Source organism: Ziziphus jujuba, chromosome 4 (genome assembly GCF_031755915.1).
Source record: "Ziziphus jujuba cultivar Dongzao chromosome 4, ASM3175591v1".
NCBI lineage: Eukaryota > Viridiplantae > Streptophyta > Magnoliopsida > Rosales > Rhamnaceae > Ziziphus > Ziziphus jujuba.
This window is the reverse complement of record NC_083382.1, coordinates 33209961-33331856: the sequence shown is the minus strand read 5'-3', so window position 1 is coordinate 33331856 and position 121896 is coordinate 33209961. Positions and strand designations below refer to the sequence as shown.

Below are 121896 nucleotides of genomic sequence, written 5' to 3'. Positions count from 1 at the left end.
TGGCTGCTTATGAGTTAGGTCCAACAAACCAATTGCGACTTTTCTCATCACGAAGTTCCTCATCCCCCACTTTCTAGATATAGAAATCCAAGCCCTTCAATATGATCTTCACCAAATTATTCTCAATTGAGCGGTGCACCAATTATTACCTGCCACGTAGCGAATTTTGGACCATTTAGTCCATATCAATTATATCGACAACTTTACCGTTTGGTCACAATATGACATGGCAATCCATAATTGGTTAGTGCAATTACGGTGGAAAAACTTGTAATAAACCAGAGAGAAGACTTCTATAAACTATAGTCAACTTAATAATTGAATTATGTAAAGCAATTAAGTCTTTGTTAGATTCTATAAATGCATTACTCAGACTCCATTTTGAGTCCCATCCCTTGGTGGTACTAATGATATCCAAGACTTGCTCACCCACCATGGCTAGAATTCTCCCAATTACCAACACCCAGCTCATAATTTTCTCCCTCCTCCTCTCTTCCTTTGCCACAATCTCAGTATCTGCTGCAAAAGTTGATGGTGATGATGATTTTGTGAGAACCATGGATCGGAAGCTAATGGGTCTGAAGAAGGAAAAGATTAGCCATTTCCGGTTATACTGGCATGACATTTACAGTGGTCACAATCCCTCTGTTATTCCAATAATACCACCTTCCAACACATCAAAGACAGGGTTTGGTTCTGTGAGCATGATTGATGATCCTCTCACTGAAGGACCTGAATTGAGCTCCAAATTGCTAGGGAGGGCTCAAGGATTTTATGCACAAGCTTCACAGCAAGAAGTTGGGTTGTTAATGGCCATGAACTTTGCATTCACTCAAGGCAAGTACAATGGTAGTACCATCACTATACTAGGCAGAAACCCTGTTTTCAACAAGGTCAGAGAGATGCCGGTGATCGGAGGAAGCGGGCTTTTCAGGTTTGCTAGAGGTTATGCACAGGCCAGTACTCACAAGTTCACTCCTGCTACTGGAGATGCCATAGTTGAGTACAATATCTATGTGCTTCATTATTGATGCTACTTTTTTTTATGCCTTTCTTTGACCTTTCTGGTTAGCCTTTTTCTGTGTTGTTTTTAGGTTGATAGCTTTTAATCTTGTTGGGGGACCTTTTTTTTTATTTTTATTTTTTAAGTATGATGGGGTCAGTTTGAGTATTTATTTTGTCATGGAAAATTAAACTATATGCGTTGCAAACATTCAAAGAGCCAGGAATAATGATCCGGAAATTTATTTGTATGGACGAATTACATGTTGTGTTTAAATTGTTGCCATTTTTGAGTAAATTGAGTAAAAGATGCTTTTATTGATTCTAAATACACATGGAAGGCATCGCGATCTTTTTTGGGGTTGACCCCATGAACTTAACACATGTCACTTTCTTAGAATTTATTTATTTATTTTGGTCTTTTTTCTATGAGATAAATAGAGACTATTAAGATCGGTTGTTTGAACTAGCAATTTTGTTTTTAGTAGTGATGGAGTTAATTATACCATCATCATGGTGTCATCATTGCATATTCAAATTGATTTCTGTCCTTTTAGATTTGAAGTTAAGCAATATGGTTAGAGGAATTTCAATTTGAATCCGACAAAGTGCTATGATCAATAAGCAGTGGAAGATTATTTATTTCAAATTTGGGAATCATGGGGCCATGTAATGAATAAATTATGCCTGTAATCATGAAACCGTGTATATAACATGGCATCTTCCATCAACCCATCTTAATTTGCAATCCAAATTTCTATTTGGTCCGTGAATACAAGAGAAAAGTCTTTAGCTAAGAAGACCGTTTAGATCTCCACAAACCAATCCGGCAACCATCGATTTTTCATTTTTAGTAATGTTAAATTGAGAGAAGGAAACTTTTTTAGCTCTGAGTGAATCCAGCAACTGCGGTTAGCACTAGTAGTTATTAACTGTCTCCCAAGAATATGAATTCACTCCATTCTATCACTGCCATTGTAGATATTTGAAGTTAAGCTTTATATTTCTAAAGAAGAATTTGAATTCAACAGAGTGTCATGATAGAGCGGTGGGGAGGGAGACCCTGGTATAAAGTAAGAGAGATGTTAAAAAAATAAAAAATAAAAAATAAAAAAATGCATTAGCAGGAATAAAATATGCATGTAATCATTAAAGCATGTAAACCGTTGCTTGTGATTGTGGACTGTCCCTCACCCTCACCTCTTCAACAAAACGTAACATCATAAAATTCATAATGTCTCATATCCTCTGTGATAGCTGCTTTGAAAAAACTCTTCACCAATAGGCATCTTCCACATCAACCCAAATTTCTAGTTGCTGTTTGACAGCAAGGACAAATATTTAGCTAGGAGACAATTTGAAGCTCCAAATCAATCTAGCAGCAATGGCTTTGCCAAATTGATACACAAGAAACATTTGAAATTGAAAGTTGTGAGAATTTGTGATGGAGTGGCTTTTAATTGTAAAATGGTTGTTTTTTCAATTATGGAAAAGAGTTAGGTCCACCAAACCTATCAAAACTTCCTCATCACTCGTCAGGCCTTCATGGATCTGTGATTCTAGAAAAACCAACCCCTTTCAATGTATGATCATATGTTTCTCTACCAAATCTTTCTGAATTCCTTTCACCAATAACAGCTTCCCACATATATAATTGATGAACCATCTGCTCTTTTTATAGACCCGTTTACCCCTTTCTTCAAAGCTACATCATGACATGGAAGCTAGTGATTTGCTATTTTCTAGCGAGATGGAAAAAAACTCTTTATCACACAAAGCATACCCGAACCCAGCTAGTACATTAAGGAATCAGATGAGATTGAGAATGTCTGTCTGTATGTTTTCGATGCTATAAATATTACACAATCTCGTAAAATTTATATCCCCAAATTAAGAGTGTCTACCATATGGCCAGAAGAACTCCTACCATTTTATCAACCCACATCATAATTCTCTCCCTCCTTTCCTTTTCTGCCATAACTTTGGTCTCTGGAACCTATGATGGTTTTGTGAGGACCATGGACAGCAAATTGCTGGGTCTCCATAAGGAAAAGCTTAGCCATTTCCGGTTATATTGGCACGACATATATTCAGGGTCTAGTCCAACTGCTCTACGGCTAGTTCGACCACCCAACAATGCCACAGGAACATCATTTGGTGCCATAACCATAATTGATGATCCACTAACCCAAGGCCCTGAACTCAGCTCCAAATTGCTAGGCAGGGCTCAAGGCTTCTATGCACAAGCGTCACAACAACAGGTGGGTTTACTAATGGTTATGAACTTTGCATTCACACAAGGTAAGTACAATGGCAGCACTATCACAGTGTTAGGGAGGAACCCGGTTTTCGACAAGGTGAGGGAGATGCCGGTGATCGGAGGAAGCGGGCTTTTCCGGTTTGCCAGGGGTTATGCTCAGCTCAGGACTTACAGGTTCAATCAAAGTACAGGGGATGCCATAGTTGAGTATAATGTGTATGTGCTGCACTATTGACAATGCTAAACTTTTTCAATGATATTGGGATTTTATTCTTAATCATTTAATTATAACATGAGCTAAGTGGCATTTACTTGCAAAGTAGGTCTAAATAAAGATTGGAGTCATTTCTTGATCAAGTAAAAGGAAAGCCTTTTGATCTCTGCTAGTCCTTTGTAATTTCTAGGCTTGTACGGAAGGATTTTTCATCCGTTATGTCTTCTCTATGCTAGTATGAAATTACCAGAAAATTGCGTCTATTCTTTTTTATTATTATTATTATTATTATTTTATTTTGTTTACAAAAAAGATAAAGATTTTCGAACAAGAAAAATAAATAAATATCTTCAAAAGTGTGAAGCCCATATCTGTTATTAAAGCCCAATACTAACGCATCTATACTAGTCTCTCCATTGACCACGCGATCCAAAAGCATGCTTAATTATTGGGCTTTTCTTGAGTAAGTAGTATTCTGAGACAAACTTGTATGAAACACGGTGAATTTCCACTTCTCCTTGAATATTTTACCTGCCAGTGCGCCAGGTTTGTTTATATATTTGTTTTGCCAGAAATAAAACGCTGCCAATAAGAAAAGTTACAGAAAGAATCATATAGAAGATGTGGGTATTGTTGACCAAAAAAAACAAAAGATGCGGGTATCATACCATTTTCACCTCATATATATGGTGTACATGTAGTAGTTAAAACATTGGCATAGTTTGTAAAGTAGAAATATTTATGGATATAAAAACCTCGTTTATGAGCAAAGTTTTAAATAAGAAAACGCTATTGATTTAAATTTTAAACCAATTAATGCCTGGAAGCTGTGTACGGCGTAACTTATATAATCTTGAACATTAATAAATAATCATGATCTTTTCACACCAAATGATAAATTATCCAACCTGATGAGGTGTACGGCTGTGATTTTTGGTTCAAGAGTCTTCTCCATCGCCCTGGAAGGTTCAAAAAAAAGATTCAGCCACCACAATTAACAAAGTTGTGTGATTAATGCGAATTAGCAATTGATTACAGAATTACTTTGTCTTATTAAACAAATAAATACAAACAATTAGCTAACTACATAATGTTGAAGATCCGTATCAACTTCTTTTGTGCGGTCGTATTTGTATATATTTACACAACTAAGATCACATAGTAGCTGGTAGTTGGAGTGGTATGCAAATGAACTTATGTGTGTATATATATATACATATAAGCATTCTCATCCATATTATAATGGATATTGGTATCCAATTACATATGATTTAGGATAATATATAATATATTCTAAAAATTACATATAATTAAAAACTAATGCATGTTATGGCATGCTTGCAATATATGTAAATGAACTTGTGTGTGTGTATTTATAAATATAGACATTCTCATCCATATTATGATGGATATTGACATTCAATTACATATGATTTAGGATAATATATAATATATTTTAAAAATTACATGTAATTAGAGACTAATGCCTGTTATAGCATTAATATAATGTATGCAAATGAACTTATTTGTGTGTATATATACATATAGGCTTGCTCATCCATATTATGGTTAGTATCCATATTATGATGAATATCGGTGTCCAATTACACATAATTTAAAATAATATATAATATATTCTAAAAATTACATGCAACGGGAGACTAATGCTGTTATAACATGATTGTAGTGTATACATACAAATATGTAAAACCCATTCCTGATTTCTTCCTTGGACAACATTCTTAAAACGGAAGGGTTTGTAAGAAATTCTAGAAGCTAGCTGAATAACTGGGAGTGAAGAAAGAAAAGCTTAGCCATTTCCGTTTCTATATATATGCATGACATATATGCAGTCCCCAACGCTACGACGACCATTCAAGTAGTGCTACCTGATTTTCGGTCTAATAATGGCTATCAACTTTGTTTTGATTGAAGTATAATGGGAGCACAATTTAACAATTACAGTACCGCTGGAAAGGACCTCGGTTCTGTGATAGGAGAGAGTGGACAATTGAGTGTTCAGATTTCAAGCGGTTATGTCCTACTCATAGCTATCATATGTCATCGTCAAGTACAATGTCTCTATATATGTTTTGCACTTTTAATTAATCCTCATCTTCATCAATATCCATCCATGCTGCTTTTTCATCACTATATGTGTGCATTTATGTGTACATGTATGTCCCACCCTATTTGCTCAGTAATGTTATGTAACTAATTTATGTTTAATCTAAATCTAAGTGGGGCCAATTTGGTTTGTCTCATTAAACTTCTAGTATTTATCTTATGCAAAAGGTTTCTTGAAATTGTGATCTAACTTGGATAACTACCATTTGCCAAGCATATATATGGAAGTTCTAGACCCAATTTGATGGCCTATATATAAATATTATGAGCATCAATTGGATGCGGAATATAACTATATACTATATATATGATGAGATAAGATAGTAAAGGTCAATAAGTTACAGTGTGGTATATATTTTATATGGTGACCTACATGCCATTTGTTTAATAGATCAAAAGTGGGCCATGAAAATCATGTTAATTGCAGGCTTCCTAATAAGACTAATACCAAATGGCATAAACATATATGTGGGAAAAGCTAGCATATTTGAAATCTTAACACAGTCGAGATATGTGCTAATCGCCTCTTGGTCAATTCTCATAAATCATAATAGCTTCATGGATCAATCATTTAATCATAACATATAGATGTTAATTTTTCACTGGACCACCTACCATTCATTTTTTCATCTGTGGATTTAAAATCTCCTCTTAATATCCCTAAGTAATTATTAATCCATCGCCCATTTTCCTTAATTGGTTCCATTGACCTATAAGTATATGTGGATGCTCGGGTGACGCATAAAGTAAATCCCCCGTGTATAAAGTACGGTCATGCATATACATAGCTTTTTGCTTTATATATAGCTAGGTACGTGGTTGATTAATATTGATCAAGTTAAATTGATGAAAACTCTAATAGTAATAAAATTTTAAATTTAGTAGCAAAAAAGGGATATACTGAGAAGGCTAGCTTAAAAATTTGTGCTTATAATCTTCATGTATCCAACTCCAATTCTCTCATTGAATACGGTTTTTGATTTTTTTTTTTTTTAATTTATATATCCAAAAAATTAAGAAAGCCAAACGAATATTGTTCAAGTTGTTTATATCCCTTTCATTAGTTCGCTTTACCAGTTTCAAATATGCAAAAAGCTCGCAAAGCTGACATGGACCACCATTTCTATGCACAACTTTCCCAATAAGATGTTCCTTTTTTTCTCAACTAGAACAAAAACTTGATAGTTTTTTCTTCATTATTCTTCTCATCTTCCCATGTCCATGTCCATGGTCGGTCGTACATGGCATTTCTCCATTGGCCAACAGCCTTGCTACAAAGAATCTCGACCATCAATTATTCCCGCCCTTACTTGGAATTATCCCCATAGATCCATCTGTCCTTGAAATAAGAGTATCCTTTTAATGCAAGTTTTCTAGCTTCATTTTATTTTTTTTTCTTTTCCTCTTAATTAAATATTGTTTAGATAGCTAGCTATTTAATCTCACATTAATTGCTAATTAGAAATTTTCTCACATATATATGAGAATTTTAAAAAGAATAATATATTTTTCTTTTCCAATATATATAATATATGCCTAGAATTTAATAGATTTAATAAACTAATATTCTCATGTTCCCTATATAAACCACATCCGCTGCACAACTTTTGTCTCGGAGAAAAACCAGTTCATTCTAGAAAACGTTTCAAAAAGTTTTTCTGATTCCTCTTCAACCTCAAAAGGCCTCCATAAAAACCCACTGAAAACATTCAAACCCCTTTAGCTGTGCAAACTAACATGGCTAAGTACTACAACTATTCCTACATGGACGACTTTTCATTGATCTCAATCCCTCTCCATCTGTGCTTCTTCATTGTCATCCTCTTCACAGTGTTGGGGTTCACATGGTATATCAACTACGAGTCCAAGTTTGAGGACTTGATCACTCAGGTGAAGTTGTTCTTGATGCTTCTTCCTGTGCTTCTTCTGCTGCTCGTCCACTGCCTATCAAGTGGGTCTATTCCGTTTTTGGCGCCTTGGCCAGAGAAGGATTCGCTACATAGAGCTGGAGGGTCTCCATGGGGAGTTGGCCTTCTGCTTGTCTTCCTTATCTTCATGATTTCTTACCAATCTTATTTCCATGAACGCTGGTTTCCCTTTGTAACCAGATGAATATCTCTATATCTATATATCCATCAAGTAGGTGATATTGTAATATTAAATTTTGTTTAATTTGTGTACTCTAGTATTATGTTACCACCTCTGCTGGATTCTATACATAAAAAAGTTGTGTTACTGTCTTTTATAAAGATTTTGTCTTTTATAAAGATTTTAGTTATTAACTCCATTCCTCAATAGAGGGCTAGCTGGTTACCTCTTTAGTTGATCCATTTGATAGGACCCATTAGAAGTTCATGACTCTTTTTTTTTTGGGGGGGGGGATGTAATACATTATAACCAAACATGGAAACCTGGTCTCTCATATGGTTTGCTTGTATATATTAAATTACTAAATATTTTCCTGAAATTAATCATGGTATTCTAGAAATAACCAAAGCAAGATGAAACCTTATATATGTTTTGGATGAACTAGGATCGTTAATTAGTTAATTTGTAGGTTGAGAAGAATCTGGAAAGCTCATAGTCATGGATGGGCAAATTGAATTAAACAGCACCAAGTTGGATAGAAACGGCCCCTGGGCAATATGTCAAAAGTTTCTTTCCTTATGAATTAATGGCATCTCCTGTACATGCATACATAAATACATACATATATACATAGAGTTTTTAACTTATGTTGGAAACGAAATGCTTATAACGGTATCACTTGCCAGTCAATCCGAAATATATAGTATATATACACACATATATATGATTTCTCTTTTGTTTTCTTATCCATTTTTTTATTATTTTGGCTTTAATATAGTTGTTCATATGTTATTCAACATGAAAAACAATAATCAATATATATATATATATATGCTAATCAACCCATGAAGCCTCACTTGGCAATTTTTCATATTACATACATCTATGTATGCAAAACAATTGGGAGGTGGGCAAGAGTAATACCTTTTTTCTTTTTAATTTTTGCTTTATTGGGCTAGATAATTTTGGACTTTCCATACAAATTACATCTGGCATATGAATTCTCAAGGCTCAATCTTAATTAGAAGAACAACAACAACAACAACAACAACAAGATGGTAATTAAAACTTGAGCTTCCTAATTAAGAATATATTGTTCTGTTCCATGGGAACTATATTACTAGTAGTAAGTAGATAGAGGGAATCAAAAACATATATACCTAATTAAAGTAAAGGTGGAAGGGGGAAAAAATGCAGTAAAGTTGAGAAAGATCAGATTGAGACGTAACATATTTTGGACTAGGAGCCTAACCCCTTTTCCTTTCATATTGAAAACAAGCTTCTTTTGCTTTTCTCTTTTTACTTTCTGTTCACATTAAGCAGTCGTGAATGATAAATAAAGTGATTAAATTCATCTATTTTTTTATTTTTAATTACATTGCTAACATTTCATTGACATGAATCATTCTGTTGAATTGGACTGAAAGCATCGAAGAACAGGGACACCCACGGATAATTATTCAAGGCCCGGACACAGTGGTCCAGTTCACTTCCTAAATTTTTATGGGTTTTTCTTATTAATCATTATTATTATTATTTTGCTGGGAAAGGAAAAATCATGAACTCCAAGGGGAATCAAGTAATCCACATATTGTTGAGAAAAATGAGATTAATATAAAAACCAGAGTCAGTGGCAGTGGCTTCAGTACACGTGTCAGAGGGAATCAATGGCACGTGAGTTTTGGCATTAAGCATACACAGTCAGCCCCACATTTGCCCGTACGGAAACTCAGGTCTGCCCGAGGAGGGTGGGAGAGAGTACGTACAAAGGAGAGGTCAAAAATATTTCAAATTTCCAATTTTAATTTCTAAACACCAACCAAAATCTCAAGACATGGACCGTTGGATACTTATAAGATTTCAGATCGTCAACGTTTTAGTGTTTATCCGACGGTGACAAATGAAAATATGAACCCATTTATTGGAGATCGGCTACATATTAGTGTAGAGTCTTAACAAACTTTCTCTAAGGGAGGCCACAAGATTAGCTGAGAGATTCCGCCTCGGGAACCCTTTATGTCCGCATTAAATAATTTAAATTTACAGGTAAAATAAAAATAGAAAATGGAAAAATTAATAAAAATTATGCATCGACTTCCCATTGTTCTCGTAAATAAAAACCAAACCCAAAATATAAAAATACATGGTGATTCAAAAACGTCCATTTATTACAGCTTGAAACATAATATTTTGATTGTCTGAAATATACAATAACAATAATACAAAGTCTACTGTCTAGTTTCATATTTCATTGTGTAAAATGTAAATCAAGGACAAGGACATTGAGAAATAAATTTAAATGTAGATGGAGTTCAGAGACATTGGTACCGCTACTATATTATATATAATGCTTAAGAAAAAAGAAAAGAAAAAAATAATTGGCTTGGTTTGGATGTTTATTGACACCAAGGGGACCAGTCCAGTAGTTACTCCTGCCTTAACTGGTATCTACCATCTGCGCTTGTTTTTGGTGAATACTATCTAGTCGAGTTAGGAATCCAAATACTTCCTAAAGTTGTAAAATCTTCAAGGAGTGGTCCTTTGTACTATTCCTCTATTTACTCGATATTTACTTCCATTAAAAAAAAAAAAAAAAAAAAAATGGGAATATTTACTCGATATTCACCACCAATAAAAAACAAAGGACTTTTTACCATCTTGGATTTATCTTTTGCTTTTCATCTTCTTTTTTCAGTACATTATAGTTTAGGAGGGACTTAACATTATGAGACTAGTAAGCATAATGATAGGCCCAAACAGAATGGAGCATAGCAAATGGCAAATTTTCAAGTGCAGATTGCAGAAGCTAAACAGAATTTGAGGATAGACTCAGCAAGCTCAACAAAAAACTAATACCAAACTTAAACTTATGGAAGAGAATTGCACAGCAAAACGAAGCATAAAACCTTTTCTAAAATAATGCTTACTGCCTTAGACAAGGAAAAAAGACTTATACCAAGATTTACAAGTAGTAAAGCATGGTAAGGAGACATGTAGCTTTCTGATCTTCATTTCCATAGAAACAAACACTCCCTAAATGAAAGCTTCAGTAATACAGTGAGAACCATAATATCATGTAAGCATATACCATAATCTTCCATTCCAACAGACAGGCTTAAACTAGAAGATAAAGCCATGCAGAGAAGGCTGGTAAGATATAAGAAAGAAAAGTAGTAAAAGAACAAAGGCCACTCCCCATGGTGAGCCTCCAGCTCGGTGTATAGCACCAGGCTCAGACCCTGGAATGGGAATGCTAAGTTGGCTGCCAGTGGAGAGCCAATGAACTGCAATAACTAAAAGTAAAGGGGAAATTACCAGCAGCCGCTGTAACAGCTCCGATGCTGTCGCCATTACCGCATCGTAGATAACATAGCCCAAGAATCCACAGATGAGCATCATTGCAGCCACCGGAAGCCAATACTCTGAGAGACCGAAACTGAAAGTTCCCGATCTGGAGGCTGAAGCCATGAGAAAATTTTTCAGTGATTCCTAATAGTGGGGAAAATCGATGAATATTCAAATACGAGGCAACAGTCCGCTAGAATTTAGTCTGGTGGTTTTATGCTGTATTTGTTTTCTGTAGGAAAAATAATAGAGCCTGTTTAGTGTTCTCAGTGATTACTATACTGCAGTGTCTTGATGTGGAAAGACATACAAATACAAGCCAATATGTCCTTTTGTATTTATTCTGGTGGACTTACGCATTATTGTTCAGAGGCCAAAGGCAAAATTATTAGTCCCTATTATTATAACTTTTCTGTAGTTTTTTGGGGCAAAAAAGTAACAAAGGGAATAACTTTTACCAAGTTAGGATTCCCATATTGAGGCATGTGTTCATGGATCCAGCTACTCGCTTTGCTTCATGGCACATGAGGGTAATATTGGAAACTTACAAGATCAAATCTGGTGAAATTCTCCTTGAACAAAACTAAAATCTGGTCAAAATCTCATTTCTGTGCAATTCAATGACCTCATGCCTCGTTTTATTTACAGAGTTGGAATTGCATACAAAATAAGTCTTGACCGCAATGTACAGTCAGGTTCAAGTTTACTCTCCTGAAAACTCACAAATTTCTCCAAACCCAAAACTTTATTTTCAAAGTTTTGCTTGACTAAGTCCCAAAAGTCGTTCAATGATCACCAAGTCCCAAAAGTCGTTCAATGATCAATACTGGAGCACCAAATCCTTACTGGTCTCTGTTAATGCCTTCCACCTTTACAAATTACATGCCGTATAGTGTGGCCTACCAAAGACCCAACACCAAAACTTTTGCAAGCTCTGTTAATTGTAATCCATTTTCTTACTTGTCCTCTGTTCTGTCTTCAACTATCTTGTGCATCCATTTTTTTCAACCGAAATCCAAAACTAGATACAAAAATGACTTTCTGTCCATCTATAATCACAATTATCGTAAAGCCTCTTTCATAGTCTTTTCAGAATAACCACCCCCCGCCGCAACCCAACTACATCCAGGAACCTTCTTCAAACCCATCTGTTTCATAGCTACTCTCAGTTCAGCAGCATCATCCCAGCAACCAGAAAGAGAAGATACATTAGAAGCAAGTACATAATTTGCACCCAGGTGTGGCTCTGATTTAAGCAGGACTTCTGCAAGCTTATCGTCCAAACTAGGAATCTGACCATGGTTCCTACAAGCACCCAAGAAGCTCCTTAATATAACTGAATTTGGCTCCATTGGCATATTCTTGATAATTTCATGGGCCTCGCTAATCAAGCCAGCTCTTCCAAGCAAATCCACCATGCATCCAAAATGCTCCATAGTTGGCTTGATATCATATAACCTCACCATCTGGTTGAAATACTTTTGGCCCTGGCCAACAAGTCCCAAGTGGCTACAGGCTGACAAGATCACAGCAAAAGACATGCTGTCTAGTTTTAGCCCAATCTGTTCCATGTGAGTAAATAAAGAGATAGCCTCCTCCCCGCGGCCATTATCTGCAAGACCAGAGATCATTACTGTCCATGACTGCAAATTCTTCTCACTCATTGAATTGAAGACTTGGAAGGCTTTCCCAATGTGCCCACATTTTGAATACATCTCGATGAGAGCTGTCCCCAAAGCAACATCCATAAAGATGCAATTAACAACTGCATAGCAATGAATGGACTTTCCGACATTGACATTGAGTAGACAGGTACAAGCAGAAAGCAAGCTCACCAATGTGACAGAATTTGGTTTTTCATTAACCGTCGCCATATCTCGAAAAACCGTTAAGGCTTTGGAAGGATTGTTGCTGTAAAGAAGAATTTAAGATTACATAAATGAGGTGAGGTAAAAGGAAAACCAGGTGGTTCGCTGGCAAACAAAGAGATTAAAGATAAAATTTCCTACTTGAAGCATGTGAAATAAACTAAATGCAGTTAATGGAAAAATAAGCATCATGATCATACATGAAAATCATATAAACCGAAGCACCATAACAAATATACCAGGCAACATATGCTGCGATCATAGAGCTCCACGAAACCACATCTCTCACACGCAATCCGTCGAACACCCTACTTGCAAGCTCAATTGAACCACAAGCACCATACATACGCAAAAGGGTATTTCCTATATACGGATCCAAATGCAAACCCACCTTCATAATCAAAGAGTGAACTGACCCACCGACTCCAAACATCAAACATTGACCACAAGCTTTCAGAATAAATGGGTAAGTAAAATTGTCAGGTTGAAGACCCATATTCTGCAAGCGAGAGAAGAGTTTTATTGATTCATCAGGGACAGAGCTCTTGGAGAAGGCTCTGATAATTACATTCCAAGCAAAAAGTGGTGGGGTATAATTATTGGATACTTGATCAAAAACTGCTTTTGCAAAATCAATTGATTTCGAGCAGGCAAACAACAGGTAGTGGGAGATGAAACGCGGGTCGCGATCCAGACCCGATTTGAGGATCAGAGAGTGAAGCTGGAGAAGATGGACGGCTTTTGAGACCTGGACGAGAGTTTGAATATGGCGGGAAATCATGTCTTAGTTTTTTACGAATCTAATCTAAGGTCACGGAAAGCGAAAAAATCGCGGTTAACAGAAAAATAGTATTATACATAAATAAATAATGGTTTGGAATTTCACCGCGTTTGCCTTTTGCAAACGACGTCGTATTAGCGACCCGTCATCACTACCGCCTTGTAGGATGAGAATCAGTACTGAATCATCCAGCAACTAAGGGGTAGAGTAATTGTGTGTATACATAAACCCTAAACGCTCGAGAGGGCAGGGCGTGGAGAAAACCAGACAATAAAACAATGAAAGCCTCCGAAACTTCCAAGAAACCAAGCAACAGCAATCCCCAAGGTAGGGAAAACCTCACAAAACCTCATTTCCGACCAGCCCAGGACGATACCAAGCCTGTCCTCCAAGACCCAGTACTCTCTCTCGCCCTCCTATACATATATATATGTGTATATTTATATAAATATATATGAATTTTCAGTGTTATTTTGATTTTAAAAGTCTATGCCTTTTTTGGTTCATAGATACTGAGGTCGGATCCGATTGAGACAGAGGAAGCTGTACTCCGATTGCCTCCCTTCCCTACTCCAACAACAACAAATCCTCCTCCCTGAAATGGGTTTCCATTGCAGCAGAAATGACTTTCCTTCTGTACTTTCATAGTTGTGCTTATGCTTTTCTGTGTTTTTAATTTGGATTTTGGAGATTTCTGCAGATTGAATAAGACGTGAAATAAAGAAGGTTTTCTGCTCATGGAAATATGTTATTTATTTTACCAGTTGAGAGTCTACACTCTTCAGAATGCAATCTTTTTTTTTTTTTTGGTTATCCATGCAAATCGTATGAAGTGAATTTGGCTGAATGTCTAGCTTCTTACCTATTACTTCATAAATGAATGATGAAGGTTAGGTTTGAAGTTCGAACCTCTTCGGTGAAGGTTGGTTGGTTGGTTGGTTGGCTTTAGGAGGGAAAAATAAGCTTGAACAAGCAAAGCATTAAACAGACAATTATGAACCCTCTCAGATGAGAAACCTTACAAATAAAAGGATTGCTTATTGCCTAAAAGCAAATTGAAGCAGAATAAAACTCAGGAAGATAGGAGAGAGAAAAAGATGCCAATGAGAATTTTAATGTGCCTTTTTGGAAAAAATATTATGTTCAAAGGTTACAGTGAGTTGATGGAAGAATAAATAAGTTATACACTTCAACAGACATCAATTGTTCTCTTCAGATGTTGCAGCAGATGTGCGTGCAAGAATATCTGGAAACTTGGGAGGCAATGTAAACAAAGGTTCATCATTACCAGAACCTTGAATAGCGAGCCCTAATGCATATCCCAACGCTCGAGATACTGGAACTGCAACAGCATTTCCAACTTGAATGTATCTGAAACATTGCAAAAATTATATCATTGTTCTAAAACAGCAAAAATTATATCGTTGTTCTAAAACTTCATCAAAGAGCACCAGAAAAAACTCAAATTGATTACTAGGATTATGTCAAAGATGAATCAAATATAACAAAAATTGTAAGGTATGTATAGATTTTTGAAATCCACCTTTCTTTAACTGGGCCACAAAGTTTGTAATGGTCTGGAAATCCTTGCAATCTTGCGTTTTCACGAATTGTTAACACCCTATCTTGTTCAGGATGTATTATAGCCTGCAAAGGTATTGTAGTGTTAAAAACTTAAATTTGTTCACATATTGAAGAAAAGCTAGAGTAAGCGAGATTATATAACCTGGTTGTGTGGTTCGGCTCTAGTAACCACGGTTGGTACGGTTTCATCCCACCATAAACGAGCAAAAGGTCTATAAAACAAAATAAGTTTGAAAACCAAACCAAACCAATTAATGACAAAAATAAAATAAAATAAAAAGATAAAATAAAGCATGAACACTTACTTTGATGAAGATCCGTTCACAAAACTCATGGCATAATCGGGAACCTGAAATGTATTAAGTTTGAAATGATGTGGCATTCTAAAAAAACCTTTGAAGTATGAAAAAGCAAAAGGAGTATGAAGTATTACCAAAGGCTTTCCTGAATCTAAATAAACCCTCTCTACATCAGGATCCCACTCTACTTTGTTGTCAGGACGTACGCGAACGCCAGGAAAATCTCTAAAGTTTGCCCCCTTAACAATAAAGTAAATTAAGAAATAAGGTGAATGTTATGAATCCAATACAATGTGGAACATTACATACTGCCAGGAACCTGCCTTTTTCTTAGGGACTCGACAAACTCTCTCATAATCATCGGCATTCAATTCCAGAGGACGGTGATCATGTAGCAGTAATTGCTTGGATGGGTTTGGAGAACCCAACGTTTCTACAAAACATAAACCAAAGGTAATAGTTGAAAAGAAAATAAATGAAATAGTCAAAAGAGAAGAATTCAGTGCTGAAGAAAGCCTGCATAACTACCATCTTTGCTCAGTCTTATCAATCTTTGGAAGTCAGTAACGGCTGGCTTTCCATATAGCATTTCATCCCTTTTTTCATAGTTGCCAACCTGTGGTTATAAAGATAAACATATATATATAATATAGTCACTATAAAACGAAAGGAAGTAAATGAAAATGCAAGAAGAAAAAAATAATATTAAAGATTTTAAAGTTTACCGCAGGAAGATCAGAAATTGCATCCTCCAACAAAAGCTTCCTTTCTAACTCTATATGATGACCCTCATCATATGCCACGGTACATGTCTGCATCAGTTCCTCATAGTTATAAAATAAAACATTAAACAAATTAAACCATATACTTTTAATTGTTTACCTCAAATTCAATAGGAATCACACCCCTTACAACTAAATCATGGGTGGGGAGTGGATACGAAGGCAATTTCTGCTCCCCAAAAAAAAAAAAAAAAAGGTCCATGAGAAAACAAGATCAAAATGATTATATATAGCTAATACCTGAACAATTACATAAAGTTACCTTAGCAGGTTGAGCTCCCCACAGGAACACTCGCATTCGAAATTGAGGAAGTCCATATGCACCTGCAGCCATCATGCCCATTCGAGCTTGATAATTCATGTCCACTAAACGACCCATTGCATAGCGTCCAAGAAAACCATCAGCAAACTTGACAAGATCAACCACATTTTCCATCAAAACAAGCTTAGGTTTTAGAAACTGCACTAAATCCATAAAGACAATCAGTTGCTTGTTTTTTTCATCTCTCAATGGATTATCTTTATCTCGAAACCGATTGAAGCCGCTAATGCCTTGGCAAGGTGGTCCGCCACATATCACATCGACATCACCCTACGCCAATAAAAAATTAGCAACGAAATTAACGACAACCACCACTAGCTAATCAAAAAACTTTGAATTGGTTATTCAGAACGTTAAATGAATTAAAAAATAAAAATAAATAAATAAACAAAGGGGCTTACAGGCAATGGCAAGCTTCTCGATTTGAAGCATTGGGTGACAAATTGCTTAATGGCTTCCTTACAATTACTGAGTAAAATACGATATGCACACTAAGAAAAGGTACTAATATATGGCGGTAACTGATAGATATTTGTGCAAATATAGTTTCATCAAGTTACATACCCCATGCCGTTGATTGGCTCCCAGGAATCTTCATCCGCCCCATAACCTTTCCAGTGAACCTACATAAAAGATATTGCACAACAAAACGCTTCCAGGTCTCAATGGTATAGCAGAAAACTTTTACGAAAAATATTTATAAATATTCATTTAAAAAACTAATGGCTTTGAAATCACTAGCTCATAGAACATAAGTTTACAGGCAAAGGAAATGGAATTTCCACAATCCATAAATAAGCAAAATGCTATTGGTTAATAGCCCAAATTTTTATCGAGAAAATTACAACTTCTAATATCAACTCTAGTAATAGATTTGAGGTGAAACATCTAAAATTGACACGCTCCACATAATACTCGATCAAGGTCTAAAGTTCATATACCTTAACATACAGTCCTCGGTCCCCTGTTTCTTTGGGATCGCCATAGCATATTGCAAGTACTTTTTCAACTTCAAAAATCTCAGAATCTTCCCCATCATCCTTGTCATTGTCACTTCCTTCATCTTCTTCATCTTCATCATCTTCATTAAAATGAAAATCTAACTCGTGTTCTGGTACGCCATTACTTTTAACCAGATTAAAGTATACGCATAACTTTTGCCATTCTTTAAGCAATGACAAAAAATCCTCAGCAAGTTCATTTCTGACCTGATAAGCAATAAAAATTACTCTGTAAGTTCAATGCGTATACACAACTTCAAGACCAACCAAAAAAAAAAAAAAAACAAAAAATGTGACAAATCTACCTCTGTCTCTGGATGGTTAAGTTTTAGACTATTAATAGCATGTTCATTTAAATCAACCGCCCATCTCTGTAACATAAATAAATAAATAAATAAATAAATATTACAATAACATAAATCAATTTTCCTTATAAATAAAATTTACTAAAATTACAATAATTTGTGGGACTTTCCAGAAGTATTAGTCTGAGAAAGAAATAGCTTACAGTCACAAGATTTAGACCAGAAAGATGTGCACCAAGACAAAGTCCTGTAGACATTGCACCACAACCGGAGTATATATCAAGCAAAGTTACTTCTGGTACAGTACGCCCATGAACTTCTTCCATGGGTTCAGAATTCACTTCATGAACCCCATTAATGTCAATTTCACTAGAAATGGTTGATGATGTCTCACTACCAGCTGACTTATTATCTGCCGCTTTTAAAGGCAAATTACAAGTTCAAAACAAGATTAAGGAGCAAAAGACAAAATGGTTGGATTTCAAAACAAGAAAAGGTGAATAAATTTTTATAATTATAAAGTGCACCTATGTTTTAGGTCATGTCTTTACTTTCTTAAATGTCACCAAGGGAAGTAAATAACCTGCTGGTAAATTGGTGAAGGTGTGGTATGGCAATAAATAAAATGTATCACAATAATAATCACAAGCTGGAATGGATTTTCTCTTTGTATCCAAATCAACCTGAAAGAAACAAGAAAATATTACAACTCAATTCATGTAAACAAACAGAAAATAAAATATTTGCGTAAAATGAGAAGTTAAGACTTTACATTTAAAGGCAATCTAACAATATTTATCTTTTCAATAAGACAATTCAAAGGATTAGGATCCTGAACTTCAGAGTAGAATACACGTTTAGGATCAAGAACAGCACAATCTTTGATGACCTATAAGAATTGGAAACAAAAAAGAAACATAATCAAGAACACATGCATTATCGCATAATATTTACATAAAATAAAAGAGACACAAAATATATATCTATATATATGGGAAAAATGAAAGGAAAGGGTAGAGATCTTTTAATTATCTTACAGTATCTCTTGCTCTGTAATACCATTGCGCTGTGAAATATAGTTCTCCATCTATGGCTTCGAACATTTCCACAATTTTACAAATAAAGTAAGGTTCTCCTTGCCCAGCCTAAATACAACATATCAACAAGCAAATATAAGAGCTCCGTAAATTTGTACAACACATGGCCTACTCTACTAGTCCCGTGAATGAAATTTGCATCGAAATTGAGTGAAAGAAATAAACTCACTTTCACATGAGCATCATCATAGAGATTGTAAAGAACTCTTCCATCAACCTCTGCACTTGTATAATGACACCGAGCTTGGATAACCTCTTCATCAGAATCAGGTTTACTTTTACGAAATAAAAAAAAAAAATACATTACCAAAAAAAAAAAAAAAAAAAAAAAACACTTCTTGTGGGTAAAAAAACAATCACTTGCATAAAACAAAATAATAATAATAATAATAATAATAATACACTTACTCTTTTGATATTTTTGACCCAACTACTTGCTTTTTCTTCTGAAATAAAACATAAACGTAATGTGTTAAAAGTAATGTAACTGCATAAGTGAACAAAACTTAGTTCTCGAACGAACAGTTGCCAATACTTTTTTTTCGAAGATGGAAGCAATGTAATTACCAATTTTCACTTAGAGTGCCATGAATACTGAAAAATACCCTTGGCACCGAACTTTTTAATGGATTGATAAAAAAAATTATGCACACCAAAGTAGACAAAACCCAGCACCAAAAAAAAAAAAAAAACAAAAAAAACAAAACAAAAAACCAAAAAATTCGATGAAGATGAAATTTATCAACTAGTTAGAGAATTAAGTAAATATAAGAACTACATAAAGTACAGCACTGCAAAATAACTGCTTTCCTACATAAATATAGGAGCTAAATATAGCATATACTGCTACTTCCGAAACAAAATTAGCGTCTTTTCTTCCATTGCTGAATTAGTTCCACTCTTCCTCAGATGCGAACTCATTTTCTCAATATTTATCCAAAGTTCCCAATGAATAACATACATCACTCAAAAATGAACACCAAGTGCAACCATTTTCATATGAAATTAGTTATCTCTGTACGTTAAAAAATAAAAAAGCTACAGAGAGTCAAATTCCAAAAAAATAAAGAAATAAATAAAATAAAATTGAATTTAAAAAATTCCAAATGGGAAGACAAAAAAACCAAAACAAAACAAAACAGTTTCACCTTCTCCTGATATCGTTCAGGCCATCGTCGCCTGGCATCGTCAGGAGGCACCTGTTCTCCAACAAACCTATTCTGAGATTCATCCTCGCTACCATACGACTCGTCTGACCTATCCGCAACTCCCAAGCAATCTTGAGCCTCTTCGTTTCTCAACTCCTCTTTCCTCTTCAGCCTCTTCGAAGAGGAAGCAGTTTTCAACGATGAAGAAGCAGAAGAAGAAGAAGAAGCCGCCGTTGACTTCGCCTTGCGACTCTTCGGCATTGTAATAGTCTTGCGCTTCTTCGGCATTGCTGTAGGTTGCGAAAGATCGAGACGAATCGCCCTACCTTTCGAAGATGTCCGTACTGGAGTTCGGTGCGGCGCGGGAGAGCGAAGAAGAAGAAAAGGAAAATGGAAAAAAGTGGGGGGTGTTTTAAAAAAGGGTTTTTAATCTGAAAATTTGAAGAGCGTGTGTGGAGTGGAGTGGGCGGGAAACCTCAAATTTTGGGGTTTCGTGCGCTGAAATTTTGAGTGGGTTCACTCTGGGACCTGGTTGGAGTATTTTTGAGGAGTGTTTGGCTACGGGTTTTTAGATTTTGAACGTTTAAAACTTTTCAAAGGAGTGTTTGGTTATAAGTCTCTGACATGAATTATTGTTCTGCACTTTTTTTATTTATTTATTTTGGCAAAACAAAACCATCCATCTTCTATCATCAAATTCAAATTTTAAATAATTTTTTAAATGTGAATTCTTAAATATCTAGTTGCAAATTTTTGGTAATGGTTTGTAAAGAAAAATTTTCTGATATTGGTCAACAATTGCATATGGGTCCATTTAAGGCAAATCGGTACCACGTGATTCATGTCAAAGGAAATAAATCAAGTCTAAAATTTGATGTGACGTGTGCTTTATAAGAATATTTGACAAACTCACGACCACACAAACTTAACGGAGTTCTTATGGTAAAATTATAAATCAAATCGGTCAAATTATAAACAATATAAACCATTAGGGAAAAGCCATTTCGAGGTCAACTCGATTTAAGCAAATGAGGTCAATTCTAGTATTCCATTAAATTGTTTTATACAATTCATGATATGCTATAGTTAATCATAAGCTTTAACAAAATTTGGCAAACCTTTGAAAATCTGGTACAAAATCATAGCGAATATGCTAATGAAGGTCTAAAAGGAAGGTTCAATAGCCAATTGAGGTGATCTACCATGGAAAATCTTTTTTTTTTTTTTTTTTGGGTAAAATCATGGAAAGTCAAAATATAATCCATCAAGAGGGAGCAAATAAGATGGAAAGGACTACAAGTTTGTAGATGGTAGACCATAAAGGAAAAAATATTAACAATGAGACTTGATTCGAAATAAAAAATAAAAAGGACAAAATGTATTTTAGTATTTTCTAGTTTTAGTTTTTTTATTTAGAGGTCTATAAATTTTTATTTTACATGTAATACTTTCTACTATCCAAACCGTTAAAAAAAAAAAGATTCAGTTAAAAATCAGTCAATTTTTTAATATTTTTTTGTTTTTTTTCTGAAAATTTAAAAATGGAAAAATATTTTTAAATTGAAAAATCTATGAGTGACAAATCTTCCAAGCGGCTAAAAATAGTTATACTTCCTCCCGCTGCTGCTGGTGGGTCTTCATCCCCATCTCCATCCCTTCTGGTGGTGGATACGATTTCTATCATCGTTTTACAATTTCTAACCTCCAAAGTTGTGAGTTGGTTCAAACCAGTTGCAGCAATGGAATCGGTAAACAAATAGCTCATCCCGTGACATAAACATATAGACAAATATGTTAGATTGTGGAATGAGATTGCTAATGATTGTAGATTCTTCAATCTACGACACATCTCCACTTCCAGAGATTTCAAGTTCGGGAGAAGTACAATTGACCGATGATCATCAGCTGCATGGTGGGAGCTGGAGTTGGAGTTGGAGTTGGAGTTGGACTTGTGGCGTCCGACAGATAGACCAGCTTGGGTAATTTAAAAAGCCTAAAGTATGTTAAAGCTGCAAAGTGCCCCCCATTATTAATCTGCCCATTAGGTGTTTGTTGTTCCATGAATAAAACTTTGTAAAAAGCTCGGTACACATCCATATATTGTAGACATGGTAACTTGTCAAGAGAAACAAATGGAAAATCAATTGATGTAAAGTGTACACAAGACAGCTGAAGCTCTTCTAGTGTGGGAAAACACTCTGCTGGAAGGAGTGGGCCATAAAAAATCTCCTTTCCGCCAAACACCATTTGACTCAAATTGGGGAATGAATCCTCATCAAATATTCAACACATTATATCATACATGCATATATGTGTCGAAGGCACAAAGTAAGAATCTTGCCAATTTAAAAAAAAAAAAATGTTTACCTTTGCAATGAAATTTTAAAAACATTTTTCTATTTTCAATTTTTCAAAAAAAAACAAGAAAGTATTAAAAAATTAAACTTAACGGTTTGGATAATAGAAGATGTTATATGTAAAAAAAGAAATTTACAAACTCCTAACTAAAAAAAAGCTAAAAATTAAAGGGTATTAAAATGCATTTTGTCCAAATAAAACACAAAACAATGAAATAGGAAATTGATGATTATTGAGGCTAGAAACAAAAACTTGATGGAAGCCTATGTTGCAACCTAAAATAGGATACAGTTTTTTTTCAAGAAATAAAAAATAAAAAACAAATAAAAAAGTTCTTTCAAAGTGAAAGAAAACTTTGGGAATAAGATAAACATTAGAATATTCGTGTTATACCTCATATCTTTTTTTTTTCCTTTTTTTTTTTTTTTGTTGTTTGTGAAAAGAGTTATATCCCTTATCTTTGGAAAGAGTTAAAATAGAAGACAAAGTTTGTCATTGTCCTATCACTTAATTAATTAATAATGATATTACAATATAAGATTTTACAACCAACATATGATATGTATCACTGAAAAAAAGCATCTAAAATTATTAGTACGTTATTTTATGTTTTAAGACATATCCATGTATCTAAATTTTAGATCTTTTTAAATTGTATTCCCGTATTCTAGATTTTAAAAAACAAAAGCACATTTTACTGACAAAATAATTATTTAAAAAATGTTTAGTTACTCTTAAAAACAAAAATTATTCAATATACAACCATGTGTATATATCTTTCCTCTTACATAGAATGTCAGAGTGTGGATCTTATGGGTGTATTTGGTACGCAGGACAGGTTTGGATCGGACAGGATAGAATAGTGCAGTCCTGTGTTTGATATAGTTCTAGACTAAACGGTGGACTGGTTATTCCATTTTTGATGCAGGATTAGACTAGATTGGACTATTTTATATTTTTTTTTTAGTGAAAAATTATAAAATTTGATTTACAATTATAATAAAAAATAATATGCTTAATTAATATTGTAAATTGATATATTTGTATTTACATATAAAATTTCAATTTTTATTACATTCACAAACTATATTAATTTATAATTTTAAAAATAAATAAAAATTAAATTATAACATAATATTTTATAAATAATAATTAATAAAAAATAAAGATAATTAATGAAATTTTGTAATTGTAATTTTTTTCTTTACATTGTAATTAAATTGTAATTTTTTTTTACACCCACAAATTACTTTTAATATATGGTTTTAAAAACCAATTAAATTGATATTATAATATGTTAAATCATATATACAAATAAAAAAACATAACATCATATTTAATTACGAATTTGTTAATAACTACGATTTCACATATTTGTCTGCATACAAATGTATATATTTGAGTTTACACCGATAACTAGTTATATGCCAAATAAATAAAAACACCCATTGATAGTAATCCAAAACAAATAGCCGGTTATACAACCATTACTCCACTCACTGTTCAAGTTGGCACGTGTATATGCGGTGATTTATTGTTGATTCCTATAACCTCTAGCATATCGCCTTATATATGCCCAGTACATATACATAAACAAAAGTAACATAAATACCATACAAAAAGACTCTAATTGTGAATCATTTGGAAGCAAAAAGAATGCAGCGACTTTTCTTTGATCCATATGTACTACCAAAAAAAAAAAACAAATAAATCAAAAGCACATTATATTTAAGACACATAATTTATTTTGGATGAAATAGAAACAATTATTTCTGGAACTAAGAAAAGATAAAAGAAACATAATCATTCCCAAACTTTTTTGTTTAATTGATTATGGCAATGAGGTAGAATTAAAGATTAACAAAAAAAATATGAACTTCATATTTAATATTTATTTATACTTATGTTCAACTAATATTTTTCTTAACATTTGTTCATTCGTAATCAAATAATATATTTCATAATTGTTATATTTAATATGTATTTTATATATTTTTATTTGTTTATAACATGTTTTAAATAAATAAGGCATCAATTTCATAACCTCATTTCAATAAAGTGGATCGACTCAATAGGGTGTGTTTGATTTGTGTTAGAGAGGGGAATTTTTAGGTGACATGGAATTAGTTTTATTAGGCCAATATATATAGATAGTATATTAATATATAAGGAATTTCATAAGAGTGTTGTACAAAGTACAAACAACTAAATCCAATTTCAAATTAATGGCTCGGGTAGCATGCCAATGGAAAATTTCAACTGTAGCCAAACATCATCAATAGCAATCCAACGGAAAATACCAAATGAGCAAACATGAGAGATTTTCCCAAACATAAACTGTAGCCAAACATCATCAATGAAAAGTATCAAATGGAATTATTTTCCACATCCAAGGAACACGAGATAGATTTTCTTCAACAAAATACAAAGAAAAAAAACTTAGCAGGAAAACCAACAAAGAGAAAATTAAAACATTTGATCGACACCACTTTAAATATGCACTTTTCGGCTAACCAAGCTTTCTAGGCTGTCAAAGACCGAAGTTTTTCAACCACTCGTAAGTTGCACTGCCTCGTTGTCCAACCGATCCCAATCACAAGATAAGTCTAAACTACAGAAAAAGGAAAGTCATATGCATTAAAGATAAGTTCAAAAATAATAACAATAATAAATGAACAAAAAAAAAATTTAAACTACAAAAGAAAAGAATATCCATCCTAGGATGTATATATAAGAATCCCAAAAAGTTGCAATGACTATAAGAATCCCAAACACAATCATCTCAACATATCCTAAGCCGCCCACCCACTACAATAACAAATGTCCAGCACTTAAATGAAAGTGTCACCAGACAGTTAACTAAAAGCCACTCAAACACCAAGGTAAACCCCAACTTCATCCTATAATCCACGTGTCAACTTAAGTATAATTTAGCATGCTAAAACTTAACAATAATGAAATGTCCTATATGTCACAGGCAGCAGTTTCATTTCAAGCATATTGCACATTTGCACTACAGCATATTATAAGTAATAGCTGGAGGCATGAAGTTTATGTGATTGCTCATGCCACGTTGATGTAATCTTAAATATATATATATATATATATATATTTCAACAGGACAGGGCAAGGAAGTAAGAGAAGAGGATGAGGAGGGAAGCTGGGAGAGAGTGTAGAAAAGAAATTAGACTAAAATAAAGATGGACAAATAATTGAAATTACGAACCTGCTCAGACAAGTTTTTCCCTACAACGTTATGACCAGAAAACTTGCCTAATGCAACAATTAAACTAGTTTTTCCAACACCTGGACTACCTTCCAATAGAACTGGAATGCATGAGCAAAATTAAGGGAGTAAAATATTGAGATTCAAGAATATATAAGCAATAAAATTTTGAGCCAATTGAAACCATAGTATATGTTTTATGAACTGAAATAATATAGTAGTTGACATGAACAAAGAAGTAAAATAAAATCAATGGTTTTCTACTTTTTTTTTTTTTTCTTTTCCTATCTTCTCTATTTAACCTGAAAATTTGCTCTAAAGAGTAAGAAAAATTGTGGGATCATATAATCTGTAAGGTCAAGATTGGACTTTTTTCTTTTGAGGAATGACCATGATTGGACTACGATGGCCAAAAAACATGTATACATGTTGAGTAATAATAAACCATAAAGATATCCAAAGTGAGCCATACTGCCATATCCATCTTCTAATCAAGATTAGATAATTCTTTTTTTTTTTTTTTTCCTTTAAACTTCGTATTATCGGATAAAGTGAATTTAATAAACAAAGATTTTCGAATGAAAGAATTTGCAACCAACTCTATATTAACAAAGATTAGGCTTGTGTGCAACGACTGCACACTTAAAACAAAATTCAACCCCAAATAAACGCAAAGACAGTAAAAGGAAGCAGAGCAAATGCATAAAAAGAGCAAGCCAATGAGAAATTTGCTTGCGAGAAAGCTCAAGCACGCAAACCCTTTTGGCCTGAGAATCATCAGAGCAACCAATAACGGCTAGTATTCCACACATTTTGGTGGTTCAAAAACGATTCCAATTAAATATGAAAATAATAGTTCCAAGTTGCAGAGCAGTGAGAAAAATAAATGGTTAAAGAAAGAAAGAAGGCATTTTTTAGGGTAATAAAAGAAAAAAAGAAAAAGAGATGGAGAGAAACATGCAGCAGAAAATTTGTTAAATTTTTTTCCATAGTAATACAAACTACAAAAATTGCCCAAATCGAAAGAACTAACATATTGTAAAAGAGTATATCAAACAAATTTTCCCATATCGTAATAAGCAAAAGACCCAAATGTTAGAGAAAAATGACAGATCTAGTAAGATCGAATTTCATTTCAACAAAAAGGACAAGAGGAAAGGTCAAGAAAGAAGAAGAATCTACAAATTCAGATATGCAGAGATGGAGGGTACTCACCGACCGTGTCTATTTCTCTAAGAGATGCAGATGTCCGGCGGGCTCCTTTGACTTTCCATCATGTTCAAGCGAGGTCCTTCGGCTAGAGAATAGAGTTATTTTCCAGATCTAGTCAGATCTGCTTTCATTTCAACAAATTAGAAGAAGAACAGACAAGGAAGAAGAAGACTCAACTAATACAGAGATGCAGAGATGGAGGGAACTCACCGACCGTGTTTCTCTTTCTGAGAGATGCAGATGTCTGGCGAGCTCCTTCGGGCGAGAGAGTATATTAGGCTTTCGTTTCAGTTTGGGACAAAAATGACCCGGGGGCCCCGGGGGGGGGGGGGGGGGGGAGGGCGGGTCAGATGAGTCTCAATCGTTTGGGATTAAATTATTGTTTAGGTTAAGTTGTCCCAAACTCAAAATTGCAAACCAAACACCATACTTAGGACACAATCCCATCCAGTCCTGGCCGATCCTATTAACCAAACACATCCTACGGGATCTACATTTTATGTGAAAAATAAGATGTATTATCTTGTATAATAGTTATTCCTATTATAAGTAGAATAATTATTCATATTATTTAATTTCATAGCAATAATAAAATATAACATTGAATATAAAAAAAATAAAATAAAAAAAGGCATGAGAAAAGAACGAAGTGTAAAAATACAAAAAAAAAAAAAACGTATAGCATATTTTTCTATCACATATTTTATTTCATTATTTAATTTATAAACCAATTATATCCTAAAAACATTTTTTAGTAAAAGAAAAAAAATAAAATACTTATTCTATTTCATCATTTAATCTATAAACTAATTGTATCCTAAATATTTTTTTTTCTTATAAAAGAAAAAAAATAAAGGACTTATTCCTAGATATTTATCTATGTCCAACACCTACACATGAATCCAAGCAACGTTAATTTTATAAGGGTAAGTGAATCTTCAAAGGACTCTACTTTTTAAAATAACAATATAAAAAGCATCTTTTGACATCAAAATAGAAAATAAAAAAGTCTCTCCAACAACATTATAAATTTTTTTTATCATGTTTATTTTTATTTTTTTATAAATATTTATTATTATACCTGTAATTATTTTATGCGAGTTATTATTTAAATATTATATTAGTGGTATGGTAATATATGATATATTAGAACCCCTGTTAAGATTATGCAATTCTTAATGGAAATGTGAGATCTCGTCCGAAAATTATTTTTTCAATGTTTGTTTAGTATATTGTGAAAATTATTTTTTCAATGCTTGGTTAATGTGTTTTGTCGAAGAAATGTGGACTTCATTGGAAAGTAACTTTCAATATTAGAGAAGGTTAATATGATTCCATAAAGTAGGTGATATTTTCAGATTCTTTGGAAAAATAAATAAATGTGTTTACTATTCCCATATTATCTTTACATCAGAAAAAAATAATAACAACAATAAAGGTGGCTTGGAAAAGTGAATAAATGTGTTTATTATTCTCATATTATCTTTACATCTGAAAAAAATAAATTTTTTATCACACCTTAATTCCCATTTTTATAATATATTCCCAACATTTACTAAACATCAGTATTGAAAACTCATCCTAATGGACTAATTTAATTTATGGGAACTAAATCTTAAGAATTAATTTTCTATGCCATTATATAATATTTTAAAATAATTTATATATAAAAAAATAAATGTGAATAGAACAATCAATGTTTACAAAGAAAAACAATAAAAAAGTATGAATAAAAAAATTGTTGGTAGATGATATTTTAAAATTTTCTTATTTATTTTAAAATATGTTTTTTTTTCTTTTAATTTTTATTATAAAGAGTTTATTGATAGTGCTCTTAAAAAGTTGAAGTAAATACTTTTTTGACTTTTTAAAATAAGTATGATATATGGTGATTATTGCAGATTTTCGGAGGGATATGGATTATTCATTTCAAGCTCACCTTGTCTATTGAATAGAATTGGACATAACTATAAAGGTTTAGGAATTTTTTTGACGTATAAACAGTAGAAATTTTAATGCTTTTTATCATTGGACCAAATATGTTTTTTTTTTTTTTTAATAGTTCATCAGGGATACTTTAAAAAAATTAGAATAAATATTAATAAAAAGTCTTTAAAGCAAAGAGTATTGATATATTTAAATAATCCACTGAAAATCCCCTAAGCCAATTGTTGTAGACATTCGTGAGACATTCTATGTGGAACCAACTTATAAGAATTATTCAAAAGGGTGAGAAAGCTGTCTAAAACCGACCTCACCTTGTCAGATGAAGAAAATTGGCTGGAACTTGTAAAGCTTTAGGAATTTCTCTTACATATATACAAATAGATTAAGAAACTTAGGGTTTGTTTGGCAATTAAATTTTAAAACAGTTTTCTATTTTATAAAACAGAAAATTATTTTTAAAATAAAAAATTATTTATTTGGCTATCAGTTTTTAAAAATAAAATAATTTTAGAAAACAAATAAAAAAATTGAAATTTAGAAAACATTAAAATGAAGTTTTTTGTTTTCTATTTGAATTTTGAAAACTGTTTTTAAACATTATTGGTTAAACAGTTTTGTTTTCAAAACATAAATAAAAACAGTTTTTTTTTTTTAATTTTAAAAATAATGTTTTGAAAACTGAAAACAAAAAACATAGCCAAAACAAAACCTTATCTTGTTAAAAATCCTCACTAATTGGTGGTGTTGAGTGAAACTAACAGTAGTTCAAAACATGCATAAGGTTTACTCCATGTGACTTCAGCTTTTAAAGCTGAGTGATTGGCTCTGCTATATGCATGCAATTGGGAAGTGAAGCTAGGAGAGGAAAGCTCTATTTGAAGTTGACTAATGAATGAAATATCTTTGCAACACTAATCTTTTCATGGATACATTAACATTTGTTTTCGAATAAAAGTAACTTTGCATTTTCCAACGGAGATGGCTGTTGATTGGGTAGCCAAAGCAACAAGAAATACAGCTTCACCATTTGCATTTGTTCACCCTAGTGCTTTTATTAATATCTTGGAAAATCATGACTTGGATTGATCTTGCATTTTATTGGGAAAATTTTTTTTTTGATTAAAAAAAGAGTCTACCAATAAGTAAAAACTAAAGGTACTCATGTAAGATAAATACAATATTATATATGTAGTGTTCGTGGGATTTTTTTTTTTTGTACTTTAAAGATATATAATATTGTGGCATGCCAAAAAACCATAAAGAAGTTAGTAATGTGGCATTAAAATACCAACAGAAATACATGACTGTAAAATGGCACATAATCAATCAGTTTAAATAAACTATGGTACTATTTTTAAAAAAATTCAACTACGGTAAGTTTTAGTTCAATTATTTCTTTATAGCTACATCATAAATCAAACAAATACTTAAGATAAAATCGATTTAGTTAAATTAATATACAGTTAAATTTATATGCTTTATACATTTGAGTTTTTAACTCATATATATATATATATATATATATATATGTGTGTTAATATGCAATAAGTTGTTTATTAGATTAATATGATAATATTATTGCTAATATATATATATATATATATATATATATATATATTTATATAGGCATGAAACTGAAATTTGTTTCGATTTATCCAAGTAGGCTTATTCATTTTTTGGAATTAAATATAAAAAACAGAAGTTGATATAATAGTTCAATATAACATTATAATATCGATCTATAAATTTAATTTTATACTATTCATAATATTCTAAAAAAAAAACTCAAATTACAATAAATTTATTTTTAAAATTCAAACCCTAACATTTTATTTGGGGATATTAAAAGAAAATAAATACTTCAGAAGGGATAGGTCGACGTGGCACTAAATCAGTCCATCAACATACAAAGCGTGGGATATGATTTTACTTTTTTATTTTTTTATTTTTGATGAATGAGCAAGCGTGCGATAAACATACAAAGTAGATTAAATCTACGGTTATGCGAAGCCAGAAAGAATGCAATTGACGGCCGAAGATGAGGAGTGTGGGTCCCATCAAAAGCCAAACCAATTTGGGTTTGGTTTGTGTCTATGCCTTCTACATCATCCAAACACTAGTCGGCGTCTCTCTCCAATTCCATCCTCTTTTCAATCGATGAGACCCTAGCCCCCAAATTGGAGTTTTGGAAACCCTAATAATTTCCTACAAATTTTATGATCCACCACGATTTTCCTGCCGACTCGCCCTCTATTGTCCGATGATCAGTTTTGTTTGGGTTCTGGGCCATGTCTAAGGGTCTAAAAGCTTCGTTGGATTGAAGAAGATAATGATCGAATCGTCGAGATTCTCCTACCAACTATTTTATGGGTTTGAGCAATGCCGGAGCTTCGCAGAGGAGTACGCCGAGGTCGCGCTAGGGTAGCACACAAGCGATCGGACCCGCCTCCCTTGCGAAATTACGTGAAGACACGTGCCGCCGTCGCCAGAGAAGCTGCCGAGGCCTTGGCGAGGCCCAGGACAAGGTTGGCAGCTAGAAAGTTGAAGGAGGGGGATCAGGACGACCAGGTGATTGTGATATCCGAGAAGGACAGCGATTCAGGGCGTAGAAAGGGTAAAGAGAAGGGTGTGGAACAAGACAAAGCTGCGATGGGTGATGATAGCGGCGGTTTGAGTGCTAATAAAGCTGCCGGGCAAGAAGAAGAGGGTAACACCGCGCCTTTTCCCGAAAGGGTATGTGTGTTTTTTTGCTTTCTCTATTTTATTTTATCTTATTTTTGCTTTGTTTTGTTGTTTCAACTGTTCTATCGTACGGACTGATGTTCTAATTAAAATTTAATACTGCGTGGTTGAGTGGTTCTACTGGTGTGGTTCTATTTGTGTTGATGTGTTTTTTTTTTTTTTTTGGGTTGTATTATACTTTTATTTGCTGGTGTAATAATTTCAGATTGTGTTATTGACTTTATTAGAATTAGTTCATGGCCATATAGTTCACTTCGTGGTTTCATATAGAATGATCTCTGCATTGCTGCTTGTTATGCATGCATGTTGGCTTTAACCTTTTTTGGCTTATGCCTATGCAAGTTTATTTATTTGCTTTTTTTTTTTTTGGTTTTTTTGTTTTTTTTTGTTTTTTGGGGGTGGGGGGTTCATTTCAATTAAGTAGGGTAATGTCATAATTGGAAAGATGATTTAAAGCATTCATGTCATTGGAGTAAATTGTTGGCATATACGTTTTGCTTTGTCCTAGGGAGAAACGAAAAAAGAAAAGATTTTTGCTTTTACTTCTATACCTTGCACACTAATGACCCTGTATGTTTTGGGAAAATTTTCCGTTTCTCAGGTTCAAGTAGGAGGCTCACCTCAATATAAGGTAGAGAGGAGGTTGGGTAAAGGTGGGTTTGGTCAGGTGTTTGTTGGTCGTCGTGTTACGGGTGGAAATGATCGCACAAGTGGTTCTGGGGCTATAGAGGTAAGTTCAAGTCCTGTTGTTGTCTCTTGAATGCTGTATTTGTCAAAAATTTAGCTTCATGTTTAATTCTTTCAGGTGGCACTAAAATTTGAGCATAGAAACAGCAAAGGCTGTAATTATGGTCCTCCATATGAGTGGCAAGTGTACAAGTGGGTACTTTTTTTTCTTTTTATTTTTTTCCTTCTCTTATTTTCTTTCTTAATGTTAGTTTTTTGTAATGGTAAGATAGAATAAGTTAATGGCATATGCATCTGATCTACGAGTTTGATGGATTTTTTTTTGTTTTAACAGCACGCTTGGTGGTAGTCATGGAGTGCCTAAAGTGCACTACAAAGGAAGGCAAGGAGATTATTATGTAATGGTATGTTCTGTCACCTTATCTACTCCATATCTATATATATATATATATATTTTTTTTTTTTATGAATTACTGGTTGAAATTTCTAATTTTTGCATATGTATTGCAGGTTATGGACATGCTCGGACCAAGTTTATGGGATGTATGGAACTCTTCAGGGCAGGCGTGAGTATTCCTTCTTATTTTCTTTTTTCCAGCAGTGTACTCCATTTTTGTCTTGAAATTAGTAATTGAAAGTTTTGTGGTTGTTGGACGATTGAAACGCAGAACTAGTACTAAAACTTGATTCTCTGTTGCTAGACCCTTCCTTTCTTCCTTCTGTATCTATACTGACAGGAAGTTATCCCCATGATAGGAAGTATAAATTCTGTGCACTCTAAATAAATGAATAACCTATTGTATATATATCCAACAAGACACATCTGAACATCTAACAGGCATTTGAAGTACTGATGGAGTTAACCGATGACAGGAATAATATCGTTACAGAAGCCTTATGGAATTTATGTTTACCTGAGATTGGGCATATTATTTGCATTCTCTTATTTTTCTTGTTATTCTTGGTACTGGAATTGGTTTTTCTACTATTATTTGGAAGACCTCGTTGCCTATATGTTGAATTAAGGCTTCTTGCATGTATACAGAATGTCTGCAGAAATGGTGGCTTGTATTGCAGTTGAGTCTTTATCAATTCTGGAGAAGATGCACTCAAGAGGGTATGTGAACATAATTTCTGAAGCTTAATTTATTTCTGGAGTTGGGATTCTAACTGCTTTTAGTCTTTTAACTTCATAATTTCAAATCATGACTTTGTTTAATATTAGTTATGTGCATGGAGATGTAAAGCCAGAAAACTTTTTACTTGGTCAGCCATCTACTCCCCAAGAGAAGAAGTTGTTTCTTGTTGATCTTGGATTAGGTGAGTAAATTTTGTTTCATCTTTGTGGTTTCCCCTTAGTTATTACATTTTTTATATCTTCTTTATGATCACATATTTTGCAGCAACAAAGTGGAAAGATAGCTCCAATGGACAGCATGTTGAATATGATCAGCGTCCTGATATGTTTAGGTAGTAGTGCTTTGTATTTTTGTGTTATGCTTTACAATGGTCTTAAAAAATTGGTCGTAATTTTTTTTCTGTTCAATCCCCAGAGGAACTGTTCGATATGCTAGTGTTCATGCTCACTTAGGAAGAACTGCTAGTAGAAGAGATGATCTTGAATCCCTTGCATATACGCTCATTTTTCTCTTAAGAGGCAGGTTACCATGGCAAGGTTATCAGGTATGCATTTCCTCTTTATGCTGTGGTTTACTTGTACTCATTGTATTTTTTTCTTCTCTTTTTTTTTTTTTTTTTTTTTTTTTTTTGAAACTTATTTGATCCCTCCTTTATCCGCCTTCAGGGTGATAACAAGTCATTCCTGGTTTGCAAAAAAAAGATGGCAACATCTCCCGAAATGTTGTGCTGCTTCTGCCCTCCACCTCTTAAGCAATTTCTTGAGATCGTGGTGAACATGAAATTTGATGAAGAGCCAAATTATTCAAAGCTAATATCTTTGTTTGAGGGTTTGATAGGATCAAATCCAGCAGGAAGGCCAATTAAAATTGATGGTGCTCAAAAGGTAACATTGCCGACAGAAAAGGTGAAATTTGCTTTTGTGATGCCTATCAGAATGTAATATTTATATATTTATTTTTTTTGTGTAACCTTGCATAGATAATTAGTCAAGTTGGACAAAAACGGGGTAGATTGAATATTGAGGAAGAAGATGATGGGCAACCTAGGAAGAAGGTTCGCCTAGGAGTTCCTGCCACTCAATGGATTTCGGTTTACAATGCTAGACTACCAATGAAACAAAGGTAGATCCATTATGTTCTAAACATTATACTTCCGTGTCCCCATGCTTTCCTTCCCCTCAATGAAGTAGTTTTACTTGATTTTTCTCTTGTGTGGTTCATATCTTACATTTAAATGATTGTCTTGATATCAGTTGATCAAGATTTTGTTGGATAGACCTAATATCTATTGTTACTATTGCTGCTGCTTTCAAATTAGGTACCATTACAATGTGGCTGATGCAAGGTTAGCACAACATGTGGAGAGAGGTATGGCAGATGGTCTGCTTATAAGTTGTGTTTCATCTTGCTCTAATCTTTGGGCACTTATTATGGATGCTGGAACTGGTTTTACAACCCAAGTTTATGAACTGTCTCCATTCTTCTTACACAAGGTGGTTTCTGTGCTGCATGATTATATTTTTCACCATCTTTTCATTTCAGATACTATCCTTCTGAACAATTAATGAATTTTCTGTTCCAAATGAACAGGAGTGGATCATGGAACAATGGGAGAAAAACTATTACATTAGTTCTATTGCTGGTGCTAACAATGGAAGCTCCCTTGTAGTGATGTCCAAAGGTTTGTTCTTCACAGTGAACTATGATATTGATTGTTGGAAATCATGTTTTAATGGGAGAAAAGTTGTGTATTTTTAGTAATATTGGAACTTATGAGAAGCTTCTATAGAAGGGTTGCATTTGCTTGTTAGCTTTAGTTTTCATTTTGCTGATTATCATTCCATTTGAGTTTCCTTAACAAGAGCTGTAGAATTGTTTTGGGATGAATGCTTATTCTTGCTTGAAGTTTCTGGGAGCTATTAAAATATCTACTTTTACGTGCATTTACTCAATTTCAACTTCTAGATCATGACTTCATGGTCCTGATTCAACAGGAACCCAATACACCCAACAATCTTACAAAGTAAGTGATTCTTTCCCATTCAAGTGGATCAATAAGAAATGGAGAGAAGGATTTCATGTGACCTCAATGGCAACTGCTGGGAGCCGCTGGGGTGTTGTCATGTCACGCAATGCTGGCTTTAGTGATCAGGTGAAGCTTTACCTTTTTATTCTCTGTGTTTGCTGTTCTCTTAACATATTGTGTTAGTTTAATGACTTCATATTAGCATTTTTATAATAAAAGCTGGCCTTTCCTGTTCTGGAAGTGTATGTTCGTTGTTTTCCTGGGGAATACACTCTTGCCTTTATAATATATTGTCAGTCTGTCATCCGTGTCATCCTAAACAAGAGTCTTCTGGTTTGTTTATATAATGTACAAATGTTTAGGCACTAATATTCCATAAACAGATGACGGCTTTTCATAAATTCAACGCACATAGTTATTGCATTGTCTATTATTATTTGTTTTTCTTTTTAATTTGATGTCCGTCTTTTGATTTTTCTCTTATGTAGGTCGTGGAACTTGATTTTCTTTATCCAAGTGAGGGCATTCACCGACGTTGGGATAATGGTTACCGTATAACATCAACAGCTGCAACTTGGGATCAAGCTGCTCTTATTTTGAGTGTCCCTAGGCGCAAACCTGGGGATGAGACTCAGGAAACTCTCCGTACATCTCAGTTTCCAAGTACACATGTTAAGGTACATGCTTGCTTAGTGCTAGTTCTATGTAATAGAGTTTCTTGTAGATGAACAAATAAATAGGCTCTTTTTTGACTCTTATATGGAACCATAGTGGATCATAGACCTCACTGCATTTTGTTTTTTCATATGCAGGAAAAGTGGGCTAAGAATCTTTATCTTGCCTGTTTGTGTTATGGCCGAACTGTGTCATGAGCCCTTTAAATTGCAAGGAACTCAGGCGTATGGAAGAAGAAATTATAATTTTTTGCTGTTCCTTTTCTGCCCTATCAGTGGGCTTTTGTTTTTTTTCGTATTATTTGTAAAAATTGGTTGTAGCCTAGTAGTTGGCTGCAGCAGCACTGAAGGTTGTTGGTGCATGTTGCAGCATAACCAAATGTTGTATGATAAATACTTCGTTGAAGGTGCACGGTTGGCATTTTAATTAGTTCTCATTTGCTGATAATTATATATATTTTTATCGCAGTGTTTTTTTTTTATCTTTTAATCTATTCTCTTGTGCAATTTTAAGATGGTGGACATTGTTGATTGTACAGGTTCTAGAAACCTTTTCTTAATTGATTAGATAAATCAGAACACTAAATAGAGGTCAGCTCAGGCTGATTCGAGGGGTTCCAATTAAGTGGAAGAGTTCAGCTGAGACCATTTTTAAACTAGGCACTAGATGCAAATTACTGGAACTGAACAAGTTCTCAACTACAAGTATGCAATCCATGCAAGGTTCCATGATGAAGATTGGATATAAAGATTACGTTTTGTAGTAAAAAAATTTATGTTCCTGATCGAACAGCACTCACTTCTCGACCGAGGAGGAATATATGTAACAGAAATACTGTGGAGTATGCGTTTTTTCTACAATTTCTGTTCAATTGGGTTAACTTGAACCAATCCATTTTCTAATATATATGAACCGGTGTAACGACGCTAATTTGGATTTAGGAGAATTAGATGTCTATTATATATTTATTCATATTTGTTTACTTCGGAGTCTGAAGAATGTATAAAAAAGTACCCCTTAAAAGCAACAAGAAGACAAAAAAATAAAAAAATAAAAAATAAAAAGAAAAATCTACACTAACCAATAGCGAAGAAGATAGCCACCTTTTTTTAACATCTAAACGGGTCTACTGCCTGTCTATCTTCATGCTAACAGAAAGAAGGATTTTCAATTTCTAAAATTATCTGCTCATCTTAAACCGTGTCCTACAGATTAACACGAATACAAGGAGAGAGAGAGAGAGAGAGAGAGAGATAGAGAGGATGGCGTCGTCTTCTCATCTTTCAGCTATCCCACACCGTCTCTCTACAGCCTCAGCATGTCAATGTAAGCTTTATTCTCTCTCTATCTCTGTCTCTGTCGCTGAAATATCTGTATACTAGTTGAGAATTGCTAATTATCCATCTGTGCTTGCAACTACTCCGTTGGAAAATGGAGTTCGCTTGTTTAGTATTTTGCTTGCCTTATCACTATCTGTTCATAAATTCTTGGTTTTCTTGTTATCCACCCACTGCTAAAATGTTTTGGGTAGTAATTCATTTTTTTCTTCAATACTCTCGGCACTTAGTTTGTATTTTTTAAATTTATGAGAAAAATAATTGAGCTCAGAATGGGATTTGTGTTTTGGCGAATCTTATCTTAAATGGGGTCTTCGGATTTTCCATGTGAAAAATAAGATTTTATTTGGTTTCACCATTTTGTATTTGTTTGGTATGTGGATTGTTCTTCTTCCGAGTTAAATCCGTGTATTTTGGAAATAAATTTTCTCACTCACTCCATTTCCGCTTTCATGGTTCCTATTTACTTTATTAAAAGACTATTTTTTGGATGTTACAAACTTGACAGTCAATTTAAAGACAGCTGGGTTCCAAGTGAGATGCAGTTCTGAAAGTGAGAGCTCCAGTCCTAGAGATACAGACCACTCATCAAAACCTCTCAAGGTAAAAGTTCCATGTATCTCAAAATCTGTAATTTCTTTTTTTTTTTTTTTTTTTTTTTTGGGTACAAAGCTCTGCTTGAAGATTGTTTGAGGTATTGTTTTTGCTGCAGCCTGAGTTTGTTAAAACTCGATGCCAAAGGCTTAATGTCAATAAAAAAGCTTCGTTTTCTTTTCTCTTTTTATTTTATTTATTTATTTTTTATTTTTTCCACAGAAATCTCAGGTATCAATTTCTCGACGATTGTGTCTCACATGTTTGTGTTCGACTGCTGCTTTGATAAGAGATTCTGGCACCTCTAATTCTGTACCCAAAGCATTTGCATTGGATGGAAAAGAGCGACCCGTTTGCCGAAATTGTGGTGGCAGTGGTGCTGTACTTTGTAAGTAGAAGTTTAGCTTTTGGTGCCTGTTGATTTTGTACTTGGTTGCATGAGATGTTTGGTTAATTAAACAAAAGATTAATTTTTAAATTGACAGAATTCTCTTTCAGTTTTTGTCCACCCAAACAAATAGTTATCTTACGTATGAAGTTATGATACTTATTTTTCTTCCATGAAATGTTCATTTGCTTTTCATTTAGGTGATATGTGTGGTGGTACAGGAAAATGGAAAGCTCTCAATAGAAAACGGGCTAAAGATGTTTACGAGTTTACAGAATGTCCAAATTGTTATGGTATGTACTCTGCGTTGGTACTCGTATATATGCTAAACGTATAGCAGCACAAAGATTGGTTTTGATTTGAATGCTTATGATTGTGTAATTTGTCTATTCTATGTTGCAAACTCTTTAAAATTCTTGCTGTATAACTCATGCTAACTTTCCTTGAAAGTGGAACATTAAATTTTAAGTTGCTCATGTTCATGGACAAGAGGATTTTCCCTGCATCATGTTCAGCTACAGATGTTTATCCCTTTGAGGGTTGGATATCAATTTCATAGGCTGGCTTTTGTCAGTCCATCTAAAGTGTAGTACACAGTGTTCACCTTCCGCGAAGAATGACTATAAATGTTTTGAGAAGCAAACTGGTTTCCTTCTCTTAATGATCTCCTTGTCTCAAGTAGCTTTGTGGCTTAGTTAGAGTTAGATTGTGCTTTTAAGCAGTCAGAATTTTTCAAAGCTGTGATTCTGTCGTTGCAGAGGCTTTTTCTAATTTGGATTGCAGATCCTCCATGGACAGCTATATAGTGAGTGAAAAACATTGACAGAGTTTTGTTTTTTGTTTTTTGGATGGAGTTAGAAAAGGTCTTGTGTTATTGTTGTCGATTACTGGTATGGTCAAGTATCAATCTCAAGAACTGTCTTTTAGCTGCAGTCTGTTGTTGGAGTTTGAATCATAAATTGAGGATAAAATATTATGGAATTATGGCTGAGATTTAGCTATGCAAGTTATTTCAATGGAAAATTTGCTGTGCATACAAAGAAATGTATGGTAATTTTAAAACTACTTGCATGGTAAAGGCTACATCATGCTTTATTGCAACTGGCATACGAGTTCTTATGTTTTCTAGCGCTATTTCTTTTGCAATTGTGGCCAGGTCGAGGAAAACTTGTATGCCCTGTTTGTTTAGGGACTGGTCTACCAAACAACAAAGGGCTTCTTAGGAGGCCCGATGCACGGCAGTTGCTTGATAAGATGTACAATGGCCGGCTGTTGCCAAACTCTTAAACCATTTTCAAGATCACCATCTCCCACAGAAGGGCTTTTCCATGTTTGCAAGAGTGGCCGCCGTTTATTTTTTGGTTTTAGCATGTCATACGTTGTTGTATATCATGCGAGAACGGTCGAATTATCAAAAACATGTACACTGTACAGATAGCGATTCTTCCTCTACAGCACATTTAGTTTTGAGGGATATGGATTTTTATTTTTATTATTTATAAAATGTTGCAATTTAGGAAAACTTTGGCTACAGCATTTCTATATAAACTGGATGAAAGGGAGACAAAGTGAGAGAAAATACTATTTGTGATCATTGATGAATGGGATTTACATGTTATATAGCAATTTAAATAATTATTATTAAAAAGTTTATTTTTAAAATTTTAATATAAAAATAATATAATTAAATATTCTAATTAAAATTGACCAAACATTATTGTTATCAATAATAACCAAAAGCAAAATTCAAAATGAAAAGATATTGCTACTTTTCCACCTAAGTTACGTATGTTTTTATGGTTTAATCCAGATAAATAGCCTTTTTTTTTTCATCAGGTTCCCCAGGCAATTTCAAATTTTATAAGTTCTAGTCAAATATATTATGGATGCGATAATGGTTTTGCAGAATAGCAACGTCGAAAAGTTACTCACTCTCTCTCTCTCTTTCTCTTTCTCTTTTTTATTTTATTTATTTATTTATTTTTCTCAGAAATAAACAGATTATTGGATATATCACCTTATAATATTTCTATAACAAAAACTAGTTCACTCTATACTGCTTTATACTGTTGTTAATCATGACTGTTTGGCAACCTTTGAAGCACAGAATGCTCAGGTTTGTGCTCACATTCGAAGTCGATATGAACAAATGCCCGCTCAACTTCTGGTAGTTTCTCAATCTTTATTTGCAGGGTCTCTCCAATAACATGTGCCTATACGCTTCACTTGAGGGTGCCTTATGCCAAGATAAGTCAGTTTTTGTAGGAATTCAGGAGGAGCAGACTGTCCCACGAGTGAAACTGCAAAAGTTTGAATGTTTTGTCAAGAAACAGTGTGTGTTTTGGTTTAATATCAATAAGATTGATGATAATGAAATCTTTAATGCATACATAAAATAGTTTTTGTTTTATTCTTTTCTTTTCCATCTTCAAAAGTGATAATCCATGTTGTTTTTTATACATTTGTCTTCTCATATAGATAAAACAGGATATATATTCATTATTTCCTTTTTTACTTTTCTATTCTCTATTCAAAGGCACATCTCATGTAACAAAAATATACATTTTCATTATCGATGGTTTAGTAGAGATTCACTTTGTTTCCCTTGTGACAACATGGGTTTTGCGTAAAAAGAAGGGTGGCTGTGAGAAAGAGGAGGAAACCTATATTTTCCGAAATCTACATTTTCATCATCCATAGTTTGTAATTGCGAGATTGAAAGGCAGCTAAAACAGAAATGGGAAAAGTACCTGCATTCTCCATGACGGTACCTGACCAATTTGTTATTGTATATAAAGCAAGGACAATAGCACCAACCGGATCAATCCACCAGTAGAATTTATCAGCAAGTACAGCAGCAAGTAATCCCACTACATTAGTTACCACATCAAAGTAGTGATCCTGATAAATGACATTTCAAACATACAAATTGAGAAATGGATGGAAAAATGCATTCAATGAGAAGTTAACCAAAAACAAAAAAAAAAAAAAAAAAAAGGGATTAAAAAGATAAATAAAAAATAAAAGACCTTTGCGTAGGCACGCACAATCGTGTTTCCTGAGCTTCTACAATAAATCCACAGTGCAAGTTTTACCACAGTAGCAGATAACATAATAGTGTACAACCAGACCAACTGATCGGAGGACATCTTTTCTGAAGGTTCATCTTTAATCAATTGTTCTACAGCTTGAATGAAAACCTGAAAACCTGTAAATTGGAGTGTACAAGAACAACTGAACATTTTATATTTATAAAATCGAGCACATAATAATAAGACAATTTATGACAGAGAAGATTGAAAAGATTTTTTGATGAAGAAATTAAGAAGTTCATGATATATGAACAAATAAAGAGTAAAAAGAGAGAACTAAGAATGAATAGAAACTATGAAGCAGTTTATGACAAAGAAGAACATATATATTGTATACCTAGTGTAGCCATGACAGCAGCAAAGATGATTATACCAACAGGCTGAACCCTCAATTTTCCAATTGGGTATTTGTAGATATTTACATTTTTCATGGACAAATGAGTAAACCATAGTATCCCACCAGCCATTAGGTCAAGCAAAGAATCTAATGTCGATGCAGCAATGGCTAGCGATCCACTCTTTATAGTAGCATATATCTGCCAAATTACTTAAGAAATTTGTAATACTTTTTTAACAGCAAGAAGAGCGAATATGAATAACAACTTACATAAGAAAGTAAGTAATTACCTTAAACGCCAAGAGAATTATGTTTGCATAGTTAGAGATCTTCATAGCTCTTTCATGTTGTTTTTGTTCTTCAAGATCTTCCTCATCCACACCCTCCGATTGCACAATCCAGTCGACTTCCTCGAAAGATTTCAGAGTTGCAAGTTGTCTCTCATAGTATTCCTTTTCTCCTACACCATACACCACAAACCCAAAAAAAAAAAAAAAAACACTTTGACGCAACTAATAGAAGATTAAAAGGAAAAATAAAAAATAAAAAAAAAATCAAAGTAGTATAGAAGATTGTGGGTGTAGTGGGATACCTTCAGTTAAGCCAGTGACTCGAGCAAGATCGATATCGTAGGGAGACTCAACATCAAGATGATGACGAACCTTATCAGGAAGCCGAGAAGCGAAATCCCTCCTGAGGGAGTTGACTGAGTACCTGCGGCTGAGCCGCCGACTTCGCCGACCGCTTCCACTCAGCTTCGGAGATCCGCTCGCCAAAAGCGGTGATTTCGGACTGCTATCCGAATGTCCCTCCATTTGGATCCCACCACCAAAACGCACGACGACTCGTCTCTCTCTCTCTCTTGTGTTTTTAAAGTCAATAAAAGTAAGAAACAGAGTATTATATCAATTGATTTACCAGAAAAACAGAGTATATATCAAATTGAAAATTGGAGGAGGACAGCTAGTCCAGTACACCAATTTCAGTAATATTAACTGTAATTTGAATTTCCTATCAAAATTCCAGACAAGGGTTTGGTAATTGTTTTCCCACCGCTTCCGGTGACTACCACTTGCATTATGGTCCTTTCCTATCGACTCCAAAATCTTACACGTGTCACTGTAATAATTATATGAATACTATTTGAACAAGAACGTTGAAGCCTTCAAATATCTTCTCAAATTGAAAATGAAAATAATATAAAATAAAAACAAAAAAAAAAGAAAAAAAAAGAAAAAAGAAAGAAAGATTTAATCTAAAGTCTAAACTCCCTTTGGAATTTACATAATCGAAATTTACGTGTAATTATAATAGGAGCGGAAATCATGACTGTCAGGACAAACTGCATGATTACATGCAGTAGTTAAATAATAATATATTTTATACTATATTGTTGTCAGAGTAAATATTCTCCAGGTACAAATGACAGATGGGATTGGTTAAGTTCAATCATTTAAAAAATGGAGTTGAACATGTAGAGGTCAACAGGTACAGGGGTACTAATGGCTCAGGATGGAGTTAATTCTATGACCAGGATGACAATTGAGGCAGTTGACCAAACACCGAGCCAACCACCTTCCAATGATTCCATATGCAACGCTACAATTCATGCTTGTTTAGTTTTTAAGTTTTTGCTTCCTGATCTTTTTATTTTTATTTTCCAAATGAAATCGTGACTTTAATAAGTCTAATAAAAACATTTTTGTTTTTTATTATTTTATTTTGCTGTTTTATACAAGTCATTTTGAAAAATAATTTTGTTGACGAATTTTGGTCGTTTTGGGTCGCGCTAGAGTCTTGTGCGTAAAAATAAATGAAAATTATTTTATAATAATAGGAATTACCTTTCCATTTTCCTTGATTTTGTATCTCTAAATATATGAATTATAGTCATCAGTATAATTACTATCTTACATAAGAGATTTTAATTGGAATTTTTAATTTTATTATTTTTATTTTAAAAGTTTAAAAAATAAACATTGTAATGGTAATCATTTAAATTATCATTTGGTATATAAATTCTACTATAATTATTTACCGTTGGTGAGAAATTAGATTTTTCAATGACTTATTATCCCAAAAAACAAATAATAATAATAATAATAATAAAAAATCACAACCCGAATTTATTAAGGGCAATCTTCTTGTATTAAATAGTTATGGAGATACTGTAATTGGATATAATATAGACTGCACATGTTTTATTTCCTCTAGCTAAAACAAAACTTATTCAACTTTCTTCTCGTGTCAAACTGTATCTGTTTACCAACAAATCATTTTACATACAGTGTTCAACTATTGCATGTCAACATTATTACCTCTATGATACTATCCAATCTCAAATGTTGAAAATTTTAAAATTAATGATCATGACTGCTCATTATGTGAATAGAACCTCAAATATTTCATGATAACTTGTTCCACATATCTACCAAGGCCACTAACGATGTATTCCAAATGTTTCCTTTGCAAAGCTGAGTAATTAAATTTCAAATTATTAAAAAGTTGCTCACCCTAAAGAGTGCATGATAACTACTTCAGCACTACTGCTATAGAAAAAAACATACCGGCTTTCTACTCATGTAATACAATATAAACAACATATTGAATACTATAGGTGTGTGTATAGAATCTCCTCTTTTACAGAAAAAGATATCAGCTTGTAAATAAGGAAAAAAATAAACCCCTCTATCCTCACTTTAGAATGGTTGAATTTTAATATTACCACACGTGGTAGTTATTGAACATTATCACACACACTCGTCCTTTTTTCCCTGTAAAAGAAGCAACCGAATGAAATGCTGTACATTTACCCAAAAGAATTTACAGAGACAAAAGAAGATACTACCTTAGCAGTCTTATAGAATTGTTGAGAGTTCTAAATAAAGTTCATAGATGAAGATTCAACCAGCACTTAATCATGGAAAATGCAACAAATTTCCAGGAGTGTCAAACAAAATGTAAATACGAAATATGAAATAAACCTCAAAAGATTAACAAATCAAGTATAAAAAAAGTACCCATTATATGACTTAATCAGTTCCTACATAGAAACTATTGAAACTGCACTTCACTGTTACTCTGCATGGCATATAAAGATTCAACACTATGGAAACTACACTTCATGGTTCCTGTTTTTGGTTTTCCAAAAAGACAGAGGAAAAGAAGAGAGTAGATTCTATTCTTTTGGTTATGTGATTATCTTTTAAAGTTTTATAACTATGTTTTTATTTTAAAAATATAGAAATTATCCTATAGGATTGGTTTATAAGATAATTATGGTATATAATAGTTTTGCTCTATATTTATAAGAGACTATTGGTGTTATGATAGACTATTTGTGTTATTCATACGTTTTCATTAAATTTAAAAGGAAAGCAAGCAAAATTTTTTTTTGAGCAACTTTGATACTGAGATTTTTGAGCTTCTACTCGGGTGGCTGCTTATGGGATCTGAAGATTGTTAAATTTTTTAAGGAAAGAGTTGTAGGATTTAATATATGGCCATTTGGAGAAGTTCCAAAATCCCATTTCCCAAACAATTTACAAGAACTTTTTGATTGCTTCCCCTTTAAATTTGGTGAGAACGTTTATGATTTTGCGGAGTAAATTTTGGTATTCTGCAGCCGTGGTGATATGCAACTTATAAATCAGCAATGAAAGAGGCTTCTACTTAAACCAGAAGTTATGTTATGGTACTCAATCATCAAGATCGAGCGCAAGAGAGCTAACCCGCCTTATAACGTGGAGGAGAATGGCATAGCCATATCAAAAGAAAGCAAATTATTTGAATCAATTTTGAATTCAGCACGTCAAGCTTACCACAAAAAGGGAAACAAACAAGAAGGAATTTTTTTTCGCAATGGCATGAGAAAAAGGATCATAATGAAATCAAGCAAGAATGTCAGCATATTTTTGAAAAGGCACGGAAGTATGCAGTGGCATGAAAAAGAGGGAGAAAAAGGATCCAAATGAAATCAAGCGAGAATTTCAGCAGATTTTTGAAAAGGTGCATAAGTATGCAATAGCATGGGAAAAAGGGAGAAAAAGGATCCAAATGAAATTAAGAGAGAATTTCAGCAGATTTTTGAAAAGGCACATGAGTATGCTTTAGATAGATGTGGCAGATATAAGATTTTGTGCAAGCCTTTTAATGTTCTTAGGTGATCTGCTAACCACCATTTATGCCAAATTCACAGGTACACATGTAACAGAGAAGGAAGTCAAACCTAGTTCCTGATTCATGGTTCCTGTTTTTAGTTTTCCAAAAAGACAGAGGAAAAGAAGAGAGTAGATTTTATTCTCTTGGTTACGTAATTATCTTTTAAAGTTTTATAACTATGTTTTTGTTTTAAAAATATGGAAATTTATCCTAATAGAATTGGTTTATAAGATAGTTATGGTATAGTTTTGGTTTATATTTATAAAAGACTATTGGTGTTATGAGAGACAATTTATGTTATTCATACGTTTTCATTAAATTTAAAAGGGAAGCAAGCAAAATTTTTTTTTGAGCCATTTGGGCATTGAGATTTTTGAGTTTCTACTTGAGTGGCTGCTTATGGGATATGGAAATTCTTAAATTTTTAGGGAAAGAGTTGTAGGATGTAATATATGGCCATTTGGAGCAGTTCCAAAACCCTATTTTCCAAACAATTTACAATAATTTTTCGATTGCTTCCCCATTAAATTTAGTGAGAATGTTTATGATTTCGCAAAGGAAGTTTTGGTATTCTATGGCCATGTTGATATGCAACTTATAAATCAGCATTGAAAGAGGCTTCCGTTTAAACCAGAAAATATGTTATGGTACTCAATCATTAAGATCGAGCGCAAGTAGGAGAAAGGCATAGCCATATCAAAAGAAAGCAAATCATTTGAATGAATTTTGAATTCGGCATCAAGCTTACCATGGAAGGCGAAATAAACAAGAATAAAAAAACTTTTGCAATGGCATGAGAAAGAAGGAGAAAAAGGATCAAAACGAAATCAAGCGAGAATTTCAGCAGATTTTTGAAATAGCGCAGAAGTATGCAATGACATGAGAAATAGGGAGAAAAAGGATCCAAACGAAATCAAGTGGAAATTTCAGCAGATTTTTGAAAAGGCTCAGGAGTATGCTTTGGATAGATGTGGCAGATATAAGATTTTAGGCAAGTCTTTTAATATTCCTAGGTGATCTGCTAACCACCATTTATGCCAAATTCATCGGTATACATGTAACAATGAAGGAAGTCGAACCTAGTTCTTGATTCATGGTTCCTGTTTTTGGTTTTCCGAAAAGATAGAGGAAAAGAATAGAGTAGATTTTATTCTTTTGGTTACGTGATTATCTTTTAAAGTTTTATAACTATGTTTTTGTTTTAAAAATATAGAAATTTATCCTAATAGGATTGGTTTATAATATAATTATGGCATATAATAGTTTTGCTCTATATTTATAAGAGACTATTTGTGTTATTCAAATGTTTTCATCAAATTTAATAGGGAAGAAGGTAAAAATTCTTTTTGTGTAATTTGGGTACTGAGATTTCTGTGTTTCTACTCGGGTGGCTACTTATAGGATCTGAAAATTCTTAAATTTTTTAGGGAAAGAGTTGTACGATGTAATATATGGCCATTTGGAGCAATTCCAAAATCACATTTCTCAAACAGCTTACAAGAATTTTTCGATTGCTTTACCTTTAAATTTAGTGAGAATGTTTATGATTTCGCAGAGAAAGTTTTGATATTCTATGACTATGTTAATATGTAACTTATAAATCAGCAATGAAAGAGGCTTCCATTTAAACCATAAGATATGTTATGGTACTCAATCATCAAGATCGAAAGCAAAAGAGCTAATCCGCCTTATAAGGTGGAGTAGAACGGCATAGCCATATCAATAGAAAGCAAATCATTTGAATTAATTTTGAATTCAGCACGTTAGGCTTACCATGGAGGGGGAAACAAACAAGAAGAAAAAAGCTTTTGCAATGGAATGAGAAAGAGGGAGAAAAAGCATCAAAACGAAATCAAGCTAGAATTTCAGCATATATTTGAAAAGGCGTGGAAGTATGCAATGGGATGCGAGAGAGAAAGAAAAAGGATCAGAACAAAATCAAGCGAGATTTTCAGTAGATTTTTGAAAATGCGCAGAAGTATGCAATGGCATGAGAAAGAAGGAGAAAAAGGATCCAAACGAAATCAAGCGAGAATTTTAGCAGATTTTTGAAAGGCATAGGAGTATGCTTTAGATAGATGTGGCAAATATAAGATTTTGGGAAGCCTTCTAATGTTCTTAGGTGATCTGCTAACCATCATTTATGCCAAATTCATAGGTACACATGTAACAACGAACCTAGTTCCTGATTCATGGTTCCTGTTTTTGGTTTTCCAAAAAGACAGAGGAAAAGAAAAGAATAGATTCTATTCTTTTGGTTACGTAATTATTTTTTAAAGTTTTATAACTATGTTTTTGTTTTAAAAATATAGAAATATATCCTAATAGGATTGGTTTATAAGATAATTATGGTATATCATAGTTTTGCTTTGTATTTATAAGAGACTATTGGTGTTATGATAAACTATTTGTGTTATTCATACGTATTCCTTAAATTTAAAAGGGAAGCAAGCAAAAATTTTTGTTAAGCGATTTGGGTACTGAGATTTTTGTGTTTCTACTCGGGTGGCTTCTTATGGGATGTGAAAATTCTTAAATTTTTTTAGGAAAAGAGTTGTAGGATGTAATATATGGCCACTTGGAGCGGTTCCAAAATCTCATTGCCCAAATAGTTTACAAGAATTTTTCAATTGCTTCCCCTTTAAATTTAGTGAGAATGTTTATGGTTTTGCAAAGAAAGTTTTGGTATTCTATGGCCGTGTTGATGTGTAACTTATAAATCAGCAATGAAAGAGGCTTCTGTTTAAACCAAAAGATATGTTATGGTACTCAATCATCAAGATCGAGCATAAAATAGTTAACCTACCTTATATGGTGGAGGAGAACGGCATAGCCATATCAAAAGAGATCCAATCATTTGAATCATTTTTGAATTCGACACGTCAAGCTTACCGTGGAAAGGGAAATAGACAAGAAGAAAAAAGCTTTCACAATGGCATGAGAAAAAGGGAAAAAAAGGATCCAAACAAAATTAAGCGAGAATTTCAGCAGATTTTTGAAAAGGCGCAAGAGTATGTATTGGATAGATGTGCCAGACATAGGATTTTGGGCAAGCCATCTAACGTTATTGGCTTAGGTGATATGCTAGCGACTATTTATGCCAAATTCATAGGTACACATGTAATAGCGAAGGAAGTCGAACCTAGTTCCTGATTTATGGTTCCTGTTTTTAGTTTTCCAAAAAGACAACGAAAAAGAAGAGAGTAGATTCCATTCGTTTGGTTACGTAATTGTCTTTTAATGTTTTATAACTATATTTATGTTTTAAAAATATAGAAATTTATCATAATAGGTTTGGTTTATAAAATAATTATAGTATATGATAGTTTTGCTTTATTTTATATTTATAAGAGACTATTTGTATTAGAAGAGACTATTAGTGTTATTCGTACATTTTCATTTAACTTAAAAGAGGGCAAGCAAAAGATTGTTCTGAGCAATTTGGGTGCTAAGATTATGGAATTTCTACTTTGGGATTGTTTTGATCTTCGGTTTGGGTATTAAAAAACCTAAAAATTTCCATATCCTATAACCACCCAGCCGGAGCTTTTAAAAAAAAAAAAAAAAAGCTTGAACAAAAATATAAAATCTACTCTTTTCTTTTCCTCCATCTTTTGGTAAACAAATACAAAAAATTAAAATACAAAGATCCAGCATGGTTCCTTGCCTTGACTCTAGTGATTCTGATTTCATTCAATTGTTGGTAGTGACATGATGTTTAGATTTTCTCTTGCCTCATCAGTAACTAGGATCGACTTCTTTAGCTATTACATATATACTTATAAATTTGGCATAAATAGCGGTTAGCAGATCACGTAAACCTATGACATCGTCCATGCCCAATCTGATATGCTTGCCTAAAACCCTGTATTTCTCACATCTATCTAGGAATCACTCATTCACCTTCTCAAAGATTTTTTTAAATTCTTGTCTTTTTTTTTTTTTTTCTTCCCCTTCTTTCTCCTTCCATCAGGTGATCTTTTTTCTTCTTCTTCTTTTTTTTTCCCCCTTTTGAGGTAAGCTTTACTTGCCAACTTCAAAATGTCAATAAGTATGACATTTATCACATTCTAAGTATATAGACTAGGAGTGTAACATGGGAATTAAGAAAGGACAAGTAAAGGACTTTTCTAAATCCGAATCTTGGGTGAGCTTGAGTTTAGAGGAAGGGATACTGTTTTTGAATGGATGAAAGGAACACACTCCTAAAAACAATACATATCAAAATCAACCACTGATTGTAATATATGTATGTTTTGCCAAATGATCAAACTTTAAATTGAAATGAGAATTTTCTTCTCTTTTCGTTTTCCAAGAGAGAAGCCCAGAAAATTTTTTGTTTTTCATTTCAATTTTGGAAACTGTTTTATTCGTGGGGATTTCTAAATTGCAGAATATTTAATACAAATTTAAGGTAACGCGCCCTAGGTTTTGTGTATTCAATTGTTTATCATCAAGTGAGATATGATCTATCTAATGCACATGCCACAACATGGGTTTCTAATATTAGCACTGGTCTGATTAAACTTTTAGCATAGGGTTTCAAATATATGAAATGCTATGGGTGGGAAAATTAATAAGGAAGAAGGGTTTTGTGATTTAGTAAGATAACGCTATTTGTCGGAAGGAAGCTTGTTAGGAATTAATGAATTATTCTTTTCTAAATGGGTTTTATTAGTTTTTTAGATTAGACCACGAGTGACGATACAATACATGCCAATTTGACCTTCCTTGTACTTCTACTATATCTTTATGTGGATTACAGCCACTAGAACCTAATCTACAGTCTCAAATCTTTCATTGAATCAGTTCGATGAAATTGATTACTTAATTGTATCATCTATTCATTTTTTTTTAATGTCTTATTGAGATTTTAAGATAAACAAATTTTTCTGATAAGCACAAGCAAAACAAAATGTGAAAGTCTGATTTAGTTATATATGGTTGGGAAAGATCATGCATACTTATATAGTATTTTTTTTATCATATACAATAATTTTTTTTTTTTCTAGTCTCTCAAACACTATGATCTTCTAAATATATGTATAAATATCATATCAACTAAGCCAAATTTACTTGATATACTTGTATAGTAGACTTGGACTTAGAAATCCAGATTTTTTATTCAAAAATTCCATGTTCCAAAATTTAAATATACCCCACTTTTCTAATGGAAAAGAAAAATGCCCCATCAACAATGATAAGAGCAAGAGCTCACAAGTCAGGCAGAGTTAAATATCTAATTAAACATGAATTAAGTATGAATCCTTAATAATTTCAGGATTATGTAACATTTGATTTTCAATTTAACATCATGACTCAATTGTTATACACTCACATTTATATTTGAAAAGGTGTAGATCTATGTTAAAAAAAGTGAAAAATACTAGTTGAAGAGGCCTAGATATATTTCGATAGCCATTATATATTTTTATTTGATCTTTTGCATTTGATTTAACTAGAGTGCCGCTATCTACACGACCAGAATTGTTTCTCATTGCATTTTAAATAAAATGACTAAAAGCCCATTTTTTGGATTGTCCTTCTTATATAGTAGGAATTTCTCCTCCTGCTGCCCTTTTTTTTTTTTTTTTTTTTTTCATTTTAAAAAATTTAAGTTATTTTAATAAAGCTTAATATTTGATTCCTTAATCCGGGAGCAAACTACCTAAAAATGCGCTGATCTCCAGCTCTGGCAACACACACAACAAACCACTAGCTGCGAGAGGGGATCAGCAATGACTAGAGGACTAGCTTCCATTAAAATGTATATATACATACCTTTTTAGTTTTATTTGTTAACTCGATGCAAAAATTGAATATTATACGAAATTGTTTCCTGAGAATCTTTCCGTTCTTCATTAATTCATTTCTTAGAGCAATCAGGTGATATCGAGGTGACTAACAAAAGGGAGAGATCAAAACCATAAGAAAATGTTGACAAAAAATTTATGAACAAGATGATTTATACGAGTTCTTTTGTTTGGTGGTATTGGTAATGCCCATCAAAGGCGCTCCTCCCAAGAAGAAATGGCAGAGTGGCTTTGCTGGAGCGGGGAAGATATTTTATAAAAGTGAGGAAGAATGTTTCAGTTTGTATGGGAGTTTTGTAAAACAAAGCAAAAGTTTATAACTTAAAGCGATAGACTATGACAGGGAAGATGACCTCAGTTCACCTCCGGCTCTATTCATACGGTATTCATATTTGTTTTTTAATTGAATAACAAATTTTCTTTTTTTAATTTTAGCTGCAAAAATAATTAAAAAAAAGTATACATAATTAAATCGCTAATCTCAAGCATGATTTAACAAACATAATGTATAGGTTACTATTTGTCATCAATAATAATAATAATCAGTAGAAATTTATTAATATAATAATTATTAATTGATAATATTTAATTAATTATTAATTTTTTTACTAATCATTTTTTTTTTTTTCAAGGGATGGTAGTGGGATTCTCTATGGTCAGATTTAATAGATTATGACTTTATCCATTTTTGTTTTTGATTTACATTACTTCTCTTCCTTTTATTCTATGTTTTTCCGTCCATTTAACTTACATGTGGGTTACAATAATAAACAATACTTACAAAAAAAAAAAAAAAAAAACCTCTGTGGCATTTGAAGCTAAAAAACAAAAACCAAAAAAAGAAAAGAAAAAAAAGTGCAATCGCATTAGAAATGGTATATTGTTGGATAAAAATAAAAATGAATATTTAAAGAGGGGGTTCAGATTCTTTTGTGATGCCCCGTTTCCTTTTCTTCCCACTCTGGTGCAGTAAACTATTTGAAGCTTGGTCTGCCTTGGATACAATCTTTGAGACTGTAAAACCTGCGACTTCAAAAATCCGTGATCTATCAGGAATCAATGAATTACGAAGAACAACATCGATTCCTTCGTAGGTCCAAACGCCTAAAACTGCCTCTCCTTTAAGTCCAACAGCAAACCAACCAAGGCCAGAAGCAGCAATGTCCACACAGCTTGAATCCCAGCTATTCCCACACACATTGAACTCCTTCCTCACCCATTGTCCAAGCTCTTTTACTCTTTGCTCCCCAATTGGTGGCTGAAACAAACAAAACAATCAAAACCACCATCAAATTTTTTATTGTCGATATAGAACACCAATTTCTCTTCATCTAGCCATATACAATATATGCCTAAAATTCCATGATTGCTCCAATTTTGTGACAGTTACTAAAATTTCCAACATTAAGAAACTAGAAAAAGGTCAAATTGACAGCATCCGTGCAAGTGCAATATATGTATCCTTGTGGATTTAATATACCCTCAATCATGAAATTTTTACAAGATCCGAGAGTAGATCATTAGATCAAATTTCCAAAAGGAAAGCGACAGAATTATCATGCATTAGAACCGGTGTAAATCATACCTGTAATTGTCGACCAAAATGTTCCTCCACCATTGTGCTTGCATTTTCTGTTTTCCCCATGTGCAATGGAAGATAAACAGATGCCCACACCGTAATATAAATAGATTCTCCAGATGATTCTTCTACATCCAGCCTCATAAGACCAGCAATATGAACAGAATGGCCAGCCTATCAAAAACAAATATTAAGCAAAACTCAACATATTACTTCAACTCTATTGTTGCCACAACAAAGACGACCCAACAAGATAAAAAGTTTCATAATTGGATGATATTATCAAAAGCAGCACCATATACTCAAAAAAGATAAAGCTCTTGTTTCAATAATGAGATTTCAAGAATCATATAACAGTCCTTTAACGCACTAAGCTTATTCAAATTATGGTTACCTTGATCCTATAAGTCCTCGGTTTCAATTCCTTGCTGATGTGAACAAGTTTCTGCTCTTCTCTTGTCAGCCTTGTTGTGATCTGATGCGGATTCAAAAGCCCCGGTGTATCGAACAACTTCGCCTGTGCCGGAAGAACACCTTCCACTCTTAAAATCCCCAATGTTGTTCCGGGAACAGGAGCTTCAGTCAGATTCGAAATCTTGCCTCCAACATGCCTCCCTATTGCATTGATCAATGTGCTTTTACCAGCATTTTGTGCTCCAATAGCCCAAACATTCCCTCTTGGCCCTGCCAAATTCCGAATATCCTCAACCAGGTTCTTCAATCCCCAGTCCTTCACTGCACTCACCAAATGCAAACTAGTTATCTTATTAGCTCCACCTTCCCTTGCTCTTTGCCTGACCCAATGCTCCAACTTGGTCGGTGACAATGAGCTCGGCAAAAGATCAATCTTTGTCACCACAAGCACCACTCTCGGAACATTCCCAGACTTCCCCTGCTTCCAAGCAGTCGAATTCTCATTAATCGTCGCCGAAACCAACTTGGCGACCTTTTGCGGGAACGAACCGTCGAAATCCGCTGCATCCACAACCATAAGCACCACGGACCGAGTTCCAGTAGTGGAAACCAGCTTCCTCCCTATCGTATGATCGAAATCAAAATCCGGAAGCAGATTCTCCACCGTCGGATCCTTCACCTTCCCGTAATGCCTCAGAGAGTGGCAACGAGCGCAAACCACCGGCCTCTCGGGCCCGACTTGAGGCGAATCGGCATCAACACCAGAGCTTTCAGGCTCAACCACAACACCCCTTTTCAGCGAATCGGAGAATTCGAGCTCTTGAGATACGGGTTCCAGATGGGCAAGCAATTTGTAAGTTTTGGGATCTTTGTGCGAGGGTTTGGTGAAGAATCCAGGTTGTTTAGGTTCAGAGCTCTGCATGTAAACCCCACAACCAGGGCAGACTGCGAGGGTCTGGGCAACGGCTTCGTCATAATTTCCATCTCGGGCAAGGATCAAAGACTGTTTTGGTGGAGGTTTTGCTGGTTTTGAAGAGAAATAATGGCAGAAAGTGGTTGGAAATTGAGAAGATTTGGCTGGGTTTCCATGGTGAAGTTCTACAAGTGAAGACAAATTTAAAGGAGAAGAAGAATAAGCAGTTGCTGACGATTTGGCGAAGAAGCAGATAGAGAGGAAAGGCTTGAGCTTCGAGAGAGACTTGTTTCGAGCAACAAGCATTTCTATCAGCTTAACTATGGTTGGCCTTCTTCGCCTTCTCCTGGGTAACAGAGGTTTAACGTTTTAGGGTTTAGGAGGTCTAATTTTGGAAGTGGGAGTTGATCCTTAAACGACATCGGTTTATGAATTAAGTATATTTTCTATTTTGCCTTGCTTCTTCTTCGTGGTTTTTTCTTTTTCTTCTTTTTGAACTTCCTCCCCTTTTTGTTTTAATCTTTAATAGCTCAATCAAAATAAATATTAATAATGATGATACCAACAACATATTTATTTGGCTTTGAAGTACCACAAACTCTCCGCAGATACTTACTCCGAATGGGATTCAAATGTGAATTATTTGCCTGTTGACTGTGAATTATTGGATTCATTAGAAAACCATGATAAATTAATGAAGTCCATCCAAAGAAAGTTGCTTTCTTAGATATATCTATCCATGATCTTCAAGCATGCAACATACATCTAACCATTTACAGAAAAATTCCTAAATTTCCCACAACGCTTTCATTTTTTTATATATATTTTTTATTTTTCAAAACTAGAACATCTTTGAAGAACAGAACCTCTCTAGCTTAGATGATCTACTGTTCCTTCCATATTCGACCTGCCACTTTCAGCTTCAGCTCCTGCCTGTTACCACCTGAGAAGAAAAGTGCCAAGTTCCTCTGAATGATTAGTCCATCTTGACTGTCTCGAACTTTTCTATGGCTATCGCGGATACTCCTTGGAGTTCCTTGCCACATTAGTCTTCTGCCATTGCCACCAACTTCAAGACTATAACTGAATTGCTTTGCTTCTTGATCGTCTCCCATGAACCGAAGGAAGGCCATGTAAACAGGTGCCTTTCCAATCTGGAATGCCTCGAAATGCAAGCAGAACTGCCTGCCAAAACAGTTGAAAACCTGCTAACAGATGCTGCATTAGAGACTGAAGCCTGAAGGAAAGCATATCAAGAAAGGACTAATTAGGGAGGAAGAGAGTTACCGTTAGTGTCCATGTAGCATTTTCGAATTCCTCGGGATTGGATTTAACATATCTGTGGTTGAAAGTAGAGCCATCATGCATGTCAACCTTGTGATCATTCTGCAGATGCATCACAAGGAATGAGATGTCACCAGTAACTGGACATTCAGCTCCAGCGTAAGGACAGTTGTACGGACGACATTTACAGCTTTTCTCATGCTTGAGCTTGCTGTAGTATGGAAATATTTCATTACAACCCAAAATTTGGTATCTACAAGGGAGTTCCAGTGATTCTGCTATTTTCTCCAGTGCCAAACACCTTATGTTCCCGAGTTCGAGGCGACAAGTGGGGCAGGAATTGTATACTCTACCCTTGCAGCTTGAACATAGAGTATGTCCATTTGCACACTATGACATGAAGTTAAAAATAAGCTCAAACTATGAGAAAATTAAATTTCAGAACATATTGCCATAGACTCTGAGCATGCAAGACAATATGAAGTTCTTGTCATTGATAGAAATTCTTTCCTGCAGAAATCTTTTAGCCTATTCTGTTTGAGAGTTATGAAAATATGCGAGGAAGTACCTGATAAATTGGAGGGTACATCAAATTCATGCAAACAGGACACTCAAGCAGCTCGTGGACATCATTGGTTGATGCCATTCCAAGGTTTCCATTCAAACTAGAGGCAGCTTTTTTGAAAGGAGAACTTCTTGCTTCAGCATTTGAAGTTGCTACATCAGAATCTCCACATGAAATGTGAGCCTCAATCACTTCTCTGCAAAAGCTACCTCGTGGAGACATTTTTCTTCCCTCAAATTGATAATTTGGTGCTCCGAATTGGGATCAAAATCATTATCTATTCCTGGTTATATTTCTTCAAAACAATTGAGGGCTTCCTCTGTTAAACAGAATCAACACTAGAGAATCAATCTTCTGCAGAAGTTATGGTTTCAAAAATCTCTTGTCATGTTTTTATTTTACTTTATTCGTCTCTATTTATTTACTTTCCATTTTAAAAAAGGAATGGGTATATATGCTGTTATTAGGCCATGATACTTTGTATGTGAGTGCCTAAACAGACTGAGTATAAAAATAATGATAATGCAGCAAAATGGATATAAAGATCACAATTCTTCTCCAAAAAGAGAAAGAAGAGAGACTTGCATAGAAAATAAATTAATGCTTTAGGGGGACATGGATGAGGCATAAACAGTCAGCATTCTGATATTTGATGTATAAATTCCAAAAACAAGACTACATGTACAAAATCACTACATCTGGAAAGAATTTTAGTTGAATTTCCTGATTACAGGACACGGAGAAATATTAATAGTAAGTAGTGAGACAAAAGGTGCTCCTTTTGTTTATAAGAGTAGTTTTAGAAACTATACCAGAACCGCCTTGGTTTCAAATTGAAGAGGATAAAGAATGGTTTTCCCAATATTATGCCTAGGATTCATTAAACAGAAGACTAAGAAGAACAATAATAATAATGATGATGTTGATGTTGGAATCAAAGAACTTATAAAACCGAAGGAGAAGAAATAAAGCAGAAGCAAATCTAGTATATGAACATCAGACGCTTTTTATTTTTCTTGGCAACATCGCCTTTCCAAAGACCATTCAATCAAATTGTTGGGAAATGGAAGTTAAACTAAATAAAAGCTGAAACGAATTACTGATGGCGTACGGGCAACAAAAAAAATAAAAACCTATATAACATGGGAAAGAAAAAAATGGAAAAGCAACAGAACAGAAAAAAAAAAAAAAGAAAAAAAAAAAAAAGAGAAGATCAAAGAAATCACCAAGAACGACCATATCCAGATGACAATCAGCGTCATAACCAATAATACAGACAAAACGAAGGAACAAATATAGGGAGGGGAAAAAAAAAAAAAAAAAAAAAAACTCACCGAGGATACCCAGAGGATCCTTTTGAATCCAAAAGCTCCATCATCCACAAACATAGAGAAACAAATAGAACAGAGCTAGGTAAACCAATTGAGCAGAACTACGAAACCCAGATGAGATTTTGATCCCAAATACCAGAATATTCAACTTTAATCTACCTTCCAATAATTGAACCATACATTTTTGGACTCAAAAAAAGTAAAAAATAAAAAATAAAAAATAAAAAAATAAAAAACCAAAAAACAAAATCAAGTAGGTAGTGAGGTGGGGAAGCGTCCGAGAAAACGGCTCCTCTCCGGATCATGCGTTGTCTGAAAATGATTTGGGAAATGGAAAAACAAAAGCCAAAGGGTCAAAGATTGAGGATGGCCTGCATGAACATTGGTCAGTACCTGATTTGTACACATGGAGATAGATATTAGCGTGTGCTTGACACCTGACGATGTATGCTTAGCCGAAAGAAAGGAAGAAAGACCTCCACAAATTCATTGCAACAATATTATTTTATTATTATTATTTGTTAACGTTTCCCAATTTTTCCCATCAAATATTTAATAATAATTAAATTCAATGACAGATTCATAAATTACTAGGTGTCTCTCTGTGTATGTGTGTTGTCGTCTTTAATAGTGGCTCAGTGTTAGCTTTTTTTTCTGTTCCTGTTTGGAAGCTGGCCTTTCCCACACGCAACGTTTTTCATTTTTTTATTTTTGAAATACTATTTCAAATCTTCCAATCAGACAGAGAAAATTAAAAATGGGTGATCAGGTAGGCTCGACTTCAGAGAGACTTCTTTTAAGTCACCAATCACTTTATTCGTTGTTTCTGATCTCGTGTCTCAACGAATCCGTGTCATTATGATTCTTGAAATGTCGCCTGGCAAAACACTGCCCCTATCAGATGTTGCCACGTAGGATATTTTATTTATTTCTCAGTTTTTGGGTTTTGGGCTTCGGTTTGTTTGGGTTTCAGACTTATGAGGCAAGCCCAAAAACATTAGTTTTATGTTCGTTGCATTTTTCCATTAAAAAACAAATTGAAAAACTATTTTTTATTTTTATAATAATTGAAAACTAAAGTAAAGTCAATATTATTAACCATCATGAAAGAATATTAATTCATGCACATACTTCTTCCTATATAACAGAAAATCAGCGAGATAAATCTATTGACATCATTGAATAAAATATATATCTATATATGTATGGCTATGATCTTTTAATGGATCAATGCTAATTTTTATATAATGATTAACTTTCACAATTCATTTTCAAAATGTACATATATATACACACTTTTAACCCTGACAAATCTTAACATTTTAGTGTCAGTTGTTTTGATTGTATATATTACTTCCACTCATCATTCTCCTTTTGGCATTCACAAAATTGTATTTTCTGATGAAGTCCACGAGACTCTCGTTAGTTAGATCGAGATGATCATAAAATGTTGCTTCCTTTTTTTTTAATTTTTTAATTTTTTTCCCTGAATACTTTTCTTTTTCTCTACCCCATTTTATTATTTCACAAAAGCATATAAATATGTATAACGCTTATAGGGAAGTTGGTTACATATAAGCAAGAATTTTGTGAGGATGAATTCATAAGCATAAAATTACTTGAATCTTCTTTTAGGGTCTCACATTGTTTTCCTCGTGACATATAGTTTGCTTTTATTAATATCTTTATTCAAAACTGGTTTGCAATTGGGTCTACTTGCAGCGAGATGAGCTGGTCAAATAGAGAGTTATTAGGACCAAATTAGTTAAATCCTGAAGCATAATGACCATTTCTGACTTGAGAAGGTCTCAGAGCCACTTGCTGTGTCTGAGGGAAGAAGACTTCAAGCTGAGTCAAAAGCTAGATTAAGTGAGAAGACTAATTGGGACAGTGTCTATATAAACAGGGGTTCCAAAAGCATATTTTTCATATTTAGTCACAGATTATTATCTATATATAACACTCTTCCAACACAGAGTGTGCGTGTCTCTCTGCAATTAATATTGATTGATTGGAAAGCTAGCTAGTTTTGGAGGGAGATGGAGATGATGATCACCCCCTTATTAGTAGATATAATGAATATGAAGGTGACCATGTTTGTGATTATTCAAGCTCTGGTTTATGTCATCCTTTCCACTTCTTCCAATATCTTCTCCGACAACAACAAAAGCAAGAAGAAGACGATGAAGAAGAAGTCCGCCAGCTTCAAACCTGCAGGTTCTGCTTCTGCTGCTGTTAACCGTGTTCTGCCTACTGCTCATGAGCCATCATCACCATTCATCAAGAACGTCCTCAAAGAGTAGTGTTGTTGTTCCGGGCTTATCAGCTTAATTAATTAATTATTATAGTGGGATTAGGATTCGTAATGTTATAACCTTTTTCTTTTTCTTTGTTACTGGAAAATTATAGGAAGAGATTAATTGTCATTTATTTATTTGTTTATTGGTTGATGGTTTTCTGTGTGCTTCCTTTACTCGAATATTTGTGGCTTCTATTATTCCAACTACTCAAGCAGATAGATCAGGCAATCGAATCGAAATTGATGGGCCTATATTAATACTGTAAAGGATTCTATGAGATTCAGCTGGATTTTATTTATTTATTGTTTTTTTTTTCCTTGTTGCTTTTAAGAATTTGAAGCTCTACTTAATTGATTACCAAGTACCCAACTGAATTGACTCATTGCTTGGCCAAGTTTATTACATTAATAATCCTACTCACTCTCTCTTAACTGCTATTCGATCCTTTTTCTCTTCTGAGTTGACTTACAAAGACACCCAAATTCTAGAGTAGGAATGTGAGTATATTAAATTAAGATATAAAATAATAAAAGCCCCTAAAATGACGGGGATGTAGCTCAGATGGTAGAGCGCGGGGATCGATACCCCGCATCTCCACTCTTCGACTTTTATTTTCTTGTTTTTTTTTTTGGTTTTTTTGTGTGTTTTTAATCCTTTTCTAAGAAATTTATGGCACGTGTTGCTTTTAGAATCAGTGGAACAGCAAAGCAGTCAGCTTTGTCTCAAACTCTCTTAGATCACATGATTCACATCTCGATCATTGAAAACCGACGGCTATGGTTCGTCAGAGCACTGAAGCGTCCGTGACTTACTGACTTTTTAGCATTCATGGTGGTGGATAAGGGAAAAAGTACACGCACATCAATGTCCGCCTGAAGAATCTCGTCTCGTAGACTGAATCAGTGAGCCAACAACCCAGAGATCTGAAGTAGACCCAGAAAAAAAAGGTTTTTTGCCCAAAAAGGAAAATGAGTTCTTCGAAGACTTTGAGAAAGTTGGAGGTGGTTTCTCCAGTACCAGCAGACATAGACATCGCCAACTCGGTTGAGCCTTTCCACATCTCTGAGATTGCCAAGGAACTCAACCTCTCTCCCAACCACTATGATCTTTATGGCAAATATAAGGCCAAGGTTATTCCTTTCGTCAATCATGTTTCGTCTTGTTTGCAGTGAAAGTTTTAATTTTAAATTTTTTTTTTGTTGGGTACTTATTTTTTTATTTTGAATTTATTTTAACTCTATATGGTCTGTAACAATTCTATGTTGTCGGCCTTTTTGTTCTTCAATGTTTTGGGCAATTGTTTGGAGTTTTGATTTTGATTCTGTTTTTTTATTTTTTTTCTGGTAGTATTGAGAATGAATTATCTGGGATGTGGATATTCAGGTTTTGTTATCTGTGCTTGATGAGCTTGAAGGATCCAGAGATGGGTATTATGTTGTGGTTGGAGGGATTACTCCAACTCCTCTTGGAGAAGGCAAATCTACTACTACTGTTGGACTCTGTCAAGCTTTGGGTGCTTTTCTTGATAAAAAGGTGATTTCTTTTAAAATCTGTTTTCCCGTTATCATATATACGGCGACTTCCTACAAAAGTCCCAATTGCATGACGCTTATTGTTTCTTAGTGAAGATTTAAGGAAAAGGTGAAAATCAGTTTCAAAGAATGCGGTCTTGTAAATATACGTCTTGTAAATATACCATGACGATTCCGAGAGGACAATATAAGCTGCTGAACTTATGTATATATGAATCTGGTTTAAGTTGGATGCAAAGAGGGGACTAGTCACTTGGATAATTCGTATTTCAAAATTTTAGGTGGATTTTAGCTCTTTGTGGATGTAAATCCTATTTTCTGTTCTGCATTAGGAGTACTCCCATTACTAGTGTAAATCCAACTTTCATATCAGAGTTAATACATGAAAATGGTGTTACCGATAGGTAATGGATTTTCATCTTTCCTTTGCTACATTGTTTATGCTCTATGTGGCTTCTATACAAAACTTTCAGCCATGACGATTTGCCAATTAGTTTATATCATTGTTAAATGGTTCCTAACCACTAATCAATTTGTCTTACTATATTAGGTTGTTACCTGCCTTCGTCAACCATCACAAGGACCGACTTTTGGAATCAAAGGAGGTGCAGCAGGAGGTGGTTACAGTCAGGTGATCCCAATGGATGAATTCAATCTTCACCTAACCGGAGATATTCATGCCATAACGGCTGCAAACAATCTTCTTGCTGCTGCGATTGACACTAGGATTTTCCATGAGTCAACCCAATCAGATAAGGCTCTCTTAAACCGGTTATGCCCTCCAAATAAGGAAGGGAAACGGTCCTTTAGTGACATCATGTTTAGACGTTTGAAGAAACTTGGTATCTCTAAGACCAGGCCAGAGGATCTCACACCACAAGAAGTTAAAAAGTTTGCTAGGCTTGATATCAATCCAGTTTCTATTACATGGAGAAGAGTGATGGATGTAAATGACCGATTCTTGAGGAAGATAACCATTGGCCAGGGCCCTGAAGAGAAAGGAATGGTGAGAGAAACAGGATTTGATATTTCTGTTGCCAGTGAAATAATGGCGGTTTTGGCCCTTACAACATCTCTAGCTGATATGAGGGAGAGGCTTGGAAAAATGGTGGTTGGGAACAGCAAGGCTGGTGATCCTGTAACTGCTGATGATCTTGGCGTTGGAGGTGCTTTAACAGTTCTAATGAAGGATGCTATTAACCCTACTTTGATGCAGACTCTTGAGGGAACTCCAGTTCTTGTTCATGCTGGCCCTTTTGCAAATATTGCTCATGGAAATTCCTCTATTGTGGCAGATAAGATTGCACTCAAACTGGTAGGACAGGGTGGGTTTGTGGTCACAGAAGCAGGATTTGGTGCTGATATTGGGGCTGAGAAATTCATGAATATAAAGTGCCGATATAGTGGTTTAACACCTCAGTGTGCTGTTATTGTTGCAACAATAAGAGCTTTGAAAATGCATGGTGGAGGACCAGAAGTTGTTGCTGGGAAGCCTCTAGATCATGCCTACTTAACTGAGAATGTATCTCTAGTTGAAGCAGGTTGTGTGAATTTGGCCAGGCATATTACGAACACAAAAGCTTATGGTGTGAATGTTGTTGTTGCTGTGAACAAGTTCGCAACAGATAGTGAAGCAGAACTAAATGCAGTTAGAAATGCAGCTTTGGCAGCTGGTGCATATGATGCTGTTATTTGTACTCATCATGCCCATGGTGGAAAAGGAGCGGTGAGTCACTTCATCCCCTTAACTAATTAGATCTCGTTTAGCGAAATAAAGAAATAGTAATTCTTATATTCTCACACAAGCACAATGATAAGAAATGTATGAAACATAATAGACAGTTTATGGATTTTTACAAACCTTCTATTGTCTCATAGTTCACATAGAGTAGTTTGTCCATAGAATGATTATTTTGATCTACTTCATCTGCCCTTATTTTCAATCTAAGTTAATTGCTGACAAATTGTACATCATAGAAAAGGGATGTGCTTTAAGCCATTATAGATCACCTAGGGAAGCAATAGGCAGTTAGATGCCAAATGAATCAGGCATATGCCTATGGCATCTTTTGAAGCCGAGCCTAATGGAGTAACCCCTTTCTGTTGTCTATGACATCTGTTGTAATTGATGAAGCTTATCATGATCTTCAGGTTGATCTTGGAATTGCTGTTCAACGAGCCTGTGAGAATGTTACTCAGCCATTGAAGTTTTTATATCCTTTGGACATTAGTATCAAAGAGAAAATAGAGGCGATTGCCAGATCATATGGGGCCAGCGGTGTTGAATACTCAGAGCAGGTAAGCTCCTTTACCACTGTTCATGTTCAGGTCAAGTTGACTGATTGTAGAAGATCCTCTTATGGATGACAAAATCTAATGTTAATGAAGCTGCTTGACATGTTATTATAGACAGCCAGAGTACCTAAAGTTTCTTTCTTGTACCATAAGCAAAATGGTATATGGTTTTGTGTAATTTTAAACTGACTTAAAAACTTATCTTTTGGTGTTAAATAGGCGGAGAAACAGATCGAGATGTACAGCCAGCAAGGGTTTTCAGGTCTACCTATCTGCATGGCAAAGACACAGTACTCGTTTTCACACAATGCTTCAGAGAAAGGAGCTCCAACTGGATTTGTGTTACCAATAAGGGATGTGAGGGGTAGTATTGGAGCTGGATTCATTTATCCTCTGGTGGGAACAATGAGTACAATGCCTGGTCTTCCCACAAGGCCATGCTTCTATGATATCGATGTTGACACCGCCACGGGAAAGGTTATCGGTCTTTCTTGAAGGGTCCCAGTTTTTGGCTCTCCATAGTCCATATATCATCACACCCACCAAGGAAAGTTTGAAGTTGATCTCTCCAGTTCACCTTCAAACTCATGGATTTGTGTTCTTTGCCTGTCATTTCTGTGTTTTTGCATGCTTACCAAAACAATGAATGTACCCACTAAAGAAGAAATTTCATTTCGAGCCAGACGCTGGTTTTTGGGGTGATTATAATATTTACAGATAATTGGAACCTTGGTTTTTTTATTTTTTTATTTTTTAATTTTTATTTGGGATGATTTTCCAACAGCATGAATAAAAAAAAAAAAAAAATTCCGACAAACTGTCATTGTACGGATAACTGTACGGACGGGTTGGAAGGCAGAGTTACTAATTATTGTACGTGCGAGTTAGAGACAGGTAGGTAGATATGGATTCGGCATTGATCCAACAAGCACTATTACCGATTTGCCCTCCGATGGTTTCTCTTTCTCTCTCCATGTCAGGCGATAAGAAAATCTGTTTCGTCTCTTTCGAACTTGAACCTAACAAAAACCCAAATACACGAAATTAGTTTTTTTTGGGGTGGGGGTGATGAACCGGTGATGATTTTAAAACCTGGTTAGTTACCAACTGCCTACCAGAACAGTGGCATTCTTGATATTAAACCAAATCAAAAGGGGGCTTTCAATCTCTTCGGCTCTCTCCCTCCCTCCCCTGTTTTCCGCTCCGGGATGCTTCTTCTTAACCATCATTGTCTGGTTCTTGCTTAGGGTTTTTCCGAGCTCTCATTCGCAGACTGCAATGGTGGATTCACCAACCACCCCAACCCAACCGTCTTCAGCATCATCATTCACCAAAGCAGAGCTCAAGACCACCTCTTTCTCCTTTTTCTTCTTCTTCTTCACCTCTAGCAAGAAGAAGACAACCGCCTTCGCTTATGGTTTTATGTTTGCTTTCCTTGCTTTTACAATCTTCTTAGTCTTTTACCCTCCTTGGTACTCTTCTCCTCCCTTCAAGAAAATCTTTCATTCTTCCCCTTCTTCCTCTTACAGGTCCCATTTCTCCTCCATTTTTTCCCACCTTCTGCCCAACTCTTCCCACCAAGGTATCCTCCGGACCCATGATGCATTTAACACAACTTTCCAGCTTTCCCGGAAAAACCCATTTCCCGGGAAAATAGAAGGCATTGATGGTAGCAGTGAATCTTTGTCTGGCGCGGATAGAAATGGGAGTTCCAACGGTTCTCTATCTTCTTTTCCTGATGTTCCTCGGTTTTCACAGGGAAATGGAAACCTCAAGGGTAATAATACTCTATCTGCTTCTTCTCCTTCTGTTCATGTCCCAATTCTTTCATTGTCCCAAGAGTCCAATCAGACAGAAAATTGGAATAGGAGCTCTAAATCATCTTTGAAAGACACTCACTCTGGAAAGAATATTTTAGGATTGGAAAATAATGAACAAGATGGTTTCAGAAAGAACAGTGTGTCTTTGGGTGAAAAGCAGGGAAAGCAGAGAGAACCTGAATTGATGAATGCTTGTGACATATTTGATGGAATGTGGGTGAGAGATGATGCTAATTACCCACTATACCCTCCGGGGTCTTGTCCTCACATTGATCAGTCTTTCAATTGTTTTCTCAACAATAGGCCTGACAATGGGTATGAGAAGTATAGATGGCAACCCAAAGGGTGCAACATCCCAAGGTAATTTTGCAACAAATTTTTATGCCTGGTTTTTTATGTTTTATACGTATGTTATTCATGCTGCATTTTCCAGAAGTGCATCATTTTTTGTTTTGAGTATTCATCATTTGCTGATATATGATAACCATGGAAGTTGAATAATAATGTTCTGTTTATATGTGAATTATGCTACTTTTTGAACTTCATTTTTCTGATTTGGGATTATGAGTTCTCTTTTAGAAAGACAGATTTTAGATGAACTTGTTCTCTGCAGGTTGAATGGTCTGGACATGTTGGAATTGTTGAGAGGAAAACGCCTAGTTTTTGTTGGCGATTCTCTCAACAGGAACATGTGGGAATCTCTGGTTTGTGTTCTAAGAAATTCGGTGGAAGATTCAAGCAGAGTTTTTGAAGCCTCTGGAAGGCGTGAATTTCGAACAGAGGATTCTTACTCTTTTATATTCAAAGTAGGTTGTTCCATATCCATTCGCTTTGGTTTATGCTATATAATTAGTGATATTATTCTTTTCAATATCAGTTAGGATCTTAGAAAGCAAAAGCTTCATGCCACTGAACCCACATTACAATTCTTAATCTTATGTTGTTTAGCCCGAGTTAAAGATTTTCTTCTGTGTTATCCTCACAGCCAAATAGATTAGTGTTAAGCTTGTCCCTTTAAATTTCTCTTCTAACACATTTATATGTTTATATCCTGTTATCTATTGCGGAATGGATTCATAGGATTACAATTGTTCTGTTGAGTTCTTCCGATCACCATTTCTAGTTCAAGAATGGGAAATCCCTAACATGGGTGGATCAAAAAAGGAAACTCTTCGCCTTGATGTTACTGAGAGATCCTTGGATAAATACATAAGCGCAGATATTCTGGTCTTCAACACAGGGCACTGGTGGACTCATGAAAAAACTGCCAAGGGGTGAGTCGCAAACTCCCTTTCACTTTGTATCATGCATTTCAATGGATAATGGATAAACGGAAACCATAATCTACTAATAAATAACTTGCAGGAAAGGTTACTATCAAGAAGGTAACCATGTCTATGGTGAGCTGAATGTCAAAGTGGCATTCAGGAAAGCTTTGACTACTTGGGCAAGATGGGTGGATGCTAATATAGATCCTAGGAAAACCCTTGTTTTCTTCAGGGGATATTCTTCTTCCCACTTTAGGTAAAATAAAAGAAAGATAAACAAAAGTTTTAGATTCCAATAGTTAAAAGTAGAAGTGTTTTAATGATCTTTTTGCCCTTTCACAGAGCTGGAAGATGGAATTCTGGTGGACAATGCGATGGAGAGATAGAGCCAATTATGAACAAGGCATATTTGGGTAAATATCCAGCGAAAATGAGAATTTTGGAATCTATAATCAAGGGGATGAAGACGCCCGTGTTCTATCTAAACATTACAAGAATGACTGAATTTAGAAAGGATGCTCATCCTTCCTTTTACAGAAAGAAGAATTTAACTGAGGAGGAGAAAAAATTGCAAATGAGGCACCAGGATTGCAGTCATTGGTGCCTCCCCGGTGTTCCTGATACATGGAATGAGCTTTTATATGCTCAGCTCCTCGTACTGCAACAAAAGCAGCAGCGTTAAGAACAGGGACTATAGTTGCAAGTGAAAGAAAAAAATGAGAAACACATTTTAGGCCTTGTTAAAAGTAAATTTTTTTGATAAGAACAGTTAATTAGTATTCTTTTAGTGGAAGGTAATCTGACGAAGAAAATCCACAAAGCATTTTCTTTTAATAGAAGGGAAGGAGAAGAAATAAGGTGTAGTTTGGTCAAGGGTGGCAATGAGCTGTAATGAACTGAAATTGTTTATAAAATGTAATTGGCTTGTATACTGTAAAGTCAAAATTGAAGTTGTCATTCAAAGAATGAAAATGATATGATATGTTTAGTAATCATTCTGATATGAGCTAAATCCAGATGATCATCCCCTTGGTCTTTGTAGATAATCCAAGCGTTGAAAATGTCATTTCTTCCTTTCATATGTGTTTGTTTGTTTGTGGTTATTTATTCCCCCTTTTTTTTTTTTTTTGTTGGTTTTGTTTGCTTGTTATTATTATTCAAAAGGAATGGCTAGCATGAAGAGATTTATGATACTGGCTAGGGTATATTATTCATTACGCATAAATATGGTCTGAATTACATATTACTTCATAAGTAGGATGCTGAAATATATATATATATATATATATATTACCATCGATTAAACTGCAGAATCTACATAGATTCTGCATTTTTTTAACATGATTCTCACATAAAACACTACATTTTATTTAAAGTTTCATCAACATAAAACTCTCAAACATGCAAACTACAAATCATCATGATGACAAAGATCAAGATGATTATAGGCATACTTGGCCATCTATAGCACCTACTCTCGTTTAATATACTAATACTCAGCTACCAAAGCACCACGTGATCCATAAGAGTCTGCGTTGATCCTACTGCAGTTCAATCTAATCTCTCCATCAGTCCCGGTCAAGGGGCTTAAGTTGCCCATTTTGATCATGGATTCCACAAAGGCCTCAAAGAAGAGAGTTTGATTAGCACTGAAGTTGCTCACAATGGGAATGGTATCTGCACCGGTTGTGGAAAACAGCTCTTGGTCACTCTGGAGCAGCCCTTTACCAATCAGCAGATTAGAGAAGTAGTTGTTGTCGAAAGTATCCGGTGTGGAAACGTCAAGATTCGCGAGGACACTCCCGTTTCCACCCTGCGGGCATAGCTGACTCAGTGTGTTTGCATATGTTGAGTTCAACGATGGATCCTGGTCAGCGGTGCCGGTGAAGTTGTATATCCGATGAGTGAAAAATTGACATTGGGACCGTCCAAATGTGTGACCACCTGAAAAATGATAAATGCATTTCAACATCTAACTGTGAGCTCCACACTTTTAGAGGAAAAAAAAAAAAAAAACTGTTTCTTTTATTTTTTATTATTATTATTTTGTTTTTTTTATCATGCTATGTATGCGGCCAATTTTAAAAAGTGACACGAAAAAGATGAGTAGAGCTTATATATAATTGACAGATTAGATTTGCCCTCATCAAACCCAATTATCTTTTTAACTTTGTAGACGTCTTCTATATTTTCTGATCTGCATAGAGCGAGACCCTTTCGACTATTTTTTGTTGCTAGCTAGCAGCAAGAAAAATAATTCAATAAACATATATATATAAGCAAAGAAATAAAAGAGACAGAGGAACTTTACCAGATAAGGCAACCAGATCAGTGGAGGTGAGATTTAGGTCACTGAACTTTTTTTGAAGTTGATCAAGTGTTTCAAAGGGACTCGGAAGGTTGCCAGCGGCGATTCGATTTGCTGTGGTGCTATCCCTTCTTCCAAATGGAACGCTCCATGAGGGACCATCAGACTGCAAAATTAACCATATAGATATGATATATATGCTTAATATTAATTAATTAGTTTATAGAGAAAGTAAAGATTTTAATTACTTAGAGTATATGTTAAGGAGTTGGGATATATTATATACCAATTCTACAGATTGTTCAGATGCAATGGCTAGAATATCAGCACAGGAAACGATATTAGGACAAGCAGCCTCCAATTCACTCTTGATTCTGTCTACAACATCAAAACCTCTTGCTGAGTTACTGTTTGGTGGAGCTAGCTTCTCGCTATCTATGGTATCCGTGCTGTCCAACAAGAGCGACCCATCACAACCCTGAAAAATTAATTTAATATCCAAATCAAATAATTTTCCATCTTCAAATTCCATAATAATTTATTTTTCCCCACCAACATATATATATATATATCTCTTAAAGAAAGAACAAGAAAATTGTTGAGAAACACCACTGATTTCATTAAAATAGAAAGCTTTTGATCATTGAGAAAAAAGGAAGGCAAACAAAAAAGAGTAGTTGATGAGTGGACATTTATTATAAAAATAAAATATAAAAAGAAAGTAGGTAATTAAGGTACTTGGACAAAGCAGTCATGGAAGTGAAGCCTAATGAGACTGGCTGCAATTCGGGCATCTGTCTGCAGAGCATCCTCAATGACTCCACGAACAATGGAGGTGATATTTGGGCATGTTACATCGTAAAATGTGGGATCTAACTGTCCGTACCCTCCAACTAAAAGAAGGGAGAGAACCAGTGTTGCCAAGTTGTAATGTGATGAAGAAGAAGAAGATGCCATGTTCCAAACTACTACACTTCTGATTATCAAATCAAAATCAATAAGACAGATATGTAGTTATACTACGAGCTTTTATATATATATAGAGACAGCATGGTTTACTAATTAATTTGTACATTTATATATATAGCGACAGCATGGTTTACTAATTAATTTGTATAAACCAGGGCAAATTAAAAGTTGTTCAATTCGTCTTCAAATTAACCTTTAAATAAAGTCTAAAAGTGGATACCAGCCTTTCCGAGTAAACGTTGAATGCAAAAGCATGATTTCATTTCCCAAATGTACGATCGAATTTGTTTTTTTTTTTTCTCTTTCCTTTTTTTTTTTTTTTTTTTTTTTGGTTGTAATAATGATCGAATTTATTATTATGTATTAATTGCACAACCTACCCAAGGTAAAACGATTTTCTATATACACACACACACACACACGAAGTACTGGTATTCATTTTTCATCTAGTTAATAATAATCTAGTTAATAATAAGTTTTTCCTTTTTTTTTTTTTTTTTTTGAAAGGGTAGAGGAGAGGAGAGGATTTAGTTAACTAACTAATTAATTAATAATATGTTGGACCGCATTCTCACTTTTCCATTCAAAATTTTAGTATTAAATAAGTCACATTTTAAATAAAAAATAAAATGTGGTACCACATGGTAATGTACATGTATTCCATTTAGATGCTTCCTGCTGAAGGGTTGGGATTTTAGGATCTCTAAGTCTAAGGCAGAAAGGATGGGCGGAAAGGAGAGGCTGCGAGTAAGTTTAGCAAAAATAGTACAATCTACATATTCTGCTGCAAATGAAGTTGTGCCACTTGGATATATATGTTCTAATTTTCAATGGGCCTTGAAAACTTAGTTTGAACTTTCCACCACCTTATCTACATTGAGATAAGGCAGATTTGAGCATCATTGGCTGCCAGCCTCAGAAAGTCACGTTGGCTATTTTCCCTGTACAGTGTAGGTCCAATATTAATCTCATAAAATAAATAATAATTTAATAAAATTAAAAAAGAAGACAGAGAAAAAGAAAAAGAAAAAGTAGCAGTACCAATAAGGCAAGGCTACGGAGGCAATTCATAAATTTTTTTTTTTTTTTTGGTTGGTGAAAGACATCATAATTCATAGTTTGCATTGAATTCAATTACGTGAATTGCATGAATGGAGGGATTATGTGGGACATGTCAGGATGTTTGATATTTAAACTGACAGAAAATATTTTGGGTCGGCATTGACATGTCTAAATGCATGTTACTTGGGTCTATAAATTAAAAAGCCTTACCTAACATGTTATAAAAGAATTTGTAAACCTTCTCGATGAAGGTAAAATGTCAAGGAAAAAATCATCCACTGGATTCTTTGTTTGAATAGTCAACCGTGTGACAAGGACTCACGGGGTGATGACTCTGATTCCTATTTCTGTATTACACATTTAGAAAAAGTACTCGACATTGTTTTTTAATTTCTACCAAGTCACCGCAGAATATTGGAAAAAGTTGGCGTGCCTTGCTAGCTAGATATTTTTACAGGACATACATGACTTTTGGAGGCCAAAAAAGAAAAAAAAAGAAAAAAAAAAGAATTTATATGACTTTCACTATTACGTTAACATAGAGCTCTTTTAATTTTTGACCCAAAAAAAATGAAAAAAAAAAAGGCTTTTACTCTATAATTTTAAAAGCATTTAAAAACTTTTTTTTTTTTTTTGTTAAATAGAGAAGTATATGAGTTTCTTTTTTTGTTGGTGACTTAGTGCTAAAGTTATTAATTAATCAATAAGCTTGAATAGGCAAATGTAATTTATCTAGCATCACAAATTCCAATTCAAAAATAGATTTAGCAGATACAAAATTATTAAGTAATTTCCAAATTAATCATTTTAGCGGTTGTATTATAATATCTCTAATTTCCTCAATTATAATTGCATATATAAAAATATATATATATGCAATTATAATGTTGTAGGCTATGTAGCTCATCAATCATCAAATTATGGGTGGGTCACCGAAATCATGAGTAAAGAAAAGCTCAAAATTCCTGATATCTTCTCTTTTACCCTTGTTTAATATTCTGCAAAATTAGCATTATATATCATAGAAATACTGTATTACGTAGCACATTAGATAATAAAAATCCTAAATGTATTAAGTCGTAGGTAATATATTTTTGCAAGTCTCAATTATAAAACCAGGTTTTTATTTTTAAGTTAAACAGTAGTACGTACGGACACAGACAATATATAATATTATATTTAGCTTGTGTCAAACATATTATTATAATATTTGAGTTGGTCTACACATGATGGATGTCATCTTATTCACATTATGATCATGGCCGGAGTTTATTCTTGTAATATTCCTTATAAAACCCAATCAATTTCACATTGTGGCAACGAAGCCACCGTAGTTTGTCTCGGTAGAAGTAGAAGAATCTCCATTAATCCTCCTGCAATTGGCTCTGATTTCTCCATCTGAACCCGTAAGAGGGCTTATATTCCCCATCTTGATCATGGAGTCCGCAAAGCTCTCAAAGAAAGAACTTTGGTTGGCACTGAACTTGTTAACAAATTCAACGGTATCAGCCCCTTCATCAGAAAACAGCACTTGGTCGCTCTTAAGCAGGCCTTTGAGGATTTGTAGATTGGAAAAGTAATTATTATCGAAACCATCTGGAGTGGTTGGATCAAGATTGGCTAGAACACTTGCATTTCCATTTTCTGGGCAAAGCTGTTGGAGTTGTGGTAAGTAGGTTGTGTTAATGGTCGGGTCTGGAGCTCCGGTTTGGTTGAAGTTGAATAACCGGGTCCTAAAGGTCAGACATTGAGCCCGTCCAAATGTGTGAGCACCTGGAGGACGGTTAATTAATTAATTTCTTGCTTAATTGATTACATGAATATTAGATATTAATGTTATTAATATAATTGGACGGCTGGTTTGCCGTACATGGTACGCTGGTCCCAACGATTTATTTTTCTTTAATTAAAATTGAAGAAGTTAATGGCTTTCTCAGTAGCAATCCTGTATATATATATATATATATATATATGCACATATTTAATTTTAATTAAATTACCGGACAATGAGACAAGATCGGAGGTGTTGAGGCCCTGAATGGTGAACTTGCGCCGGAGCTCCTCAAGAGGTTCATTGGGACCTGGAATGAATTCATTGGCAGCACTTCGATTTGCTGTTAAGCTATCCCTTCTTCCCAATAGGACTGTCCAACAAGGGCCTCCCGACTGTTCATATATGTGTAGCCATTAATTACATCATAGATATAGATATATGCATGTTAAATTTAAGATGCAATTAATGACTAAAATACTGAACATTAAAATTTTAATTAATACCCCATCTTAATTCTTAAAAAATATTAGAGTTTTACTATTTAATATAATTTGTGATCATTATTAATGTAATTCAATGTTAATATGGCAATTATAATAATTAGGGATATTTATTTGTTTATTTTTAAATACCAAAAATCTTAATTAAAAATTAATAGCTAGTTAAATTACCATACAGTACATAAGTCTCATTGATTTTCTATCGGGTATGGTGCCAAATATAGGATTATTCAAAATATTATGGATGTAAAATTTTAACCTTTCTGTATAACTATATATTATAATTTGTCTCGAAGGAAATAGTTAATTAATTCTATGTGATTCTTGAATTTCAATATGATATTCACCCTTACATAATATGGTTTAAATATTTTAATGTTTTTAACTTGTGAATTTCAGTATCATATAATTAAGTGTTTGGCATCTCTAATAAACATTTATGCATGTCATGTTTATGTAGGGATGCATGTGTTATGGCTATAATGTTAATTTGTATATTCATATGGATATAATAAAGGTATTTTAATTAAATAAATAAAGGTAATTAATTAAATACCAAATAAACAGATTCGGTAGCAGCAATGGTAAGTATATCAGCGCAAGAGACGACACCAGGGCACGCTTCTTCAACTGCAGCCTTAATGTCGTCGATAACCTCAAAACCCCTGGCGGAGTTATTATTGGCGAAAGCAAATTTCTCGCTATCTATAGTTGTCGTGTTGTCCAACAATATTGATCCATCACAACCCTGCATGCAAAAACCAACATTATATCATATTCTTAGTAAAAGAGTGTATATGTACATATATTAATTAACTATATATTATCAAGCAAAAAAAAATGGAGATATATATGAAAATGGTTGGTTACATTAACGAAGCAGTCATGGAAATGAAGGCGAATGAGACTGGCACCGATCCTCGGATCGGTGGTGAACAGAACTCGGGCGACGATTCCACGTACAATGCTTGCTAGAAGAGGACAGGTCTCATCGTAAAATGAAGGACTCAGTTGTCCGAACGCCACACTTCCTCCAACCAAAAATGCACACAAGAAAACAGCACCCACTTTACTTATAATTAGAAAACCCATTTCTTACTTTACATTTATCAGCTCAATAATTATTCAGAGGCTTGGAATCGAGCTGGTAAGAATGTGTAAGGGATTATGAGGAGTTAATCATCATGAGCTTTAATTTATAGACTGGCAAAGTTTTCAGTTAGGTGAATATTGCGCCCACCAACCACAAGGTGTTCAATTTTCAAACAGATTGATTTGAAAAGGTAATTAACTTGTTGGCAAGTGGGGTTTTCCCTATCATGTCATGTCAGGGAAGGCCCCCTTCATATGATAATGAAAAAATGGACGGTGGATATATAGAGAGGCTCTATCTAGTATATAATGGATAAGTCCTATATAATTGTTATATAGCTAGGATTTATTTATGATGATATTGTCGTTGGTCAGCTAATTAATTTGCTTGGAATTTAAGCAATAAATTCGACTTTATAGCGTACGGTTGATTACACGCCCTTATCTAGTTTCTAGTTTGTAGACTTTTACTTGATTGTATGATTGTGTACCAAATAAAAAAAAAAAAAAACTTAAATTAATTGATACCAAATTCAAAGTTCCACCTATATATCAATCTTATCTTCTTGATATCATAAAATAAACTATATATTTAGGAATTGAAAGTTGGGTACGTGTCTCTTTTTATCAGAAAACTTGAAAGGTCATGATGTGGATGTTCAACAATGTTGAATAACATTGATTGTTAGTTTTCATGAATTAAAAGAAGAAACCAATGATAAGTAGTTCAAATAAACTGCAGAATAATGCAACTATAAATTTGGAAGTTAATCTCTCTCTCTCTCTCTCTCTATATATATATATATATATATATGTGTGTGTATATATATATATATACACAAAGTCTAACAAAATGGCCAATATATATTTATATGATTATCTGATTAATATCAGTATAATTTTGAGGCAGGAGTCCATAACTACTGCTCTGTGTTAAATTGGAAAGTGGAAATGCTAGCGGTTTAATATTAAACTTCTAGCTCATTTTCTTGCGTGGTCCAAAATTATTAATCTTTATTAGGGAGATCGTATTTGGACTTTTATAGGTGCTCCCATGTAATACTTTTGAAAAGCCAAAATCATTTTACATATACTATGTAACTAGTAAGAGTCATGTTCGTGAAGATAATCTAGTAGAGCAAACGAAAGGCCCTTTTTATTAATCACAAGCACTATTCATTTATAAAACCCAGTTTCGTAGAACACAATCTTTTTAGAAACCAACTCAGTTTTGATTTCCGGAATCAAAAACCAACTATTAATCTAGGTTTTGTTGTCTGTACAGATATTAGTTACTTGTAATTAAATTTGTATGTTTCGGAGAAGTTTCAAACTTTATACATGCATTTTCAATATTTGTAATTGAGACCTTTATATAATTTTAATTTTGATTAATTTCAATATGGCAATACATAATTAACTTTACTACTTTTTTTTTTTTTTTGGCGAGAACTGCACTATAATTAACTTTAGTTTTTTTATAAAGTTAATTATATATTTGGGCATTCCATTAATTTAATTTTCCTCAAATACAATCATTTTCACCAAAATTTCTTAATTTTTGGTTCACATTGAAATTAAAATTAAAATTGAGGGATTAGAAAAATTTAAAATGCAGGGTCCACGCATTAACATCAAAAATAAAATTAAGGGTCTCAAAAAAAAAAAAAATATATATATATATATATATGTATACATATTGAGAGAGACATAATAATTGTAGTGAACTCTATTTCATATATATTATTTAGAATGAGTCAAACATGATATATTGCATAACAAATAAGCTGATCATTCCACAAGACGTTACTTTATTTTTGCAATATTGGATTAATTTATCAGTTTATATTCTTGTAACATTCCACGTATACCCTTTTATTTCATAATTTTGGTTATTTTCACATTGTGGCAACAAAGCCACCATAGTAGTTTGTGTTAGTAGGAGTTGAATCCCCATTAATCCTCCTGCAATTCTGTCTGATTTCTCCATCTGTACCGGTGAGGGGGCTGAGATTCCCCATCTTGATCATGGAATCCACAAAGCTCTCAAAGAAAGCTCTTTGACTTGCCCTGAATTTGTTAACGAATTCAACGGTATCGGCCCCATCGCTGGAAAACAGGATTTGATCACTCTGGAGAAGACCTTTGAGGGCTTGAAGATTGGAGAAGTAATTGTTGTCAAAAACATTGGGAGTGGTAGGATCAAGATTGGCTAGGACACTTGTATTTCCACCTTCTGGGCAAAGCTGTTGGAGCTCTGCCAAGTAAGTTGTGTTAAGGGTCGGGTCTGGAGCCCCGGTTCCGTTGAAGTTGAATAACCGCTGCCTGAAAAATAGACATTGGGCCCTCCCAAATGTGTGCGCACCTGGAGTTGAGTGGAGTGGAGTGGAGTGGAGGGTTATTATATTATATGAATATGATTCTCAGTTATAAATAATTAATTAATTAAATTTGTGTGTGAAGTTAATTAGTTAAAGAAATCAATAATTTAAGTATGTACCAGATAATGCAACGAGGTCGGAGGTGTTGAGGCCCAAAACTGCGAACTTGTTCTTTAGCTGATCAAGAGGATCAATGGAACGTGGAATGAAATCGTTGACTGCTGTTAGGTTTGCTGTTAAGCTATCCCTTCTTCCTAGTAGGACTGTCCAACAGGGTCCTCCTGACTGTGCACATATATATGTTATATATATATATATATATATATATATGTATATATATGAGAGATGCAGATGATTAATGAATAGTAAATAAATACCAACATATATATATATATATATATACACATATGTGTGTGTGTTTTTTTTCTTTGCATACAGTATTATTATAGTACTAATATATGAACCATCCATTCCACTTTAAAATTTAAAAATCAAAATCACAAAGAAATTACCAAATAAAATGTGTTATGCACCACCTATATTTTTGTCATTGCAGTTTCAATTGATTACCTATATGCATATGTATTATGTAATTTATGTGTGCTTTGTTAATTTGTTTTATATATATATATATATATATATAAGGCTAAGTAATTAATTAATACCAAATAAACAGATTCGGTAGCAGCAATGGTGAGTATGTCAGCGCAAGAGACAACGCCAGGGCAAGCGTCTTCCACAGCCGTCTTGATGTCGTCGATGACATCGAAACCCCTGACCGAGTTGTTATTTGCCAGAGCTCCCTTTTCACTGACTATACTGGCGCTGGTGCTGTCGTCCAACAATAACGATGCATCGCAACCCTGCAAAGCATAAGTGCCAAACTTCTTCATTAAATTGTTATATTATTAATCAATCAATCTTTCTTTTTTGTTTTTTTTGTTTTTTTTCTTTTTCCTCAAAACAATATATTCATGAGTTCAATTAGCTCATTATCGGCCCACCTCTTTAACTTCGAATTAATAATGGCTAAACATTTTGTTTTTTCCAAAAAACAAAAAAAAAAAAAAAAAAAAAGCGAAAAGATGAAAATGGTGGAAATTAATCATCCTTACATTAACAAAACAGTCGTGGAAATGAAGGCGAATTAGGCTGGCAGCGATCCTGGGATCGGTGGTGAAGAGAACTTGGGCGATTATTCCTCGTACAATGCTTCTTAGAGGCGGGCATGTTTCATCATAAAAGGTTGGACTCAGCTGTCCGTACGACGCTGATATTCCTACCAACAAAAAAGCACAGAGCAATACAGCACCACCACCCTTTATCCTTAGGCACCCTGCCATGTATCTATCTTCAATCAATTCCAACTAATTATTTGGATTGATGTGTGGTTAATTAATGTGTAATAGAAGCTAATTATCAGTTTTAATTTATAGACCAACAAACTCTTTAATTAATATATTGCGTCCCAAAAGTGTTTAAACCTTCCCGGTGCCAAAAGTCTTTTTCTTGTTGGTAAGCGATTAATTTCCTTCAAGGTCAACGAACCTCTCAGATCATATGATTCTGACAAGTGGATGGTGGATATATATGGTAGACTATTTGTATAGTTTCTTTGGCCTTTCGGAATACAAAAGGCAGTTAGGTAAGGGAATAAATAAATGTTAAATATCGTTTTATAATTTATTTAATTAAGATGATTCGTTTGCTCGGAAATTAAGCATAAATTTTAGACTTTGCCACGGTGTCGATTCAGCAAGTCTGTAGAATTTTGATTTTGTTTATCATTAATGTAATGTATGTATATAATTAATGTAATTTACTAAACTTAATTATTGAAACACAGATCATAACAATAAGTACTTCAAAGTTCCACCTATGCATTAATCATCAATCTTATCCTGTTGGTGATCATATACAAACTAATCAATTAATTCTGCAGGTTTACTGGTCAGCCAAGTCTTTAGGTCTCTCTTTATCGAAAAAACAAAAAAGTCTTTGGATCTCTCTAATTGGCTGCAGATCATTGTTAATTAGGTCTATTTAGACTTCAATAAAATTTATTATAATTGTATAAAATTCATTATAATTGTATTTTTAAGGGTGGTGAGATTATATATATATATATATATATATATATATATATATATATAATTTTTGAATTTGGATCATTGTTTGAGAAAACTTTAGTTTTTATGTTTGCACATAATGGTGAAAAGTATATATGCATTCTCTAAGAGACTTTTTTATGCTAAATGCAATTTCAAATTAACAAATATTTATATACATATGTATATGTATAGATTTAACTCTTGATTTTTTTATTAATTTTAATTACATCAACAATTAAAGATTTAAAATTTAATTAGTGTTTAAATATGGATTTAATAATATATCAAAACTGTACTTACTGAAATTATACCAGGATCTGATGAATAATAAATATATTTTTAAATTTTATCCATTAATACAATTCAAAAATTAAAAAAAAATCTAATAATAATAAAATTATAATTATTCTTTTTATACAAAATAATTTTTTAAAACGCTGTCATGTTCAATAAAATTTAATATGAGTTATTATTAGTGTTTGAATTATATTCATAGCTGCATTTTAGTCTTTATTTATTTATTTTTTTTAATTGACACTTTAGTTTTTAAATTTTAAGTTTTAATATATTCTGATTTTTGAACTATTTTTGTATACTTTATAGCAATTTTAAATCGTACTTGTTGTAACATAAAGGGGTTTCATGACATATATACTTGTGATATGTAATTTTGTTGTTTTTTTGTTATAGTGAATATATTATATGATTTACCCAAAAAAAAAAAAAAAGTGCCCCGAATACTTTAAAACTTTTAAAAGTTAGAATAAAAATAATTTAAAAATCAAATGTTCCAAAAAATAAAGTTTAGGAGAAAAAAGTTCAAAACTATCATAGAACTATGACATTAGTTCACATGCTGACTTCGAACATAAGAAAGGGTTTTCAAATTGCGAAAAGTAGGCTTGATATGGGGCATTTCATTTACAAAATGGGTTTCATTAAAGATAGTTGAAAATTTTGGATCCAATTATCTTATAAACATTTGGGCTTTACACAAAAAATTATAACATTTAGATCCAACTTCTAAAGCAAGTGCACTAAACCCAAAACTAGCGGTAGCCCAATAGTCTTTAGTTATGCTGATGACGTCACCAATTAATGTCAGAACAAATACGTCATGTATCATGCGTTATACATCATTCGTCATGAATCATGCATCATAAAAAGATTCGACGTATTCTCTTTCCTTTATCGGATGATTTTACTATTATTGATTATAAAATCTCTATATATTATATTTTTTTTTTTTTAAAAAAAAAATAGCTAAATGTAAATTTTCTATAAAGGAAAAAAGAATTAATGTAATATTTTAATGGTCTAAATGGTTTGACAAATTGCTTTCAGCATTATAAATAAAAATAACTAAGCTGTAGACAATATATAATCTATGAAAGGCGACATGTGCTTCCCACACAATACAATAAGAAAACGAATCAAAGACTAGTGTGGGGCTTTCATTTTTTTTTTTTCTTTTAATTAGTGTGTGGCTTTCTTGATTTAGAACATTTTCAATGCCAAAATGTTTAGACATATGCATTTTTAAATTTGGCATTAGTTTGAACTTTTCAATATTATATATCAAATTTTATAATTGGTTTTTCAATAGTAAATACTAAAAAATATAATTGGTCACACCCTCTGATTTAAATCGCTATAAATCTCACTTTAATTTTACTTTTACCAATTCAAAAATAAAATTAAAATTAAAATCAAACCAACAAATGGTGCCCCAAAAAAAGGAAAAAAACAAACAAAAAAGAAAAAAAAAGCTAACTTGCCAAAATATAGCAATGTTATATCCAAATGGCATGTCATTGAAAATGTTATAATAATTTGATGAAAAAAGATATATATATATATATATATATTTATAGATACAGTAGGTTGACATGACTTACATTGAAGTTCCAAAAAATCTTGCATTGTGTTTTTTCGGATGTAAGATAATGAATAGATTGTTATCGTGATAAAAAGCTATTAAATTAATAAATAATATATATATATATATAGAGACTTTCTACAGTATGGATAGTCCACATGCAGATACATTTAAAATCGATATTTTTTGGATGAAAATATCATCTTTACTGTATACTGTAAACTATACACATCAAAATTAACATTTTCATTCAAAAAGCATCAGCTTTGAATATGATTTATATACAGATCATCCGCATAGTAGGATTCTCTTTTATATATATATATATATATATATATATTTAAAAAATAGAAAAAGGCATTTCGGCTTTGGAATTCATCTTCAGTTGAACTTCTGACTTGATCTAATAGGTAAACTAACGGAATAAACGATGGAATATTATAATTGATTTCCGATTATATTGTCACATTGTACATGTACAATATATGTTAATTCTTCAAAAAGGCCGTCATACTTGCTCTTTAATTAATAATTACCGTCTTTATTATTATCTTTCTCGAATTCATCCTCTCAGCATGTGCTGATCATAATCATATCTAAGAGTCAGTTGACCAAAAGCGAATTTATTTGATCTTTCACCGAAAGATTAAGGCAAATAGATAAATAGACCAAAGCATGATTTTTATTTCAATACGTGGGCATAATTATTGTAAAAACCTACCATATCCATGTGGTAAGGACAAAATCTAAGGTGTACGATGGTGATGGTTGTATTATGTCAGCATGGCGTCGATCCAATGCCTTGCAGGACAACCTTTGTGATTGTTTTGTCAGATAGTAACTTATAATTTGAACCCTTCCAACTTGGATATCAAAAGAAAATATAAATCAACCAATCATGTTGATTGGTGCGACACCCCCCCCCCCCCCCCCCCCCCTCCCCCCCACCAAAAAAAAAAAAAAAAAGTGGAAAAACTGTCGTTTTTTACGTTATTATTAATATATTAGTAATAAAGTTCTTGGAAAACTATAATCATACGTGCATACAAGATTTTCTGGGGGACAGCCGGACAGGAGAGTCAACATCCATTTATATTTAAGTGTGAAATGTATGATCTTGTTTTTAAAAGAAAAAAATAATAAAAAAATTGGAATGTTATATGCCATGCGTGTGTTCTGATGACTTGATCATACTGTCCCCAATGATGTGGACGTTATCTCACTCTCTTTTTCTTCAGTATATATTGTCTTAATCATGGAGATTCTAGCTGTATAACTTGCTACGAGACCAATAAAATTGACTTTCGATTTTTCGTTACCATTAGGAAATTTATAATTGACAAAAGAAAACTTTGCTTAAACCGTATATATATATATATATATATGTGTGTGTGTGTGTGATAATTTGCGTGCAAATATATGCTGCAAGTTATGTTAAGAACAGTACTACTAATATATCCTACTAACTATAATTCCAATACATATATATTCTCGATCGATCGGATCATTTTCATGCCAAAACCCTGTCCAATATTCATCCAAGTACACACTCTCTCTGATCTTCGTCGATCCCATTGCTAATTTGTTGATGTGTTTAAATAACGGTGCCGTTTGTTATTAGTTATAGTTCAGCAACAGTTTAGTTAAGAGTTATAAGCAAGCAGGATTAGTTTAGTTAATAATTAAATCAAGCGAGATTGGTCTCTCTGTTTCCATGAGATGCGCAATCACTTGATTAATTTTGCAATCCTAAAACACGAACAACTTTCCTTAAGATGCGCCAGATTGGTCTCTCTGTTTCCTTAGGATCCAGTCGCTTGATTTATTTTGCATTCCTAAAGCACAAACAGTTTTCTCCTTTCTCTATTACATTCAAAATAATAATAATAAAGGAAGCAGAAGAAGAAAGAAACACAAACTTTGCCCTCTCTGTTTTTCTTTTTCTTTTGCTTTTAAAATTCCACTTATTATTTTTTGTTTGTTTATTAATATTTTTAAACGATCGATGTGACATTATCCCTAGTGGTGAATACGGATGGGGACAGGAAATTTGGATCCATCGTTTCATTGCATTCACGGACAGGAAGAATCTTAGGTTCTTGTTGGGAGATTTTTAACACTATGATATTGGCCATGAATTAACCATGTTAACACATATAAGATGTATTTTTAGACTCAGCATTTTATAGTATTAAACCTACTTTTTAACAATTTAAGTTTTTAAAATTAATAATAATTTAATCATAAAATCATAAGTTTGAGAGACTCTTTTTTACTTTTTATATTAAAAATTAATGTAATGATTACAAAATAAAAAATATGTTATTATAGTTCAAAATTTTAAATACTAAGATGAAAGTGGTTTTACCATTTATTTAAAAAAAATTAACATTTGTAAATATCAATTTAATTATCAAGAAAATTGAGATTAGTTCAGTTGGCAAATCCTTACTGCATACACTTAACAATAATTTGACATATATAATTATAAGATTGTCTCCAAAAAAAAAAAAAAAAAAAAAAGGAACAAAAGCATATGAAATTTTCAATTTCAATCCACCAAACTCTTGAACGAAAAGGCTTTAGATAGCAGTAAAAGGCCTTTAGATACACTTTTCAAGTAACTATTGTATAAATATTGTTGAAAGTTCCTTCTTTCTCGATTATAAAGCTGACAATTGAAACTCTTAATCTCAAGAGTCAAATGTTATCATTTTGACTCTGTCACTATTTGTTCACTAATACTTTATATTAAAAAAAAAAAAAAAGAAAAAAGAAAAAAAGACATGTTATCTAATTTATACCAGAAGACTAAAAAGAGCGAAAAAAAATAATTAATTAATTTTGTAGCGAAATATACTAATTTTTTACTTGATTACTTTTAGATGTCGATGTCTCGAATTAGAAAGTAATGAATTATTGCTTTAAAGGCAAACCAAACCGGGCAGTGAAGTTGAGCATATAAATATGATCAAAAATTTACGAATGCGATCCCACAAGTTAAATGTATAAGTAAATTAGAGAAAGCAACAGATATATATATATATATATATAGAAGATGATTGCTTGGTTCGAAAAAACACTGACAAACGCTGATATAAAGCTGAAACTGTCAGTTCCAACAGGATTTATAAACGCCTATGGTTCGTATCTGGTGATTGATGTCCCACTTCTCGTAACTGATGGCAACAATGGCGACATCAATAAGTTCGTCCTCTCGACCCGTCAAGGTGACCACCTCAAGCCTGTCTTTCAGTCTCGCGGTTGGCTTCCATTCGTCAAGAAGAATGCTCTTCAAATCGGAGACCGTATACTTTTCTCTATAGAGGATGATGGACAGTACAGAATTCGCATTACCGGTCGCAATAATATGCCGGCGTAATCCACGCATCGAGTGAGAGGGGAATTATAAGTTCATGAAATAATTTCTAATTATTTCTACGCATGCATGGCATTCGTATATGCATGGGCAGTCATTAGGAATTTTTGATATGCATTTTCTAGTTATTCCCCCTAGCTAGCTAGTTACGAGCGTTTTAAAGGCTTTTGGTGATGTTAGTTTTGTATATATGTACCTAGCTAGTTGGAAATTAATATAGTTTTGTATATATGTACCTAGCTAGTTGGAAATTAATATGTAAATAGTTGCCTAATTTGGTTATGTTTATCGCTGTGTGAGTATAGTCGCGTTGTTCCCCTCCTGTATGCTTCTTCAAGTAATTAGTTTGGTCCTGTTCTACAACTGTGTCTTTGTTCCAGTGCTATATATTAATGAATCTACTAGCTACTGTATGCTTTTATCCAAATCTTATTTATCTCTTAATTTGCGATTCATTAATTTTTTTTATCATATAATTAGAAACTATTAATAGGAGACATAATTTTGTTGATCTACTTCTCAATAATTTAGGGTTTTAAAATTGCGTTGTAACTTATATAAATATCAAAGCCAATAAATTAAACTATATTCCAAATTTACTTAAAATTGTAGCCAAAAGAATGTTGTAATTAACCATGTATGAGTCTGACCAATAATCATCAGTACAATTAATTTTGCTAACTTCAACTGTCAAGTTATTTCTAGCTAGAGAAACACCCACTGCATAAGCATTGTGATAAATAACTGTTTAAAGATGTTCAATTGATGCAACTGGGAATTCAAGAAGCTATATCTAAAATTTATCCAAGATCTCACTCGTTTGTTAGAAAAAAACCAAACTTTACCTGTATAAAGGGAAAATACAAAAGGGCTTTCAAGTTACAACATGTGTGGTGCTGAGCGCTGATTGGATCTACTAAATTTGCGGTATATACACACACACATATATATATATATATATATATATATATAATTAATCACTGGGCGTTACTTTTGGTATGTACGTCAACAAAAACTTCAATATCCAATCATTAATTTAATTTCAGATTCATAAAAACATATGGTCAAAATTGACTGTTAGTAGCCGAGGACCGGACCCGCCCTCATTATAATTCTGTATCTATGTTTGATGAGCCAATAAAGTGAAAAACAATGCCAAATTCTTTTTATATATGAATCATAAATAAAAATTATTCTTAAAATTTTTCTGTTTTAGATCCTACATCCAAATCCTTCTGTTTTCTTGTTTTTGTTTTTTGCACTATCTAAAAATCTAAAGCATTATATAGAAGATAATGGATTAATTAATAGTTCTTGCATGTGAGTGATAACTGATAAAGGTCTCTATATGCGAAACCATATGCATAAAGTGGTATACTTTTTATCATTTTGTTTATCCATTAATATATATGTAAGTTTAGATATCAATTCTTTTACAATGAATCTTTTATTTGATTTTATTAATCAATAGGTCAATGATATTAAAGGTATATCAAGAAAGATTTGTTTAACTCAGCATTTTTGTAATTAATTTTGTTCCCACTTTCACTTTTCCGAAATTGTTTCTAACTTCTAAACTAGGATTTAAAAAAAAATAAAAATAAAAAATAAAAATAAAAATAAAACATGACTTAATAAAATAATTGGATTGATAAAAATTAATAGAGTCAAGATCATATGTCAATATAATAGAATAATTGGAGGTCTGCTAAGTAGGTTGTGTTAAGGATCGGGTCTGGAGCCCCGGTTGGGTTGAAGTCGAATAACCGGTTCCTAAAAAATAGACAATGGGCCGTCCCAAATGTGTGAGCACCTGGAGTTGAGTGGAGGGTTATTACGTTTATATGAATATGATTCTCAGTTATATATAATTAATTAATTAAAAATTGCATATGAAATTAATTAGTTAAAGAAATCAATAATTTAAGTAGGTACCAGATAATGCAACGAGATCGGAGATGTTGAGGTCCAGAACCGCGAACTTGTTCTTGAGCTGATCAAAAGGTTCACTGGGACGTGGAAAGAAATCGTTGACTGCTGTTCGGTTTGCTGTTAAGCCATCCCTTCTTCCTAGTAGGACTGTCCAGCAGCGTCCTCCGGACTGTGCATATATATATATATATATATATATGAGAGATGTAGATGATTAATGAATACTAAATAAAGACCAATATATACATATATATACATATACGTGTGTGTGTGTGTGTGTGTGTGTTTTTTTCTATGCATACAGTACTAATATATGAACCATCCATTCCACTTTAAAATTTAAAGATTAAAATCACGAAGTAATTACCATATGAAATGTGTTATGCACGGCCTATATTTTTGTCATTGTAGTTTCAATTAATTACCCACATACATATGTATTATGTAATTTATAACCAGTATATAAATATATCATCATGAATTTAGTTGCATGTGTGTGTGCTTTGTTAATTTGTTATACATATATATATATATATATATATATAGGGCAAGTAATTAATTAATACCAAATACACAGATTCGGTAGCAGCGATGGTGAGTACATCAGCGCAAGAGACAACGCCAGGGCAAGCGTCTTCCACAGCCGTCTTGATGTCGTCGATGACATCGAAACCCCTGACCGAGTTGTTTTTTGCCGGAGCTCCCTTTTCACTGTCTATACCGGCGCTGGTGCTGTTGTCCAACAATAACGATGCATCGCAACCCTGCAAAGCAAAATTGCCAAACTTCTTCATTAAATTGATATATTATTAATCAATCAATCTTTTTTTTTTAAATTTTTTTTTTTTTAAAATTTTTATCTTTTTCTCAAAACAATAAATTCATTAGTTCGATTAAGGACATTATCGGCCCACCCCTTAAAATTCGAATTAATAATGGCAAAACATTTCAAAAAAAAAAAAAAAAAAAAAAGATGAAAATGGTTGGAAATTAATCATCCTTACATTAACAAAACAGTCATGGAAATGAAGGCGAATTAGGCTGGCCGGGATCCTGGGATCGGTGTTGAAGAGAACTTGGGCGATCATTCCTCGTACAATGCTTCTTAGAGGTGGGCATGTTTCATCGTAAAACGTTGGGCTCAGCTGTCCGTGCCACGCTGATACTCCTACCACCAAAAACGCACACTGCAATACAGCACCACCACCCTTTATCGTTAGACACCCTATGTATCTCTCTTCAATCAATTTCAACTAATTATTTGGATCGATATATGGTTAATTAATGTGTAATAGAAAGCTAATTATTAGCTTTAATTTATAGACTGACAAACTCTTTAATTAATAAATTGCGTCCCAAGACTTTTTAAACTTTCCTCGGTGCCAAAAGTCTTCTTGTTGTTGGTAAGGGATTAATTTCATTCAAGGTCAACGACGCTCTCAGATCATATGATTTTGACAAGTGGACGGTGGATATAAGTGGTAGACTATTTGTATAGTTTATAAATAAATGTTAAATGTCCTTTTATAATTTACTTAATTAAGATGATTCTTTTGCTTGGAAATTAAGCACAAATTTTAGACTTTGCCACGGTTTCGATTACACACCACAACAAATCTGTAGAATTTCGATTTTATATATCATTAATGTAACATATGTATATAATTAATGTAATTTACTAAACTTAGTTATTGAAACACACATCATAATAATACGTACTTCAAAGTTCCACCTATGCATCAATCATCAATCTTATACTGTCGGTGATCACATACAAACTAATCAATTAATTCTGCAGGTTTACTGGTCAGCCGAGTCTTAAGATCTCTCTATGTGGCTGCAGTTCATTGTTAATGAGGGTTATTTAGACTTCAATAAAATTTATTATAATTGTATAAAATTCATTATAGTTGTATTTCTAAGAGTGGTGAGATTGTATGTATATATATATATATAATACTTTTGAATTTGTATCAATGTTCAAGAAAACTTTAGCTCTTATGTTGGCGCAAAATAGTGAAAAGTATATATGTATTCTCAAATAGACTCTTTTATATTGACCATTTTAGAGTTTCAACATCAACCGTTAGAATTTAAAACTTAATTAGTGTTTAAATATAGATTTAATAATATTTTAAAATTTTTTTTAGTAAAAATTAACTATATTGAAGCCTAATGAATAATAAATATATTTCTAAATTTTAGCCATTAATATGATTCAAATGTTAAAAAAAATTCTAGTGGTAATAAAATTATAGCTATTCTTTTTCTACAAAGTAATTTTTTGAATCTTTGTCATGTTTAATAAAATTTTAATATAAATTATTATTAGTGCTTGAATTACATCCTTTTTTTTTTTTTGTGAATTGAATAGTTGCACTTTAGTCTTGCTTTTTTTTAATTGACACTTTGGTTCTTGAAATATTTTTGTATACTTTTTAGCAATTTTAGAACATGCAATGTATTTCATGAAATTTTATACTTGTGATATGCAATTTTGTTGTCTTGTTGTTATAGTAAATGTATTGCATGATTTATCCCAAAAAAAAAAAAAAAAGTGTCCCAAATGACTCAAAACTCCTAAATATTAGAATAAAAATAATTTGAAGGTCAAATGCTCCAAAAAATAAAGTTTAGGAAAAAAACAAAAAGTTCAAAACTAACATAGAACTATGAACGTAGTTTACATGCTGACTTTGAACCATAGTTTAAAATATCGAAACCTTTCATAAAATTTTTATTTTTTAAACACATCGAAATGAAATTTACCTCCCATCTAAAAATTGATGTAATTTCTATACTATCTATAAAAAATTTTGATATTTCTCCATAATTTACATGGAAATTTTCATTATAATATCCATATAAATCCTTCATAATATGGCTAAAAATTCCATAATTTCCATGGATTTTTTATATTTATTTATAAAAATTTTTGCTAAAACAATTTCACAACAAAACATAAATATTTTTAAAATTTCTATGGAAATTTCTAATGTTTTCATGAATTTTTCATAAATTCTCATAGGAATTTTAGAAATATCTATGATTTTTTATTAAAATTTTTTTATAAATATTATTGATGTTTAGTAAAACTTTTTGCTAAATTAATATTATTGATAATTGTTTTTACCTTTAATTGTCTTATAATAATTAGGCAAATAAAAACACAACATTCATATTTAACAAACAATGTCAAAAATTACGTGAGGCAAGTCTACTCATCGTATTTTTAGAGAATTAATATCATAAGTTACATATTTATCTATCTATTATTATTTTTTTTACAATAATAAATTTAATATTTGTATAAATATTATAAAGTAGATAAAAATTAAAATGTAAATAAAAAATAAAATATATGCAGAAATATATTTTCTACAAATCAAGATTCAAAATTTCATTATCGATGAGGTTTGATATATGCAAGCTTAATTCTCAAATATTTCTATCGATAGTATATTGACAATTATATGCAGAATTATTAAGGTGATGCATATTTTAATAATTACTTCTTATATTTCATATTTTAAAATGAGAATGAAAAAAATAGAAATAATTCTCAACCACCAAGATTTTTTTATAGTATTAAAATGACATTTATAAAATATAATGTAGTTGTAATAATTGTTTTATATATCTTAACTAACAATTAATTTTATTAAATATGTATTTTTTTTTGTATTCTTATTAATATTAGTATATTTTTAACTATTAACGTTTATTATCAGTGATGAAAATATCGGTATCGATGGAAATATCGAAAATATGATTTTATGGAAATATCGATAAAATTATGAAAACTGTAAATATTTAATTTAAACTATATATTTTTACATATAAGATAATTAATATAGTCAAATAATATAAAAAAATATAATAATAATAAAATAGTTTATAAATATTAAAAATTATTACAAATAAAAAATACAGTATTTATTAACATTAAAATATATAAAATTCTCAAATAGTTGCACTTAAAAAAATGTTGATTTTAATAATTGTTTCTTTGCTTAAATTAAAAGAATATTTTAGCTCTAAAAGATTAAAAAATAAAAAAATAAAAATTAAAGAAGAACCCACTGATGCATCAATAAGAATGCTAACGGGGCGGGACGGGACTAGTTTTTGAAATTCCATCCCCGTTTCCATGGAAAATTTTTCATCCCATCTCCTCAGTTTTCACCATTTCTTTAGAAGTGGGGCGGGGATGGGATTCCCCAATTGGTGACGGTGCGGGCAGTTTTCCCCTTTTATATTAATTTTTTTTATAATTGATATAATTTTTTTTTGATAAGGTTAAGGAATTGTTATCTTTTTCTTTCCATCCAAGCATTAAAGCTTATGCTACAAACTGCTGCTCGTTCATTAAGCAATATATATATATATATATATATACACATAATTGTAACATCCCACATCAGTTGGAAAGGGGAACGAAGCATGGCTTATAAGCGTGTGGATACCTTTCACTTCAAGAGGCATTTTCCTGTGATCCACTGTTGTACTGGGGTCGGGAAGAGCAAAACCGTGCGGGCCGGACCCAAAGCGGACAATATCTTGAGGCGGGTGGTCTGGGCTGTTACAGTGGTATTAGAGCCGGACCCGGATCGGTGTGCCAGCGAGGACGCTGGGCCCTAAGGAGGGTGGATTGTAACATCCCATATCGGTTGGAAAGGGGAATGAAGCATGACTTATAAGCGTGTGGATACCTTTCCCTTCAAGAGGCCTTTTCCTGTGATTCACCGTTGTACTGGGGTCGGGAAGAGCAAAACCGTGCGGGCCGGGCCCAAAGCGGACAATATCTTGAGGCGGGTGGTCTGGGCTGTTGCAACCTAATTATGACAGAATTTGATTTTATAGTCACAAAAAAGTTTTTGTTCTGGTGATATCCTCCAAGCATAATTATGTAATGGCATAATTTACATTTATGTATATACTTAGTAAGCAAAGAATACAAAATCAAGTTTTATTACAGAGGAAAAAATTTTTTTGAATGTAAAGAAGAGCTACCCCTACACATTAATTGACTTTGAAGAAGATCAATACCAACCAAAAAATGTGGTTGAACCTGAACTGAAATTTAATTGGTCTAATGCAGCATGATACAGTAGATTCACCCCCACGTAACCACCAATGGTAAAAACAAAGAACGAAATGAATTATTACCAAAAAAATAAAAAGAATATGTACAAATGTTGTGATGTACTTCAACGTTCCCATAAATTCCAACAGAAAAATTGATTGAAGGTGGTATAAATTAGACATCTTTTCATTATTATTGTGTAATTTCTGGTTTTTACCTTAATGAATTGAGAAAGACCATCTTTGAAAACTTGAACGTATGAAAAATAAATTTGGTAATGTTGGGTATGCTTACTGCAATATACCAAAGCTAAAACTTGAATGGCTGTGAAAAGTAGGAAGTTGATCAAACCACAGCAATTAATTCCCAAAAGCAGTTTGTAGAAAGTCAAGGAGTTTGTGGTAGTAGGTAATATATAGCTGAACACTAAAATGGTCAAGAAGAGCTAGAAGCAAATCTCAAAACCAAAAAGCTTTCCAATATTGAATAACTAAATTTTGCTTCTAGCTATGCAAATTGCAAAGTGAGAGAACTTGGAAATGATGTTCTACGGTGACTTAGCATAACTTTAGGATGGCTAATTTAGGATGGCTAACTTAGCATTGCATTGATGTTCTACAGTGAATATTTTCCCACAATTAAAGCAAAGACCCTTTTACCTTCTCATCTCTCCATCATTTCAAATGGTACATAATAACAAATAGCTTTCATATTTGTTCCCATTTATCAAGAACTATAGAGAGATACTATGGTCATTTTAGGACTGCTAGGAAGATGAGAAAAAAAAAAAAAATAGAAACCAAGGCTGACCCGAGGGAGGTGATGCTTGGTGGTGGTGGCAGCGACTATGAAGAAGAATCTGCAGCAACAAGGCTGAGTTGAGCTGAGGGAGCTGGTGGTAGCGACGGCAGGTACTGGTGGTAGCGACGGTAGGTATTGCTGGAGCTAGACTGGTTAAATGTTAGCTGAGTTAAGTAAGGGAGCTGAGGGAGACCGGAGATGGTGGTGGCGGCACTAGAGACTGGAGTGTAAGTTAAATGTTAACTTAAGACCGGTTGGGAGTTTCAAGCTTCAGGTAATAGTGACTTACAATGGAAATAAAAAAATAAAATATATATATATATATATATATATATATATATATATATATATATATATATATATATATATATATATATATATATGGGTCGGGTTCGGATCATGGTGTTTAATCTCCAGGTCCGGCCTGGTCCTGATTCAGGCCTGATGTGATTCCGCCCGAGCCCGCTCCACCGATAACCCGCTGGGGTGCTGACTCGACACGGATGAAGACTAGGCCAATCACAAGAGCTCAAATTAAGAGATTTAAGGACAACCTGAAAGTATTTATACAGGGGGTAATCAATCTCAACAGAGCTTGTCCATACTTGAAGATACAAACCCTATTCTAAGCATCCAAGTGGTGGAAGCCGATATGGACCCGGGTGACGGTTTTGGTACATTTTTGGAGTCCAAGAAGCATGAAATGGTTCCAATGCTTTATGGGTTCAATACATATGCCTAAGAGGTCATGGAATCAAGTTAAAGCAGCCTCAAATGCAATCAAAAAGGGCTTGTACGGACAGCTTCAACAAATTGGCCGAATTTGCTGTATTGCTTGCTGGCTTTACTGTATTTTACTGTATTAGCCTTCTCTTATTTTTCCAAGCATGGGCAACGTATGGGCCTTCATATTCAGTTTATTTGGCATCCTAGAAAGCATCTAGAAGCTGATTTGAAGCTCAAAGAGGTCAAAGATTGGTCAAAGTCAAATTAGTTAAAAAGCTAGTATTATAGTTTCCTAATTTTATTCTACTTTTTGTTTTAGGAAACTACCATTACTTTTTAGTTTTTATTTATTTATTTTCTGGACAAATAAGTTTAGGAAAGTTATTATTTTATTATTTTCATTGTAAATTAATTAATTCCTAATTCAAAATAAAGGAATTAATTAATCAATTTTAGTTTAGGAAACTTAGTTTAGGACATATTAGAATTCGGTCAAGTTTCCTAATTCCTATAGGAGTCCGGTTTTGAATTAATTTTTTAGGGTTTGTTTTGTTTCTTTCAAGCCTATTTAAAGGCTTATTTTTCGATAATAATACAACTTTGATTTGATTAAGAAAATACTTGTGAGACTAATTATCTCTTTGTTCTTTGAGAACACCTAAAACACCATTAGAGAATTGGTTGTTTTAGCTTGACTTATCAATAGGTTTTCCATCCCCTATTGTGGTGTCTACATTATACCAAGGTTTCTAGCCACAGGTTGGTTAGGGGTTGAGGTTCATTCCATTAGAACTTGAACTTAATTAAAGATCTGGGCTAATATAATACGGGTTTAGGAGCAGGTCGTCCTAGGTTCGTATCAAGGCCTAAGGAGTTAAGCCCGAGGGGGAATTTGGCCTAATACCCCTATTGAAAGCCTTCTAAGGAAATTTACCCCTTTGGTTTCAATATTTTTTGTTTTGCCCTTTTATTTTTCAATATTCCTAAATTATCCTTTCAAAAGAAAGATTAATGAAAGGGTATGTGTATTATTTTTCCCCTGAATCTGAATGACATGAACGGAGCACAAAGAAAAGAGGAAGAGAAAGTGAGACAGAATGCCGAACAGAGCTTGGGAGAGAGATGATTTGTGTAATGGGTAATGCAATTTTTAAAGTCTTTAAACTCAAGAGCGAGGGAAAATGACTTATTCTGGGAAGATCATCAGCTTGACTCTCTAATCCCTAAAGAGGAAGAGACCCATGTTTGTTTCAGCGATTTGAGCTCGAATGGTGCTTCATTGATGGCTCGGAAAGAATCTGTGGACTGGATTTTGACTGTTAAGGCGCACTATAGGTTTTCTGCTGTGGCCATTGTTCTTGCCATGAACATCTCCCGTAGAAGCGTTCTTCGTCTTCTTCTTCTTCTTCGAGCTTCGACCTTTTCTGTAATTCTTCCAACACAAAGAAGCATTTCGGGTGAGTTTTCGTTTCATGACGAAAAAAAAAAAAAAAACAGATAACACTTTCTACTTGCCTTCCCATTTCTTGTCTTTCCTGCTCTTCTTTTCTCTTTTGTTGTCAAACATTTTGTTTGAACCATGGCCATTTCGGACTACTTTGTCCCCTGGTATCTCTTTAAATATCTGTAATTTCTCATCAATTTCTCACTTGAATTGGGTATTTTTTCAAAAAATTTCAAAAACCCACCATTTTTTTTAAAGGCATGGAAATAAGAGAAACTGTGATTTATTATTAGCACTTTTGGTATTGTGCACTTTTGGTATTTTTGCAGTCATTCAGGAAATTAGACCTAGAAGATGAGAGCATAGACTTGTATATGTGCAGAAATATTTAGGACAAATACCCTAATTTCAAATTTGAGTATACACTTGATTCAAACAACCAACTATAGAACATTGTCTGGTCATATGCATCTTCTGTCAAGTCATATAAGATCTTTAGTGATGCAGTGGTGTTTGATGCAACTCATTGCTTGACTGTATTTGATATGCCACTTGGGACATGGGTTGGAATGAATAATTATGGTATGCCTTGCTTCTTTGGTTGCTTGCTTGCTTCTGCGAGAAGAAAATCTGAAGGTAATAGAGTGAAAGTAGAGTACACTACAAATATACTATTAGTCATTTTGTGTAGAAAGGAAGTGGGGTTATTGGTCATTTTGTGTAGAAATTATGATAATATAAATTTTTTTGTTAGTCAAACCATCTATTGTATGGCTTGTGGGTGTAATTGCTGTTTTGAAGGATAAGATGTGAGGTTCCTCATGCTCATGACTAAATTTTATATTGATTACTCATATGACTTTATGGAACTAGGTTAATTAATCTTTAGACAAGCATGTATTCTATCAAACTGTTCTAATAGTATCATCACCACTTGCTTAGTTCCTTCTCTTTCTGTTATGAAGAGAAAACTAATTTCTACTTATACATTTGTTATGTCATTTAATTTTATTTTTCTAAAGCCTACTTGACAAATAATCTGTTTTACTATTTGTGAAAATATTAGTCATCTTTGTAAAAGTCATAAACTTCATATTTCATTTGATTATTGTAATGTTTTACGCTTTGATATGTTATTTTGCAGTTGGGTTACACATTATTGATTGATATTTATCATTCTCTTGTTTCATTTGGATATGTTATTTTGCAGTTGGGTTAAACATTATTGATAAATATTTATCATTCTCTTGTTTTTGATTGGATATTTTTTAGTGTTGACGAGTTAAGGAAGCTTTTGTTTGACAAGGATGCATACCATCAATTTTTACTTTCGCTCAATCAAGTTAAAATTCAAAATAATGTACGTACATAAGCTTTTTCTCTTATTTGGGAATCTGTCTGTAGTACTTAAGTGCATAAAGTGCATGCATCAACCCCTTTTTAAAATGCTTGTTAGTGAATATTGGGTATTGTGCTAATACAATGACTTTTGTGCTTGATTTATATGGTTTATTAATGAGCATGGTGGTTTATGCCTTCCCAATATATAGTAGTTTCGCTATTGTGATACTTGAGTCTATGTTCTGATTATTTTTCCTAGATATTTTTTTGCAACTTGACAATTATCAGCTTAGAGATGAAATTCGCAAAGAAACACTGCAGCTAGCGAGTTATTCTTTTCTTGTTATCTACTAGTTTTTGTTATATCAGTCATGCACAATTGGATTATGCATGGAGAAATCTGCTAGTTCTTTTTTTTTTTTAATTATATATATATATCAGTCAAGCACAATTGAATTATGCATGGAGAAACAGATCCTGAATTTATTTAAACTCACAGGGGAGAACTTGGAAAATGAACCACGCATTATGGAGCTCAGAAATCAGGTAATATTTATCTTGCTTTCTTTAGGTAGTGTCGAATTTATTGTGTTGATTGTGAAACATTTTCTCTTGTTTGTATGGTCACAGTGCAGAATTATTAGAACAACAGAGTTGGCTGCTACATAGGAGAAGCTACATGAGCTTGAGAGACAAAAGGAAGAAATGTTGAGGAACATTAGTGGAGGTGCCCCATATGCTTTTAATGGTGTCACTAAAGTTTGGCATTATACCAATTGTGGTGCCAGTTGGTGTTCGAGATTTTGACATTGATGGGGAACATTGGATCAATTCAGGATTGATACCAACAGAGGCTTTTGTAGGAGCTGTAATATTCTCTAAGAGCTGTAATATTCTCTAGGAGGTGTAATATTCTCTTGTTTTTATTCATAAAACACTTGTACAATTTTCTCTTGCTAATTCAGATTTTTTTTTTAGTTTTTGTACATGATTCTTGTGTCAATATGATGTGTAAGGATCCAATTTCATTATTAAATTCTCCATATTATTTGATATGTGGAGAAGCAATAAATAGAAGGATGATAATTTAAATGGATGGTATCAATCACTTTTACATGAACAGCTCCATCGTAGTATGTCCAAATGAGACTTGTTAGGAGGGAATTAATTGTCTGGCTTTTGTAAACTATTTAAATACATGGATATGAAAGTGTAAAATAAAAATAACAGTTTTCCATTTCTCATTGACTGTCTCGAATACAGGTGATAATATTAAAACAATTTTTTTGACCATCTCTCATTTCTATCTACCCTTATTAACTTCTGTCCCTCTCTCTTACTGTCCCTGCTACCACATTAAATGTATACTATGTCTTCCTCTCTCTTTCTCTTTTGTTGGTTAGGTACCTTTCAGCCTTCTTTCTTTGCATTGACGAACATTGCAGAAAATCCCAAAATCTCTTCAGTTCAGTTCACTCTTCCTGCATCATCTGAAAATCTTCATTGTGGAGCCCATACACTTCAAAAGGATGTAATTAAATTGTACGTTTCTGCAGATCGGAGTTAACGATTACCTGGTATGTGGATATATATACATATATATATATATATATATACATAATTTGGCTTTATGCTACTTCTTTACATAATTTTTTTTATCATTTATAATAATTTTTTTCCATCTTAATGTTTTGAAATCATGAACTCCCAATAGTAAACATAAATGGCTTAATAACTAAGCCAAAAAATAAATACAATATACTTCATATTAATTTTGTTAATTGATTTTATGAAAAAAAATTTCCTAAAATATACTTTACGTATAGGTGATAGATAAAGTCAAAATCAAATAATGACTTAGCCTTAGCACAATACTAGCAGTGAGGAAAAAGTATGAATTGGTATGAATAAAGGACGCGTTATAAACTATGAACAAAAAATTAAATATAATATTATAAAAATGAATCAAAAATGTTTTGTTTGAATTTACAGAAAGATGATATCGAGGTCAAATTTAGAGCATTAGACCTTTCAATGGATTGATTTAATTAATAAATATATATATATATATTAGCCTAAGAATAAGAATTTAATTAGTCAATATTGTATTAAAAAAATAACATTTACATGGTCAGAAAGGGAAAACATTGACCAACTACAAAACTCGTTTGTCTTCTCTATCCAGCAGCTAGTACCTTCTATCAACTTTCACAGGGTGTGTTATAAATATAAATATGTGTACATATATGGCAACATTTTTCCCTTAAACAGCATTTGTACTCATTTACATAAAATGCATTCCTATTTTATCTTTACTCATTTACTGAAAATGCATTTGTATTTGTATTTAAAATGTTATTCCACTAGGCGTTAATAACATAATTGTTTGGCTTATTTTTTGTACTCATTTACTAAAAATGTATTTGTATTTTTTCATTACTTTTGCTTCAGGATTATAGTTAAACCTTCCAGCAAAGATTCTACGATTGCAGAAGTAGATACTTAGTATGTTTTGAATTGGTAAACTTTTTGTGCTCAATGTCACAAATTTCAGTTTTACTATTCTACGATGGAACATGGAGTGTATGTTCTGAAGGTACCTGGAGATACCAACGTCAAAGAACGAAGATTATACATATCAAAAGGAATTGTACGTTGGCCGAACTTGAAGATGTTGTCTACAACGCTCTCAACTTAGATTCTACACAACATCAATTAATCTTCAAGTTCATATACCATGTGTGTTTGTCATGTGAGCCGTACGTTGTGGAAAATGATGAAGACCTACAAAGTTTTATAGAAGAGTATAGTTCACACAGACCTCAAGACAGATCTCCACTTATTGTTGATGTGTTATCCAGGGTTCCAAAGAGTATTAATACTGCTGGATGTGTTGTGAATAGGATGCCTACAAGTTCAGGATTTATGACTAATGCCCCATTATCTGCAGTTCCCGAGATAGCTACTTGTACCTCTGATGCCGACATGCAGTCCCCAGCGACCGAACTTCATGTGCCAGAAACTCAACCTGGATTCTCTGAAAATCAAATTTGTGAAAACAATGTGCAATCTGTGGAACATGATCATGATAATGAGCACTTCGACATTAATGATATGAATGAATATCGTGGACATGATTATGATCAAGATGAACAATTTGAGATTGAGGTCAACACTGATCGTAGTGAAGATGGGTTACGAGACATTTGTTGGACCCAACATTCGGAACTTTCAGCTGGTGATAGTCGACATGGTGAGTCTCCTTATGGTAGTAGTCCAATTGATAATGTGAATGATGATGTGCTTGCCTCTCCTTGTACCGAAAACCATTTGGACATTCGATAGGATTCTACCGCAACCATGGCTGAACTTAGGGTTAACCATCGCTTCTCATCCGTCAATGCCCATGAAATCATTCGAATCAACCAAATCTTTGCGAGTAAGAATGCACTACAGAAGAAGATTAATCTCTATGCACTAAGGAGAAATTTTGAATTCAAGGTCAAGAAGTCGGATAGAGTCCGATATGAGGTTGTATGTGCAAACAACAATTGCATGTGGCGAATTCGTGCTACCAAACTACATGGTGATAATACAGAGGCCTTCATGATTAGGGCCTTCAAGGATGAGCATATTTGCTCTTTAAATATCATGAAAAGGGATCATCGTCAAGCAACAAGTTCAGTTATCGGAGACATCATCTAGCCAATGTTTGATGGGATTTCAAGGCAATACAAACCTCGAGATATCGTGCATGACATTCGCTCTAATTACAGAGTAAACATAAGCTACAACAAAGCATGGGCTGCTAAGGAAGTTGCACTATCAGGTTTGTGGGGCACGCCAGAAGATTCATATGCAAAACTTCCTTTATGGAGTCACGTTTTGAAGAGCAAAAATCCGGGCACGTTTACTCGAATTGAAACTGATGATCAAAACAGATTTTTATATTTTTTCATGGCACTTGGAGCTAGCATTAGAGGGTTCCAGCATATGCGGAGAGTCGTAGCTGTCGATGGAACTACACTGAAGAATAGATATAGAGGTTTGTTATATATTGCATCATGTTTAGATGGGAACAATCAAATTTATCCACTTGCTTATGGAATAGGCCCTGGGGAGACGGATGCGGCTTACACGTGGTTTTTTGAGAGCTTTAAAGAAGCGTTTGGGGATGATCCGAATATAGCTTTTATATCGAATAGACACAAGAGCATTGCAAAAGCAATACGTACAGTTTTCCCTAATAATCACCATGGCCACTGCACATATCATCTTGGTACAAATTTACGTGCTAAGAAGTTTAAAGGTAATGTCAACGCGATTATATCAACTTTTAATGATGCAGCTAGAGCATATATTGTTGAGGATTTTGATAAGGCCATGCAGCTTTTAGAAGGGGTTAGTATTGAAGCTGTACAATATCTCAAGGATGCAAGTCCTTCAAAATGGGCTAGATCACATTTTCCGGGCAATAGATACAACATAATGACAACTAACATTGCAGAGAGCATGAACTCTGTGCTTATTGATGCTAGGGATAAACCTGTTTTGCCATTACTAGATCACATTCGTGATGTCTTGCAAAGGTGGTGGTATGAACGTCGAACTAACGCTGCTGCAATGCAAACTCCTGTTACTAATTGGTTGGAAAAAATCATGCAGGACCGCTCAAATAATGGCAGCGGCTTACGTGTTATGCCAATGAACTTATATGAGTTTCAAGTTGTTGGCCATGGCATGTTCGTTGGAGTTGTTAACTTAGAAAATAAGACGTGCTCATGCAAGGAATTTGACATTGATAGATTTCCTTGTGTCCATGAAATTGCAGCATGTAAGCATCGACATTAGGGGTGGGCTCGGTGCGGATTGGTTCGGTTTTTGGGGTTTTTTTAAACCTAACCGACCAATTCGGTTTGGGTTGGTTACATAACCGAACCGAACCGAACCCAATACAAAAACCGAACCGAACCGAACCGACCATACTTGATCGGTTTGGGTTGGGTTTGCGGGTTGGGCCGGTCTGGGCTTCGTGTTGGGCCTCGGCCCAAATTGTATATATATATATATATTTCGAATTTGGTATTTTTTGGACCAAAATTGTATAAAAAATTTTTTAGACCTTTTTAATCATCAATCTATATTTTAAATTAGATATTCTTTTCAAATTATTCTTTAAATTAAATAATTTTAACATACATCCATCCACCTAAACAAAAATACCAAATAAGTTAATTATTAAGCATCAAACATATTAAATAATACAACACATAATCATACAACTATAATACAAATCTACTACTACCACCACCCAATTATAAACCATACATCAACAAATAAAGTATATAACAAGTCTACAACCATTATTAGCTACAAAATAAAATACAACCCATATTTGAAATCTAAAATTTTAAAATAAACTTATAATTAAATAAACTAATAATCCATAAAAATAAAAATTAGTTTAAATATTGTTTTCTTCCACATTCTCCATTGCATGAAATGCCACCAGCAGCAACCACAAGCTCACTACCTCAATAAACCAAATTCCATTCATCCTTCAACAAACATTAAAATTATAAATAAACATTAAACATTAAGCATTAAATGTAAAGAATTAGCAATCAATAAACATTAAGTGTATTACTAAAATATTATCTAACGTAAAAGATAATTGATGATTTGGAATTAACAACAAACTTACCAAGTAATCATATATCAATTAGGTGGAGGTAAACTTTGTTTTGTAACCCAAGATGCTCCTAAACAAATTAAAATATGATATTAGATTAATTAGTAAGCTAAACGAAGTTGTAAATATTACTAAAAAATTCTAAAAACTCTAAAATAGATAATAAAAATAAAATTACAAATAATAATAATAAAAAAAATTCTTACCTGATTCAATAGAATCATAATATGCGACATCTTCTATTGGTATTTCAACTCTATAATCATACGTCATAGGCTTTGATTGCAACCAATTTTGAGAACAAATCAAAGCCTCCACCATTTTTGGACCCAATGAACTTCTGAATGCATCAAGAATACGCCCTCCGGTACTAAAAGCAGATTCGGATGCTACTGTAGAAACTGGAATGGCGTATACATCTCTTGCAATTTGAGATAAAATTCGATATTTTGTCCAATTATTTTTCCACCAAGCCAAAATATCAAATTTCTCACTCTCCACATCCTCACATGGATCAAACAAAAATTTATCAACCTCATTCTTTATTTCCAATTCATTTTTTTCCATTTTTCTTTTTTTAAATTGTGATTCTTTCAAACGCCGACGATCATCTATGCTTCCATCATCCAATGAATCCATCATCATCCCACTTTGTTGTGCTTGCATTGATTGACCATCATTTGAATTTGATACTTTAGAACTCCCATTCATAGAATCAATTTCCTTATAGAAGTTGTAAAGGTTAACTAAAGTATCTTTTACATCCCTAGTCAAAGATTCAACCATACCACTTTCATAAGCATCCTCAAAAAGATATGATACATATTCCAGCTTATATCGTGGATCAAGCACAATGGCAATAAGCAACAACTTGTTGACATTTCCAAGTGAACCCCAATATTTGTCAAACTTTATCAACATTTTCTTTGCCATATCGGCCATCAAATGATTTTGACTATTACTCCATTCAACAAGTGCATTATACATCAAACTCAATTCATGAAAACATATATTAGAAGTAACAGTCAAAGAGGCACTAAACTTTAAGGTAACTTCATAAAAAGTAGCAAGAAATTTCACAAAAACCCTTGCACTATCCCAATCTTTAATTAGAGGTGGTCCGGCTCTCTTCCTTCCTACTTCATCTTCCTCAAAATATCTAAGATAATGTCCATCAGCATCTATCATCCTATCAAAACCTTTTTGATACTTCAAAGCCGAGTTCAACATCAAATAGGTGGAATTCCACCTAGTAGACACATCCAAAACCACGGTTTCTTTATATTCAATTTTCTCATTCTCTACACATTCTTTAAATTTGTTTAACCTTGAAGGAGATGATCGAACATATCTAATAGCATTACGAATTCCAGCAATACTATCATGGATTTCCTTTAATCCAAATGTCACAATTAAATTTACAATATGTGCAGCACAACGAACATGTAAAAACTCACCATCCAAAACATTTCCTTTCCAATAATTTAATTTTTCTTTCAAAAAATTAACAGCCACATCATTTGAAGAAGCATTATCAACCGTTATTGTGAAAACCCTTTCAATACCCCATTCAATCAAACAATTTTCTATAACCTTACCAATTGTCTCACCCTTATGATTTTGCACAATACAAAAATTTAAAATTCTCTTATGCAACTTCCAATCATCATCAATGAAATGAGCGGTAAGAGTCATGTAATTGTTATTTTGAATGGAAGTCCATGTGTCCGTCGTAAGACAAACCCTTTGCTTCCTCAATGAAAACACACTCTTCAAAATTTTTTTCTCATCTAAGTACAACTGAAACACATCTCTAGAAATTGTTCTACGAGATGGCGGTTCAAACTTAGGGTTCAAAGCATTACAAAACTTTCTAAACCCTTCTCCTTCAACGTGGCTAAATGGTAACTCGTCCATGATGATCATTTCTGCACATGCAAGCCTACATGCCTCTTTACTAAATGTTGTACTCATAGAGACCAAATTGCTACTACCACTTTCAAATGAAAGAACTTGTTGCTTTTTATCCTCCATCCTATTAGGGTATTTTTTGCATTGGTTCATCAAATGGTTTCGCAATGTACTAGTTCCACATCTCTTGGTATTACATGCATAATCTACCCCACAATGTTTACAATTGCACCTAGGATTATTTGGATCATAATCTGGAATTTTTTCAAAATGTTCCCAAACCCAAGATGGAGCCCTAGAAGGTTTTCTCTTTTGCGTTTTATAAGGTTTATCCAACTGTGAAGGTTGAGATTCAGCTTTATCTGATTCATTTAAATACTCTTCCAATTCATTAATATCATACAAATCATTGTGGCCTTCATCCATCTAGAACCTATTAAAAACAAAATAAACATATACATATATGTATATATATATATATATATATATACAAATATATATACATATAGCTGTCAAAATCAGCAGGCCAGGTTATATTAACAACTTCACAGCAATCAAGTCACACATCACTTCACAATCTCCAAACTTCACAGCAAACAATTTCACAGCCTATGCTTCACTACACTTTCCAAAAGCAATTTTTGACCTTCCCACATGCAAAAATAACGAGAAAAAGGCTAAGTAACTTACCTCCAAATAATAGACAATCACACAATTGTTTGTGATCTTGGAATTAAACAAAGAAAAGGAATGCTATTCGATTTATGCAAGTCACGATAGGCTGTTTGATTTTATCTACAAAACAGGGGAAAAAAATATATTAGACCACAAAGCAAAATAAAAAAAATAAAATTGCAATACTAATTAGAAAAAACAGAAAAAAAATACACTTCTTCCATCCAAACTCCTGGTGTTAAGATTGATTAGAAAAAACAGCATTCCATAGTTTCCATGTATAATATTTTATGTATTTAAAATAGCATAGATTCTTTAAGTAATGGGAAACAACCACCAAAGGAAATTAAAAGAGAATAAATTCCAGAGAATTAGAAGCTTATCAAACCTGCCACATCTGTTCTACCATTTGGAGAGGAATTAGATTCACTGCCCAAATTAGTGCTGACTGCTGAGAGTTTGAGAAGCCTGTCCAACAGGTGATTCAGGCAAGCTGTTTGGTCCTTGAAGGTGACTGAAGAAGTAGCTTTCTTCCAATATATTCTGCGATTGTGAACAAAAAATGCAGGTTAAGGTTTTTATTCATATTTATCAAGACAAAAAGTTTTAGTTATGCATAAATAATTTTGAGTGACTTGAGGAAAAGAACCTCATATATAATTATATATAAATATATAAATAAAATATATATATATATATATATATATATATATATATATATATATATATATATATATATATATATATATATGCAGCTTGTACTTTAAGTTTAGCTTGTACATAATTATGAACATTATTATGATGAATTTATATAATAATTGGACAGATACTGCCAAGTCCACCATTCAACAAAATAAGCCATTTGAATCAAACAAACAACAATATAAACACTCTGATTTGCACAAGATTTTAGGGCATAAATATAAATGAATTGAAATAAAAAAATAATATTTATTTTCCATCATTCATGAAAATGACATAATTGAGTACAAGTATGCATTTTTAACCATTAAGAGCAAGAATCAAATTGGCAATGACAGATTGTTCAACAAAGAAATTAATTTTTAAATATTTTTAAAGTTCTAGATTCAAAATTACTATTATTTGATAAAGAAATTATACATAACCCAAAAAGTTTCCACTTAGTTTTCTTAATCATTGTTCTTTTTTATATCACTTATCCCCAACCAAATCATTCTGCACCTACACCATTACACAAGAAAAGAATAAACTTAAACATCACCGAAAAGAAAAAAAGTGAAATTTGACTATCTTTTAAGAGGAAATTTGACTAGTCTGAGTCAATACTCAATATTTTATTGGATTACCGGATTTTAGACAAGAGCATGAAAAAGTAATGAATTAACTGCCTTCTATGGCAGTCTTTAACTCTTTTTAAGCCAGCAAAAGCTCCGCTACTCACTCTTTTAAATAGATCACAGCAACTGGGTATTTTCTACTTTTCATTTTCAGTTCTCTGTATTTGCTTTCTCTGAATCTGTTTTTTTTTTTTTTTGGGTGTTTCCAGAAAGTAATAAAAATACTATTTTTCTGTTTTTCTGCTTGTGTTTGTTTTTTCTCTAAATCAGAATCAGATGGTGCCATTCTCATCTTGTTGCTGTATCGATTGAGATGAGAGGAGCTTCTCCGAGTCCCGTGGAGCCCAGACTCCGTTTGTCTACTTCAGCTAAGTCAGTCTCTTTCTGTCTCTGTCTCTTTGTTTTCTGTGTTTCATTGCTTTCATTTCTGGGTTTTTAGCTTAATTGGGTTGTGAAGGATGATTGCAATTTCCCGGAAAATTGTTTAATTTGTGCATAGGTGTTTCAGTGTTTGTGTAATTAGGATGTAGAGTGAGCCTCGTGAAAGTGTTGAGTGTTACAAGATTTGAATTGTGTGAGATGCAAAGATCTATTTAATTTTCCAATCCGAAGGGAAGCAGAAAGGAACGAAAAAAAAATAAAATAGAAGTTGCTAACTCGAAATAAAATAAAATTATGAAAGATTTCCTTTCAATTTCAATCAATCAATAATCACTATAATAATAATAAGAAATATAATGATTTTTACCTGCAGAGCTTGGGACTTGGGAGGGTGACGAGTGGTGGCGTTGCTTGGGAGTTCAATCGGGTGGTGGCTGGCCGGAGGATGCTGCCTGCGAGTGGCGATTGGCGACGCGAATGCTAGGGCTTCAATTTCGTTTTGTGAGAATCTGAGATTGTGTTCTGTTGAGTGCTGTCACTGTTGTGTATTGTGTTTTCATCTTGAAATCCAACGGTGGTAATTAGATGGTGAGAGATCAATGGCTTACAAAATTTCATAGAAATAATTTAATGAAAATAATTTTTGCAAAATGGCTCTTTGGTTATGAAACGGTTCGGTTCGGGTTGGGTGGGTTAAAATTCCTTCCAACCCGTAACCCGAACCGAAAATCTAACATTTAAATATGTATAACCCGACCCAAACCGACTAAACAATAAAAACCAACCCAAACCGACCCAAATTCTTCGGTTTGGTCGGTTTTGTCGGGTCAGGTCGGTTTTTGCCCACCCCTAATCGACATATCTCTCCATATTTCCTTTGCTCGACGCATTACTCAGTTGACTCACTCCGTGATGCATATTCGGAAACCATATATCTACTTGGAGATAAAAGTCAGTGGCATGCTCCAGATGATGTCATAAACCAGGTTGTACTTCCACCTCAAATTGGCAAACAGTCAGGAAGACCGAGAAAGAAGAGGATTCAATCTCAAGGAGAGGAGCGTCATCAATATAGATGCAGGAGGTGCAAACAGGTTGGTCACAACAGCTGATCATTCTCCACCGTCGTACCTCTTGATAGCACTAACAACCAACAGCACCACTGAAACGAACGCCCATCAATCGCATGATGCTATATTCAGACAATGAGGCCATGTTATGTGGTATGCGTGTGTATGAAATGTAGTCAGGAATGCAATTAGTTGGTCAACCGCGTAACGTGTGTTTTGGTGTAATGGACGTTGGCTTTATGTGTTCTTTTATTGTCAAATTCATCTGTCATATTGTTTTGTTAACATATCATTCCGTCTTCAGTTTTTGGTTCAGTTGTTTGTATGTTTCTTACTATTGCATGGATGATATTACTGCCCAATGGTAATGACCAATGCATCATCGGTAATTGACATTTGTACACCGTCGTAAAAGACTCACAACAATTCCATCCGGCAACTTCAATCATGTGTGTTCCAACCAATAACATGCTAAATGTAGCATTATTAATGATAAATTCTGGCAAAGTAAGTGATCAAACGGCATTAAAAAATGAAAACGTTCAATTTGTTTTTGATTCAAAAATTACCGAAGGTTTCGTCGGTAATTATCGAAAAACTATGGCAATCACATTTTACCAATTTTTTGGGCCCCACAAGTCCCTAAGATGTGTTGAATGCAAAAAAATGAAAAATATGGATTCTAAAATTATCCTAAGGAGAGAAAATCCAAAAATTGCTTAAAAAGTTCTCAAATTTTCTAAAAAAATAGGATGACTGTTCACCCTCGGTAATTCCCGAGGAAATCGTCGGTAACCAACAAATACCCTCTGGAAAAATTACCGACGATTTCGTCGGTAATTCCCGAGGGTGTACAGTCCATAACATTTTACCAATTTTTTGGGCCCCACAAGTCCCATAACGTGTGTTGAATGCAAAAACATGGAAAATAGGGATTCTAAAATTATGCTAAGTAGAGGAAATCCCAAAATTTCATAAAAGTGTATCAAATTTTTGCAAAAAATTTGGATGATTGTTCACCCTCGGTAATTCCCGAGGAAATCGTCGGTAACCAACACATACCCTCTGGAAAAATTACCGATGGTTTCGTTGGTAATTACCGAGGGTGTACAGTCAATCAATTTTTCCAATTTTTTTGGGCCCCACAAGTCCTATAACGTGTGTTGAATGCAAAAAAATGAAAAATATGGATTCTAAAGTTATCCTAAGGAGAGAAAATCCCAAAATTGCTTAAAAAGTTCTCAAATTTTGCAAAAAAATTGGATGACTGTATTCCCTAGGCAATTCCCGAGGAAATCGTTGGTAACCAACACATACCCTCTGGAAAAAGTACCGACGGTTTCGTCGGTAATTACCGAGGGTGTACAGTCCATCACATTTTACATGTTTTTTGGGCCCCACAAGTCCCATAACGTGTATTAAATGCAAAAACATGCAAAATAGGGATTCTAAAATTATGCTAAGGAGAGAAAATCCCAAAATTTCATAAACGTGTCTCAAAATTTACAAAAAAATTGGATGACTGTACCCCCTCGGTAATTCCCTAGGAAACCGTCGGTAACACAACACATACCCTCTGGAAAAATTACCGACGGTTTCGTCGGTATTTACCGAGGGTGAACAGTCATCATATTTTTTTGCAAAATTTGAGACACGTATAGGAAATTTTGGGAGTTTCTCTCCTTAGCATAATTTTAGAATCCCTATTTTGCATGTTTTTGCATTCAACACACGTTATGGGACTTGTGGAGCCCAAAAAACTTGTAAAATGTGATGGACTGTACACCCTCGGTAATTACCAACGAAACCGTTGGTAATTTTTCCAGAGGGTATGTGTTGGTTACCGACGATTTCCTCGGGAATTACCGAGGGTGAACAGTCATCCAATTTTTTTGCAAAATTTGATACCCTTTTATGAAATTTTGGGATTTTTTCTACTTAGTATAATTTTAGAATCTCTATTTGCCATGTTTTTGCATTCAACACACGTTATGGGACTTGTGGGGCCCAAAAAATTGGTAAAATGTTATGGACTGTACACCCTCGGGAATTATCGACGAAACCGTCGGTAATTTTTCCAGAGGGTATTTGTTGGTTACCGACGATTTCCTCGGGAATTACCGAGGGTGAACAGTCATCCAATTGTTTTGCAAAATTTGAGACACTTTTATGAAATTTTGGAATTTTCTCTCCTTAGTATAATTTTAGAATCCCTATTTTGCATGTTTTTGCATTCAACACACGTTATGGGACTTGTGGGGCCCAAAAAATTGGTAAAATGTTATTGACTGTACACCCTCGGGAATTACCGACGAAACCGTCGATAATTTTTCCAGAGGGTATGTGTTGGTTACCGACGATTTCCTCGGGAATTACCGAGGGTGAACAGTCATCCAATTTTTTTACAAAATTTGATACACTTTTATGAAATTTTGGGATTTTTTCTACTTAGTATAATTTTAGAATCCCTATTTGCCATGTTTTTGCATTCAACACACGTTATGGACTTGTGGGGCCCAAAAAATTGGTAAAATGTTATGAACACCCTCGGGAATTACCAACGAAACCGTCGGTAATTTTTCCAGAGGGTATTTGTTGGTTACCGACGATTTCCTCAGGAATTACCGAGGGTGAACAGTCATCCAATTTTTTTGCAAAATTTGATACACTTTTATGAAATTTTGGGATTTTCTCTACTTAGCATAATTTTAGAATCCCTATTTGCCATGTTTTTGCATTCAACACACGTTATGGGACTTGTGGGGCCCAAAAAATTGGTAAAATGTTATGGACTGTACACCCTCTGGAATTACTGACGAAACCGTCGGTAATTTTTCCAGAGGGTATTTGTTGGTTACCGACGATTTCCTCAGGAATTACCGAGGGTGAACAGTCATCCAATTTTTTTGCAAAATTTGATATACTTTTATGAAATTTTGGGATTTTCGTGTATTTGTGTGTTCGTGTAAAGCCGTTTGTTTGGTTTTTTGTATTTGTGTGTTTGTGTAAAGACGTTTAGAAAAAGGAAATTTTTGTTTGGTTTAAAATATAATAGGATATGTAAGTAATTTTTTTTTGTTTGAAGGTTACAATGGATATTGAGGGGTAGAACAAAAAAGATATCAAGTGAGGGGGCAAAAATCATTAACCTCGGTCCTATGAGGGTATTGGGCCAAATTCCCCAAGCCCGAGCCTGCCCTGCAGTTCTGTTTTTTGGGAGAAAAACTGCCCTTTTAGAGTCGGTGCACTGTGGTTTTCGGGATGAACGGGACAAATCGACATTCCTATGCATAAAAAAAAAAATAACCCACTGATGCATCGAAGAAAAACAAACATAAAGAAAGCAATTAATTTAAATATAAATCAATTTCATTAAAAATGTATTATATATTTTCTAAACAAAAATAATACTAGTTGGTATGTGAATGAGTGGGGACACGTCACAAGCTAACTTTGATATGTGGAGTTACCTGAGCCAAAAAAAATAATAATAATAAAAAAAGAAAAATTAAGACAACCCGACATCTCTCTCTCTCTCTCTTTTTCTCTCTGTATAAATTGTTCAAAAGATTAAAGGCTTATTAGCTTCCATTAAGGCATTAACCCTCTTCTTCTTCTACTTATGTTCTCTGTAAAACCTAGAGAAGAGAAAGAAATTGATGGGGATGTACTTGGAGGTGATGGAAGGGAGAACGTGGTACACAAGGCTTTCACCGGCAGCTTTCTTCACCATCTCCTGTAAATAAGCTTCGCCGATATTTATTCCCCCCCCCCCCCCCCCCCCCACCCCCAATTCCAATTATGTCGTTGACATTTTCCTTGAACATAATATCTCGACATTTTTTTCACTGTTTATTGTAAATTAATTGATTAAGAAAAATATAACATCTTTTTAATATTTTCATAATTTTAATAATCAATTTGATAATTAATTAATTAAATTAAATAATTTTAATATTTTAATAAAAAACATTTATTTTTTAAAATAAATTTTCATTATTTTTGATAAATATTTAATATTTCTATGATTAATTTTATATTTTAAATTTTTAATATTTCTATTAATATACGAATTTTAAAATTTAAGTAGAAAGAGTTTTTAAATTACCAAAAATGAACTTGATATGGAACATGGTTTCATTAAAGATACTTGAAATATTTGGATCTAATTTTCTTATAAAAAGTTGGGCTTCAAATAAACAATTATAACTTTTGGATCCAACTTGTGAAGCAAGTGAACCAAACCCACAACTAGCGGTAGCCCAATAAAGTCTTCAGGTATGCTGATAACGTCACCAATTAATGTCAAAGCAAATACGAGTCGAAGGCTTGTGGGGCTTTTATTTTTGTTTTTTAATTAGTGTGGGCTTTCTTGACTTACAGCATCTGACAGCAAATCGTTTGGGCATATGTATTTTTAAATTTGGCATTAGTTTGAACATTTCAATACTAAGTTCCAAATTTTAACATTGGTTTTTAAATAGAAAATGCTAAAAAAAAAAAAAAAATTGGTCCCACGCTCTGATTTAAATTGCTGTAAATCTCACTTTAATTTTACTTATACCACTTTATAAAAAGTGAAAGTCAAAATCAAACCAACAAATGGTGTGGGCCTTATATACTTTGTTATAATGGACTGTCAAAAAATGACGTAGCAAAATATACAAAGCTGAATTGGAGCGAGGAAAAAAAAAAAAAGGAAAAAAGGTTATCTAGCTAATGGTATGTTATTGAAGATGCTTTAATAATTTAACTAAAAAAGAAGATATAAATACAATAGGTTGGTATGACTTTGGTTGAAATTCCAAAAATTCTTACATTTTGTTTTGTTTTGTTTTTTTTTTTTTTTAATGTAAAATCATGAATAGTTTGTTATCGTAATAAGAAATTGTTAAATTAATAAATAATATGTATATATTAAAAGAAAGAAAGAAAAAGAAAGAGTTAGTTTTGGCCTTGGGTTTCATTTTCAATTGAACTTTTGGCTTGATTTAATATGTAAATGAATAGATTAAATGATGGAATACTATAATTAATTTCCAATTATATTGTCATATTGTACCTGTACAGTATATGTCAATTCTAAAATAGGCATTCACACTTGTTCTTTAATTAATAATTACTGTCTTTATTAATACCTTCGATCGGATTCGTCGTCCAAGCACGTGCTGATCATATTCATATCTGAAAGTCGGTCGGCCAAAAGCGATTAAGTCATGCAAAGAAATAAATAGACATTTGGGGATGTAATTTGTGGCGTCAACCTATAGGGTTTATCGTTTTTCTAATTTCTTCCCTAGTAGAATGTGAGAGATTGCCTTTTGATTTACCAGAAGCGGAAAAAGAATTAGTAGCAGGTTATCAAACCAAATATTGGGAGATAAAATTTGGTTTATTTTATGTTGCTTCCTATCTAAACCTATTAGTTTCGTCATTATTTGTAACAGTTCTTTACTTGGGCGGCTGGAATATCTCTATTCCGTATACGTGGCCATGATTTTTAATTAGTAATAAACTTGTTGGAAAACTGTAATCGTACACTGAAAATTTTGTGTGGTGGGACAGCCGGAAAGTCAACATACAGATACATTTAAGTTCGAAAAGTATGATCTTTTTTTTTTAAAGAAAAACGAAATTTTGGAATGTTATATGCTATGCTTGTATTTCTGATGACGTGATCAGAATGTTCCTACCATGTGTACGTTATCTCACTCTTTTTTTTCTAGTATTATTGTGTTAGTTGGAAAGCTATAATCATACCTGCATACATCATTCTCGGTGGGACAGCCGGACAAGATCTTGTCTTTAAATGGAAAAAAAAATAAAAATAAATTGGAATGTTGTAGGCCATGCGTGTGTTCTGATGACTTGATCAGACTGTCTCCAATGATGTGGACATTATTCCAGTCTCTTTTTCTTCTAGTATTGTCTTAATCGTGAAGATTCTAGTTGTATAACTGGCTAGGATACCAAATAAATTGACTTTCAATTTTTCGTTAATAGTAATTTAATCATGATAACGTGGGTTAAAAATACACCCATTCTCTTTTAAATTAAAAATTATTATATAATAAAATAATAATAATAATATAATATTATAATTTAAAATTTTAAATGTTAAAATTAAAGTGGCATTAGTATTTTTTTTTATAAAAAAAAATAACATTTATAAAAATTAATTTAATTATCAAATAAAATTGATTCAATTGATCATTTGAGAAAGTCAAAATTAATTATAACTCTAACATCTTCTTAACAGTTCTACCTTTCAATTTGGTATGAAATCAATGATTCAAAAAAAAAAAAAAATTCTGATTTAAACTTTAATAACTTCACCCAAAACAAAAACACATATAATTAAAATATATAGCCTAAAAGAGATGGCCATGTAAAAAGAAATGTTAGGAAAAAAATATTAAAAAAATTAATAATTTATCTTTTATAAAAAAAAAAGAAGATACTTCAACTCAAGCCAGCAAAAAAAAAAAAAAAAAAAAAAAAAATTGAAAAAGGTTTTGACGAAATGGATAGTGCTTACCATCCGGCAGATAATAAGTCGAATGACTTAGATTTGTAAGACCGCGATTATGTATCCGGACTTATCAGTAGGGACAACGAAGTGCGTGGCGAGCGACAAGGCAGTCAAACGAATAACGACAAACTAACCGACGGCGATTATCTATCCGTACTTATCACTAGGGACAACTAGAGTGCATAACAAACAAAGAGCGCGTGCTTTCCGAAGAAAATAACGACAGACCAGTTTTCTTTGTTTTTGGACGGTTGGGATTGAGTAGGTCCCGCAATTGAATATCTTTCCGGATCTTGTCTTTAAGTGAATAAAAAATAACGTTTTTTTAATTATTATTGTTTAAAAGGAAAACAAATAAAAGTTCTTCAACCATTTACTTTTATTTGGAAAAATGTAAAGCTACTTTGTATGAAAACAGGGGAGGCATCTTTAACCTTAAAAAAACAGGGGAGTAAAACTACTTTTTACAGAAACATGGGAGGTATTACCTTAAAAAACACAGGGGAGTAAAACTACTTTTTATAGACACAGGGGAAACAGGGGAGGTATTACCTTAAAAAAAAAAAAAAATTAAAAGACCATTAACCACGGATTAAAAAGCCAATGACGAATATCTTGGTCAAAAATCATTAACCATGGAGTTATTGGTCACAATATAGAAACATCATTTATTGTGGCTTAAAATATTCACCCATAAAATTTAGAATTTCAACCACTACATTTATTGTGGCTGGTACCTCTATTTTCTTAGTGGCTCCTTCAAAACAAATAATTAGATCATTGTAGTTCATGTCCATTTCCTGCATTAAATTGAAGATTCGTCACCATTAACTCTAAAATTTAACATATATAAAAGAAGATCATCAAGTTTGCAGAATGATCATAAAAATAAATTTACATTTTTTTGAAGTCTAGCATCTATATATATAAGTGCAACTGGCATTAACAACTTGCAACTTTAGTTAATACAAGGCCTGTTGACTAGAATAGCTTACAAAATGCAAGTTACAGCTTATAAAATCTTTGTGATAAATTTTTTTACAAAGTAATATGTTAATAGAATTTCAGTTATTGTTAATATAGATAGTCATGGTCTAGTGGTTCCTTTATATATATGGTTCTGTATTCAAGTAATTGTAATCATCAAAATATATATGCATAATACATTTGTTTTTTGATGTAGGATTTCAATCTAAATAGAATAGAACAGGCTCAATAGCTATATAAAGAATATAAATGAAACTGTATGCAAACGTCATATATACCATTACCAATCACTTGATGCATGGAGAGAGAGTTAGTAGGCTGGAACAAGTAATTATAGAAGGACCCCACTATGCGCATTATAGATATAAAATCTAGTGAAAGATATTGTGTGGGAAGTCAAAGGAATTAAGAGTTTGTCTAGTTTATGGTAGACAATCAGCAGAGCAGAACATATATGCAGATATATAGCAAAATATAAAAGAACGCTACAAAACTGGCCGATAATCCATGCCTAAATAACTTAACTGGGAGTTACTTTGGGTACGTATGTCAGCTATAGCTTCAATATCCAATCATTAATTTAATTTGAGATTCATAAAAACATATAGAAATCAAAAGGGGACTGTTAATAGCCGAGGGACCCGTCCTCATTATAATTCTATATCTATATTTGATGAGCCAATAAAGTGAAAAAGAATGCCAAATTCTTTTTATATATGAATTATAAATAAAAATTATACTTCAAATTTTTCTATTTTAAATCCTCCAGCTAAATCCTTTTATTTTATTGTTTTTGTTTTTTGTACTATCTAAAAAATCTGAAGCAATAGAAGATTATGGATTAATTAATAGTTCTTGCATGCGAATTGTAAGGGTCTCTTTATGCGAAAACGTATGCATGGTAGACCTATAAGAAATAAAGTGGTATACTTTTAATCATTTTTTGTCCTTAAATAAGATAACGAATTAAAGTAAGATGGGATTTTAAAGTTGTCTCTTATATATCATATATATATATATATGTTTGTGTGTGTGTATATATGTGTGTATGTTAATTGTTTGATCGTAACATTTGTCTTAATCACAAACCAAAAGGATGATGATACGTCATCGATGACCTCTTTTGTTTATAAAGAAGAACTGATTGTAATAAAGCTAGTCATGCTGTTCAACATAAATTATTTAGTAAGGAGCTTAAAGGTACATTTTACCCACCCATCAGAGATTTATAAATAATATCTAATACAGACATAGTGCAATATATGGTCTAAATCAAGTTCAAACAGAAAACATCCTTTTCACTGATGACTTAGCAATACAACCCAAACTTCAAGGAACGTTTGATTGATAAAAATATTTGACAGAAATAAGGCAAAACACATTATATAGTAATAAAAAAAAACATAAACTTGACAGGATAGCCAAAAAATAAAAAATAAAAAATAAAAAATAAAAACTCTTTGACCTAATCTTATAATGGCCTTGCGTTCAAATAAAAGACATCCCAATCACTTGCATAATTGACAAAGCATACTTCCAAAACTCAAATAGTATGAAGAATAAAGATAACTCCAAGAAAAAAAGAAAAAAAGAAAAAAAGAAAGAGCATAAAGTATAATTGACAGTTATAAGGCTGAGATGTAATCCACGCACATGTGATCAAGTATCAATCCCAACCAGCCCAACAAATAAATTAAATTTCATGATATTATGAGCCACCTGCAAATATTATATAAGTAAGCAGTAAAATATATATATATATATATATGTTTAAATTTTTATTTTTTTTCCTGATAAAAGACGTGAAGAATAAATTGTTACCTCTAGCTTGTTTATTATTATTAGAGAGTAGACGTGTTATTATAGTCATAATGAATTTGAATGTTAGTCATCATTTCCTCAAAACCTTAGAGAGTGAGTACCAGATTAATACTATGCTAATAATTTAGTATTGAGAATGTTTTAACTTAATTATGATAAATATTCTAAAATATAAAACATAAACTTTATTAAATCAATACAGCCTTATTTTTTTATGTGTACAAATTAGTTCACTGTCCAATTTATTTTATATTGTTAATTCATGACTAATAATTTATAATAAAAACAAAAAGACAGAGGTACTTGAGGATATAGTTTTCACGAAAAAGACTTTGGTAAGTTTGTCCGAAAATTATTTTAGAAATTGTAATTGATTAGTCAAATCAGCAAGCAGAAAGCAAAATGAATATCTTTCAACATATTCTGTGGGGTAGTCCTGCTCTCTACCTTTTTCTCACTTCACTTCCCGTCTCTGTGATAGGACGTCCAACAACTCAGGGAAACCAACTGGTTATAAATAACTGATGGCTAAACCTTTCAGAGTTCACTATCTTTCTGTCACTTCACTCGCTGTCTCTGTCAGAGGACACCAGTAATTCAGTGAAACCAAACATCCCCTGTAAATATAACTTCTGCTGAGCTACTAAACCATTCAGAGTTCAGCAATCAGTACCGGCTCATCAACCCAAATTAAGAAACAATGGAGAAAACAAACAAGGATCGCTTCGTGAAAGAGTTGACGAAAACCGATGTGGAAGACAAACTTTCAGTCCCAAGCAAGTATGTTTCTTATCATCGCCTTAATCATCATGCACGACTCCAGGTTGCTGATTTCGATAGTGGCAACGTCTACGAATTCCAATTGTCACTTCGGGAAGCTGGGAACAAGCCTACGTTTATGTTCCAGGGATGGCATCGTTTTGTAGTGGAAAAACAACTTCGAATTGGCGACAAGATCTATTTCGACAAGATGGAAGATGGAACGTTTCGAATTAAAGTTCTTCCAAACTCTTTTTCAAGGATCGTTCCAAACGCGGAAACGGGAATTAGTTCTTAGATTCCCGTTACCTCATCGTTAGTGTTGTTTTCATCTTAATTTGCCAGTTTGTACTCAATAAGCCCTATAGAAAAATATTGGGCAGTGTTTGTAAGCTTTTGCTTTGGTTGTTCCCTGCTGCTTAATTAGTCATATTTTGCTTTGCTATTATGTGTGCTATATCCAGTGTGAATTTAAATTTTAGTTAATTTGGTGCTGTGCTGCTACTTCTATATTTTGCTTTCAACAAACCTTACGCTCTCTCACTCTCTCACTTTTCTTTATCTCCTCTTAAGTCAATTTAATTCTTTAACTTCCTAAAAAAGTAAAAAAAAAAAATTTTTACATGGTTGATTATTTGATAAAACTAGTATTAATTATATTTTAAATCATCACTATAATATCTTAGTAACAGTTTTACCATTTTTTATTATTTCTTTTCCAATAGACTGGTGTAAAAGTTTTGATGCGTTGCATGCTGCTAGAGAAAAATATAAACCTCCAATAACTTTAAATTTTTGTAAAAAAAAATAATAATTTAACTTGGTATTAGAGTTAACAATCCAAGAAGTTCTGAGTTTAAAATTTAACAACTCTACCATAAGGATGTTTTTGTTTAAATTAATATATTTCTCAGTTAGAATAACAAAAAATGCAAAATAAAATAAAAGTTTAAAACTAACACATCCACATGGTGTACTGTATTTATAAATATACAACCACTAAGATACTAGGTATGGGATATACCAAAACAAATAAATACATGATAAATAATACTAGATTTGGGGTCTACGTTCTCAACTGCACACGCATGGTATTAAAACCACATGTGCTTAATCCAAAAAAACAAAATCAGAAACCAATAAAGACACAGCTGTATATAATAGTATTACTGATTTCTTTAAATATTCACAAAATTATACCAACTCTTTTGCGTTTTCCTTCGTACAAACTCTTAATTAATTTATAAATTAGTTTACCTCATTTACCATATATATATGGGAAAGTGTTGAGGGTACCATGCGATTTTCCAATGATTTAACAATTTATTAATCCATTAATTAGTTATATAAAACACAGAAATTAATAACCTGTATTTTAGTGAATAATTGTCTTAGTTTCTAGTTAATTAGTAATGGGCATGACTTCAAAAAAAAAAAAAAAAGTAATGAACATGATTTTTTTTTTCTTGGTAAATGAGTAATGGACATGATTGACAGTAACTAAAGCAACAGTATCTAATATAAAGTTTTCAGGAGTGAGTTCAGTCAGGTACGGAAATTAAGGTACATGATTGCTGGTTGTTGGCCGTACATTATTTTTCCTACTTTTAGTACTTTCGGTACTTATTTAATGTTTTAGTACTTTGTAACTGGAGATGGATTCTTCATCTATTGGTAAGAGGATAATTGACCACCCTGCGATGATTAATAATTACTAAGATCGCTTATTTATTTCAGAAAGGTCCAAAAGAATAATGAACATGCTGTCTCTATATTATTTATTATAAAACAAAATGAAAAAGGAAGTTATTTTGGCCTTGGATTGGGCGGACAATTGAACAATTTCTATATTTATTTCAAATTTTTATCTCACCTATCATCAGGTGATTAATTTCAAATATGAAAAATCTTCAAGTACAATATTTTTTTGTAACATTACTAATGATATTTCTATGTTCAATGGAGTTGCGTGCTAGACTTTATATCTAGATTTTGCTGCCATCATGCTTTTAGAAGAAAATTGAAGGATAATCCACTTTTCATAGCCATTAGGCGAATTAAAGCATGCCTATACCTGTACTTTTAAAAATTACAAATAATTATAGAAAACTCATAAGCTTATGTGGCAGTCATATAACTCCAACCCTGGTTTAATTTAAGATTCAAATTGAATCAAAAAAGAAAAAAAGAAAAAGAAAAGCTTTTGCTATCATTATATTTGATAGCAACAACCCAGAATTCAACACTTTCTCATATATATATATATATATATATTTTTTAAATGTAATAGCAAAAGCATATATTTGAATTCAATCTATTAAACTGTCTGTAAAAAAAAGATAATAATAATAACAGAAATAAATGTTTGAATAAAGAAAGATAACAAAATTTAAAAGTTTGATACATTTTGGAAGCTTTCTATTAAAGTTTAAATTAATAAGTTTCTTAATTAGTCTCGACTCATAAAATTTACAATTGAAACTCTTAATGATCTGCACATTTATTGATCAATTAAAGTGAATAAGAATACTCATATCTTATCATTTGACTATATATATATATATGTTTAAATTACAAATAATAATAATAATAAAAAACTCATAACATCCAGTCTATTTATATATATATTGTCGCTCAATTCTCTTATTCTATCATTCGATTTCAATAATTGATCTCATTCACACACTAATCCATCTTAAACTAATATTTTGCTCCTAACGTGACTATCCATATTAGTCAAATTAATAATAATTCCATGATATGGATGGTGTACTTTCACTCATACCACTATGACTTAGTCGGTTATGATAGACATCTTTTGCTTCCCTGTCTACTTTCATCATAAGCATGGCAAATATTAAAACAAAAAGCGACAAAAAGGTTAGAAAAAACCAATGCAAAACTATTACTAAATGAAGACAAACATAACAGGTCCAGTTAGTGAAAAATATTGGTTAGATCTAGAGACGTTTATGCTTTCACCATCGCTAAATGATGAAAAAGTACAATAATTCCTATTTGCCAAAAATAGTGAAAGAACACATGATGAAGAGTTTATAATTGCATTATGAAGTTTGGACAAATAATTTGAATAAAGTCAGAACAAATAAAATAGAAAGTGCATCTAATAAACTATACTGCACTTAAAAGAAGAAAAAGAAATAAGTAAAAAGACTGCTAGTCATGGAAAGAAAGAAAGAAAGAAGAAAAAGAAATAAGTAAAAAGATTGCCAATCAGAGAAAGAAAGAAAGATAAAGACAAAAGAAAGTAAGGAACTAGCTAGCTACTTAGCTAGCCATTGAAAGTAGGCAACAATTGGTATCATAGCTCATGGCAAACATAAACAATTTGGCTTCCCTTATTCCCTGCTTCAATGGAGAAGATTATGATTATTGGAGCCATCAGATGAAGGTACTGCTAAAATCATTTAAGTTATGGAGTATTGTTGAAGATGGATATGAAGAGCCAGAAGATGAAGAGAGTCTAACTACAGCAGAAAGCATTTTGTTGAAAGAAAAAAGAGAGAAAGACAGCAAAGCTCTCTTTCAGATTTATCAAACCATTGAAAGACCAGTATTTGAAATTGCAAAAGCAGAAACATCCAAGCAAGCCTGGGACATGATCCAATCAGCATATAAAGGAGGGGAAAAAGTGAAAAAGGTACGTGTGCAAACTTTGAGAGCAGAATTTGAATGTTGTCGTTGCAGTAGAAGAATCAAAGGATTTATCTACTGTTTCAATAGAGGAGTTATTTGGCATTTTAAAGTCTCATGAATTTCGAGTAAATAAAAGAACTCTTGCTTCATCCGGTCAGACTTCGGTTGACCAAGCTCTTAAATCACAAGTTACAAATACAGGAGGGCAAAATTTCTCACGAGCTAATTTTAGAGGACGTGGTAGAGGAGTCAATACTAGTGGAAGAAATCCTAAATTTCATGGAAGAGGGAGAGGAAGTCCAAGCAAAGAAGATCCTTCAGTAGAAAATATAAATCAGCCAGAGAACACACCACAAAGAGGAAGAGGTGGCAGATTCAGAGGAGGAAGAGGAAGAGTTTCTAATTTTCATGGACGTGGCTATTTTGAATGCTTTTATTGTCAAAAGTGAATGTTGGAATAATCCAGCTAACCAACAAAAGAATACTGGGTTCATCCATGATAAGGAGGAAGGTAATTCTGAAACTTTACTTCTTGCTTGCTATGGTGATGTAAATAATGTTTGGTATTTAGATAGTGGAGCAAGTAAGCATATGACTGGCAATAAGCATTTGTTTTCACCATTAGAAGAATTTGAACGTGGTCAAGTGACAATAGAAGATGCAAAATCCTATGAAATACAAGGTATGGGAGAAATTATTCTTAAAAGTAAATCTGGAGCTTTGGAGAAAATGTCAGAAGTTTACCATGTCCCTGGATTACAATGTAACTTGCTTAAGCACTGGGCAACTTTTGAAAAAGGGATTTGATATTCACTTTCATGATAATATGTGCATTCTAAAGAAGAAAAGTCAGCTTGTTGCTAAAATTCCAGTGGCTTCAAATAATTTATTTCCTCTTACACTGGAAATCTCTAATATTGATTGTTTTAGATGTGTTGAAGGAGAAAATTCAAAAATATGGCATGATAGATTTGGGCATTTAAATATTGGAAGTCTAAGGTTGCTATCGAAGAGAAAGATGGTTAAAGGCCTACCTGAAATTGATCAGA

At 33.2% G+C, this 121896-nt stretch overlaps 17 protein-coding genes and 2 long non-coding RNA genes across 32 annotated transcripts; 8 read left to right on the top strand and 11 right to left on the bottom strand.

The window, feature by feature from the left end:
• The first annotated feature begins 351 nt into the window (after nucleotides 1-351).
• LOC107415112 (dirigent protein 22-like) lies at nucleotides 352-1261 on the top strand. Its single transcript, XM_016023397.4, has one exon. The coding sequence runs from the start codon at nucleotides 408-410 to the stop codon at nucleotides 1029-1031; it is 624 nt and encodes a 207-aa protein (XP_015878883.1). The 5' UTR covers nucleotides 352-407; the 3' UTR covers nucleotides 1032-1261.
• Nucleotides 1262-2582: 1321 nt separating this feature from the next.
• On the top strand, nucleotides 2583-3737 carry LOC107415114 (dirigent protein 22-like). Its single transcript, XM_016023398.4, has one exon. It carries the CDS (start codon nucleotides 2910-2912, stop codon nucleotides 3495-3497), a length of 588 nt encoding a protein of 195 aa, XP_015878884.3. The 5' UTR covers nucleotides 2583-2909; the 3' UTR covers nucleotides 3498-3737.
• A 7757-nt stretch (nucleotides 3738-11494) lies between these two features.
• On the bottom strand, nucleotides 11495-13685 carry LOC107415110 (pentatricopeptide repeat-containing protein At5g66520). Of its 2 annotated transcripts, none has more exons than XM_025073025.3 (2): nucleotides 13105-13685; nucleotides 11495-12947 (listed from the first exon to the last, which is right to left on the bottom strand). In XM_025073025.3, the coding sequence occupies exons 1-2, from the start codon at nucleotides 13683-13685 to the stop codon at nucleotides 12098-12100; spliced, it is 1431 nt and encodes a 476-aa protein (XP_024928793.3). In that variant the 3' UTR covers nucleotides 11495-12097. The 2 variants fall into 2 exon arrangements, with proteins under 2 accessions (XP_024928793.3, XP_024928794.3); XM_025073026.3 differs by having other exon boundaries at nucleotides 13144-13685.
• Nucleotides 13686-13813: 128 nt separating this feature from the next.
• Nucleotides 13814-14423, top strand: LOC107415111 (uncharacterized). The gene is made up of 2 exons (XM_016023396.4): nucleotides 13814-14083; nucleotides 14195-14423. The coding sequence occupies exons 1-2, from the start codon at nucleotides 13964-13966 to the stop codon at nucleotides 14282-14284; spliced, it is 210 nt and encodes a 69-aa protein (XP_015878882.2). The 5' UTR covers nucleotides 13814-13963; the 3' UTR covers nucleotides 14285-14423.
• A 345-nt stretch (nucleotides 14424-14768) lies between these two features.
• Nucleotides 14769-20804, bottom strand: LOC107415089 (DNA (cytosine-5)-methyltransferase CMT3). 2 transcript variants are annotated; one of them, XM_048471718.2, is made up of 21 exons: nucleotides 20224-20804; nucleotides 19484-19521; nucleotides 19245-19350; nucleotides 19016-19123; nucleotides 18751-18867; nucleotides 18562-18661; nucleotides 18182-18390; nucleotides 17979-18044; nucleotides 17614-17880; nucleotides 17237-17295; nucleotides 17074-17140; nucleotides 16613-16942; nucleotides 16451-16519; nucleotides 16294-16380; nucleotides 16097-16184; nucleotides 15892-16001; nucleotides 15703-15807; nucleotides 15575-15618; nucleotides 15412-15481; nucleotides 15229-15332; nucleotides 14769-15056 (listed from the first exon to the last, which is right to left on the bottom strand). In XM_048471718.2, the coding sequence occupies exons 1-21, from the start codon at nucleotides 20509-20511 to the stop codon at nucleotides 14885-14887; spliced, it is 2604 nt and encodes an 867-aa protein (XP_048327675.2). In that variant the 5' UTR covers nucleotides 20512-20804; the 3' UTR covers nucleotides 14769-14884. The 2 variants fall into 2 exon arrangements, with proteins under 2 accessions (XP_048327675.2, XP_048327674.2); XM_048471717.2 differs by having other exon boundaries at nucleotides 18182-18396; nucleotides 20224-20803.
• Nucleotides 20805-24934: 4130 nt separating this feature from the next.
• LOC125422171 (uncharacterized) lies at nucleotides 24935-27338 on the bottom strand. 3 transcript variants are annotated; one of them, XR_007240503.2, is made up of 3 exons: nucleotides 27230-27338; nucleotides 27023-27140; nucleotides 24935-25192 (listed from the first exon to the last, which is right to left on the bottom strand). It is a non-coding gene; the product is annotated as an uncharacterized LOC125422171 (long non-coding RNA). The 3 variants fall into 3 exon arrangements; XR_007240501.2 differs by having other exon boundaries at nucleotides 27023-27333; XR_007240502.2 differs by having other exon boundaries at nucleotides 24935-25187; nucleotides 27023-27333.
• A 3727-nt stretch (nucleotides 27339-31065) lies between these two features.
• On the top strand, nucleotides 31066-36702 carry LOC107415090 (casein kinase 1-like protein HD16). Its single transcript, XM_048471290.2, has 16 exons — nucleotides 31066-31699; nucleotides 32310-32438; nucleotides 32514-32587; nucleotides 32730-32799; nucleotides 32906-32961; nucleotides 33441-33512; nucleotides 33621-33715; nucleotides 33799-33865; nucleotides 33949-34078; nucleotides 34200-34418; nucleotides 34514-34656; nucleotides 34853-35027; nucleotides 35125-35215; nucleotides 35529-35686; nucleotides 36049-36237; nucleotides 36373-36702. Exons 1-16 carry the CDS (start codon nucleotides 31346-31348, stop codon nucleotides 36430-36432), a joined length of 2082 nt encoding a protein of 693 aa, XP_048327247.1. The 5' UTR covers nucleotides 31066-31345; the 3' UTR covers nucleotides 36433-36702.
• A 667-nt stretch (nucleotides 36703-37369) lies between these two features.
• Nucleotides 37370-40156, top strand: LOC107415109 (protein PHOTOSYSTEM I ASSEMBLY 2, chloroplastic). The gene is made up of 5 exons (XM_016023394.4): nucleotides 37370-37561; nucleotides 38081-38175; nucleotides 38389-38554; nucleotides 38755-38847; nucleotides 39711-40156. The coding sequence occupies exons 1-5, from the start codon at nucleotides 37498-37500 to the stop codon at nucleotides 39839-39841; spliced, it is 549 nt and encodes a 182-aa protein (XP_015878880.2). The 5' UTR covers nucleotides 37370-37497; the 3' UTR covers nucleotides 39842-40156.
• A 387-nt stretch (nucleotides 40157-40543) lies between these two features.
• LOC107415095 (metal tolerance protein 4) lies at nucleotides 40544-43060 on the bottom strand. The gene is given in 7 exon segments (XM_048471292.2): nucleotides 40544-40768; nucleotides 40770-40854; nucleotides 41305-41455; nucleotides 41584-41762; nucleotides 41984-42182; nucleotides 42274-42443; nucleotides 42576-43060. Coding segments are annotated over 7 exon segments (1149 nt in total). The 5' UTR covers nucleotides 42799-43060; the 3' UTR covers nucleotides 40544-40626.
• A 9739-nt stretch (nucleotides 43061-52799) lies between these two features.
• Nucleotides 52800-55415, bottom strand: LOC107415105 (GTP-binding protein BRASSINAZOLE INSENSITIVE PALE GREEN 2, chloroplastic). The gene is made up of 3 exons (XM_016023389.4): nucleotides 53931-55415; nucleotides 53543-53710; nucleotides 52800-53215 (listed from the first exon to the last, which is right to left on the bottom strand). Exons 1-3 carry the CDS (start codon nucleotides 55167-55169, stop codon nucleotides 52865-52867), a joined length of 1758 nt encoding a protein of 585 aa, XP_015878875.3. The 5' UTR covers nucleotides 55170-55415; the 3' UTR covers nucleotides 52800-52864.
• A 152-nt stretch (nucleotides 55416-55567) lies between these two features.
• On the bottom strand, nucleotides 55568-58617 carry LOC107415107 (E3 ubiquitin-protein ligase SINAT2-like). Of its 2 annotated transcripts, none has more exons than XM_025072336.3 (4): nucleotides 58437-58617; nucleotides 56716-57031; nucleotides 56151-56537; nucleotides 55568-56068 (listed from the first exon to the last, which is right to left on the bottom strand). In XM_025072336.3, exons 2-4 carry the CDS (start codon nucleotides 56932-56934, stop codon nucleotides 55748-55750), a joined length of 927 nt encoding a protein of 308 aa, XP_024928104.2. In that variant the 5' UTR covers nucleotides 56935-57031; nucleotides 58437-58617; the 3' UTR covers nucleotides 55568-55747. The 2 variants fall into 2 exon arrangements, with proteins under 2 accessions (XP_024928104.2, XP_015878878.2); XM_016023392.4 differs by lacking the exon at nucleotides 58437-58617 and adding an exon at nucleotides 58047-58419.
• A 2185-nt stretch (nucleotides 58618-60802) lies between these two features.
• LOC107415101 (formate--tetrahydrofolate ligase) lies at nucleotides 60803-64911 on the top strand. Its single transcript, XM_016023386.4, has 5 exons — nucleotides 60803-61473; nucleotides 61727-61876; nucleotides 62426-63601; nucleotides 64027-64173; nucleotides 64390-64911. The coding sequence occupies exons 1-5, from the start codon at nucleotides 61312-61314 to the stop codon at nucleotides 64663-64665; spliced, it is 1911 nt and encodes a 636-aa protein (XP_015878872.3). The 5' UTR covers nucleotides 60803-61311; the 3' UTR covers nucleotides 64666-64911.
• A 150-nt stretch (nucleotides 64912-65061) lies between these two features.
• On the top strand, nucleotides 65062-68261 carry LOC107415103 (protein trichome birefringence-like 4). The gene is made up of 5 exons (XM_048471518.2): nucleotides 65062-66350; nucleotides 66604-66796; nucleotides 67071-67264; nucleotides 67356-67514; nucleotides 67601-68261. Exons 1-5 carry the CDS (start codon nucleotides 65449-65451, stop codon nucleotides 67938-67940), a joined length of 1788 nt encoding a protein of 595 aa, XP_048327475.2. The 5' UTR covers nucleotides 65062-65448; the 3' UTR covers nucleotides 67941-68261.
• Nucleotides 68262-68518: 257 nt separating this feature from the next.
• On the bottom strand, nucleotides 68519-70673 carry LOC107415104 (peroxidase A2). Its single transcript, XM_016023388.4, has 4 exons — nucleotides 70305-70673; nucleotides 69853-70044; nucleotides 69570-69732; nucleotides 68519-69202 (listed from the first exon to the last, which is right to left on the bottom strand). The coding sequence occupies exons 1-4, from the start codon at nucleotides 70521-70523 to the stop codon at nucleotides 68748-68750; spliced, it is 1029 nt and encodes a 342-aa protein (XP_015878874.2). The 5' UTR covers nucleotides 70524-70673; the 3' UTR covers nucleotides 68519-68747.
• Nucleotides 70674-72649: 1976 nt separating this feature from the next.
• Nucleotides 72650-75047, bottom strand: LOC112491271 (peroxidase A2). The gene is made up of 4 exons (XM_048471262.2): nucleotides 74742-75047; nucleotides 74428-74619; nucleotides 73598-73763; nucleotides 72650-73370 (listed from the first exon to the last, which is right to left on the bottom strand). The coding sequence occupies exons 1-4, from the start codon at nucleotides 74961-74963 to the stop codon at nucleotides 72904-72906; spliced, it is 1047 nt and encodes a 348-aa protein (XP_048327219.2). The 5' UTR covers nucleotides 74964-75047; the 3' UTR covers nucleotides 72650-72903.
• A 1633-nt stretch (nucleotides 75048-76680) lies between these two features.
• LOC107415092 (peroxidase A2) lies at nucleotides 76681-78759 on the bottom strand. Its single transcript, XM_048471261.2, has 4 exons — nucleotides 78460-78759; nucleotides 78010-78207; nucleotides 77464-77629; nucleotides 76681-77328 (listed from the first exon to the last, which is right to left on the bottom strand). The coding sequence occupies exons 1-4, from the start codon at nucleotides 78685-78687 to the stop codon at nucleotides 76862-76864; spliced, it is 1059 nt and encodes a 352-aa protein (XP_048327218.2). The 5' UTR covers nucleotides 78688-78759; the 3' UTR covers nucleotides 76681-76861.
• A 7627-nt stretch (nucleotides 78760-86386) lies between these two features.
• On the bottom strand, nucleotides 86387-88385 carry LOC125421842 (peroxidase 54). The gene is made up of 5 exons (XM_060816847.1): nucleotides 88365-88385; nucleotides 87650-87832; nucleotides 87212-87409; nucleotides 86649-86814; nucleotides 86387-86526 (listed from the first exon to the last, which is right to left on the bottom strand). Exons 1-5 carry the CDS (start codon nucleotides 88383-88385, stop codon nucleotides 86387-86389), a joined length of 708 nt encoding a protein of 235 aa, XP_060672830.1.
• A 5809-nt stretch (nucleotides 88386-94194) lies between these two features.
• Nucleotides 94195-97029, top strand: LOC107415099 (cyclin-D3-2-like). 9 transcript variants are annotated; one of them, XR_009638569.1, is made up of 4 exons: nucleotides 94195-94715; nucleotides 95975-96062; nucleotides 96485-96589; nucleotides 96674-97029. XR_009638569.1 is itself a non-coding variant. In XM_060816167.1 (3 exons), exons 1-3 carry the CDS (start codon nucleotides 94400-94402, stop codon nucleotides 96685-96687), a joined length of 372 nt encoding a protein of 123 aa, XP_060672150.1. In that variant the 5' UTR covers nucleotides 94212-94399; the 3' UTR covers nucleotides 96688-97029. The 9 variants fall into 9 exon arrangements, 2 of the variants coding, with proteins under 2 accessions (XP_060672150.1, XP_060672149.1); XR_009638571.1 differs by having other exon boundaries at nucleotides 94199-94715; nucleotides 96543-96589; XR_009638570.1 differs by lacking the exon at nucleotides 95975-96062 and having other exon boundaries at nucleotides 94199-94715.
• Nucleotides 97030-104103: 7074 nt separating this feature from the next.
• Nucleotides 104104-106858, bottom strand: LOC132803379 (uncharacterized). The gene is made up of 3 exons (XR_009638573.1): nucleotides 106389-106858; nucleotides 104710-104864; nucleotides 104104-104441 (listed from the first exon to the last, which is right to left on the bottom strand). It is a non-coding gene; the product is annotated as an uncharacterized LOC132803379 (long non-coding RNA).
• Between the last annotated feature and the right edge of the window lie 15038 nt (nucleotides 106859-121896).

Bases quoted from the DNA above. Each gene is read 5' to 3' on its own strand.
- LOC107415112 (XM_016023397.4), top strand. From the start codon at position 408: ATGATATCCAAGACTTGCTCACCCACCATGGCTAGAATTCTCCCAATT.
- LOC107415114 (XM_016023398.4), top strand. From the start codon at position 2,910: ATGGCCAGAAGAACTCCTACCATTTTATCAACCCACATCATAATTCTC.
- LOC107415110 (XM_025073025.3), bottom strand. From the start codon at position 13,685: ATGATTTCCCGCCATATTCAAACTCTCGTCCAGGTCTCAAAAGCCGTC. The intron at 12,948-13,104 runs GTATGATCATGA...TCTTCTTTACAG, and splicing joins TCGGTTTATATGATTTTCAT to CAACAATCCTTCCAAAGCCT.
- LOC107415111 (XM_016023396.4), top strand. From the start codon at position 13,964: ATGAAAGCCTCCGAAACTTCCAAGAAACCAAGCAACAGCAATCCCCAA. The intron at 14,084-14,194 runs GTACTCTCTCTC...TTTGGTTCATAG, and splicing joins AGCCTGTCCTCCAAGACCCA to ATACTGAGGTCGGATCCGAT.
- LOC107415089 (XM_048471717.2), bottom strand. From the start codon at position 20,511: ATGCCGAAGAAGCGCAAGACTATTACAATGCCGAAGAGTCGCAAGGCG. The intron at 19,522-20,223 runs GTGAAACTGTTT...GTTTTATTTCAG, and splicing joins CTGAACGATATCAGGAGAAG to AAGAAAAAGCAAGTAGTTGG. The intron at 16,520-16,612 runs GTAACTTTATGT...TTTGGGGAGCAG, and splicing joins GGGGAGCTCAACCTGCTAAG to AAATTGCCTTCGTATCCACT.
- LOC107415090 (XM_048471290.2), top strand. From the start codon at position 31,346: ATGCCGGAGCTTCGCAGAGGAGTACGCCGAGGTCGCGCTAGGGTAGCA. The intron at 32,588-32,729 runs GTGGGTACTTTT...TTGTTTTAACAG, and splicing joins TATGAGTGGCAAGTGTACAA to CACGCTTGGTGGTAGTCATG. The intron at 33,716-33,798 runs GTGAGTAAATTT...CATATTTTGCAG, and splicing joins TCTTGTTGATCTTGGATTAG to CAACAAAGTGGAAAGATAGC.
- LOC107415109 (XM_016023394.4), top strand. From the start codon at position 37,498: ATGGCGTCGTCTTCTCATCTTTCAGCTATCCCACACCGTCTCTCTACA. The intron at 37,562-38,080 runs GTAAGCTTTATT...CAAACTTGACAG, and splicing joins TACAGCCTCAGCATGTCAAT to TCAATTTAAAGACAGCTGGG. The intron at 38,555-38,754 runs GTAAGTAGAAGT...CTTTTCATTTAG, and splicing joins TGGCAGTGGTGCTGTACTTT to GTGATATGTGTGGTGGTACA.
- LOC107415105 (XM_016023389.4), bottom strand. From the start codon at position 55,169: ATGCTTGTTGCTCGAAACAAGTCTCTCTCGAAGCTCAAGCCTTTCCTC. The intron at 53,711-53,930 runs GTAACCATAATT...TGTTTTTGATAG, and splicing joins CGAGGACTTATAGGATCAAG to GCTGGCCATTCTGTTCATAT. The intron at 53,216-53,542 runs GTATGATTTACA...TGTTTGTTTCAG, and splicing joins ATTTTGGTCGACAATTACAG to CCACCAATTGGGGAGCAAAG.
- LOC107415107 (XM_025072336.3), bottom strand. From the start codon at position 56,934: ATGTCTCCACGAGGTAGCTTTTGCAGAGAAGTGATTGAGGCTCACATT. The intron at 56,538-56,715 runs GTACTTCCTCGC...TTCATGTCATAG, and splicing joins TGTACCCTCCAATTTATCAG to TGTGCAAATGGACATACTCT. The intron at 56,069-56,150 runs GTAACTCTCTTC...ATCTGTTAGCAG, and splicing joins ATGCTACATGGACACTAACG to GTTTTCAACTGTTTTGGCAG.
- LOC107415101 (XM_016023386.4), top strand. From the start codon at position 61,312: ATGAGTTCTTCGAAGACTTTGAGAAAGTTGGAGGTGGTTTCTCCAGTA. The intron at 63,602-64,026 runs GTGAGTCACTTC...CATGATCTTCAG, and splicing joins CCCATGGTGGAAAAGGAGCG to GTTGATCTTGGAATTGCTGT. The intron at 64,174-64,389 runs GTAAGCTCCTTT...GGTGTTAAATAG, and splicing joins GTGTTGAATACTCAGAGCAG to GCGGAGAAACAGATCGAGAT.
- LOC107415103 (XM_048471518.2), top strand. From the start codon at position 65,449: ATGGTGGATTCACCAACCACCCCAACCCAACCGTCTTCAGCATCATCA. The intron at 66,797-67,070 runs GTAGGTTGTTCC...ATGGATTCATAG, and splicing joins CTTACTCTTTTATATTCAAA to GATTACAATTGTTCTGTTGA. The intron at 67,265-67,355 runs GTGAGTCGCAAA...AATAACTTGCAG, and splicing joins CATGAAAAAACTGCCAAGGG to GAAAGGTTACTATCAAGAAG.
- LOC107415104 (XM_016023388.4), bottom strand. From the start codon at position 70,523: ATGGCATCTTCTTCTTCTTCATCACATTACAACTTGGCAACACTGGTT. The intron at 69,733-69,852 runs GTATATAATATA...TTAATTTTGCAG, and splicing joins CTGAACAATCTGTAGAATTG to TCTGATGGTCCCTCATGGAG. The intron at 69,203-69,569 runs GTAAAGTTCCTC...ATCATTTTTCAG, and splicing joins TGATCTGGTTGCCTTATCTG to GTGGTCACACATTTGGACGG.
- LOC112491271 (XM_048471262.2), bottom strand. From the start codon at position 74,963: ATGGGTTTTCTAATTATAAGTAAAGTGGGTGCTGTTTTCTTGTGTGCA. The intron at 73,764-74,427 runs GTATTTAATTAA...ATATATGAACAG, and splicing joins CTACCGAATCTGTTTATTTG to TCGGGAGGCCCTTGTTGGAC. The intron at 73,371-73,597 runs GTAATTTAATTA...ACCGTCCTCCAG, and splicing joins CGATCTTGTCTCATTGTCCG to GTGCTCACACATTTGGACGG.
- LOC107415092 (XM_048471261.2), bottom strand. From the start codon at position 78,687: ATGGCAGGGTGCCTAAGGATAAAGGGTGGTGGTGCTGTATTGCTCTGT. The intron at 77,630-78,009 runs GTATTAATTAAT...ATATGTGCACAG, and splicing joins CTACCGAATCTGTTTATTTG to TCAGGAGGACCCTGTTGGAC. The intron at 77,329-77,463 runs GTACATACTTAA...ACTCAACTCCAG, and splicing joins CGACCTCGTTGCATTATCTG to GTGCGCACACATTTGGGAGG.
- LOC125421842 (XM_060816847.1), bottom strand. From the start codon at position 88,385: ATGCATAGGTGGAACTTTGAA. The intron at 87,833-88,364 runs GTACGTATTATT...GCTGTATTGCAG, and splicing joins TGCATAGGTGGAACTTTGAA to TGTGCGTTTTTGGTGGTAGG. The intron at 87,410-87,649 runs GTAAGGATGATT...TTTGCTTTGCAG, and splicing joins TCCATGACTGTTTTGTTAAT to GGTTGCGATGCATCGTTATT.
- LOC107415099 (XM_060816166.1), top strand. From the start codon at position 94,400: ATGCAATTTTTAAAGTCTTTAAACTCAAGAGCGAGGGAAAATGACTTA. The intron at 94,716-96,542 runs GTGAGTTTTCGT...TTAAACTCACAG, and splicing joins AACACAAAGAAGCATTTCGG to GGGAGAACTTGGAAAATGAA. The intron at 96,590-96,673 runs GTAATATTTATC...GTATGGTCACAG, and splicing joins TTATGGAGCTCAGAAATCAG to TGCAGAATTATTAGAACAAC.